At 46.1% G+C, this 116580-nt stretch overlaps 2 protein-coding genes across 3 annotated transcripts in view; one reads left to right on the top strand and one right to left on the bottom strand.

The window, feature by feature from the left end:
- The first annotated feature begins 562 nt into the window (after positions 1–562).
- Positions 563–76273, top strand: LOC135912714 (probable RNA-binding protein 46). Of its 2 annotated transcripts, none has more exons than XM_065445233.2 (9): positions 563–901; positions 19009–19957; positions 54319–54493; positions 57161–57386; positions 58854–58953; positions 66140–66265; positions 68114–68243; positions 72630–72843; positions 74544–76273. In XM_065445233.2, the coding sequence occupies exons 1-8, from the start codon at positions 861–863 to the stop codon at positions 72815–72817; spliced, it is 1935 nt and encodes a 644-aa protein (XP_065301305.1). In that variant the 5' UTR covers positions 563–860; the 3' UTR covers positions 72818–72843; positions 74544–76273. The 2 variants fall into 2 exon arrangements, with proteins under 2 accessions (XP_065301305.1, XP_065301306.1); XM_065445234.2 differs by having other exon boundaries at positions 564–901; positions 72630–72743.
- Positions 76274–103636: 27363 nt separating this feature from the next.
- LOC135912702 (inaD-like protein) overlaps positions 103637–116580 on the bottom strand; it is a 19511-nt gene continuing 6567 nt past the window's right edge. Inside the window, exons 4-9 of the mRNA XM_065445217.2 lie at positions 114148–114274; positions 112820–112898; positions 111508–111538; positions 109691–109810; positions 106783–106949; positions 103637–104711 (exon numbers count right to left, since the gene is read on the bottom strand). Coding sequence (XP_065301289.1) covers positions 104453–104711; positions 106783–106949; positions 109691–109810; positions 111508–111538; positions 112820–112898; positions 114148–114274 — 783 coding nt within the window. The 3' untranslated portion in view covers positions 103637–104452. The remainder of the gene's footprint in view (positions 104712–106782; positions 106950–109690; positions 109811–111507; positions 111539–112819; positions 112899–114147; positions 114275–116580) is intronic.

The following is a 116580-nucleotide window of genomic DNA, read 5'->3' as shown; positions in this document are numbered from 1 at the left end:
GATACACATGCTTTCAGCGATGGGGGCGATGTAATGAATTGTTCCCGGGACTTGGTATGTTATTCAATCAAGGGGCACACCACCGTAAAATGCTATAGTAATTTAAACACAGCGTTCTTTTTCCTTTCTTTCTTCGCTGTACAACGTGTCATCGCTGCGCGTAATTCAAAAAACAAAACATGCGGACATGAATATGTGGATAGATATTAGGAATATCTCCTTTGAAATGGCATAATAGATTTATTTCTATATACCTGGACATATACTGTTACAGCGACATGCTGCCAAAAGAAAATATACTCTGGTTTTCGCGCTATTCGATCCCCACACTGTAAGCATGTGTTCTCGAACATTCTGATTTACCCTCGAACAGACTGCGCCTTGAAGATCCTAAAGCTATTCTCTTTTGATTTTATTATTTCCTGTATGTCCCTAGGGCTCCACGCTTTGTATGTCGCGTACATGTGCTGCCCCTAGCGGTAATTCGAGAAACCGCTCCCATAGAACAGCAATTTACAAATTTATATAAACAGCTACGTTTCTGCAAGAGATGTTTCCATTTTCTAGTTCGAAGCAGTAAAATGTTGCTTTGGTCCTTTTCTTTACTATCTGTGAGCGCGATGCGAAAAAAACAAGCGCTAGTCGTTGCAGACGTGCTGTAACGCTCATTGTGCATTTGGTGGACCTGCAACGACCTGTAGCAAGTGTTATGTGTTTCTTACCGGCAGCGTAACTTGCGCATAAGCTTATCTGAGTGCGATTTATAAGCTCTTCATTTGAATTAGATCATCAGGCAGCACGTAATTGCAGTTGCCTCACCGTGTTACCGTTATCCGTTCGTGCGCTTCGTTTTTGGCGCCATGCTGCCGGGCAGTTTCACGCCGGACCGTTCGCAGCGGGGGTGAGTAGTGACGTTTTTTTTTATCTATTATACTTCTTGCAATCAGCGGCAGTTACGAGTTGGAGTTCTCACCATTGAACTATGGGTATTTAATAGCGTGCTGAAGCGTCGTACGCCGCGACACTGTTTGCTCGAGGCGCGGCGGTAAAATTGAGATGCAGGACGGACTCCCAAGGCTTGTACGCAAACTACGCAGTCGTCCGATTCTGGAACCACAGCCGGCTGCTGCTGCGGCGTGACTGCCTGACGCAATCATGTCATTTGAAATGAAAGCACACTGGAAGGAATTCCACGTGCAGGTTTTGTTTGTGAGTGCGACTGTTGATTTGCGACGCTCCGCGGTTAAGCTCGTTTTTTTTTTTTTTTTAGTTATGGTGGAGTGATAAACTAGACAGCTTGACGGAGTTTTTCCTCTCCATTATCGGTCGTATGTATAGCGTAGCGTATGTGCGTGTATGTAAACTTAAGATTCAGCTGTGTACAGTTACAGTAACGGTTAATGCTGCCGATTACCTCCGTGACGCTTGTATGAGTGACTGTCGCAGCGCTAAATTCGCTACCGTCTGTTCTCAAGCGAAATGATGATTGACTTGCTTCGAGGTTAGTCAGAAATCGATACCATCTTTTGAATTAATTGTTACATGTGTTTGCACTGACGACTCTTCTTTCCATACTTTCTTGGGCCAATGTTACTTTTGTGGGAAATATGAGAGTGAGAACACAGAACTTTATTTTGAGCAACAAATAGTCATGATGTGCGGAATCGAATTCGACATGTTAAACAAGTAGATTTACCGTTTAGTCTCATAAAATACTTTTATGCGGGGACTGTGCCTAGCCGCTAAGGTTCTTCGATGTCAATTCTGACTTTCGATTAACGTTGGCGCATTAAGAGTCGTGATGATATGTAGTGTTAGCGCCGGATGCCGTCACGGCGCTTCTTATTTATTCTTTCGCTGTCTGGTTTCTGGACTGGATTTTGTGCAAACGTCATCTGTTCGGGACTTCAGACTTATGTGACCGCTTCGTTTCTGGGTTCAAGCGTTCAGGTCAACCCTTCCTGGTCACTCATATAGTAAATTACGTACGTGCGCATGTTTAACTGAAGTTATTATATCACTGGCCCATTACGTGCAATTAAGTGGACTGGACGCGTGCCCTCTCTCTGGGTGTCGTTCTCCTTCAAGACTTCACAGTTGCTCGGGTTTTCAGGCCTTACGTGGCCACTGCTCCTTGTGGAGTCTGGTCGGAGGTCAATCACCGATTGTCGATCACCTGGATCAAGTGTGTGTGTGTGTGTGTGTGTGTGTGTGTGTGTGTGTGTGTGTGTGTGTGTGTGTGTGTGTGTGTGTGTGTGTGTGTGTGTGTGTGTGTGTGTGTGTGAGCTGAAGACATTGTATACTCTTTGGCATGAGTATCAGGACGATCAACCTTGGTCGATTAACATCCCTGATTAAGAGGAAGCTTTAGCTCGAGTGCTCCTATCTAAATACATGTAAAAGGAGAATTCGATTTTCTCGGCAAGCACTGCACCAAATTTGACGAGGTTTGTTGCATTTAAAAGAAAAACTTAAAATCTAGTGACTGTTGGTTTCGAATTTTCGAGTTAGGTCGTCAATTTTTTATTAAAAATTGGCGAAAATCGAAAATTTTCAAAAAACGAAACTATGAAGTTTACAACTCTGTAACTCAACCACTAAAAATGATAATGCAATTCTGTGAATTGCATCTAGTAGTACATCCAAAGCGGACAAAATTGATATGTTACACATGAATATAAAAAAAATTTAACCATAGGGAAATACAACTTTTGCAAAACAGTTGTAGCCAACGTAACAAATTCACGTAAGATGTAAAATGACAAATCGAATTTGTCCGCTTTGAATGATCTAATGGATGCCGTTTACAGAACCACGATATCAATTCTTTATGCAGATCTATGAATTTGTAAACTTCGTGCTTCTATTTTTTTCAAATGGTCAAATATTTGAAAATCGTTTTAAGAAAATTCAAGTCCTAAATCTAAATTCCGCTTCCAACAGTCACTAGAATTTAACTTTTTTCTTTCAAATGCAACAAATTTCATCAAAATCGGTCCAGGGGTTATCTCAGAAAAACGTTTTTGCGTTTTTACATGTATTTGAATAGGCCGCGTCGGAGTTGGGCCCGAGCTAAAGCTTCCTCTTAACGGCTCTCTCATTTTTTTTCACTGGCTGCGTTTGTCGGTAGGCAACGTTTAGATTGTTGAGTCTTCTTTTTTTTTTTGGAGGGGGGCTTATATCACTGCTTTGCATCGATGACCTCGTGCTATTGTTGAACACATTTGAAGTTTAAACTGTTTGTTGCACGAGCGATCACTTAAGTGCAATAATGCGTGCACTGACCACATCACGGGATAATAATGATCACGCTTTCGCTGCATGCTTTCTTTCTTTTCTTTTTTTCGCCAGCGTATTATAGTACGACAGAGCGTCGAAGGATCGCATGAAGCACGCGCACTAAGTTTTCGCAATGTCTGGTTGCTTGACTGGACATCTGCATACTGACACAACTAAGACACGTACCATAACTATGCTGCCGTCGTTGTGACCTATGGTTGTGATGCGGGGAAAGATACTTTGTTGCCAGCTTTGCCGACGGCCTGATCGCCATGAAGGCTTTAGTCAAATAGAGGGTGCAGTTAGTCACGAGTTTCAGTTGTCATCGATCGTGCTGCGCACGAAAGTCGCGTATCACACTTGAACTTCGTAAGTGGGTTGAGCAGAGCGACATATGGGCGAATATTTTAGCGCCCCTCACCAGGTCTTGCCTAATTTAAACATATAAACGTAGCGTACACATCACGCGCTGACGATCGTGTCTGCAGGGGGCGCCGCCGAAAACAGAAGCCTAGAGTTACTGTATATGCTACTAAAGGTATGCTACCTTTGGTAGCATAACAGTAACTCTACACATACCTTTGGTAGCATATACAGTAACTCTACAGATACCTTTGGTAGCATATACAGTTACTCTACACATACCTTTGGTAGCATATACAGCAACTCTACACATACCTTTGGTAGCATATACAGCAACTCTACTTAACCTTTGGTAGTATATACGGTAACTCTACACATACCTTTGGTAGCATATACAGTAACTTTACACATACCTTTGGTAGCATATACAGTAAGGGCACATTCACACCGGCGACTTGAGGAGGTCGCGCGACCAAGTTGGTCGCTTTGCGACCAGTCGCAAATGGCCGCAAACGGTCGCCTTTCTCGAAAAGCGACCATTTTGGGCGAGTCGCTCTCTGCGCGATTTTTCAGTCGCGCGACCGTGGTCGCAAAACTGATAAACCAATCAGCGGCGCACCGGAAGTGATCTTTCGTGTGTCTACATCCGGCCTCCTCCGGCGTCGCATTCAAATTCCGCGTAGATTCCGAGAGTTCTCGCTGAGAACGATAATCTCCGGGATTGCGACTTGCGGGTCGCGCTCAGCCGGGCTTGCCGGTGTGAACATCAGTCGCCTTCGGTCGCTTTTTGATTGCGAGTCGCAAATGGTCGCGCGACCTCCTCAAGTCGCCGGTGTGAATGTGCCCTAAAAAGCCAAACGCCGCACGCCTACGCCCTCGAGGAGGTTACGCTCCCAGTTGTCGCGAGTCGGTCACACGCACCAGGGCAACACCACGTGGTGTTGACCAAGGCCTCTAGGCAAAACGCACTCCCTGCAACGTCACTCACCTTGATATGTGACTTCGGTAAACCATCCAATGCGGAACAGTAGATAGCGCCGCTTTGTGCAAGTGCGTCGCGCAGAAAAAAAAAAATGACGGAGAAAAATTATGCGTGGCTCTGCTGTCGCAAACACCAGAGACCAGTGGGGATGGGGGGAGACCAGTTAATGTAGCGCCAAGCCGCACACAAGACACACGAGCGCCGGCATGTGCTGACTACGGTGTCCGCGATTCGCGTGGCCGACGCTGTAGTAGACGCCGCGGTTGTCTCCACTCTCTACGGAGCTGCGGGCGAGGGCATCGAGGCACCCTAGCCGTGTTGCCCTAGCAGCCGCCGGAGAAGAACGCTCGGCGAAGCTGCGGACGCTTCGAGGTTCTAACCCAGCGAGGTTCTAACAGCTGCACTGAAAAAATGGCTGTGGCTTAGGTAAGGTTAAGCCCGGGATGCGAAGCATACTAGCCTTTATTTTAGTTGTTGAACCACTGTTTAGCCTGGTGAACTGCTGTTGCTTGGCTATATTTGGTTCGGCTAGACGAAGAAACAACTCATGCGTTACTCTGCTTCGCCTTGGACGCCCCGCATTGGACGCGGTGAACGTCGAGCAACGCAGCGTTCGGCGCGGAAACGAAATGTGCGCCTGAGCAAGCGACGCACGCCTGAGCGTTTCTAAGGCAACACCGCATTCACTAGAGGCGCTTTTGTACCGCTTTGAAGCATCGTACTCGTGGCTCAGTGGTAGCGTCTCCGTCTCACACTCCGGAGACCCTGGTTCGATTCCCACCCAGCCCGTCTTGCAAGAGTTGAGCCAAAGCCACTTCTCCTCTGTCGTGACGTCACGGTGTCACGTGGTATTCAAGGCGACACCGCCGCGCCTGAGGAGCTGGGTTGAGCCCTCGTAATATGCTTCGCATAAAAGAAAAAAAAAAGAACATGGGAGGTGGCGCGCCGTATCATGCTGTCACTGCTGAAGCTGTCACTTCGGCGACATGTTTGTGTGAGCCCGTGCGTGCCAGCCACTCGGGCGTGATCATGCCGTGCGATGCCGAGCCGCCGTTTCTTACTTGAATATAGGTTGACCACTATATTTAGGGGACGACATGAACATTTGAAAGAAGCATGTCGGCACGCGTATACTTTTACCATTTTCAGGTTGCCGCATGTTTAAAAAAATGGTATAGGTTATCGCTAAGCGCGAGATGTTTCTGGAATGTTACTGCAGGTTCTGTCTGTGGCCTGTTCGCTGATGCTTGTGCAATCGATTGCATACGCGCCGCCGAATAGTGGTTTGCATTCTAGAACTTGCGCGAGCACCAGCGATCACGCTGGAATGTTCGTTGAGCCATGTGGAAACAGCCGATGCGCGCGTCTGATGCGCGGATCAGATTTCGACGATCGACGCAGGTGCTCGTTAACTATTGTTCTGCATGCCGTCACTTCTTTTTTTTTTTGCACAGTTTCGCCCAATAAATATTGTTTTTGCGAACCTCGCCGGGTTTCATAACTGTAGGCGCTGCGGCCTGGCTGTTCTCTTGCCGAATAAGCCAACCAGTCACAGCGGAGTACGCGCGCGTCTGCTCGGTTTGCCGGCGAACAAAGTTGGCCGTGGTCTGGGAAAAAGGTCAAGTCGAACGCCTTTATAACAAAGTGTCCGGGCGCCCCCCCCCCCCCCCCCCCCAAAAAAAAAAAAAGTTCTACTTCTTTGTAGTGGTCGTAACACGCACGGCTAAAAATAGAACCGGGACTCTGTTATCCCTTTGTTATACACGTTATTTCGTTGTAGAGGCCCTCGACTTAGTAGCGAATTCAGCCGATCTCGTAGACAGTGCGGGTCGCGCACGGGTTGTAAGGATAGGACTCGCGCGACCGCGGAAAGGAAGACAGAGCAGAAGGGTGGAAGCTAGATACTGCCCGATAAGATAAAAAAATTCACGCAGGAACTCCTCCGGGAGTTGTCTATAAGTATGCGCAAGCATTCTGCCACTTGCTCATCTCCACGCAGTCCGGTGTCATAACCAGTGTTACGAAACTTGATCCGACCAGTGTAAGCGACAGCGCTGCGGCGACGCGGAACTGCTGCGGACGGCGGCGCAAGTTGAATCGATGATGCAAGCAAACTACTGCAGGTGGCGGACACCAGGTGCGCTGATGACGGTCCGACCATTGTAAACCGTTATTGCTCCTCAGCGCCTTATCCATCTGCGGTGGTCCATTATCAACTGTACTCCGGCATCAATCGTCACTTACAGCGCATACATAGACGGAGGAGAAAAAAGGACAACGTAGACAAGCGCTTTTTTGTCCTCCGTCTATGTATGCGCTACAAGTGACGATTGATACCATGGAATACCAACTAGCCCGTACTCAAACCTTGCTTCCGTACTCCGGCACCGGCGGCGTATGGCGGGGCCGCGCTGGCCCTATTTCGAAAAGCGATTTGCGATGGGGACATAGTGTGCCAAGTGCTGATAGCTTCGTGTGCGCTGCGATCTCGTCAGTTATAGTTCGCGTTGGAGCGAGGGGCTGCACGAAGATGAATTTACTCGCTTTTGCACGCACTATCTTGAAAGCGATCGTCTTACGTGACGGACGGACGGACGGACTTGTTTCCTCGTTGGGTAGGCATAGAAATTGAGGCTGACGCGTTAAAAAATATATAAAGAAAGCGACTTGTGGGGTAAACGAAACGCTTGTGCTGTCACTTCGGCGACATGTTTGTGTGAGCCTGTGCGTGCCAGCCACTCCTTCCTTGCTCCAAAAAGAGGACCGCATGGCGACGCGGTTCGAAAATGCTGAGGTATTACGTGCCAATACCACGTCCTGATTATGATTATGATACCACGTGCTGATTATGTTACCTCGACGAAGGCAAATCCCATTATTGAAAGTGCTGGCTCGAGAGACACCCCATCTTCGACAAAAGTTGATATTTTCGCGTGAATTGCAAATGAAGAGTCGGCCACCTGCAGAGCGAGAGAGGCACCCGCCGTGGTTGCTCGTGGCTACGGTGCTGGGCTGCTGAGCACGAGGTGGCGGGATCGAATCCCGGCCACGGCGGCCGCATTTCGATGGGGGCGAAATGTGAAAACACCCCTGTACTTAGATTTAGGTGCGCGTAAAAAAAAAACCAGGTCGTCGAAATTATTGGAGTCATCCACTACGGTTGAGGATTGGGCGAGTTGGTATTGCATTCTATAGAACTGGTACAGCGCAACATACAAAGGAAGAAACAAGCCGGCTCGGCTTGTTTCTTCCTTTGTATGTTGCGCTGTACCAGTTCTAGAATGCTCCGCTACGGCGTGCCTCGTAATCAGAAAGTGGTCTTGAATCGTAAAACCGCATAATTTAATTAATTTTTTTTCAGAGCGAGAGGTGTGCAGCTAGCGAAGCGTCTAACTCTTGCCTTTGCTTCGAGTTGTTGACAAATTGGACGTCGCCCTGCCACCTGCTAGCCGCCTGGTTATCTCGTATGCCCCGGAGAGGCGGTGGGTGGTCCCGTGTTCGGATCGGGAGGAATTTTTCTTCAGCTACGATGCTTTTCTGTCGAGGAACCCGCATGGGTTTCCTTTGCAGCAAATTAGCTACGTTTGGATGGATGTCTAATTTTCCTTTTATTAGCTAGCGAAGCGATAAGCGAACGGGAAGGGCGAGTATGCACCTGTGAAAGTTGGCCTTGCTTCGGTAGGGAGATTCGCAGTGACAAACGCTGGCGTCGGCGGAGAGACTTGGCGTGGGCTTAAGTCTAAGGAAAGGTGCGCAAATGCGGTAATCTCGTCAGCTGTGGGAAGACGAGTTATTTCTTTTCTTTTTTTTTTCACTCTTTTTCGCGCGAGGCCGAGACTACGTGCCGGCTTCGTCCTTCGGCCGAAGTTCGGGGCGGGAAGCTCGGCACGGGAAGTTCGGGAAGCCGTCACCCTTGAGATGCCGATCAGTCCCGCGGTGCCTCGTGTTTCCCGTCCTTTGCGGCGTTCCGTGTGCGGCGGTGCAATTTTCAACCCCGTGACGATATAACTGCGGTGTTAGGCGGGGAGCTTTTCTTCTGGTGTTGTGCGGGTGAGTCGGTCGGCCGCAGATGCATCGATAGCTCTTCTGAGGGCCGCCGGCGGAAGGGGGGGGGGGGACGGTCCTTTGTCGCGCACAGTTGAGCAAGTGCGCGGTTATTCTAGCCCCCCTAGAGGTTTCGGCGACACCGTGGGTCGTTTGCCTAGAGGGAGCGAGGTCGGCGCGTTGGGGCAACACCCCCGAGACAAGAAGGCCTGTGTGCTCGGCGAGTGACGTCACGGAGAAGAGGCCGGCGGCGCGCTTGGGGAAACGGGTTGAATGAAAGAATCGGGGCTTGGTTCACCTAGCAGCAGTAAGCTTCCATTAACCCGCCGTGGTTGCTCAGTGGCTATGGTGTTGGGCTGCTGAGCACGAGGTCGCGGGATCGAATCCCGGCCACGGCGGCCGCATTTCGATGGGGGCGAAATGCGAAAACACCCCTGTACTTAGATTTAGGTGCACGTTAAAGAACCCCAGGTGGTCGAAATTTCCGGAGTCCTCCACTACGGCGTGCCTCATAATCGGCAAGTGGTTTTGGCACGTAAAAACCCAAATATTATTATTAGTAGTATGCTTCCATTGACCAAGTTCTCCACCGGGTGTTGACTGGGGTCATCTGGCGAGGGTAGAAGGAAACGAGAGGTGTAGACGATAGACCAGAGGGTTTTTCAAAGAGGCGAGACGGCGGTGAATGTGTGTGTGTATTGGGGGGGAGGGGGGAGGGAGGGAATTAATCGTGAGAGCCTGGATTGAACTGATGAATAACTGTGTTCATTTATTAACTGTGTCCAAGTTACACAGCTGCACTGTTGCACTCAGTATACGCTACAAAGCGCGACCGCCTTAATTTGCTTCGCGCTTTCACATTGTATATCATACTGAGCGCGATAGTACGTGACGTGCCAATTTTCGGGGTTGCACCGTCGGGTAAGGATTGTTGCTTGGGGCTCGCTGTCTTGATTGCTTCTTTCGAATAGGAATATTCTAAGAAATATGGCTTCGAATGTCGAATTGAATGCCGAATATTTCATTTAAAAGTCAGGAAGGTACAGTAGTAGTAGTAGTAGTAGTAGTAGTAGTAGTAGTAGTAGTAGCAGCAGCAGCAGCAGCAGCAGCAGCAGCAGCAGCAGCAGTAGTAGTAGTAGTAGTAGTAGTAGTAGTAGCAGTAGTAGTAGTAAAGCAATAATTGGCTGTTTTATTATGCTGGTTGTGGAAACGAACAAATGAGCAAATCCCCGTAGACCGCCATTAGCTCACGCGCCCAGGATAACGCGACATGACGGACGTGGCGCGAAAAAAATCGAAGCTAAATCTTTGCAGATATTCCACGCACTGTGGGGCATAGGTGTTCAGTGAAGCATATTGCAGGTAGCCGGCTATCCATCCAGCACCATTTTCGATTCTCGGAAGAGTTGCGTATGCACATGAGCCATCGTGTTTATGTATAAAGCAAACAGTTGTGTTTGACACGAGCTTGCATGTGAGGGCAGAACCAAGACGACGGTTGTGTGACGGCGACGGCATTGCGACAGCTTTCTTTTTTCTTTCTGTCTTTAAGCCCGAGAATAAATTCGTTACGACCTCTGGTCCTATTCCGAAGGCGGTACAACGTCGAGCAACGCCTTCGTAGCGGTAATTATTCAATACGAGGAAGGGACTCCCAGGGAAACGTGGCCGATCCCGAAAGCCGTGCAGTGTAATACGGGTGTCGCACAGCGCACTTTCGATCGCGATCGGGCCCGTGATCGGGATCGAAAATTTTCGGTCACGATTGGCTCCTATGTTCAAGCCACGGGAGGGAGCCAGTCGCGGTCGAGAATTTCGATCCGGATGGGGCTCGATCGCGAGCGAAAGTGCACCGTGTGACACTGGCATGACGCAGCGTCTGAAAGCGCTAGCGGCCACGAGGCAAGGATGGGAGAAACTGACACGGTCCCGCTGGTGACGCAAGGGAAGGACGGAGTGGCAAGTCGGATGCGAGGAATGGGAGCTAGAAATGAAATTTTAAACAGGACTTGAGAGCGGGCTCGTTGGATTTCCATGGCCGCTAAACTTTAGGCGCTAAGGAGACGACAGGACAGACACGAACTATAGCACGCGCGGGTTTATGGCTCGTGCTATGTGTGACGCGTCGCACGCGACAGTTGTCTCTAGAGAACCGGTTGGCGTTGGCGCAAGCAAGAATAAGCATGTGACTGTATGGGTATTCGAAACGCTGACTCCCAAGCACTATCGGTTAACGCTTATTTCGTTGAGAACCTTACGAAGCTCAGCGAGACGTTCTCGTACACCCAAGGGGCCTAAGAGGAACTGGTTCATATGCCTTCATATTTGCGAAACCTTCTACGACTGGAACCGTTTGCCCTCCGTACATTGCACTGATTTATGTCAGAACAGAAAGATTGAAACATAGCCTCTTCCTTCGTGCAATCTAATGTTGGCAGTATGTTGCTCGGTGACGCTAGGTCCTTGTAGCTGCTATTGACAGTTTGGCGACATTGTCTTTGCGTTTTGAACGAGTATTTCGCAATCTTTGTCTTTATCACCCTCCTGCGATAACCCTTTATCCTTTCGGTAGGGTTGCAGTATGTATACAGAAAAAAGAAAGAAATATGTCCTTACACAGTTGCAAGCCCATAAGTGAATGTAGCAAGCCTTATACAGGCAGGTGTGTGTGTGAACGTGTTATACTTGCGAGTCTATGTTTTGTTACACATTGCAATATCGAAAAAAAAAGTGCCTATTGGAGCATCGGGCTGATGCGCTCGGCGTCAGAGATGCGATGCCCACTATTGGACCCCTTAATTGTTTTAATGAAATACCCGAATTATTTTTTGAACGAAGCGCACCGATACAGGAAGCCACACCCACTTGGCGCAAAGTTCCCCAGATAATCCAACGAATACTTTGTATTAAAACAGGGTGTCTACCAACCGGGAAAACCGGGAATTCTCAGGGATTTTGAGTAGTCTGGAAAAACTCAGGGAAAACTCAGGGAATTGGCGCTTCTATCAGGGAAAATTAGCTGTAATTTTTTTAGAGGGTCAGAAGTCGCGGTAATGCTGGCTCGAGAAACAGACAGGACTCGTAACGAATCGTCGTCGTCTGGAGGAGTTGCCGGTGTACAGTCAACGACCGACTTTCCGGATTCCCGATAACTCGGACGGCTTCGCGGCACCACCACGTACCCCAAAGAGTCAATGTATCATAACGTCTGAAATTTCAGACGCAAGAACTCTTCGCCGTCCGATTTTCTAAACGTTTTGCGTGATCGCAGGTCCGAGACAGCATTAATGAAAGCCACCACCGCTGCTATTTTGATTACCTCGCCGCCTTGAACCGGTGCTCTCGCACGCAGATCCGCTGGCAGCCGTAGCCACCACTGCGGCAAGGCTAGGCCTAGCTGCTTCGACGTTCGCTGTTAAGCTTCTTGTCGTTCGGTGCCGTGTTTCTTCATTTCTCCGCTGACAGCAGTAATTTTGTCTTCGAAGCTCGGAAAGCACAGCGCATTGCATAATACTCTTTCCCGAAAGTCTGCTTCGCCCCATTACAGTCATGTAACGGGGTGAAGCGTAACAAGCGTAGGAAGGGGCAATTGTCGCGGGACACTGTACGTATTCCTTAATTTCACAGTAGGAGCACCGATATGCCTAATAAGTGCACTGACAGGCATTCAGAGCTTTTTCAGACGTACATGTGTCGATTTTAGCCCTTAAGGGCAGTAAAAGACATGAATTTATTTTTTCGGACTGCCTGATTTTTCGGAAGCTTACGCGGCCCCTAGGGGGTCCGAAAAATTGGACGTTGACTGTAAATTGACCAAGAGTATTCTTCAAATGGTCCGTGGGGCGAACGCGCGGCGAAAGGAGGACGAGAACAGAAAGGATCGACGCACTGAGGAATGAACGGGGAATTAAGTATGCGACCGCTTCTTTGAAGGAGCCTGCGGTCAAAAAACAAATTGTTGGCTGATGCTGAGATGCAGGTGTCCCTCATCCAAACCAAAATAAACTCTTTAAAGCAGTGAAACACAACACTGAGGCGTCTTGCGCGAGCTGAGAGTATGTCAGGACAGTTGCATGACACTGAGCATGCTATCAGTTGATAGAAATATAGCTCATATTCGAAGATATTTGCTTCTGTATGCATCTCCTTTTTATTTGTACTAGAGAATGTCCAACTCGATTTGAAAATTTTTTCGAAGACATCTTATTTGCTGTGCATTTTAATAACTCCTCCCGTATATTCTTTTTTTGGATAACATAAACACTACTCCTTAGTATTCAAATTGGATTAAGTCGGTTTTCTTTAAAACAATTTTCATATGCTCACTAGAGAGTGACAGCATACGGCGATATGGTTTCAGCGCGACTTGACATAAAACATAGTTCTGCATCACTCAGGGAATTTTGCAAAAGCACTCAGGGAAAACCTGGAAAACTCAAGGAATTTGGAAATGTCAACTTGGTAGACACCCTGCGTCGGCACAAGCAAGAATAAGCATGTGACTGTATGGGTATTCGAAACGCTGACTCCCAAGCACGATCGGTTAATGCTCATTTCGTTGAGAACGTTAGGAAGCTCAGAGAGACGTTCTCGCACACCCAAGGGGCATAAGAGGAACTGGTTCATATGCCTTCATATTTGCGAAACCTTCTACGACTGGAACCGTTTGCCCTCCGTACATTGCACTGATTTATGTCAGAACCGAAAGATTGAAACATAGCCTCTTCCTTCGTGCAATCCAATGTTGGGAATATGTTGCCCGGTGACGCTAGGTCCTTGTAGCTGCTATTGACAGTTTGGTGACATTGTCTTTACGTTTTGAATGAGTATTTCGCAATGTTTCTCTTTATCACCCTCCTGCGATAACCCCTTACCCTTTCTATAGAGTTGCAGTATGTATAAAGAAAAAAGAAAGAAATATGTCCTTACACAGTCGCAAGTCCATAAGTGAATGTAGCAAGCCTTATACAGGCAGGTGTGTGTGTGAACGTGTTATACTCGCAAGTCTATGTTTTGTTACACATTGCATTAACGAAAAAGAAAAAAAGAAAAAGAAAAAGTGCCTTTTGGAGCATAGGGCTGATGTGCTCGGCGTCAGAGGTGCCATCCCACAATCGGACTCTTGAATTGTTTTAATGAAATACACGAATTATTTTTTGAACGAAGCGCGCCAATACAGGAAGCTACCTACTTGGCGCAATGTTTCCCGGATAAGCCAACGAATACTTTGTATTAAAAGCGACGGCAGGGCACAGAGCTACACTCTCCGCTAACGTTTTTAGGCCGGATGTCCTGTCTGTCCTGCTCCGTCCTGTTGAAATTCATTAACCCGCAACCAGTCGCTTTCCCTTTTCCCCGAATCTCTTGCTCCATACGTCATTTTTCGTTCACCGACTAGCCGAGCAACTAAATCCGCTGCCCCTAAAATGAATGCTGGCAAAGTTAACCGGGGAAAGTTTGTTATAGTTTGCTGATATGACACTTCGATTTGTTAGTATACATAGTATAGTGTCCGCTTCCCCAAGCAATCTTGCTAATGTGGCAATTGCGCCATCGGCTGCGGGAAATGTTTTATGGGTCCGTTCTGTTTCAGCTAAAATAAATCACCACGCACGCACGCCCACGCAATAACGGAAACGAATAACCGCGGCTAGATCAATGAGTTCGAGTACCACAGTGCATGGTCACGATTCAACGCTTACTTGCACCAACTGCACCATATTTCACCAGCCGCGGTGACTAAACTGGCCAAGGCGATGGGCTGCTGAGTACTAGTTCGATGTCGGGGGTTCGACTCACGGCCGGCACGCGGCCGCATTCCGATGTGGCCTGAATGCACCGTGCGCTGCCGTCATAACGAATTAATAAAGGTTGTGTGTCACGTGACTATGGAAACGCTATGGAACGAGATATGGAAAGTAGGTGTAACGTTAAGGGAAAAAAAAGAGCAGATTGGGTGAGGGAACAAACGCGAGTTAATGACATCTTAGTTGAAATCAAGAAAAAGAAATGGGCATGGGCAGGACATGTAATGAGGAGGGAAGATAACCGATGGTCATTAAGGGTTACGGACTGGATTTCAAGGGAAGGGAAGCGTAGCAGGGGGCGGCAAAAAGTTAGGTGGGCGGATGAGATTAAGAAGTTTGCAGGGCCGACATGGCCACAATTAGTACATGACCGGGGTTGTTGGAGAAGTATGGGAGAGGCCTTTGCCCTGCAGTGGGCATGACCAGGCTGATGATGATGATGTCACGTGACTGGTCAGCTGCCTTGCGCGGAGTTTGCTTCGCGGAGAAACTCCTGTTGCTGACGTTGCAGGCGTCGTTGACAGTCGCCGGAAACAATGCAACTAAAACCCAGAGAGGGGACGCGCGAAAAAAAAAAATTCCCTGTATTCCCACATAGAGGTTGGTCTCGCAACGTGTTCTGCGAACTTTTTTACCCCGGCAGTAGCGTAAGTGCGTGCAAGGCCAGAGTCGCTTCCGCTTTGGTGACCTTATAGAGCGAGAAGCGGTACCCGGGCGTCCATACGAAACGTCGAGGCGTAAGACAGGGGCGGATTTATGTGCCAATCCAGAGGGCGGCGGCAGTGTGAAGCATTCTTCTCTGAATATAGTCACTTCTCTTTCTTTTTTTCTTTTATCTCTGCAAACGAGCCGGCGGGCGTGGAATCGTGCTGCCTCGATGGGACGGTCCCGATGATAGTGCAGCATCGTGCAGCATATACATCTCGCCGTTTTCGTAGGCCGCTGACGGTGACGGCGAATTCTAAAATTATGTGCCACTGCGCCGACTGATCATGTACCACTGGGATTTAGTTTGCTTTCGGCGTTATACCCTAACACTAGAAACACTGCACTGTAAGATAATTTACACCTTTAAAGTGAAAAAGGGCGTAAACGGAAAGGGTGTGAGTTAGACACATTTGCACACTTTTTCACTTTTTAGGGTGTAAATTATTTTACAGTGTGTCTCCCTAATGAATGCAAATACCTAAAGCCTTTACATAATGTCTACGTAAACGCTCTTTTTGCGGCTCTTAACAATTACCGCAACGTTTGTGCGATTTTTTTTCAAAGAAGAGCTTATTGAGCAGTAGATGTGCAGCCTGGTCCACTGTTAAATGACCATATTGTAAAGTATAAAGCACGTGTGATTTTTCCCCCTCTGTTTTGACTTAATATCCCAGCTTTGCAGCAGACCACTAGGTTGGTGGGGTTGGTGTCTTTGTTCACATGACGCAACATGATGAGGCATGTGTACGCAGCAGCAAAAATCTGAAGACCACTCAGCACATCCTAATAGAATGCGAAGGGATTCACCCAGTGAGGCCCGTAGGTAACGTACACCTTCCAGGAGAGCTTTGATTTAAAGTGGACGGAAGCATCAGCCGGTCAGCAGTCGAGATAAGAGAACTTTCGTGTATTAGTCGGGGGAAAAAAAACAGGGAAGATATTGATACGACCGTATCCATTACATGCATAAGTAGCGGTGGAAGAGAAGAAAGTTTATGGAGAGGTGTACAAAAATGATATAATGAAAAACATGTATTTACCCTATTCACGGCGATTCCATGGGCGCTGCCATGTTTGATCACGTGGTGCCGCGTCCATTGCTTGCTTCAGCTGCCCCCGTTGCCTCTGTGTTTACAATGGATCTACTTGACGCCGGTGCGGCTCTGCAATCCGATGTTTCGGCGGATATCGCAGACGGTAACTGGGTGGACGACACTCGAAGCTTTGGCTACAGCTTCAAAGGACACGTAAGCGCTTTCAGAGCTCATTGCGCTTTGTCCAAACGGTGAGAGCAGCGTATACGATGCTTGTAATAAAAGCGGGGCTAAACATGTATTCCAAGCTATCCTAATTTTCTGTTTATGAATTGAATCAGTATCAATGTGTTTATCTCTTCGTTGTTTATTCATCGAATACATTGAAGCAGCGGCTTGTCAAGTTTCTGACTCAGTGAAGTTCCCCGGGCGGTCATTGTCTGGTTGTTTATTTTCTGCCTGATCACTCGTGGGCGGGCTCAGTTGCGATAGATTTGTTCTTGCTGGGCACAAGGATACTAACGTAGATGTCATGTACGTTGTAATAGCTTGTAACAAATACGTATTATTGCTAGTCATTCGCTTACTGTGTGGACCGTTACGAAACGTTCAACCAGTTCACCTTCGAACATTATTGTGCTGTCGGTATAGCCGCCGTCACTCATGATTCGACGCATTGATTCAAGTGTGCGCCCGTTCATTTATTCTTGATACGTTAGCTATAGAGAGGGCGTAAGTTTGCGTGTGAGTCGGGGTGTATGTGTGTGTGTACATAACGTGCGAGAAACTCGCTATATGTCAATTAAGAAGCGGTGGTACTCCCTTTGCCACCGTATAGCGAGTGGTACTCATTCGTGCAGAAGATCCGGGGTTGAAGTCTTTTCCTAGGAGGTTATAGCGCGACGATTACATCGCTGGCGCATAAGTCAACAAAATATTTTTTTTTATCCACAAGGGAAGCCGTGCAACTTGAAGAGCCGGCAACACAGGCAGTGCTTATGTAGCAGCGGTCCATGAACTTGGACAAACACATTTATGCCATTCCTTAATATGCCAGTCACAATTTTTGCAGCCAGCTACTGCACACGTCTGCATTCCACCACTCCATATTTTTCAGCATGAACGGAACACTGTGTGTTAGCGAAAATCCAGTTACATTTCCGACAGCTGATCGCACAGAAGCTGGGCAGAAGAGGTAATGGTTTCGTACTCGTGCGCTTTCGCTGAGGCAACGTGCGGCGCGCCGCCGAAAGCGCCATCTCGTTTCTCTAGAGCAAACTGCTTCGCGAAGAGGGTCAGTAGCATACCTTGTTAACTCAAGCAGGCTAAGTGACTGTCATGCGCCGTTTCAAAGGGGATGCCAATAAATCATCAATGTAATTATCATCATCATCATTACCACCCACGTGCAGTGCATTGACGTAGCTCCAGCCGGCGCTTGCGGCAAGGGGGCGGGCAGAGAGAAAGACGCAAAAAATTTAAGCTCGTCGGGCTGCTGTGCTGAGGTTAGAGGGTTCGAAACCAACCGTTCGGTGTAGCCTCCGATTCCATCGCCGCCCTTTTAATGCGCTAGCCTTTCTTTGGGTACTTAACACATTTTCCGGGGTCTGTGTATGTATGTATGTATGTATGTATGTATGTATGTATGTATGTATGTATGTATGTATGTATGTATGTATGTATGTATGTATGTATGTATGTATGTAACCTGGGTCACTGGATGCCGCATCGGGCTGTGATGTGCTGAGGGAACAGGATTCGAAACCAACCGTCGGACCAACTTGCACGGGTGGCTGAGTATGTGAAAAGTGTGCACACCCGTGCCGCGGCCAGTTCGATCCGTAGCGCGTTGCATCGACGGCTTACGTGTTTTCGCGGAGATAAGACCGGAACGTTTAGTGAGAGACAGCGCGGACACTATAGCGAGCCAGATACGGCTCGACATCAAACGACGACGTGTCAGCGTAATATCTCCGATCTCCGCGCACTCCTCCCTTCCGTGTGCCCCGCGCGTGCTCTCTCTTTCCTCCTCCTCCCGTGCCACGTCCTCCTTCCAGGCTCCTTTGTCTAAACTGTTTTATCTCCGCGACCGCGGCCGCTTATCGGTGGCCGCAGGTTAGTAAAGAATCCCACCCACCTCTAGGCGTGCATGGCGCTCGTTCCTCCGTACTCTTTCTCCTTTCACCGACCCTCCTCCTCGTTTTGTCTCCCTCGCCATCCGTGTGCGTGGGTGGGTGTAGCGTTGCGTAGCGGCCGCGGCGGAGGGGACAAAGTCTCACTGCTCCCCTTCCTCCACTACTCCCCGCACCCGCTTACACACACACACGCCCCAAGCGTTTGTGTACGCGAGCAAGAACATGGCTCGTGTATCGGATGGCGAAGGGGGGAGGGGGGGACGTGGGAAAGGGAACGGAGACGTAACTGTGCGCACATCGCGAGGGAGGGTAAGCCAGCGCCGAGACCGCTGGCCGGCAGGCGGACCTTTGACGCAGAGCGGTTGTAGACGTCCACGGTGCAATATCGCACACACGCGAGTCGTGGGGGACGGGCGCGTAGCTCACCTTTATTTTTTTTCTCCTCGCGTCGCATGCAGTGTTGAGTGAAGCGCGCGACCACAGCTGCGAGTGGAACGGACTTTGCCGGTTTAGCGATCTAAAGAAATGCTTCAGACGGGCGAGCCGAGCTCGCCGTTCGTGAAATCCGCGGCGCGTTTACCTCCGAGTCGTCACATCCGCTGACAGAAAGGAAAAAAAAGAGAGAAGTCACGTACTGTACCCTGCAACGTTTGCAGGGGGTCCGGCGAGCGCGGCTACAGCAACCGGCCCGGTCACAGAAGACGGCGAGGCCCTTCCCATCATCAGCTCGCCGGGACGCCGTTGCACTACTACTACGCCGACGGCTGCTACTATCCTCATCCCGGGGCGATGCCGGAGTCCGGAATCCACGATCCGACGCAGGGCGACGGCCGAGCCAGCTCCGCTGCGGCCGGCCACGCGAGAGCGGGCGGATCGCAGGGCTCCTCTTCCAGGTCCTCGTCTTCGACCTCCTGCGCCGCCGACGCCGCGTCCACCAGGAAGTCCGTCTCGGTCCTCCCGCCCAGGGAGAGGCGCCTCCTGACGCTCATGGACCGGACGGGGTACCCCATGGTCCAGGACAACGGACAGCGGCGCTACGGGCCGCCGCCCTTCTGGCAGGGCGAGCCGCCCCCGAAGGGCTGCGAGGTGTTCGTCGGCAAGCTGCCCCGGGACCTGTACGAGGACGAGCTGGTCCCGTTCCTGGAGCGGGCCGGCCGGCTGTACGAGGTGCGGCTCATGATGGACTTCGCCGGCTCGAACCGGGGCTACGCATTCGCCACGTACTCGACGCGGCGCGAGGCCCGGGTCGCCGTGCGCGACCTCGACGAGCGGGAGATCCGGCGTGGCCGCCGGGTGGGCGTGTGCGAGTCGCTGGACAACTGCCGCCTCTTCGTGGGCGGCCTGCCGCGCGACAAGAGCCGCGAGGACGTCCTGGAGGAGATGCGACGCGTCACCGAGGGCGTGGTGGACGTGATCCTGTACCCCAACGTGGCGGACAAGACGCGCAACCGCGGCTTCGCCTTCGTCGAGTACGCGGACCACAAGGCGGCCGCGGTGGCCCGCCGCCGCATGATCCCGGGCAAGATGACCCTGTGGGGGGGCTACGAGGTGGCCGTCGACTGGGCCGAGCCCGAGCCCATCGTCGACGACGAGACCATGAAGAAGGTGAGTCGCTGGGCGCGTCCTGGCCTTGTTCCCGCGCGTCAGTTGCGGTCAATTAATTAGCGAGAACTCTCCGGAGGGCTAATGAAAACGAAAGCGAAACTTGGCGTTCACTGTACCATAATTTACACCCTAAAAAGTGAAAAATGGTGTAAATGTGTCTATAACTCACACCCTTAGGGTGTCCTTTATATAGAGAACACCCTAAGGGTGGGAGTTATAGACACGTTTACACCCCTTTTCACTTTTTAGGGTGTAAATTATTTTACAGTGTTTCGGGAGGTGCATGCGCGGAGGTCTCGTGTCACAAGAACCCGCGAGTATGCTCGCCCCCGAAATAATCGACTTTGACTACACATGCTCAAAACGCGTTCCTTGCTCTTAGGTTGCGAACAACGCCAGTTGCCTGGCAACGCCAATTTTTCTTTTGCGATGCGCCGCTCCGATAGACGGGTCGCTGTTCTAAAATGTGCAGCTCGAAGAGTATCGGCCATGCTTGAAGAGTCTCATTTTGCCGGGCGTCGTGAGCATTGCCAAAAATGTCCGGGGACGAAAGAAAAAAAAGAAAACCGGAAATCAAACTTGGCGGCAAAAACAACCCCGAGCGTTCGTTCACTTGTTTACGCATAACCCACGTCTCTTCCATTATAACGGCGCCGGTATGGGGCGCTGAGTGAGTAAAACTGCGGTGTAGTTGCGGATGCGTTTGGCCAAACATTGGAACTGCGGGTGACGTGTTCGCGTGCCGTTGAAACGCTAATCTAAACGGTTTGACCCGTGGATGTCGCTGCATCACTTCGTGCCACGAGTAGTGTCGCAAAACTGTCGATATTATCTATAGTTTCCTTTTTTTTTGGAAGTATGGATAAAAAAGCCTGAGCGCAACAAAAGTGCGACGCAAACAGGAAGGAGAAACAAGGGCGTCGTTTTTTTTTTGCGGTATGCATCGGCAATGCAAGGCCAACCAGACCACCAATTAGTTCTTTATCGAAAAAAAGACAGCCGATATATCGATAGCGTTATCATATAGAATTGCGATATTTCGCTATAAAACTACCTATGGTAGTACTATCGATATGACTGCGATTGTTCGCTTATTGACAGAGCGATCGATAGTTTTAACGTTCTTGGCTAGTGATATCAGCAGAGATCTTGCGATAAACGAAAAAAAAAAACGAATTAACTCGAGCACACCCAGTTAAGAGCAGGGAAACGGTCGCCAAGTTAATGTTATTAATTTTGCAATATCTACGTGAGGTATGTTGCGTGATTTTGCATTAGCGATAGCGCTCGCAGTAGTATTAGCTATATCAGTAGTGCGCTCTCAATAGTACTATTGATAGCGCGCTATGGATGGCAATATCGATAGTAATATAAAAGCTTCTCACCACTTGCCCGAAGTATTGTACATTGAACCGCATCATTCATAGAACGAATAATGTAATCGCAACGTCTTTTTTCTGTTTTTTTTTAACGAGTAAGTTTCTACACTAAGTAGTCGGCACGTAAAATCTTGTTTAGGTGCATAGCTTCATTTGGAAAAGATAAAGAATAGTAAGAAAGCACGGCTGGTCTTTGCGGTATGTAATAGTAAATCGAGGCAATGCGAGACAATATAGCTTTTGAGTTTAGAGGAAGCAGACTTGAATGGCCAGAGAAGAACATACTTCATTTATTTGAACTTCAAGCGTAAGGGAAGCACGACTGAACTTGGAATGTGGTGTATTTTCCCTTCAGTAAGGGTGAAAAAGGGTACATGTTAGCACAAAGTTGCCATTAAGTATATATACAAAACGAACTCTCTTGATTTCAATTTTAATTGTGCGACCATCACGACGGAGAGTGACTTATACCCAAGATTGGCGCAATTTATTTAGCGGCATGGGTAAAAAGAAGGTTACCAAAACCGCAGAAGATCGGAAATACCGAATGCGAGGCGCGTGAAACCGTTTCTACAAACGTGCTGAATCGCGTGTCTGCCGTGCTTTTCGCTTATTTGTGTGCAAAAGTAACGCACACATTAAGCCTGCAGTGACCCCACAGTGGTGGTAGAACAAGAGACGTGTCAGGGCTGGAGCCAACGTTTCGACAAGGGGACCTCGTCTTCGTCGGAACGCAGGCATTGCCTCGACAAAAGAGAAGTCTCAATGTCAATAACATTGGCTCCAGTCGGAGACTGCCCCGTTCGACCACATGGTAATTGATCACTTCAACTCTGCCTCTTGCTTTGAAACATTTTGTCTTGTTGTGAAGTCAGCCTGCAAGTGATCTGTGCAAGCGGAAGGCTGTGTCAATACTAGCATTTGTTGCCTCCAAAGGCAAACATTTGGCAGAGATTCGCCTCGCTGGGAACAGTAACCGAATTAGCGGCTATGAAAACGCCAACCCAAAATTTACTTTAGAAGCGTAAAATTTTGCATATCCCAGGCACTGTGGGAATCGCTGTTATGCGAATAAATTTTTCAGGTATACCTGGCTACATATAATTGTTTGGGGTTTCGCAAACCGTTACCAGATGAAACATTGCACCATCATCACCATCATCATCATCAGCCTGTTTTATGTCCACTGCAGGACGAAGGCCTCTCCCCGCGATCTCCAATTACCCCTGTCCTGCGCCAACCGATTCCAACTAGCGCCCGCGAATTTCCTAACTTCATCGCTCCACCTAGTCTTTTGTCGTCCTCAATTGCGTCTTCCTTCTCTTGGTGCCCATTCTGTAACCCTAATGGTCCAACGGTTATCTAACCGGCGCATTACATGACCTGCCCAGCTCCATTTTTTTCTCCTAATGTCAATTAGAATATCGCCTAAACCGATTTGCTCTCCGATCCAAACCGCTCTCTTTCTGTCTCTTAACGTTATGCCTAGCATTCTTCGTTCCACCACTCTTTGCGCGGTCCTTAACTTGTTCTCAAGCTTCTTTACCAGTCCCCAAGTCTGCACTATATGTCAGCACCGGTAAAATGCACTGATTGTACACCTTCCTTTTCATTGATAATGGTAAGCTTCCAGTCAAGAGCTGGCAATGCCTGTCGTATGCGATCCAACCCATTTTTATTCTTCTGTGAATTTTTCAAGAAAAGCAGGAAGATACCTATGAAGAAAGGGGTTATTATACAGGGAGATACCATCTCTCCAATGCTATTCACTGCGTGCTTAGAAGTATTCAAGCTATTAAACTGGGAAGGCTTAGGGGTAAAGATCGACGGCGAATATCTCGGCAGCCTCCAGTTCGCCGATGACATTGTTCTATTCAGCAACAATGCAGGCGAGTTACAACAAATGATTGAGGACCTTAACAGAGAGAGTGTAAGAGTGGGGTTGAAGATTGATATGCAGAAGACAAAGATAATGATGAATAGCCGGGCAAAGGAACAAGAGTTCAGGATCGCCAGTCGGCCTCTAGAGTCTGTGAAGAAGTACGTTTACCTAGGTCAATTAATCACAGGGATGAAACAACTTGTTTGCGTAAACTGAGAAGTGTGTGTGTATGGGTGGGGAGCGTACGCGCGGGAGGCTACAGCAGCACCCCGACGACCACGTCGAAAGACGCATCGTACGGCAAGCAAAGGCACATCTACGCCGACGGGTTCGAGGCGAGCGTTTACATGACGATCGTTGGTTTCTTACGTGGGTAGTGGACGAGCGTAAGCGAGGGAAGCGTGGATTGTGACGTCATCAGCAACTACGCGTTTGTTGTACGATCGTACGTATACCTATGTCTACGTCGTGTGGGGTGCTTTAAAAGCGACGACGTCATTTGTGCTCCGGCGAATATACACGTTAAAACACGGTTAGATTGGGCGAACATGAAGTTGGTGTACTACGTCGCACAGTTTATAGGAAAGAGAGGAGCGTCCGTGTGATCGTGACCTAGTTAGTCGGGCGCTAACTAGGCTACCATCCCAGCGCGTATACTCCTCTCGTTCCAAAGGTTATACTGAATAAATTTTAATTAAATGTGGCACGAGCAACTGCGTGTCTGTTTGGCTTTTAATATTTGGGGCCGAATTAGCAAAGCTGGTTCTTCGTAAGTGATCTTTGCCACGGGCCGGCCTCATTCGCCGATAGTGTGTCCAGCGTCAGGATTCACTGGAATTTTTTTTTTCTTTCATAGGAGTAACTATAGCATGAAAGCTTCTTGTGAATGTACAGTCCCTGTTTCAATTAAGTTCAATTACCTTTCTATTCCGTTATATGAACGTAAGAAGCGTCCTCTAAAAGCTACTATAAGTTTAGTTTCCTTTTGCGATGTTTCCTCACGCCTCGTGCACTCGAAATCTTTTAGGTCAGTAACACAAGCTCCCCAAACACGTCTGTACACTGCTAGAAAGGTGTCGCATTCACGGAGCTCAAATGTCCGCCGAGTTGCGGGACCGAATTTACGGATCATTTCTTTTTTTTTTTGTTATTCAAGAGCTATTCTCCCTCTCCCATTTCTTCGCTAGCGCCACTCGCGTGTCATCTGCAGTATTGCTTCTTTACCGCTGCATGTTGTCATGCCTGGCGTGTTCCGCCTGGACGAAAGGTGCTTCACCGGCAAGCATGCAATTTTAGAATGCCGTCTTCGTTTCATCTTTTTTTTTTTTGACGACAAAGAGCTCGCGACGAAACCAGCCTAACCTCAAGATAATTGACGACGCGCACGTGTCACTTCTCTTGTCTGTTCGACGACCTAGAGCTGACAAACGAAACGTGTTCTGGCACCCCAAAGTGCACTGCGTCGTTGGTCACGCTGTCTCTCCATAAACGGAAAAGAAAGAAGCTTCCCTTCCCGGGGTGAAGCGGTGGCGACTGCGAACACCCGAGATTCTTGAAATCGCTACAAGCTTGGAGCGCCGACGACTCCCGTGGGAACTGCATCGACCCCCGTTTCACGCGCCTCTTCATTGTATCGTCGGCGGTTTCGAAGGTCGGACAGCAGAGGCGAGAGTGCGGCGCAGTGGTACGACTCCATGGGTGGCATTTCGCAAACAAGGACATAGAATTCCCTGGTAGAGCGAAAGAGGACAACCGACTGTCGCAAAGAGAAGCTTGATTGTCGCGTAAGCGTATAGCCCTTTAGTGTAGAGTGCTCGGACATGTAGAGGCCCTCCGACATGTAATGTGTTCCAATGACCATGCAGCCTTCTTCTTGTGGACGTCAAACGTGTAAATTTTGTACGCAAAACTTTTATTTTCTCATAGTTATAGGACGTCGCTCTGGACCTCTCTTTCGCTCAGCATCTGGCGTGGCAGTAGCCATGGTATGCTTACTCGGACCCCCCAACTTCACAACGATGTGCAGTAGGCGTCAAAAGCTTGCGGACCGCGGGATCTGAAAGAGCGTTGATTTTTCAAGAAATTTATGACCGCAACTAGTTGGAACTGCTGAACCCGGTTGTTCGCATACATTACTATAGTAACGTGCCCCAACTTCGAATATCTGTCTGTGTGTATCAGGGGAAGCGGAAACGTGCACATTTTTCCGGACATTCCGCGCGGTCCGTAAATTTTTGACGCCGACTGCGCTGCTAAGAGAGAAGTCATAAGGAAAAGGCAGGGAGACGGACTGCACTACTAAGAATCACTTTAGCTTATGAACTTCCTTGCGGGGGCTCGCGAGAATGGCAAACAACGTTTGTCAGGTCGTTGATTCATGCGTTGAGCTACTGTTGCACAATCCGAGAGCCCTGCGTGCAGTTTTAAACCACTGCCACAGGAACAACGGGTAATTTGAGCACTGAATGACGTCGGCGGGCATTTCCAGCTAGGCGGGTACGCGCTTGTTTATACTAGGCTTTGGTTACAGATTAGGTTACAGAGGCCGTGCCTCGTTCACCCCCTTCTTTACGACCACGCCCAGAGCGAGAACGGTGTGGACTCTTATATACGCTGGCAGTATTGCTGACACTTCCGGTTAGCTCTCCGAATGAATTCATTCATTCATTCATTCATTCATTCATTTTCTTGCACCCACGGACCTTGAGGAGGAGGCGGTGTGCAAACAAATGGACAAAAGATCCGCAGATTTATGCAAATCGTAGCAGCTCTTACGCCAAAGACAACGAAGCTATGTAATTTGAGTCCTCGCACACTTTGGAAGTGCTAGGAAGTCTGGTTTGCCACTGCCCGATGTCAGCCCAAAACTTTACTACGCCCGATGTCTGCCCGAAACTTTACTACAAGCACGCCACTAGATGAGCTAGGTGCAGTCCATTCGCAAATACTCGAGTATTTTCGAACACTTCACTATATCCGGGCTTGACACTCGTGCTCTCCGCTGTATCCGACGCGTGTCCTTGCATGCAGCGCCGGCTCCGCTCTGTACAACGCGCGTGCGCCCATGGCCTCCGAGATCGCGATCTCGGAGGCCATGCCGTGCCTCCGCTATACCGATCACGTTGCCGCCTTCGCCACCATACGAAAACCGTCGTTGTTTCAGTTACGAAAACCGCCCCTGCAGCTTGGCCATAAAAGGAAAATACTCGCGAGGTCCTTCGAGTGACCCGTGTTAGCGCGGCGTCTATGGGAACGCGACCAAGTGGCGCACCGCATCGCATGCATATAGCGCATCGCGTTCGTGTAAACGGCGGTAATCCGCAAGGAAGGCGAATCGCATTGATGCGACATCTATGTAGTTCGAGTTGGTGTAAGTTGTCTCGTGCGATGTGCGTCAGCGCTGGCGTGTCGCATTGAAAGGGAAAGAGGAAGACGGCTGCCATCGTGTTCTCTCCCCTCCTCTCACCGGCGGAACCAGTATCGGCGGAAACGGAGGCTCTATAGCTTGTTTAGGGCACAGTGGAATGCGACAGCCTTAAATGCTGTCGCGTAGTAGTAGTTAAGTTGATATGCAAAAATAAAAGAAAGCGTCACGCTTGTTGTCGCATTAATCTAAACCCGCCTCATTAATGAGATGGCATTTATTCCAATCAACCTCACGCACGCCTCTCATTAAACTGCGTCCGAAGCGGAGCGGTTTTATTTTCGCGTCGACAGCAAAGGCGTACGCGCATCCTGTGTACATGCTGCGTCAAAAGCTGAACGAAAAAAGTTTGTTACTGGTTAGTCATTGAGGTTTGGCGAGTTCTCCTTGGTTCTTGTTGATTGTATACGTAATATTTCGTTTTGCTCTGTCGTTTCCCTTTCTACCTTATACTGTATGTTAAGCAACGCGCCGTGGTTGCTCAGTGGCTATGGTGTTGGGCTGCTCAGCACTAGGTCGCGGGATCGAATCCCGGCCACGGTGGCCGCATTTCGATGGGTGCGAAAACACCCGTGTACTTAGATTTAGGTGCACCGCTGGGTGGTCGAAATTTCCGGACTCCGCCACTACTACGGAGTCCCTCATAATCAAGAAGAGGTTTTGGCACGTAAAACCCCATAGTTTTACTTTTTTTTGTATGTAAAGTAGGAGCGTGCGAGCTCTCCGTATCGCTCGAACGAAGGAGTGATATGCGCGGCGCATGCGGCAAAGACACGGAAAGGGTTCGCGCGGAGCTCTCCGATGTTTTGTTGGCGTAGGAAAGTGCGCGCTTATCTCTCCCACCTTACAGGTTTGTGACCGTGTGTATAGCCATGCCGGCTTTGTTTGCTAGGTGCCGATAAAGAGGGGCCGCGCTTCAACGACAGACTGCTGACTTCCTTGCAACTATAAGGTAGACTTCACCGAACAAGGGATACATAGCCTTTGGAACAAGAAAAAGAGAGAAAGGCGTAGGACTTTCTTGTTTTCTGTATCCACAATCTGTACATGTTACCTTTACTTTTGTGCTTGAATGCATAAAACAACGTTTTGTTGAGAAAGCGTAACTGGAACGCCGATGCATTTCTCCGCAAAGTTCGGCAATTAATGTCTCGAAACTGGTGTCATCCTGAGAAAACGTTCTGAGTGGACCAGCCTTGTAACTCCACGGCTAGAATTTGTAAATTGCAATATTGGCCACAATGCAATTAGTTAAGAAGTTAATTAGTCGATTGCGCATTCTATTTTATTTTTGCAAGTAGTGTCCGCCGCTTCGAGTAGACCACCTAATGAACTAGAATTGTGCCATCTGCCACAAGCAACCCTTTAAGAATTTTTGAGTGTTCGCTGAAATGCTCTGTATTATGCTACGGGCAATTCGAAGATGCATGTACACTTGGGTTTGATGGGACGCACCCAGTATGTATGTATGTATGTATGTATGTATGTATGTATGTATGTATGTATGTATGTATGTATGTATGTATGTATGTATGTATGTATGTATGTATGTATGTATGTATGTATGTATGTATGTATGTATGTATGTATGTATGTATGTATGTATGTATGTATGTATGTATGTATGTATATGCGTACACACATACATACATAATACATACATACGTAGAGGGTATAATATTGTTACGGTTAATGTTAAACCGGCTTTATTCAAGGGACGAGATGGATGGTAAAGTCAAGATGGCGTCCTGAGGCTGCACCAGCTCTCTTCTTCTTCCTCTTCTCCTCGCCCGGCTCATGCCGTAGCAATCCCCGGTTGCCAGACGAAGCCCGCTGGGCAAGTCCAAATCACTCGGAAGGCGTAGGGTGAAACCGCTTAAGACGGGCAACATGTACTAACTGGGTCCGGCTAGACCGACGACCAGTCGACGTCAAGCGTGCCACTACGTACGTCAAGTCACTCAAGCGATCAACAATGACGAATGGGCCCGTGTACTGGGGTAAAAACTTTTCGCATAAGCCACGTTTACGTTGCGGAGTCCACAACCACACAAAGTCTCCTTTGGCGTACGAGACAGATGGTGTCGGCTGTCATAGCGCTCTTTCGATCGGTCTTGGGATGCCACAGTACGAAGACGAGCGATACGCCGGGCTTCTTCGGCAAGACAAAGCGTCTTGGCAACAGAGTACTCGCTGTGAAAGTCAAACGGTAGTATAGTGTCAATGCAGCTTAGCGGTGAACGGGCGTAAAGGAGATAAAAAGGACTGTAATCGGTCGTCTCATGCTTTGCAGTATTATACGCATAGGTGATGAAGGGGAGTACGTCATCCCAGTCCTTGTGATCGGAAGATACGTACATGGCCAGCATGTTAGTTAGAGTTCTGTTCGTACGTTCGACAAGCCCATTTGTCTGAGGGTGATAAGGCGTTGAATGACGGAACTGCGAACTGCAGAGACGAAGCAGTTCTTCTACGGCGTCCGCAACGAACTGACGACCGCGATCGCTAATGATCACACGGGGGGGACCATGTCGAAGAATAATGAATCGAAGCAAAAACGTTGCAACGGACGCAGCTGTTGAAGATGGCACGGCCGCCGTTTCCGCGTAACGGGTCAGATGGTCGACACATACGATCACCCATCGGTTGTCATTAGATGATCGGGGAAATGGGCCCAGAAGATCGATACCCACTTGTTCAAATGGCAGGCGAGGCGGCGGCAGAGGTTGGAGAAGACCTGGCGGAGCGGTTGTAGGGCGCTTGTAGCGTTGACATTGTTCGCAACTGGCGACGTAGTGCTTGACCGTGTCCCGCATTCTGGGCCAGTAAAAACGCTCCTGTGTCCGGTTCAAAGTTCTTATGAATCCTAGATGGCCAGAGGTCACATCGTTGTGCATGGCTCTCAGTATGTCCGTTCGCAGACTCTGCGGCACCACCAGAAGGAAGCGTGCGCCTTTAACCGAATAATTGGTCTTGTAAAGCAGGCCGTCACGGACACAAAATCGACCGGTGGCTCCAGGACGCGATGCGGCTACAAATATAGGTTCCAAACCAATATCATTTTCCTGCTCTACTTTGAAAGTCATCGAGTCTGGGAATGTAGAAGAAATGGGAGCAAAACAGTCATCAAAATTGTCTTCGTCACACTTCGTCGTCGTCAGAGGAAGGCGGGAGAGACAGTCCGCATCTGCGTGGCGACGCCCGGACTTGTAGGAAATAACGAAGTCGTACTCCTGCAGTCGAAGAGCCCAACGTGCCAGTCGTCCACTCGGGTCACGGAGATTCACCAACCAGCACAACGCGTGGTGGTCAGTAATGATAGTGAACGGGCGTCCGTAGATATAAGGTCGAAATTTGTGGACAGCGAAAACAGCTGCCAAGCATTCTTGCTCGGTCACAGTGTAATTGCGTTCCGCCTTAGTCAAAGAGCGACTAGCATAAGCCACAACGTGTTCAGCTCCTTGATGACGTTGCACAAGTACGGCACCGATGCCGATGCCACTGGCATCAGCGTGCACTTCCGTAGGTGCGGATGCATCGAAGTGACGCAATATGGGCCCTGATGTTAGTAGAAATTTTAGCTGACGGAACGCGTCGTCGCAAGCCGATGTCCAGTTGAAAGGGACGGCTTTTTGGAGAAGACATGTTAGGGGGTACACCACGTCGGCGAATCTTGGGACGAAGCGCCGAAAATACGAGCACAGGCCCAAGAAACTCCTCAACTCCCGCACTGACTTCGGTGCTTCGAAGGAGCTGACTGCCTCAATCTTCCGTGGATCTGGCCTCACACCGTTTTTGTCGACCAGATGCCCAAGCACTAACGTCTCGGTTTCTCCAAAACGACATTTCTTGGCATTTAGGATCAAGCCGGCTTGTTTGACACAATCCAGAACAAGATTGAGACGGCTGTTATGTTCACTCAATGTGCTGCCAAAAATCACCACATCATCGAGGTAGCACAAACAAATTTCCCATTTAAGTCCTCGGAGGATAGTATCCATGAATCGTTCGAATGTTGCTGGCGCGTTACAAAGGCCGAACGGCATAACGTTAAATTCATAAAGACCGTCTGGTGTCACGAAGGCCGTTTTCTCCTTATCGTCTGGGTGCATGGGTACCTGCCAATACCCTGATCGCAAATCCAGTGATGAAAAGTAGGCAGCGGAATGTAGACAGTCGATGACATCATCAATTCTAGGAAGCGGATACACATCCTTTTTGGTGACCGCATTCAGTTTCCGGTAATCAACGCAAAACCGCCACGATCCATCCTTCTTCTTTACTAAGATTACTGGTGCTGCCCACGGACTAGAAGACTCTTGGACAACCCTTTTCCGCAGCATGTCTTTCACCTGTTCAGCAATAACTGTCCTCTCTGCTGAAGAAACGCGGTAAGGCTTTTGCCGAATGGGGTGCGCAGATCCGGTGTCAATTCTGTGGCGAGCACGGGAACGAGGGAGTGAAGCCTGCTTGTCGCCTTGTGCGAAATCGAATACAGAAAGATGTGCCCACAAAACTTGTGCGAGAGCGCGGCGCTCATGTGAGGGCAGTGCCTTGTTGATCATTCGTAGGATCTGCTCTTCAGAAATGCTTCTTTGGGGATCGCTAGCATGAGACTGCTCCTCCTCGCTTAGCACTGTAATGGAGCTGTAAGTAATCTCGTCAAATTCAGCAAGCTTCATATCACGCGGGAGAACGGCAGGGACGCAAGAACAATTGAAAGCCCACAAATTGGAGGCGCCATTCACTACTCTCACGACAGAGCGTGGTACAAGTACATCTTTCTTTGCGCAGCTCGACGTAAGTGGCTGGACTTGCGCGTCAAACGATGAAAGGTCGGCAGCAGCGAAATTGACAGGGATACGTGACAGCGACCAAGGCGGTAGCAGCAAATCGTTCGAAACAACACAATAGTTTTTCACTGGTAAGGATGTGTCGGCAAGGGTGGCGAGAAGCGCGCTATTCAAAGTAATTTCGCCTGTGCCACAGTTAACGGATGCACCACAATCCTGAAGAAAGTCAATCCCGAGAATCACATCGTGAGTGCATCGCGGCAGTACGAGAAATTCTGTTTGAAGATCTTCTCCTCCGAATAAAACACTTGCAACACAAATACCAAGGGGAACTAGGCACTCTCCGCTGACACCACGAAACGTCACACCATCATTCCACGGGAACATAACTTTCCTACCCAGCCTCTCTTTGAAAGTCACACTCATGACGGAAACGGTAGCACCAGTGTCCACTAATGCCGTTGCAGGTATACTATCAATTAACACACGCACTTTGTTCTTCACCATCATAATAGGCAGAGGAGTATTTCGCAGATACACAGACTGTCCGGCGACCTTACCTCCATCGGCCGCGCCGGCTAGTTTCCCGACGGTGGTGGAGACGTAGCACGTCGCCGTGGTGACGGTGAACGGCGTTGGCGACTGGTTGGGGGCGTCAGGCTGCGGTCAGAAGCTGGCGAGCCACTCCTTCTACTATACTGACGGAAGGTATTCCGAGGTGGCGCGCCTGTGGTGTTTGCAGGGTCTATCGGCCAACGGTCGTCGTAACTATCACGTTCAAAATTATGCCAAGTTGGTGGTGGGCCATATGTTGTTGGCTGTCGGCGCCGGCGACAAAAACGAGCAATGTGTCCTGAGGCGCCACAGCTGTAACATACAGGAGATGCGCGACCGACGTTGTATGCCTCGGAGTCAACCCTGGGACGCTGCGAATAATAAACGCGGTCTTCCGAATTGCGATTCGTGGTGGTAGCTCGACGAGTTCGTTGATCGTGCGTCATGTCGTCGGGAAAGGTACGTCGGTGCTGTCGCAGCTGATCAACTCGACAGTCTGCAACGCCTGGCGTGGCAGACAATGGTGACACAGCAGATGCATGTTCTTGAGGTTGGTTGGAAGTGCAACCAAGCTGTTCGACATCCGCCCCTTTGGTGTGTCGTTCAAGTTCTTCACGGACAATTTGCCTTATAGTTGCCGCAAGGTCAAATTGAAAGCTGTAGTTGTTTACGTCAACGCTTGCCACCGTGGTGACATTGGCTAGCCTGCCAAACTTTGGCGTGATACGGCGCAGCTTCAAGGCCTCAAATGTGCGGCAATGCTTGATGAGGTCGGCGACCGAGGCGAGACTCTCCTTGCCGATTAAATAATTGTACACATCCTCGGCTATGCCTTTGAGAAGGTGTCCAACCTTGTCCTCTTCGGACATTCGAGGATTGACAGTCTTGCAAAGCTTCAGGATCGCCTCTATGTACGTAGTACAGGTCTCACCTGGGACTTGAGCGCGCTGAAGCAATGTCTGCTCCGCCCGCTTCCGTTTCGTGGTGGAATCGCCAAAGCACTCTGTGAGGTGAGTAACGAAGCTGTCCCACGTTGTGAACGTATCTTCATGGTTCTCGAACCACACTAGCGCCGTGTCTGTGAGGAACAGAACCACATTGTCGAGCTGAGTCGTGGAGTTCCAGCCGTTGTACTTGCTCACACGCTTGTAGTGGGTGAGCCATTCCTCCACGTCCTCGCCGAATCTTCCAGAGAAAGGGCGGGGCTCCATCTGATGCATCCAGGAGCCGGTTGTTCGCACTGGAGCAGCCAGAGAAGGCTGTTCGTCGCTGCTGTGGGACATCGGGATCTCAAGTGGTGTTGGAGGCGAGGCGTGGCACTTGCGTGGCACGAGGCGTGGAGCGAGGCGTCGGCTCCGGCGTGGCACTTGCTGCAGCAGCTCCGTCGTCTTGGTCGAAGTACCCCGGCACCTCCACCACAAAACTGTTACGGTTAATGTTAAACCGGCTTTATTCAAGGGACGAGATGGATGGTAAAGTCAAGATGGCGTCCTGAGGCTGCACCAGCTCTCTTCTTCTTCCTCTTCTCCTCGCCCGGCTCATGCCGTAGCAATATATATATATATATATATATATATATATATATATATGTGTGTGTGTGTGTGTGTGTGTGTGTGTGTGTGTGTGTGTGTGTAATACACATACCTATTCACTATGACGACGCCCCTTCGAGTTCGTCGGCTTCGCGGATAGGCATGATACGTGCTCGCAAGTGATCACTCGCTACCCTGCCGACTAACATCCCAAAGTAGCGGGCATTACATATATCTACTTCGGGATTTTAGTAGAGTGTTGAGCCGAGTGGTCGCTTGGCGAGCACCTATCATGCCTATCCGCGAAGCCGACGAACTCGAAGGGGCGTCGTAATCGCGAATAAGTGAGGTTGCAATCCGATACTGCGTACACTTGCGGCGCTCCACTCTTTCGACCGACATTGTTCCATTACGTAATATTAGATATAGCCGAGGCAGCTCCGACGCGTTCGTATCGAGAGCGGGAGAGGGTGCAACGGCCCGACGTGATTTTAATAATAATAATAATATATGGGGTTTTACGTGCCAAAACCACTTTCTGATTATGAGGCACGCCGTAGTGGGGGACTCCGGAAATTTTGACCACCTGGGGTTCTTTAACGTGCACCTAAATCTAAGCACACGGGTGTTTTCGCATTTCGCCCCCATCGAAATGCGGCCGCCGTGGCCGGGATTCGATCCCGCGACCTCGTGCTCAGCAGCCTAACACCATAGCCACTGAGCAACCACGGCGGGTGACGTGATTTTAACGTGTGTGTGTGTGTGTGTGTGTGTGTGTGTGTGTGTGTGTGTGTGTGTGTGTGTGTGTGTGTGTGTGTGTGTGTGTGTGTGTGTGTGCATGAATGCGCGCCGACAAGAAAAAAAGAAGCACCATCGGGACAATGAGGGTCTACGTAAGAAAATAGTCAAACGCTTTCAAAAGCCTGTTTCGCATTATTGACGTTTGTTTCCTTACGTCTCCTTACAAAGTTGCGATATCGCGCACAATGTGACGTTCTCGCGTTTACGTGATACACACCTCGAGTTTTATGTTGTATAGATGCATCCAAATGGCCTATAATGCTCTAAAGAAATGCGCGACCGATGGTGGGATGGAACCTCTGTTTTCCCGGTCAGCAGCCCAATCTTAACCATTGGGCCACGATGACGGGCATGCTATTATTATATCGTACCAAAGTGTAGCGTTTTGAAACATCTGGCGGCGTGCGTATAGCGCGTTAGTTTCTTGCATTGTTCTCTCGTCGACGCTAGGGCGTTCGAGACGCCGTGTTAGGTTGCACTGCCTTCGCGAGATCGGCCTTCGAAAACGGTTTACATAGAAGCAAAGAAAACTGTCTGAAGCGCCGAAGGAAGCTACTCGCCTTAGTAGAAGGGCTTTTACTGGAATGTGAAGAGTCGTCATACCTCCATGCTCATGGGCGGCGACCTTGACAAGCGAGTGCCACCGCGAAAGGGGGACGATATCGGATTACGTGTGTGTGTCGCATTGTAGTCGAAGCAACGAAAAGTCTCAGAATTACCGACTACACCTGTTTAAGCGTGACTTCAGGAATATCGCCCGTCGCTACATCGCTCGAACTACTGTTTACGTCACCGCCGACAGTCGTCACGAGAATGAGTTCTACCGTAACATTGCTCATTTCTTTACTTATTTATTTGTTTTGTCGCGTAACAGTGAGTCACAGCGAGCAAGTAAGAGTGACCCGACGATGACCCGATGATGCTCACTGGTGTACTCAATTCCCTCGTGTCACCGTCGGTGTGCTTTGTTACACGACGACGAACCAAGCGGCCCTATTCCGAGGTGGTTTTGCGGTCACGTTGAAAGCGCTTGCACCGTGTGGCGCCAGAGGCGATAGGTGCGGTGCGAGTAAGCAGCAGCAGCAGCAGCTGGGCGGCGCTTCTCGAGTTCGCCGCCGCCGCCGCGAACTCGACGCCGCCCGCACGCGCGAGCGCACAGCACACGCTGCGGCGTCGGCGGGCATCGCCTTGCAAGCGGAAGCGGCTGGCGCCGGGCACGTGGCCGCCATGCGTTCGGATGACTTTTACGCCCTGCGCCGCGGGCAAGCGTGGGTATACATGGTCCGTCGCACGTCTTGTCTCCGATTACCCGAGAGGATGCAGAGTTCCTTACAAGTGTACGCGGGATGCTGTACGCACTGGAGACTCAAATGTGGCCGTACTGTTAATTAAAGGGAGGCGTAAATACAAACAAAATGATTTATTTCCGCTGTGCGCACACACTAACAGCAAACCGCACGCGAGAAAGATGGTGGACGGATCGTCGTTTTAGAGTGCAGCGTTTAAGCCCAGACCGCACGCTTGCGCCCGCGCATGCGCGGACAGTGCGGCGCGGCACGTACGCGTCGAGACCCGGCGCAACTCGGTGACAGCTCCTCTCCTCGCTCGCTTGAGTTGATACGCAGCTACGGCGCTGTACATTCAACACTCAGCAAAACAAGTTTATATAATGCAAGAAAATGCTTAATCTGTCCTTTTTGTGCCGATGTAACAGCTATAAATATATAACAGTTACGTTTGTAGACGTCGGGGCATTTTGAAACACTTGTCAGTAACAAAGTACGAAGTGGCGTATTCCAAGGCGTCTACGAGTGAGCCCAGTGAGCGCGGCGCGCTGTCGCGCGTCCTTGTGGATGCAAAGCACCATACCTCGCGAGGCACGGCAGGCGCGTATAGACGCGAGCTTGCGAGCGTACGTGTGGTCTGGGCTTCGGGCGCAGCGTTGGCGTAACTGAGCGAACGAGCGCAGCGGAGGATGAAAGACGCGAGGAGGAAGGCGGAGAGGAGGGTGCAGTAAAACGCCTTAAACGTCGTAAAGTAGTGACACTCTCCTCCTCCGCCTTCACTCCTCGTTTCTCCTCTCTTTCACGCTCCCTCCAAGGTTGCTCCCTCCTCGACCGTAGCGCCGCCTACACTGCTCGAGCGTAGCAATGGCGCCAACATGCGCTCCTCGCCACTCCGTAGACGCTTTTCGAGCAAAAATGGCGCTGAAGCAAGGCGCGAAGGCCCACGTGATACTATTAGGCCAATAGCGACGTGCCGTCGGCCTTCGCCAGAGCATGCGAGGAGGAGGCGGCATTCTTTAAAGCGTGGCGTTACTTTACGAAGTAGGGGCTTTAGGGATGCAGGCGGAATCGACGAAGCGGAAAGCGGAGGGAGGGTATGGCGAAAGCCTGAGCAGGAAAGCGCAGTGTGACGATGGTCGCTACGAAATGGCGCCAGAGTAGCGCGTTTCGTCGGGGAGGTCTGTCATCGGTGGCTGCTGTGAATCGCCCCCACGCGTAGCCCACGCGCTGCCTCTCGCTATCTCCAGATGTGCGGGGCAGCCGCGCCTCACCTCGCTCCATTTGCAACATGCCGCGCGAGGCAGATTGGCCGCGCCAGCCCATATATCGCGAAATGAAAACGCGTATAGGGCTGCGATAAAATTTCGTGTCAAGGAGTGTTGTAATCGTCGGCTAATTTTTTTTAGCTTAAGGACTCGAGGCCGTCACCTAGGCTGGGGTGCTTATGGCCCCACCCCGCCCAAATCGCCGGACATTAGAGAGTTTTAGTATAGCGTAAAGCAGCAAACGCAAAGAGTTAGCGTTAGCGTTGCGTGCACCACACTGCGCATGCGCTATACGTAAACGCTGCTGGAGCTCTTACGTACGTACGCTATTTTCAGGATTTAGCGTTGAACGCTAACGCACGCAAGGGGAGCCTTACGTACGGCAAGATGGCGGCGCCAGTCGAAGTGAGAGCAGCCCGCTTCGGATCTATCGAGTCGTCTGCCTGCACTGCTAGGCTCTATCTTACCCCACTAATGCTCGTGTTCGCCTTAGATTTGTGTGATGATGCTTCGGCAGCGGCGCACAGGTGACAAATGGGCGTTGTTTGCGATATACGTTCTCGATTAGCCGGGCAGTAGGCTTAACTAGAGGGTTTGCTCATGGAGTTAGTAGAACAACTCTATGGGTTTTCTGATGTTTGCTGTAGCCGCCTCGAGATGGCGCCCAAGTGTATTTCGCTCGTTTGCTTGGTGGAAAGCCGCATGTGGAGCCGATGCACGTCATGTTTTACGCGGCGAAACAGTAGTGTGGTCGGTGCTGTGGTCACAATGCGTGTGCGTTTTACCAACGACGACGATATAAACCTCGTGAAGGAGGTTTTCGCCTTGAACCCATTCGGATGGACGTCAAGGTGGGCTTCCGTTGGAAAAAATTGGAAAGAAGTGGGAAATCCGCTTTCTGGAAGCGAAATCGCCGGCGAAACGTATCCTCCGGTATAGCTTCGACGCTGAGTGGATCTTGAGGACACGTAGAACCTGCGCGGTCGCTCTCATTCCCGAAGCATGAGGGCGTCTATGTCATCCCAACTTAAAAAGGACACCTAATATGGGTCCCACAGAACACTCGATCGCGGCATGCCAAGATTAATCGGTGTGTTTCGCGACTCTCGACAAAACAACGCTCAAACCAAACACCTACATGCGTGATTAACGCAGCGACTGTGGCTTTCGATAAGCTTGACTTAGGGACACACTTGCGGATTCGGCATTGGATAAGCTCGACATTTCGTGTGGATTTGGCTTTCCAGTACTTTGTGTCTTTACATCTAGATGGCGCTATATTTGTTTGCGTTAACGTTAACGCTTTTCTCCGTTCCGCTATTCTAAAACACTACCTTGTGCCGCGCAGTGCAGTCTTTCATTGCGTTAGCGTTGCGTCGCACGCTAACGCTAACGCAAGGGTTTCACGCTATACTAAAACTCTCTATTTTCAATAAAGTTTTCACCACCACTATCTGCAACAGCTTGCTCATCTGCGTGAATGACTGCCTCTTAACACTATATCTCCAGCAGGGGAAGGCATTATCTCGGTGCAGCCGAACCGAGAAGGACCGACACTGCCAGTACGAGGCTACGGTGAACTACCGTGCCACCACTCTGCACACAAAAAAATGGGACGAAAAAGCGCAGTAAATTGCCTTTGTAACACGGCTACCATTACACATGGATGTACAAAGGTACTGTGAATGGTTACGGCGTGGAATCGTGTCAAAAAAAAAAAGAAAGCAACTTGGCGACTCGAGCTCAGACGTCTGCTCGAGTCATACGTCACTTACATCCAGGACGTGCTGGCCCTTTGCCGCGAGTTTAACGACCTCTCGTTTTGAGTCTGACAAAGTTGCGCCACGCGTTAAAAGGCATTGCAGAGAGGACTCGTTCAATCTGCTTGTTTGCGCCAACGTCTCAACTGTGGGTACAACCATTCAATAATATCGGCGGCATGAAGAGACCCAAGAGCCGCCGAATTAACGCAACAGTTCGTCCGACTTTCAAACGCGGCTGCGAATCCGTCATGTTTTCTTTGTGTGACATGTGCGCACCACACGGTCCATTGAGGTCGTCGCCACATGCATGACAAGATTTTTTACTGCCTGCGGAAAGCGTTGAGGGACTTTACCTCTCATGGAACACAGGCGCCGCGGTGCGCCAGGTATCGACTTTTCCGCTGGATGAATCGCTGGAGAGCTCCTACAGTCGAGGGAGGGGATCCAAAGTGGTTCTAGTGTGGGAAAGGAGGTGAAGGAGACGGAAAGAAAAATGTGGGAAGAAAGAATGCTCGGAAAGCCATCGCTATCAATGTATAGGTCACAAAAACAGGAGATTAAGAGAGAGCTCTTATTTGATAACTCGCGGGGCAGCTCCCTATTATTCGAGGCTAGGACGGGGGTTTTGAGAACGAAAACATACAGGGCTAAATTTGAAGACATGGACCTTCGGTGCGCAGCTTGCGGAGCCGAAATGGAGACCACTGAACATATAGTGCTGAGATGCACAGCCCTTCGCCCGACCCTGGCAGAGGGAACAGTGGCAGATATGGAAGGGGCATTAGGCTTTCCCGGGGAACGAGGGCAAATAGACGAGAAAAGAGTGGCAGTAACGAAGGGGAGGCTAGAGGATTGGTGGAGGAAGTCAAGGGATAGATAATAACATAAATCGGGGACAAAATGTTTCCTCTACTGTTTTAGATAGTTATCTTGGGGGGGGGGGGAGTAAAAACTAGGTTGAGAAAAAGAGGATATAAAGATAGGAAAAAAAAAGAATAATAATAAAATAGGAGGGGGGAGCAAAAGGCTAGGTGGCGCTAGCCGCCGCCCGTTACAAAGGGTATAGCCGCCATCCATCCATCCATCCATCTAAAAACGTTGGGATCCATCGGTGCATGCTTTATTTATGCGTGGTTCTGTTTTTTTTTGTTTGTTCGTTCCGGCGGTGGACGTTTTCGTCAGCTCGGCAATCTCGCGCGTTAAACGCGCCTCGAGTTTTCTGGCTGAGAAATTGAGTATGCATTGACAAGTGAATGGGATGTTCCGCCATCCGATTCAGCTGTTATGTCATTTTGGGGTGCCGAATGGAATGGCTGCTGCTAGCAATCTTTCGCAAATCCTTTCCTCAGTTTTCAAATCGTCTACTCTTGAGGCATGCATAAAAAGCTATTTGTCTCCCTGCCGAATCGCAAATTGGCAAACAACAAAAGTGTACATTTGAAACGATCTGAAGAGTTGGCATTGCACTTAAAAAATTGTGTTTAAAAACGGTATATAATGCTGGAGATACGTAGAAACAACGTATGTCCATTTCGCTCATGTGCCAGCTGACGAGATAGGCGCCTACAGCTGTAGTAGGTTGCCGTGGACACAAGGAAGTAACGGTGGGGAGCCGAGATTGCGTCAGGGCTCGTAAGAGGAAGCTCAGAAGAAAAATAAATAAATAAAATAAAAACAAAATCAAGGAGCTCAGTTTAAGCAGTTCGGAATGAATCCGCTTGCGACAATCCAGTTGTCTGCTTTGTGTGATCGCCCGACTAGCGCTTGCCAGGCATGTGCCGGTTTAGGGAGAACTCGAAAGCCGGCAAATGACGTGCCCGGTGTGGGGTTCGAACCGGCAGCCAGCAACGTAGGGGGAAAGACCGGTTGAGCGGGTTGAAAACAGCTCAGGTGACAAACTATGTAGAACACACCGAATCCAGTTTCGAACATCGTTCGTTCACTGCAAATCTAACCAATAGCGCTCGTCCAACTGTCGACTAATCTAGTCGATGAAGCGGCCATACTGTCGCTGTTTCCCCCCGACCGATCGCCGGGCCCCGTGCGCTATAGCCTATCTCCGAACATCGCGCTGTAATCGACTTCGCGAAAATGCACCGAATGTATACGGAGGGGGGAGGGGGGGGGGAGGGAGGAGTCTCAAAGCGTATAGCGATAACTCGCCGAAATTGCCCTCGCGCGTTCCATGTAGGCTTTGAGATAAGCCGCGATTCGCGCGCTTTACCACGTGTGACACGCATCGGCCCTCAAGAGTCGAACCGCCGGCTTATACAACTCCCCGATTGTCGCGTTGCGTCCGCTCTCGATCCCCGGTGTTTACCCTGCCCGCCGCGCAACGTCGCTGCGCCTTTTCTCAACCCGCGCTATCGAGGGACTCGTCACGCTGGGCTTATCGCGACGCTCGCCGGCTGTGCGTTAGCGTGTATTCGCGCCGGTCGACGCCTGTCCGAGCGCTTTCCTCTGTAAATTCCGCAGGAGTCGAAAAAAAAGAGGGAGAAAAAAAAGGAAAGAACGGGAAACGGAAGTTGCCTACATCAAAGAGATCTACCGCTCCGCTATCGCGCAGCGCATTGAGTAATCCGGGGTAGTCCGGCAGGGCAGCCATAGAAACGTGACCGGCTGGTAATGGCTCGTTAAGAGGGACACATTTAAATAGGATCACTTTCATTGATTTAGCGGTAGTAGGTTGGTTCTTAAGAGAGAAAAATTAGTCATAGTTTCATTTTTGAATTTCGCGCTGAAACTACAGTACCCATACGCGAGTGTGGCGTTACGGATTGCGAAGTAATGTTTTTGTTCGCATTTCAGCCATTGTGGTTCAGTAAAAGTTTTTGAAACTTCCCGAGTTCAGTGTATGGCCTACATCAAAGAGAACTACCGCTCGGCTATCGTGCAGCGCATTGAGTAATCCGGGGTAGTCCGGCAGGGCAGCCATAGAAATGTGACCGGCAGGTAATGGCTCGTTAAGAGGGACACATTTAAATAGGATCACTTTCATTGATTTAGCGGTAGTAGGTTGGTTCTTAAGAGAGAAAAATTAGTCATAGTTTCATTTTTGAATTTCGCGCTGAAACTACAGTACCCATACGCGAGTGTGGCGTTATGGATTGCGAAGTAATGTTTTTGTTCGCATTTCAGCCATTGTGGTTCAGTAAAAGTTCTTGAAACTTCCCGAGTTCAGTGTATGGCCTACATCAAAGAGAACTACCGCTCCGCTATCGTGCAGCGCATTGAGTAATCCGGGGTAGTCCGGCAGGGCAGCCATAGAAATGTGACCGGCAGGTAATGGCTCGGTAAGATGGACACATTTAAATAGGATCACTTTCATTGATTTAGTGGTAGTAGGTTGGTTCTTAAGAGAGAAAAATTAGTCATAGTTTCATTTTTGAATTTCGCGCTGAAACTACAGTACCCATACGCGAGTGTGGCGTTACGGATTGCGAAGTAATGTTTTTGTTCGCATTTCAGCCATTGTGGTTCAGTAAAAGTTCTTGAAACTTCCCGAGTTCAGTGTATGGCCTACATCAAAGAGAACTACCGCTCCGCTATCGTGCAGCGCATTGAGTAATATAATTATCCGGGTTTGTCCGGCAGGGCAGCCATAGAAACTGGTCCGAGTGCGGTAACGTGACCGGCTGGTAAGGGCTCATTAAAAGGGACACGTTAAAGAGGATCACTTTGTTGATTGAGCGATAGTAGGCTGGTTCTTAAAAGAGAAAATTATAGTCATAGTTTCATTTTTGAATTTCGCTCTGAAACTACAGTACCCATACGCGAGTGTGGCGTTACGGATTGCGAAGTAATGTTTTTGTTTGCATTTCAGCCGTTGTGGTTCAGTAAAGGTTCTTGAAACTTCCCGAGTTCAGTGTATGGCTTTTAGAATTCTTTTTACTGATAAAATTTAACTGGGCTCGAGCAAACATCTCCGAAATTTGTGACGTCACGTCAAGCCGATGTGGGAATTTCAAGGCGGTGTCGTCATCAGGGTTCCATTTTTGTTTGGGCAATGAAAGTCTTGTCGTATGTGTAAAAAAAGATTTCTGGGTGGTCTTTGCACGGGTGCTTTTGGGATATATACAGGGTTGGGTTGGCAATGGCGAGATACCCAATGGATTGGTCTGACGAACGCGTTGCCTGGTGGCAAGGAATATAAAAAAATCATGATGAAGACACAAACGCATAATTTTACTACAAGAGGCAGGAGAAGGAAGGTCAAACTGATATTTTACAGATTTTATACTGGTGTTGTTCGAGCAATTGGAGATAATGAATCTGAGCCATGACAAGTAATTTATATGCTAATAGTTTTGTGGTGGCAGGTCCCAAGGCGAGGTTGCAACAAAGATAAGCCAGGGGTTGATTAGCAGAATTAGTTATGTTAACATGTTGGGACCGTGTTAGATCGCAGGAAATTCGAATGCCTAAGTGCTTAATGGTATTAGAAGTGGGTATAGGACACTTGTATAGGGTGTAAATGGAGGCTATGTAATCATTGTGTCGGTGAAAACACAATGCTAAGGTCTTGCTAATATTGATGGCCATTTGCCAGTTGGCATGCCAGTCGTGTATTTTGATAAAGTCCCTCTGCAATACGGGAAAGTGAGACGTGTTAGCTATGGGGTGGTATGGAACACAGTTGTCTGCAATAAAGTCTTATGTTAAAATCAATGTTGAGTGCCGGTTGTTAATGTAAATTGAAAAGAGGAGGGGCCTAGTACAGTACCATGGGGGATGCCAGAGTGTACACAAGAGGGTAGACCTGCTAGAGTTAGCAACGAACTGCCGGCAATCAGATAATTGTGAATCCAGTTGAACACGGATGAATCTAAGTTAAGGCATGATAGCTTGAGTAATAAGTGACGATGAGGAACTTTATCAAAGGAATATTTAAGATCAAGAAACAGCGCATCAACGGGAATATTTTGATCAAGGTGTGGGTGAATTTCATGAAGCAAGAGTGAGTTGGGTTTCACAAGAGTGGCCTAGACGAAATCCGTACCAATTGGGCTGAAAAATGTTGGGAGAAGACTTAATTGGGTATGCTGTAGATGTTTTTCATTCTAGGATTTTTATATGCATCTCCATAACGCTTTTATTTCCCTCAAAATTTCTCGATCTACCTTGTATCGCTATCTATTCCTGTAACAGATCAGGTCGTATCAATTTCTTACCTGCTTTTAGAGCGCAGCTTGTTAGGTGCCTGCACCTCTGTTGAGCGTCGGCGTAACCGAGCATACGAGCACAGCCAAGGATGAATGAGTGGTAATATGGAAGAGAGTGCGAAGAAAAAAGCGGAGGAGGAGTGTGCAGTGGAACCAAGAGGTGGAAAGCGGAGGAGGGTGGTGTGGCGAAAGCTTGAGAAGAAAAGCGTAGTGCTGCGAAAGACGAGCTCTGCAGCGACGATCTCTATGACATGGCGCCAAAGTAGCGCGCAGTCGTCTGTTCACTGATGGCATGAGCGGAATGTGTCCACTGATACCATATATGGAAACAAAGTGTGAGTGGAGCAGAAGCTTGATGTGGGCGAGTTGGTTTTGCATACATGATGAAAAGAGCAAAACCAACTCGCCCACATCAAGCTTCTGCTGCTTCAGATTTCTTCTACATTGGGCTCTTTCCTGTCTTCACAAGTTCAACCGTGTCCCATCGCCACGTGCATCAACCTCATCGCAATCAACTCCTGTCAGTCTCGGATAGCGCCTTGTCCGTCGTACATGTTGTTCTTTTAGTCCGTGTCTTTGTAGCGCTCTTTTCATCATATGAGTGGAGGTCTGTCTGCGGCGGCTGCTGTGAATCACACCCACGAGTCACCCACGTGCTGCCTTTCGCGATCTCTCGATTAGCGAGGTAGTCGTGCCACACTTCGCTTTGTTTGCACTGTGCCGCAGAAGACAGATTGTTCAGCGCCAGCCACTATATCATGAAATGAAAACATGTATAGAGTTGTGCTCAAATTTCACATTAAGTTGTACCATAATTGAACTTTTTTTCCGCCAGAAGTCTAAAATTCTTTTGCTTATCTCGACTGCTGACCGGTTGATGCTTCTGTCCACTTTAAATCCGAGTACTTGTGGAATGTGTACATTACCTCCGGGTCTCACTGGGTGAATCCCTTCGCATTCCATTAGGATGTGCTGAGTGGTCTCCAGTTTTTTGCTGCAGCATACACACATCTCATTTTGTTGCGAATATTTGCTCTGGTATGTTATTGTCTTTAGGTAGCCAGCTCAAGCCTCAAATAGCCAGGTGCTGCCCTTTATGTCATCGTACATATTATCCCATCTATTTTCTTACTTTCCATTCTTCTAGATCACCGTGCTTTTTTTATTTTCATTCTTTGCATCCGATTCATTCTCTATTTCTCTTCCTTTCTTTTCGACTCTTGGTTGTCTATTTACACTTTGTTACCCTGTACTTGATTGCCAACTCTAAATTCGGGCACTTCACGCCATCTGGCAGAGGCGCGCGGCAGTTAGTAGTTGGCGGCAGCACAGCAGAAAGCAAAAGTGACACAGGCACTCGCATCACAAGGCCAATTATACTCGTTCTTATGTTCTTAGATGCTGACTATTGCGATGCATTCTCAGCAAGGACGGGTATCATTTAGTACCATCTGGATGTTCATACGACTTGTACAAGTCACCTAGCTGACCATTTTTTTTCTGCTAGGGGTTACAAGATAACGAGATCCCAGATATGCCAACCTGTGTGAAACCTGCTAAGAAGACCTCGCCTTCAGAAAAAAGCAGAGGTGTGAAGTGAGATTTCGCAGACAAGAGCCATCATTACCACAATACCGTGATACCTAACATCTTTAGTGCCACACAGGATGCTTCGATGTCCTCCTTGCCCGCAGCTTGTACGTTGGAGGTTCTCTTTGCATGCCATTCTGGAGCAGTAATCAGGACATTATGGCATCCTAGTGTCACAGCAGAGAGGTTCACCATGATATATACTATTTGCACCTTGCTAGCTCAAGTTTGTCAAGGTGCTTTTTAAGTGGCTATAATGAGAAAAATTACCTACCCTAATGGTACGTCATCGTCTTGTGCAAGAGACGCCTGAATTGAGCTCTCGTAACTTGTGTCAATCATAGTTTCATGAAAAAAGCTTTTTTTCCTGTTTTCTTTGTGCTCAGGCGTGTGACATGCCACTTAATGATTCCTTTTTGCATAGTTTCAGTTAAAACCATTGTTGGAGCACTCATAATGTTTGTATCTTCCCACTTCCGTCTTTCAAGCTATGTGTTGATTTACGAGTAGGAAGCTGCTCGATACCGGTATTGTCTGTCATAGTATGTGCCAGCTCTAACACTGTAGCGGCATCATATGTAGAGAGATGTTTGTACAGCTTTCCGTTTCCTCTAATTGTGTTGGAAAATGGAAGTGACATAATTGATATCAATTCGCAGATAAATTATTGAATGCCTGTGCCAAGTTTTTTTTTCTTCATCGGTTTCAGCGAAGTTTTATTGCAGCACCCTTTTGTGCGGGGTCATTGCGAACAGGAAATTGATTTTTGTTTGGACCAATATATGTTCTCCTACATGTGATTGGGCAGCAGTCACAAATATGAGCTGGAGGCAAACACCATGTAATCACTGTGCACACATTCGCTATCGTGAGGCAACTGGCATGATAAAACACCTTTGTTTCAATGTTCATGATAATGGCGTGGTTACACATCTGCGATGCTTTGTGGAATTGAGTTACACAAGAAGCGTAGGATGCATTTGCATTTAATTCTGCCTGTTTGCATCCTACAGCCTTTAGAGTGTATCAGTTAGCCTTGGAACCAGAGGTCTATGATCAGTGAGTGGAATCGCATAGCAGTCTAATGCTGTGTATTGCTACAGCATGTTTATCGCGGACATGCAGATGCATGCCCATTGCTTTGTCATCATCATCATCATCATCATCATCATCAGCCTGGTTACGCCCACTGCAGGGCAAAGGCCTCTCCAATATTTCTCCAACAACCCCGGTCATGTACTAATTGTGGCCATGCCGTCCCTGCAAACTTCTTAATCTCATCCGCCCACCTAACTTTCTGCCGTCCCCTGCTACGTTTCCCTTCCCTTGGAATCCAGTCCGTAACCCTTAATGACCGTCGGTTATCTTCCCTCCTCATTACATGTCCTGCCCATGCCCATTTCTTTTTCTTGATTTCAACTAAGATGTCATTAACTCGTGTTTGTTCCCACACCCAATCTGCTCTTTTCTTATCCCTTAACGTTACACCTATCATTGTTCTTTCCATAGCTTGTTGCGTCGTCCTCAATTTGAGTAGAACCCTTTTCATAAGCCTCCAGGTTTCTGCCCCGTAGGTGAGTACTGGTAAGACACAGTTATTATACACTTTTCTCTTGAGGGATAATGGCAACCTGCTGTTCATGATCTGAGAATGCCTGCCAAATGCACCCCAGCCCATTCTTATTCTTCTGATTATTTCTGTCTCATGATCCGGATCCGCAGTCACTACCTGCCCTAAGTAGATGTATTCCCTTACGACTTCCAGTGCCTCGCTGCCTATTGTAAACTGCTGTTCTCTTCCGAGACTGTTAAACATTACTTTAGTTTTCTGCAGATTAATTTTTAGACCCAGTCTTCTGCTTTGCTTCTCCAGGTCAGTGAGCATGCATTGCAGTTGGTCCCCTGAGTTACTAAGCAAGGCAATATCATCAGCGAATCGCAAGTTACTAAGGTATTCTCCATTAACTTTTATCCCCATTTCTTCCCAATCCAGGTCTCTGAATACCTCCTGTAAACACGCTGTGAATAGCATTGGAGAGATCGTATCTCCCTGCCTGACGCCTTTCTTTATTGGGATTTTGTTGCTTTCTTTATGGAGGACTATGGTGGCTGTGGAGCCGCTAGAGATATTTTTCAGTATTTTTACATATGGCTCGTCTACACCCCGATTCCGTAATGCCTCCATGACTGCTGAGGTTTCGACAGAATCAAATGCTTTCTCGTAATCAATGAAAGCTATATATAAGGGTTGGTTATATTCCGCACATTTCTGTATCACCTGATTGATAGTGTGAATATGATCTATTGTTGAGTAGCCTTTACGGAATCCTGCCTGGTCCTTTGCTTGACAGAAGTCTAAGGTGTTCCTGATTCTATTTGCGATTACCTTAGTAAATAGTTTGTAGGCAACGGACAGTAAGCTGATTGGTCTATAGTTTTTCAAGTCTTTGGCGTCCCCTTTCTTATGGATTAGGATTATGTTAGCATTTTTGCAAGATTCCGGTACGCTCGACGTTATGAGGCATTGCGTATACAGGGTGGCCAGTTTCTCTAGAACAATCTGCCCACCATCCTTCAACAAATCTGCTGTTACCTGATCCTCCCCAGCTGCCTTCCCCCTTTGCATATCTCCCAAGGCTTTCTTTACTTCTTCCGGCGTTACCTGTGGGATTTCGAATTCCTCTAGACTATTTTCTCTTCTATTATCGTCGTGGGTAGCACTGGTACTGTACAAATCTCTATAGAACTCCTCAGCCACTTGTACTATCTCATCCATATTAGCAATGATATTGCCGGCTTTGTCTCTTAATGCATACATCTGATTCTTGCCAATTCCTAGTTTCTTCTTCACTGTTTTTAAGCTTCCTCCGTTCCTGAGAGCATGTTCAATTCTATCCATATTATACTTCCTTATGTCAGCTGTCTTACGCTTGTTGATTAACTTCGAAAGTTCTGCCAGTTCTATTCTAGCTGTAGGGTTAGAGGCTTTCATACATTGGCGTTTCTTGATCAGATCTTTCGCCTCCTGCGATAGTTTACTGGTATCCTGCCTAACGGAGTTACCACTGACTTCCATTGCACACTCCTTAATGATGTCCACAAGATTGTCGTTCATTGCTTCAACACTAAGGTCCTCTTCCTGAGTTAAAGCCGAATACCTGTTCTGTAGCTTGATCTGGAATTGCTCTATTTTCCCTCTTACCGTTAACTCATTGATCGGCTTCTTATGTACTAGTTTCTTCCGTTCCCTTCTCAGGTCTAGGCTAATTCGAGTTCTTACCATCCTGTGGTCACTGCAGCGCACCTTGCCGAGCACGTCCACATCTTTTATGATGCCAGGGTTAGCGCAGAGTATGAAGTCTATTTCATTTCTAGTCTCGCCGTTCGGGCCCCTCCACGTGCACTTTTGGCTATCCCGTTTGCGGAAGAAGGTATTCATTATCCTCATATTATTCTGTTCCGCAAACTCTACCAATAACTCCCCCCTGATATTCCTAGTGCCTATGCCATATTCCCCCACTGCCTTGTCTCCAGCCTGCTTTTTGCCTACCTTGGCATTAAAGTCACCCATTAGTATAGTGTATTTAGTTTTCACTCTACCCATCGCCGATTCCACGTCTTCATAGAAGCTTTCGACTTCCTGGTCATCATGACTGGATGTAGGGGCGTAGACCTGTGCAATCTTCATTTTGTACCTCTTATTAAGTTTCACAACCAGACCTGCCACCCTCTCGTTAATGCTATAGAATTCCTGTATGTTACCAGCTATATTCTTATTAATCAGGAATCCGACGCCTAGTTCCCTTCTCTCTTCTAAGCCCCGGTAGCACACGACGTGCCCGCTTTTTAGCACTGTATATGCTTCTTTTGGCCTCATAACTTCACTGAGCCCTATTATATCCCATTTACTGCCCTCTAATTCCTCCAATAGCACTGCTAGACTCGCCTCACTAGATAACGTTCTAGCGTTAAACGTTGCCAGGTTCATATTCCAATGGCGGCCTGTCCGGAGCCAGTGATTCTTAGCACCCTCTGCAGCGTCGCAGGTCTGACCGCCGCCGTGGTCAGTTATTTCGCAGCTGCTGGTGACTGAGGGCCGGGGTTTGTTTGTGTTGTTCATATAGGAGGTTGTGGCCAAGTACTGCACCAGGGTGGCCAATCCTGCTCTGGTGAGGGAGTGCATTACCGGTTCTGGTCACCGGGATCAGGCCACACTCCAGGCCTGTTTATGCAATTTTATCAACACGCGGATTTTTTTTTTTTAATCCGGTGGAAAATTGCCGGCACTGGGATTCGAACCACGGACCTCTTGCACGCGAGGCGGGTGTTCTACCTCTACGCCACCGCTGCAACTTGCTTTGTGCAAGCTGCCAAACGACCAACGCGTGAGCGAGACTGCAATCACGGATGTGTGATGTGGACTGATAAGAAAGTATTGGACAATGTCAATAAATCGGCAAGACCAAGAAATTGTTGAGGCAACTTTCGGGTTTTGTTGCAAGGACATGCATTTTATTCTAGCTGTTACGTATCACCCCCCCTAATCTGGATCCGTCAGAGTGCCAGACTGAAGAATCAATAGTTGTTATTCGTTCGGGGACGAATGCTTCTGTTGTGCGAGAGCACGAGCCTTGTGCATTGGCGCCTTTGTATTGGCGTGGAAGTCCAGTTAACTCTGACCACCTAGCACCTACCACGAATTCGGGCACACCGCAAACAAACACAATATAAACAAACTGAAGTTTGTGGGAAAGCAAGTGCTTGTTTCTTATAGGTTGTAACCATTGTAAGGATAGGGAGGTCAATCCCACCGTTCGTAACCAGTTGCCAAGATTGAAGTCTGGCATGAATTAGATGATAGCTGGCCCATGCCGTCGTCCAACTTATCCATGCTGAGGACGTTGTTGAAGGGAAGGACTGCTTCTCATCGAGAACGAGGATTATGGGTTTATTTACAGTATCTACATAAGGACGTTGCAGTTCATCAGTCTAGCATGACTGCGAGAGAAAGGTACCCTGAACAGCCGCACAACAGCGGTTTATAAACACTCGGTCCTCCCTCGATCCCAAGGTGAGGGAAACGTTCGACCAGGCACCGTAGACGAGCCGCCACTTTGCACGAGGGCTTACACACACACACTTCCGCACAGGTTCACGGTCCCCAACAGAGATCAGACGGTCTTCGCAGAACTCTGGGCTGACGTCAGGAACGTTGCGTGGAAAGGGGCCTCAAACTACGTTCCCTCGGGGACTCCCTCGCTCTCACAGCAGACCGGGTCGGCGATGGCGTGTTCCGTCGCAAAGCCTGGTTCGTCGAACTCATCTCGGCAATCCCGCGATGCAGAGTGGCGGACGCGACGTATTGTCCTTGCTACACAGTAGACTTAGTGACGCCGTTTGGCTTTCCAGGAAAAGTCGACGCCGCTGTCACACCTGGCTGGCAAAACTTGCACCTCAGCGGGCCGTTCTTAACACCGTATCCTGCTGTAAGCTACCATGCTGTAATCCTAACAGTCAAGCCCGCTTGCACGACTCTGGTAGTCACTTGGCACCTGTTCGTTATATCCTGACATTCGTAATATAGGAATGAAATGCGATGTTTATCGAAAGAAAAAGAAAAATGAAAGTAACAACGAAGTGCAGCCGCTACAGAACACAAGGTCAACGTACATAGTTGTTCGAATGATTGTATTGTCTCAACTATGCATATATTTTCCATGTTTATTATTCACTTAATTCGTGCCTTTATTGTATCCTATTTCACAGGCAATTACGATGATACCCATCTGGTCTCTTTGGCCGTCCTGCAACGTAGGAGACACTGCTTGTATTCTTAAGGCACGTTTATAGTACCATTTTCGGTGTGCAGGCAGGCATTGTCTGCGTACGATCAGAGACAAAGAGCACCGTCGGCTGCTCTTTGTCAGGCTATATGCATGCCTTTATGAGCATCCACATTTTGTCAGCGTTGCGGAATGAACTTTTTCATGAAATTCCCGTGAACCGCCAATAGCGGCCACCCTGCTGGCAGTTATGCGAAAGGCATTGTGGGAGTGTGAACAGGCGAGTTTCCGGCGACTGCTGCGGCCCGTGCTCTGGCTACCCATACTGCCTTGCAGCTGCTGCTGATGGTGCTCGCACATTTCTGAAAAGGTCGATTACGCTGCGCTACGCTGGAGTAGGAACCTTTAGTATAACGATACGGCTTCCAAGGCTGGCTACTGAATAGATTGGTGAGGCCGGCACACCGCTTTCACATCTGTGTGTGTGCAATGATGACATGGTGCTTGGACACTCGGGTGCACTTCTCCTACCCAGCTCTCCTCCCTCCCGAACTCCAGGGTGCATGGTGCCTCGATGTGTGCCTTCTCCCTCTTACTGTGTGCGGTGTTGCATGAGCAGCAAGACACCCTATCGTGACGATGATGATTTATTGGCATATCCCCTTTGAAATGGGGCTGGGACAAATAGTCACGTAGCCTGCTTGGAGTTATCAGATATGCTATAAATACTTTTCATTCAGAATTTTTGTATACATTTCTTTAATTTTGTCTCTTTTACTCAAAGCTTCTCGATATATGTACCACTACCTATGCCTGTAATGGATCCAGTAGTATCAATCTCTTCCCTGCTTATTTTCCACCAATAAATTAATCGTCTTTTGCTTATCTCGATTGCTGACAGTTCGATCCTTCCATCCACTTTGAATCCAAGCGTTTCTGGAATGCATACGCTGCCCTACGGGTCTTACTCGGTGAATACCTTCGCATTCCATTAGGATGTGCTGAATGGTCTCCGGAATTTTGTTGCAGCAGGCATGTGCCTCATCTTGTTGTGAATGTTTGCTCCGGTATGTTTTTGTTTTTGGGCAAGCAGCTCGTGCCTCAAATATAGCAAGGCACTTCCCTTTATGTTTTCGTACAGATTTTTCCTTCTAGTTTCTTTCTTCCCATTCTTGTAATCACCAGGGTCTTTTTTCGTTTCCCTTTGCATCCAATTTTTTGTTTCTGCAGTGTTTCTCTCAGTTTCTTTTTGATAACTCCTGGTTGTCTATTTATGCATTCACTTACCTTGCACTTGGTTGCCAACTTCCTTGACCTCTTCCTTCATTCTGTTTCCACGCTTTTCAGGTACAAATACTTGCGCACATTGGTCGCCCATTTATGTTGGTCCGCATTGCTGAGGGTTTCTTCAAAACTAATTTTGCTCTGCACTTCTGTGACTTCAAAATAGCCCCAGCTTATGCCACCCTGCACTGCCTCATTTGTGGTTTTACCATGCGCTAATATCCTAGTCTGTAGGGTGTCCACGGAATAAAATTTAGTGGTTCTTCTGAACGATCTAAAACGTAGTGCCCCTTGTTCATCCACAGAATGTTTTGTATTGGACTTGCATGTTCAGACCTTATCCAGATATCTATTGGATCTATGTTCATCTCGTGCCGAACTTCGATGTTCGGACCTTATCAGGATATGTGTTGGATATTGTTGGGCCATTGGGTTATTGTTTAGTGCACAATGCTGCTTGTAACTAGCTTTAATCAACAAAATCCATGCCTAGTTATCGGCTATCTGGTGACATGCCCATCCAATCTAGCTGCTGAAAGCTGTCTAGCATTCCATTCTGCCAATGCTGCTGTCTCCCACATTCTGCTGCATTTTGTTGATGGAGCACATCACTCGTAGTACAAAGGTAAATGCGATACATGCTGCCCCATCTAACTAGGGCCATGATAATACGCTCTGCATGCATAGTCACAGGACGGTATTTTTTAAAATCTAATTTAAATTTCAAATCTTCTTGCCTTTCGTAATTGGTCCAGTGGTCAGCAATGGCCGACCCCTCCTTTCCTAGTGGATCTTGGGATTGGGTTGCTGATATTGGAGCTGCTTTGCATAGTCATTCACTTGGGAAAGTGGAGTCTTGTCTTTTTGAACAGTCTAGAAATGGGAAGGCTACTTGTTTTTTTCATGGTTAAACTTGAGAGAAACCTGAACTTTTCGTTAAGAGGAAGCTTTAGTTCGGGCCAAACTTCGACGCGGCCTATTCAAATACATGTAAAACGCAAAAATTATTTTCTGGGATAACCCCGGACCGATTCTAATGAAATTTGTTGCATTTGAGAGAGAAAGTTAAATTCTAGTGACTGTTGGAAGCGAAATTTCGATTTAGGGCTTGAATATTGTTAAAAAGATTTGAAATATTCGACCGTTTGAAAAAAATGGAAGCACGAAGTTTACAAGTTCATAGCTCTTTATCAAAGACAGGTATCGCGGTTGTGTAAACAGCACTCATTCGATCATTCAAAACGGACAAATTCTGTATGTCAGTTTCCATCTTATGTGAATTTGTTACTTTGCTTACAAGGGTTCTGCAAACGCTGTATTTGTGTATTACTATTTTTTTTTTATATTCATGTGTAACATATCAATTTTGTCCACTTTAGATGCACTATTAGATGCAATTCACAGATTTGTATTATCATTTCTCTTTGTTGAGTTACGGAGTTGTAAACTTGATAGTTTCTTTTTTTGAAAATATTCTATTTTTGTCCGCTTTTAATAAAATATTGACGACCCAACTCGAAATTCGAAACGAACAGTCACTAGATTATAAGTCTTTCTTTTAAATGCAACAAACCTCGTCAAATTTGGTGTAGTGGTTGCCGAGAAAAACGAATTCTCCTTTTACATGTATATAGATGGGAGCACCCGAGCTAAAGCTTCCTCTTAATGTATAGTTCGTGGCAGTGTCTTTTTCCCATTGTATTTTGCTGCTATAGTTTCTGTGCTGTTTGGTGTTTCTCTTCATCAATGCTGTGCAAACAGTTGTACTTATAATGGCCGATTATCCCAGCACAGCTTCCATTAACTAGAAGTGAACAAGAGTGATTATTCTTTTCTCTTATTTTCCCCCTCTTGTCCTCCAGGTCATGGTGTTGTATGTTCGCAACCTCATGCTGGGCACCTCCGAGGACGCGATCCGTGAAGCCTTTTCCCTAGAGGGCCAGCTCAATGTTGCCAAGGTCAAAAAGATCCGCGACTTCGCGTTCGTTCATTACTCAAGCAGAGAAGATGCAACGTTGGCACTGGAAGCAATGAAAGGTAATGTGTTTGGTCACAATTATACTTCTCTCATCATTATATTGTTCAAGTGTAGCGACAGTGATGAGGCGGATTGCTCTTTATTGGGTGAACTTGTGCCCAGATAGCAAAGTAGCACTTATTGACAACGATAGCAGCGAGTACACTTTGTTGTTGTCTGCTCTAATATCCCACGTCAAGTTTTTTTGTCTATTTGTAAATGGCACTATGGCATTCCATAGCAATTGCTGTTACTCGTGTAGGTTTGAGATTGCACAGCACCCTTTTGTGTTGTACATGAAATCTGTTTATAGACATGTCCCTTGTGCTACGAAATTGACAACGTTCAAGAAATTTCAAATACAGAAAGCAGCGCGTCTTGTGCCGAGCAATAACATAACTATGATAGTTTCATGAAAAGTGCTCAGGGAGATCAGTTAAAATAAATGCATGCCAATAAAAGGTGCTGTAATTTCCAGACCGTCTGTTTTTCCTCAACATTCTTGTTGGTGCGTCTTATACAATGGTGCGACTTATATATGCACAAAACCATGCATGCTGGCTCAACCAATGTGAGCATATTTCTTTTCCTCGAGCAAGGCATGCCACAGAAGTAATGTCATCGACGTACCTGAAACTTATAGTAAAAGTAATTTAGAGGCCGATGATAGTAACCCAGCTATGCTGTCGGCCAAAGTAGCTGAGCTTTCTGGCTCTGCTGGGGAAGGAGGCCTGTGATGACTTTGAGTCAAGTCCCACAAATGTTGGTTTTCTGCATTTGAGAAGAGTGTTGATTGATGCTTTTTCTCTGAAATTCGTGGCTCATAAAAATTTAGTTTGTGGAAATTTAGTGCCCCAAAATGTGTAAGTACGGCACTTTGCGATGACAGTGTAGAAGGGTGCATGATCGCATTTCATCAGGCCGACGGAGTTGAAATAAGTCTTATAGTACACTCATAGTACACGCGTCTTATAGTGCACTGTTGTGACTTATATACAGTTTTTTTTTTCTCTTAAATGCACGAAAAGTGGGGCGTGTGACTTGTGCAACGGTGCGATCTGCAGTCCAGCAAATACAGTACTAAAAACATTTTTTACAGTGAACGCTTTTATATTGTTTGAGGATTGTGGAAGCCTGTTCGTGGCTATAGAGCAATATGGAACTGATACAGCATCTGCCATTGCAAGAGTGTCTGTGCAAGCAAGAAGGCTGCATCTTATGGGGTTAGGTTGTTAAAGGCAGGTAACATGGAATTGCCCTTTCTGTGCTTAAACTGTAAGCTTCACCAAACACAAGGGCATGAGAAGTGTGTAAGGTTCCTGTCTTAAAAGCTATGGCTCTCAAGAGAAGCACTAAACCATTTCAGACTGCTAAAAGCTTGTTCTAAAGTATTTTTTCAATTATTCGAAGCAAGAGCTTTGACCTCTATAAGAGAAAACAAAATCTGAGCTTCCGTAATTTTGATTTCACGCCAAAACCTTCTCACTGGTATGCTACTATGTTGTCATGGATTTCGATCAGTGTATGTATTTTCTCGTATTGAGGTTCCTTTGGCACACCAAAGTACTCAAAACTTGTCCCGTTCAACCTTTGGCTCTTTTCGAATATAATGCACTAGTTTGTCTTTCCTGATAAATAGCTAACTAGACCTGAGCAGATGTCATCAAAATCCATGACATTACCGTGGGCTGGTTTGGGAATTTGGTGTCCCCCTCGCGGCAAGACTAGGTTTAGTACTAGCACAGCTCAACCTGTGTTTCTCCAGGTGATGTTTTAACCCTTTCACCCCAAAATAATTCTTAAGATTCATACCAAATTTACTAAACTTTTCTTATATAGTCATAATATTTTCAATGTCATTCTGATTCTAAAAATGTATTAATTGATTGGTTTGTGTTTACAAACAACACAAGAATTAAAAAAGTGAACAAAAGCTGCTCTTGAGGGCAGGTTTCCCTCAATGTCAATCGCAACTTGTATTTGGCAGCAAGAGCAGCATAACACCGGGCTGAACGAGTGCGACTCGTCCTTGGAAATGTTGGTACAACCTCCCATGATGAGCTCGAGATTGAGGGTAAAGGTTAAGTGATAACTTGCCAACACTACTGAACTTGCACGAAATGTGCGCAATGTACACAATAAGCACACACTCTTAACACTGTCAGAACTTCATTCTGCAACATTAATTATCGTCTTTGGCCCTTGCTTTATTGGTACACGTAAAAATTGGATGACTTTTTCTGTTTTCACTAAAGCAACATTGCATGTTTATATATATATATATATATATATATATATATATATATATATATATATATATATATATATATATATATATATATAAATGTAAGAGGTGGCGTAATCTGCTGAGTTTAGGAGGCATGCCACAGTGAAACGGGTAAGGAAAGGGAGCAGCAGCATGGGAATGCTCGCTTCCGGATGATGGGAGCATGGCGTCACGCTCATTTACCGTTTCTTTTCCCCTACAGTTTTTTAGTTGGTAAGCAACTCATTACTGCAATTTGTACTTGCCATAAAACTACTGATCTTGCTTCATGTAAAATTCTGATACTTTGTTTATCATGCTGTCTCTGCTTTCCCTTGAATTTTTTCCTTTGTAGGTGAAAGCAAATAAAGGTTGCAGAAAATGTTGTGCTATAATAATGTGGCGCATCGTTGTGCCTCAGGTGCCGAGATCGAAGGCGCTCAGATTGAAGTCGCGTGGTCGAAACCGGTGAGCCACTGGAGGCGTTATGATCGCATAGCTGGTTCTACAAAGAAGGGCAAAGTACCCCCTCGTGGTGGCAGCCTTTGCGGAGCCCCCGTGATGATGCCCTCACCTGTGGCGGCTGTCGGCTATGGGTTCTACCCACTGGCCCCACACCATGTTCCACTGCCTATTGGATCTGGCAGGTCAGTTTCTGCAGGCTTTCTGCAATCTGTGGTTTTTTGTTCAGTGCTTGAACTTATCTTGTTTTCCCTCTTGTTACATTGTATTTATTTTTGTGTGTCAGCGGGCAGTCTTGGTGATTTTTTTCTAGTACCTTCAGTTGTTTATTTCCTTGTTCTTTTTTTTCCCCACTTTCCTCTGCCCATGTTTTGCAGTAATTATCAGATGTCTATTAATATTAATTATTTTTCTCTCGTACTGTTCTAGTGGGTTCACATATTAACACCAATTAGTATTCCTTGTGTATTGTAATCCTGTATATAAAAATTCGTATGTGCATTTTTCAGATGTGTTGCGCATGTGTATTATGCATTTTCAAGGATACCACATGCCAAACACTGTGCGGAAAGTCTCCCATGACATCCCCACGACTTAAAAGCCCACATAGCACCCTATGACTCTGTAAAGCTCAGGATATTGTCTATCTCACAGAGTTTAATGCCTCAAAATGCTGGTTTAAGTGGTGTGGGTAGTTGCGTTTTTGATATGCTAGAGTGCAATTTTCAATGGTGCATAGCTCCACAAACCAATTACTAAAGAATTGGTGTTGTAATTAAGCTATAACTTCATAACATTTCAGTTTTTTTGTGTACATTTGTACTCTTCATGGTCATAAGTAAAGATGAACAATTTGCCAATTTTCCTGGTGTGGAACTGAACTGGGCATTGCAGTGAAACTTGTCTTAATTAGTCAGTGATCCAATGAAACCTGGAGCAGATCCAAATTGGCAAAAAAAGCAAGTTTGACCCAAAATTTTTAAAAATCGTTATTCTTTGAGGTATGGCTCTGAAAACTGTACGTGTATGCAATGTTATGTGCTTATTTCGAATATAACGTCCATGTTTGTTTCTTCCCCTTGGTTCTAATTTTATGCTAGCTTCGGTTAATTAATTTTCTGCAAAGATTTGCAAGATATCAGTTCCTCAGATTTTGCCGAGTCAGGGTATCAATGGCTTCAAAGAATTTCGTAGAAAACTCTTGCTCTCGCAGAGAAATAAGGTTGCGTCTTACGGCACATCTTGAATTTTACAGAAGCCATTGATATGCTGGTAGGTAAAATCTGAAGGATTGATGCTCTGCAAATCATTGCAGAAAATCAAAGAAAGCTTGCATAAAATGGGAGCCAAAAGAAATAAACAAAAATGGGCATAATATTCGAAATAGGAACATAACATTACATACATGTGTAGAAGCTCTCAGCACCATACCTCGATGAAAAAAAGATTTAAAAAAAATGTTTGTCTAGACCTACGTCTCGATGTACAGCTTGCCATTTTTGGGCAGGGGCATGTGAATTGTGTAGATACGTGATAGATCGCTACTGGCCATTTAGTCTTTTACTTGGCAATCTTTAATATGCGTTTTTGGTAGCCATTGTACTGTGCAAGGGAGTACTTTCACCGACCAAGGTCTTCCTGTATGTCTCCAGACCTGGTGGCGAGGACGTCATTCACAGCCATAATGGAAGGGCTGCCCTCCCTTATCCAGGCAATGCCAGGTTGACATCACGCTGTCAACGGGTGATTCAGGTCAGTCCGTGGAAGGTGTTGCTCTGCAGTGCTGCTCGACACCACATTTCTTCCTATCCCTACGACTGCCACAAAATTTCGCTTTGGCTAAAATAATTGCAGCATACACTATATTGAAGTAACTTTATTTGTATATTAATTTATTTCGGAATACTGTCAATCCTAAGGGCGGGATAATTACTGGAGTGGGTGTATAATACAGATAACATATAGGCACAAACATTAATTGTACTCGATATATATATACATATAAAAACGCTCTAAAATTAACTGCACAAAAAGTTTGTTGCTTTGGCGTGGGAGCATAGGCAGTATACATTGCTCGATTTCCTCTACAAACTTTTCTACTGTTGGCTGCTTCACATGAAATTGGTCAAGCGCATTCCATGCCTAATTACTTGAGGACAAAAAGAAGCATGAAACATATTGTTGTTACAGAAATATTCTTTGTACATTGAGTCGTGCTTTTGGTGCACTTTCCCTGTATCCTTTATGTTAATGAAAGCTGGGTGACCAATCAGCAATTGATAAAAAAATTTTGGCCGATGCATCTTTGCTCTGTTGCGCAGTGTAGTTGGCTCTGCACGCTGCAGAAGTTCGGTAGGTGAATCGGTTTGCTTGTAGTGGTTAAAGTTGAAGCTTACTGCCTTGCGCTGTGTGCTCTCAAGTGCAGAAATACTTGCATTTGTGAACGGAAACCACAATATGTTCGCATGTTCTAGGATTGGTCTGATAAACAAATGCTTGGTTTCTCGAGTTGCATTGCGGAGGGTTCATTTAAGCAAAATTAACTTATTTATTGCTTTTTTTGACACGTGTTGTACTTGGGCTGTGCAACACGTGTCTAAGTGCAATACGTGTCAAACTTGGCAAAGCTACGGTGCTGGTAATTGTAAATCTATTATTAACAGTTTTGAAACGGCACCCAAGTGCCTTCAGGTGGCATGTGTGGGTTTATTGACCAGTCACCTTCACCCAAGAAGATCACGTTCTTGTGACGCCTGCGGCAGAAAGGACGTTCCACGTCCGCCGCCAAGGTCTGTGAGTGGTGGCGCTGGCTAACACTCCCAGGGTTCGACTAGGAAACATAAATACCCAAGATAGTGGATGGGGAAAAGGCGCCGCGGTAGCTCAATTGGTCGAGCATCGCAGGCGAAATGCGAAGGGTGTAGGATCGTTCCCCATTTGCGGCAAGTTGTTTTTTCATCCACTTTCATTTCCATTAATTTATCGTTTCCTTATTTCATTTATTAAGCACAAGTAATTTCCCATATGTTGTCCTTGGTGTCAGTGTTTGCTGGCTTCTTATGATATGGCTAATAAAAATCGGGCCCCTCGGTTAAACCCCTTTCTTCTCGTTCATCCAAGTAGGTGACACATACAGCTGGCGGTTAGTATATGTGACGCAAATCGCAGCACATTGCCTTTGGGGTTCGGTGCTTCGGGGGCGATGACTAATCTCAAGCGAGGATGCCAAGGAGCATTGCTGGTATTCATTTCCTGGGAGCAAGAATAGCATTAATATTATGGCCTATTCCCGCTAGTTTGTTGTAATTAACCCTTTCGCTGTCGGACCTTTCTGACCGTGACGCACCCCCAGTGTCGGCTTGGTTTCAGGGAACGAGCATAACAGGGAATGAACATAGCAATTTATTTTTGATTATGATTGGTATACAAATAACATAGTCAATGTAATATACGCATTTCAGTGTTCTGCAGCTGTTGTTAGTAAACATCATCATCATCATCAGCCTGACTATAAAATCCCTTCAACACCCGAATCTGACGATGCGGAACCCTCTTCCTCGCATGCGACTCTGAGTCCGAATCCGAGCTCGGCTCGTATTCTGAATCGGAATTGAGCCACCGCTCCAATGAGCAGACGAAGGTCCCGCGCGCTGAGCCATCCGAAAGCAACCGCGCGCAGGGAGGATGCGCTTTCAGTCGCCCGCACAACGGAGATAAATGGGACGTTGCGTGATCAAGATGACAGAGAGAGATGGAAAAAGGCTAAACAAAGTTCGAAGGGCTTTACGTTTACTGCTGCAAGTCGAAAGCGAGGGTGCGGCGAGAGAGCGAAAGCAGCAACGAGTCGCTCTTTTCGGAGAGGCAACGGCACCTGCGCCTGAACTTGACGCGCCGTAGCAGGCACACCAACAGAAGAAAAATAAAAACCTTCAAACCAGTGGAGACGGCAGAACAACCCTTGAACCTACAACCACACGCGCGCGACGCATGATACAGCGAACACGGAGCCACCGCGCCACTCAGCAAAGAGAAAGTGGGGAGTGGCCCTAGCGCCGTACTCTTCAATACATGGAGTAACACAGGTCGGGGCGAATATACGAACTTGTAGAAAGAGTCAACAGAGTGCGTGGCCAATCCAGGAGCGCCAGCTTTGCGCTCTGGCGCGAAATTTTGAACGCACGATAGAGAACGTACCGGTACGTCAGTGACAGTTTTGGGGGGGAAGCGCGATGACGTACCGGTACGTCCGTGACAGCGAAAGGGTTAATTGACCCATGTTCCAGATGTAAAACCTTGTGCAAAGGCTGCTCTATATACTTTATATGAAACTAGTCTTTTTATGGGGTCTGAAGTTTCATTGCTGTTGGCCTTCTGGTCTATAGGTAGAATGAGATTGTATGGTAGTAAGGTGAACCAATCTTGGTGTGAACATGGGAGATGCATGGGAGAGTACATGCAAATCTATTGGGTGATTCAGAAATGACAGAAAAAGCAAACATTCTGAGAAAATGTATGTACAGTGGCCAGTGATGTTTTCACAGAAATGCATGACACAGCATTCTTTAAAAAAAATTTTTTTTTTTGACAAAAGTTTTGTTTTCACAATAGTTGCATTTGCAACTAACAGGCGGTGCTCTAGTTGTGTAGGTGCCCCAGTGCTACCTATTGATGCAATTATTCTAGGAATAAAATATTTCGGATGAGAATGAAAATTCCACGCCTGTGCATTTCTGTGGAAACCGTGATAATTCGTATACCGTCTGAATATTTGAGTTTTCACTTGACTATTACTATGACATTTGGCTATTAGATTGCCCAATATATTGTCTGCTACATTGCTGGCTGCTGCGTGACATGCTGCAACGAGGTATTTGCTAGCTTAACCCCATTGGCTACCAACGTCAGTGAATTGCTGGGCATAGCAATGGGGGCCATATTGGCAAAGTTGTCGAATTACCGGGCTTGAGGCTGAAGATATGTTTAGTCCAAAAATTTATTTATAGATTGCATAACAGGTAATATGCGCTATACTTGATCAGAAATGTTCATAGATGGAAGTACTCGTCCATGATAGCAGGAGTTAGATTTTTTTATATTTTTAATAATTACTATATAGTGGAAATAGCGAATCACTCAAAAGTGCCCATATTAATTGGTACTAAGGGCCCTGAGGCATGCATAAGATTTGATTAGCCAAATTTGCTAGGGCCTAATTAACCTTTTTTGTGCATAAGCAATGAGGACACAACTCGTCAACCGCGCTGTAGTATTTTTCCTGCAGCTCTAAGACTATTTGACTTCCTCTGTTGCCCTGTGCTTGTTTTAAGTGACAGCAGATAGTGCAAGAAGCCTGTTGACGAGCGTAATTGTGAACCCAGATTTTCGTTTTGCCATTCACGTTCAGCGTTCACAAGTCTTCCGGAGGATGCCATTTGAAATGGCATCCTCCGGAAGACGTGTGAACGGTTCGAATCATGCAGTGAACGTTTCAGAGTCGCATATAAGAAGACACTTAAGGCAAATAATAAGTTTGTAATAATAATGAGCAATGCGGTCTGGCGTGTCCACAGCCACCGATGACAGGCTTGTTTAAATTACCATTGTCATCGCAAAGGTAAACGAAGTCGGATCAGTCAACCAAGCTATTGTTATCTTTTCTTTTGTTAGTTGGCTCACACTGCAGCCATCATGGCTCCATTTTCAAGTTCTAGGTTCTAGAAATCCTGACGGAAAGTAATATTTAATTATAAGTTTCAACGATATGGATTTAAGAGGAAGCTTTGGCTTTGACCCAACACTGATGCTGCCTTTTCAAGCACATGCAAAACGCAGAAATGCTTTCCTGAGATAACCATTGAGCTAATTTTAATGAAATTCATTGCATTAGAGAGAGAAAATTATCTTCTAGTGACTGTTATAAGCACAATTTTTATTTAGCCTGCCTGAATTTCTTTTGCAAGTATTGCCAAGAACTGGTAAGCTTGAAAAAGAAGAGGAGCACGAAGTTTACAATTCATAGCTCTGCACCAAAAAGAGACATCGCGGTGAAGTGCATCCGTTAGAACATCCAAAGCGGACAAATATGATACATTAATTTATATTATTGGAATATGTTAGTGTTTAAAAGAATTTTGCAACAGTCCTACTCACAATTAGTGGTGTTCTTAACCCTTTGAGGGTCGATTTTTTTTACATATGCGACCACCCAGGGTCAATTTTTTTTATTGCCTATTCCAATTCTTCTTGGGTATTTATCTCGAAAAAAATTTACCGTAATTTTCCTAGGGTGACCGTAAAGTGAAAAAAAAAATATTTTGCATTGGTATATATGTACTCTTCATTCATGAATAACAACAGTAAAAAAGGAAACTTTATCTTATAAGAATTAAAAATTTCATGCAGTGTTTCAGTTGAAGGCTTTGAAAATGCGCACATGAGAATATTTCCTAAGACTGAAATGTTCCTGCTCTTACACTAATATGTACATCCATAGCGTAACCTAACTGCATAGGTGTGCACACTCAAATACGCGCCCCAATGTGCGAGCGGTAGTATATAGATGCGCCGGAGCGAACTAGCGCTAAAACAAACCATGCAACGAAAACCAAGAGAGGGAAGCACGCGAAATTCCCTGTATTCCCACATAGTGGCAGCACATGACAGAAAAGAAAAAGTTGGGAAGAAATTGGCGCGCTTTTTAAACATACAGACGGTGCCGTAAATATATGGCATCAACCATTTCGGATTTCATTCGCGGCGCCGTATATTCACGTCATTGACCCTCAAAGGGCTAAGAGCCATGTATAATGTCATGTTTGTCCACTTTCGATGCACAAATATTGCAATTTACAGAGTTATTACATACTTTTAATTGCCGAGTTTTACAGTTGTGAACTTTATAATTTAGTTTTCTGAAAATTTGTGTTTTTACACTGATTGTTAAAAAAGAATTGGCCTAAGTATAAAATCTATTTCCAACAGATGGTAGATCTTAACATTTTCGTTCAAATGCAACAAAAACCGCATCAATTTCCGTGCAGTGGTTACTGAGAAGAATGATTTCTCCTTTCCCACGTAGTTAGATAGGAACCCTTGCGCTAAAACTTCCTCCTAACGCTATGAGTGTCTTTGGCTGAAGCCAGACATTGCCTAACCGGACAAAGCCTAACCGTCATACTATAAGGCAACAAGGGAAACGCAAGTTGATGGGACAGGGCGCGTAAATTAGACAAATGTCAAGATGCATTAACACCAACCATGCTTAGGGAGTATAAAAACAATTGTAAGCAGGTAACTCGCCCCAGAAATGTAGGTACGCTCTGTATTCGATGCGCATGCACACCAGAGTTTTGCAAAACAAGAACCTTAGAGCGAATAAAAGCTGAGGAAAGAATTATTTGTAAACCTACAGTCACGGCTTCACTGAGAGCAGAAAAATGTGAGTGCCCTGTCTGTTTATCACATGTTGAAAAAAATATGTGCTTTGTCCTAGCAACTTGTTTCCGTCTTGTTTCTTCATCGAGTGCTTTTTAATTGGCGCATTATTTAAAAAAGAAGATGCTCAAAATGAACCAGCTAGCCCCATTTTCAAACTAGCTCCGTTTGAAGATGTGCCTGATGATCTAGAGCTCAGCAGCTTTTTCGCAGCTCAGCATTGCAGCTAAAGTGAAGATCTCGCTTTTTTCCATCATATGTATGTAAGTAAGTATGTATGAATGCACATCCTTGAATTTTGGCTTTTGGAGTCCTTGAATTGTCCTTGAATTTGGAGTCGGAATGTTCTGTACGAACCCTGTGTAAATACTAAAATCATAAATGTACAGTAAAACCCACCTTCCCCCCTAGAAGCACAAACATCTGGGCTGGCATTAGTACAAAGATAAGTAGTGAACGCCAAAATTGGGCAATGCCTGGCCTACATTGGTACCGTTCCCTGTGGTACTTGGGTTACCTTCATTACAGTGTAATAAATGTTTTTCTGATAATCTTTTTTGTGTATTTTTCGCTTAGCTTAGCTTTGTACGACCTAAGAGGTTGTTTATTGGCGGGGATGCAGTACATTATGCACTAGAGGAAGCAGAAACTGAACTTGGCAAGTTTTGAGTGCTTTACTGCAGCACAAGCCAGCCCATGAAAATACTTCATATGCTGACGTATCAGTGTGCACGGAGGCAATTAGTCAAAAACTTAATTAATGAATTTAATGAATTAATGAAGTTAGTTTAATTTATTGCGGAAATAATGTCCACCTCTTTGAGTAATCGGGCTTTAAAGACTAGAATCGTGATGTCTGCCACAGGTGATTTTCAAAAATTTTTGGCAGTCTCAGAAACGCCCAGTATGGGACTACTACTGCTACTTGTCAACGAGACAATCTTTGAAGAGGTGCTAGACTTGCCGCGCAACTCTACCTTGATGCTGTGGCATGTCCTTGGCTCATGGAAAAGCACCACCTGTGTGTTACACGCTATGAAAGCTCTGCGAGCATATATTTAAGGTCCACAGGCATGCATGAAACTTCAGGAATAGCATTGTGTATGTGAATGTGTGTGCTGTTGGTTTGTGTGCTGTACATGTGTCTATCATAATTACCTTGTATACCATGGTCATCCAGTAGCATGCCAGGTGACTTGCCAGGCTACCATCTCCAGCAGTATCATTAATGCTTGTATCTCTTTCTTTCCTTACTTAATGATCATTCTGCATCTTCCTTTAAACCTCTGTTTTTTCAATTTGTGCTGTGAAAGAAGGATGGCAAATCTGACGCTCTAAATGCTTGTAGAAGTTGATTGCTGACTTGTTGCACTTCGCCTATGTTTCCTATGGCTACTAAGACTGTTGGCTATTACATTTTGGTGCTTTGCAAACCGCAAAGATGAAAACAGGGATTTAAGGTTGTTTGTACTCTGCTAAAGTTTTGCCTGTTCCCATCTCCTAGATTCTGGTGGACATGTGTGAAAGGCAAGGATGGGGCGATCCTCAGTTTCAGCTGGTCACAGTGATGAGCTCCGAGTGCAACGCTCCGGACAGCAATGAAACGCAGACACCGCTTCACTTCTTCAAGGTTTGTGTGCAATCGGGGAGCGGGCTTAATATGCCTGTCACATATAAAAGGTCTAATATAGTTTGTATCTAACGACATTTGATACGTCAAATGACATTAGGTGCTGTATCTATTGCGTGGCAGAAGGCAGCGTAATTTGCTGACAATCTCAATCTCGATGTGCCGAAAACTATAAGGCACAGAAAAAATTTTGAGTATGTGTAAAATGATCTTTGATGTTTGCATGTTTTAAATAAAAGCTATTTTATAGCTTGATGGTATTCAACCAAAAATAATGTAACATGTTTTGTCAATATTTCATAGGTACTTGCGCATACTAAGTCGAGACAACACTGGAGCTAGGTAGGAATCCAGTGAGATGGAAATGCAATGTGGCTGACATGATGGGGCATGACCAAGGTGATGAAGAAGTTGAACATTAAAAAAAGCTTAAAAATGAGAACATAATTGCTCATTCTTTACTTTTACTTTATTTGTTCAGCAAGAGTATTCATTTGCAAAAGTCATTTTTCTGTACTAACATCAGATGTCTCTGTGCGTAATAACGGACTATGTGATGTGATGACTGTTGACACAAAGAAGCGAGTCGCGCTGTGCTGGAGAGCCCGACGCTCGATGACACAACAGTGGCACCGCAACTTTTTGAAATCGAAAATGCTGAAGCCTAGTAGTTAAGCCAAGCTGCTATGCTTTCATGTTTTCCTTGTTTTGTTCCTAAATTTATATATCCAGTTTTGGCTATATCGAACTACAATTAAACCTCAACTTAGCGAAGTAGGTAAAATCGGCAATTTGCAGCGTTATAGCGAAATTTGGTTGCATTGAAATTCGACTTCTTGTGCAAATAAGTGCAGTCATCGATCAATTTTTCTTGCAAGAAAGGGGCTGCATAGTTTTTCGAAATATCTGGCAATCAACAATAAAGCAAATTTCAATTGAGAAAACAATTTATTTTGATTAATTTGGGAGTCTGCGACAAATGGTACGGTTTCAAGCCACGTCAACAATATTTTTACATAGGACGTACAAATTGAGCGAAGCCAGCCACTCTTTCGCATGCACTCCGCCCCTGCCGTTGATGGCGTTGCCCGGACTGGGACGACGGTATCATGAAAAGTGCCGGCAGCGGGGAGTGAATGCTTCGTCTGCCTCTCGCTCCAACGATTCACTGAAACTCAAGATTGCTCAAGCTCCAATACTAAACGTGCGGGGAGACAGCTTACATGATGCCACGCTGTTTAGCATGCCCACTCTTCGCACATGTGGCAGATTACCTCTAAAGCAGGGTACGCGGCTGTGTATGTGCTCAGCCGTGCTTACAGCCATGCGGAGCCACAGCCAGGACACGCACCAAAAATCGCGAAGCCCTCGCACACTTGCACTCGCACCTATAACAGAGTATGCGGGCCACGATAAGATTTTATCGCACTTGGACTTTAAATGGAACATGATGTGGCTCCACTTCGGCGGTCGCTCTTGTCGTGCAGCATGCGATTTGAAAGGTGAATTTGCAAGCAGCCGCTTGTAATTTACTCATTTAACCATCTGAGTCCGCTGAACTTTCCATTTATTGTCTCGGCATTTGGCGGAAGCGGCATTTCGTTATACTGAATTCACATACAAACACACTTTGTTATATTGAGGTTCCAAATACATGGTGTTCTATGGACAAGAGGTTATGAAAAGTGAAATACTTTGTTACATTGAGAATTTTGTTATATTGAAGTTGATTATCTCGAGGTTTAACTGTACTTTAAGATCACTGCATTGTCTGATATAATGTGGTTCGACTTTATTTGAACCCGCCACGTCGGAAAAACAAAAATTAAGCAAGGACAATCATTGCAGGTGACTCTGCCAAACGTCTCGCCACCAATGTACAACACCATCACGCCAAACAAATTCTGTCGCACTGTCGAAGAAGCCCGGGAGTATGCTGCCGAATATGCCCTCCACCATTTGCTGCTGAGACTCGAAAGTGAGTGTTACTGCTTTTTCTTCATCTGTGTAGTATGCGAATGCAGTGCTGAAGCTTAATTATGGCGCCTCTAAACTTCTATGGAACACGAGTTATGGCATGTGATGTTCACGATTACTTGAGGGAAATGTGGTGCCGCAGCCATTCAGATATTTTGGGGGTAATGAGTAGTAGTAGAATAGTATTTCCTTGATTATACTCCTATTAACTTGATTACTCTGTTAATACTGTTAAGGGTGTGAATATTTACAGGTGGTACCTTTTTTTTTTTTGCACAGGATAACCTGTACTAAAAATTCTAAGTCAAGGCATGAATTACATGAAAATTTCTTCTGTGGCCTGCAAACAGCTGCAGAAAGCAGCTGTTCAGGGAGGGTCGCCGTGTGTTCCAGAGGTGCGGGCAGCATGTGGCAACTCTCCCTGGATGGCATTTTCAGCAGCTGCTGGCAGGCTGTGGGCGACACACAAGTTTATTCTGGTGCTGTCACGACAGTAGCTTGAATCTCTATGAACGAAAGCAACTTTGCATTTTCTTCTTAAATACCAGGCAATTAAGCGTGCGAAGTGTTAGAATTGAATGACGTAGACTAAACAATTTTGGTAGACACACTTGAGACTGCGTACGTGAGGGAATGCGAAAGCAATATGATCGCTTTGGAGAAACGTTTTCACTTGGGTATTCATCCGCAAGTCATCGCACACGTTGTAAGCTTCCGTTCCTTCTGATAAGTGATGGCTGTGGTACACCTCATTTTGTACACGGATGGTTTGGTATCAAGAGTGTTTTTGTTGTTTCCCGTCACGTATATGGCTCCTACCCACTATGAGGGATTGGCCAAGAAATGGATATGCAGAGCATATACTGTGGAACCCCGTTCATACGTTTTTCACCGGACTGGGGAAAAAAATGTAACAGCCGGGAAAACGCAACAGTGAGGAAAGCTCCGAAAATGAACGAAAAAAGTGCAGCTTCAACTATAGACAATTTATTTCCACAGAGTGCGCTTAGGACTTGAAATTCAAGTCTAGAATGGTGGCTTGCCGTTTCTTTCGCTCGCTAGAAATCGCCATACGTTTCTCAATAGCCTGGAAGGCCGCATTGCTGTCAGCGTCGCTGTGAGGTGCGACGTACCTGTGGAGGAGCTCCAGAGCCGCGACAGCTTCTCCAAAGCTAGGATTTGGCAACTCCCCGGCATCATGCGGCTCGTGCTCCTCGTCGTCACCGCGCCACGGCAATGGCAACGGATGAAGGAATATCCGCGGGAAATTTTGCCCTCTTTGGCGTTATCATGCTAACATGCTAACGATTGTTTAGTATTGCTGCGGAGCGCGCGCGTCCGAACAGCCCGGTTGCGTGCACCGCAGCATAGGAGAAACGTAAACAAGAGAGGAGAGCTGGCCCGATAGGCGGAGCAACGCCACGAGCAACGCCATGAGCAACGCCAACTTCCGGTTTCACTTTAGCTTCACAAAGAGTGACGTCAAGGCCTCTCCTGAGAGTCTTACCTCCGTGAGTCGACCTGTCCAACAACCATGCGGTGACCGTAATCACAGTGATGATAGTGAGAGCATTTTTCACGAATGTCCACTTAGTGGCGGCCTCTCGAACTGCCGTGCGGCTTCTTGCAGCCAGTTCTATAGCCAAGCCCGGCCAAGCCCAGCCAAAACTCGTCAAAAGCCAAAATGGCGGTTGGAGCGCGTTGCCTACTTTAGCCCAGGCGGGTTCCGGGTGCTAAGTTGCGACGTACCATGTGGGAACGTTTTCACAGCTACTACGTAACAGCGGGGTTCCTTAAGCATTGGATCCTACGGAAGCTATGCCGGGACCGTATGAAAACGACGTAGCAGCCAGGAAAACAGAGCAGTGAGGAACGTAACAGCGGTGTTCTACTGTACATTTCTTTTTGCGGAGCGGTGCTATTTCTTATTGAAGTATTGTTAGTGCGTTATAGAAGACGATGATGACAGTGAACCGGACGCCATCAAAAGGGTTGCGCAGCCGTACCTTTTCCTATTGAAGGATCCTTAGAGTTGGTGTGCATGGTAGAAGATGATGATGGTGAACCACACACCATCAAAAGTGTTGCACGAGCTTTCGCATATAGGGAAGACACAATGCCGGGTTGGGAAAGACACTGAGAAATTTGACGCCAGTCTGAGCTTCAGGAGTATTAGTAAGCTTGGACCAAGCCAAAGCGTTCGACCGCTTAGAGCACCAGTACTTATTTGAGGTTTTACGATGCTATAACTTCCCTGACGAGTTTGTTGACATCCTGCGGATGTTGTATTCGCGAGCAACAGCTGAGCTACTGCTTAACAGCATTTTAACACCTAGATTTGATGTGACAAGGGTAGTGCGGCAGGGTTGTCCTTTGTCACCCATATTGTTTGTGCTTGCGATTGACCCGTTGTTGAGGCGGTTTAGCGAGAGCCCGCTCATAAGAGGTCTTCCTATGCCGGGATCCGGGTGCATAAAAGTATCGGCGTATGCGGATGACATCACTTTGTTTTTACGGGATGGGGACAGTCTTGTAGAGGTATTTCGTATTTATAATCAATATGCTTCACTGTCAGGGGGCAAAATAAATATGAGGAAATGTGAAGCATTAAATTTAGGTCGCGGCGAAATAACGCTACCTGGGGACATTAAACAGACCGAGCATATGCAAATACTAGGTATCAAATTTTGTACAAGTGGTGTTTCACCTCACACGTGGCGAGAAATTGTCAGCTCCATTAAAGAACAGTCAGAAGCAGTGACTGCGTCGCCACTGCCGCTGGCAGAAAGGGCTTTCTTCATTAAGAACGTATTGTGCAGTAAACTGTGGTTTGCTGCAAGGGTAGCTCTCCCGCCGTCACCAACAGTTCGAGTAGTAAACTCACTTATTTTCTCATGGTTCTGGCTAAACAAGTCGCAATACGTAGCGCAGCAATTTTTGCGTCTGCCAAAATCCAGTGGAGGATGGAGCTTGCCGTGCATAGTTACATTCGGTAGGCTGTTGTGCACTAAGTGTACATGTGATCTACTTGATGATGATGAGTACCCTGGTAGGCCACTGCTCCTTTATTGGCTGGGCCATTACCGTCGAACGCTTATGCCGCAGAGTACAGGCAACTTGCTTCCGACGGCGGTAACGCCAGCACCGCAGTATATGCGGCGGCTGCGCGCTTGCAAAGCCAGCTTGTACAACTAAGAATCACAAAGTGGCGTGCGACACCAGTTTCCAGGCTTTGTGAAATGTTGTGTGAGACGGCTGTACCTCCACGGACAGCTACTACACAAACATGGACAGCTGTGCTTTCACCTGATTTGCCCTCTCAGGTGAAGGACTTTCATTGGCAATATCAGTGGGGCATTCTACCTACAAAAGACAGGCTTAAACGCTGGCATATGGTAGCGAATGATAAATGCATATATTGCGCACAAACAGAGACCAACGCGCATGTAGTAAAGGACTGCGTTGTGGCACGCACCTTCTGGAAGCTAGTTGCAAGAATGTTCGGAATATCCATCGTGCGGCCACCACAGCGCCGAGATCGGTTTGCGAGTCTCGTCTACTACAGCGCTAGCTACATTTTTTGGTGCTTCCGTAACATCGCAGAACGATCCCAGCAGACAAATAGAGCAATGTACCCCAGAATGCGGAAACTACGGGTGTTAATATGGGGTCATCTTGAAGAACAGTTGTTCAAACTCGGTGAAGTCGAGTTTCTTCGCCGCTGGTCTACACGGTACATAACCGTCTCCCGAGGCAAAGTCTCTCTACAGCCAGAATAATGCTCAATTCGGTTGCCCGAGTTCAGGCGGTGTCAGTATGTGCCCCGAGTACCTTTCATAACTTCGAGGCCGACAATAATGCTTTTACGTGGATGTGGTAATGAGTTTTGTTGTTGTTGTTGTTGTGTGTGGCAAAGCCAGTGTCAAGAAGACGCCAATTATTATTTCATTTGTTAATCTTTTTTGTTTACATCAAGTATGATGTATTACATGTGATGTACCTCATACTGTACTTTTCGTTCCTACCACTGTTGTAAGTGTACCTACGGGTGAATAAATTTCCTTTTCAATCTCTTGATGCGTTTTTACCCTTTGCGCCATTGCCCATTTTTGGTAATATATTTTGATCACGCTGCCACTCGATTTTCGCAAAATGGGGTACATAATGCTTTTGCATTAAAATGCAATCTTTCTGTCAAACTTGAGCAAGAACATTTTAAGCGAAATATGCACGTCGTGTATTTCCTGTGGCTTAACCTTTCAACTCTGGTGCTTGTAAGCCTGAAGAAGCCTTTTTTCATATCTTCGCCATCAGGTCCAGTAAAGAAACTCTATCCCTGCCATTAGCGGCACGCATCGCTGAATGATCTCACTTGCTCTTCCCACAGTGGGCACTCCTGCCCATTACCCGCACCTGACGAGCCCAGTGTTCGTGGCTACGCCGGCAGCTCCAGCCCTGGGTCAAGGCTACCCGCCGTACACTGCCATACAACCCAGAGCAGGTAGTGCCGATATGAACGGACCCCCTTGGCAGCAGCAGAACCCTGACAAACCGCCTTCACCTCCGCCGCTGTAGCTTGGCTGTGCGCTTTGCTGCCTTGTGTAAGCACTGTCTTGTCTGCTCTGTCTAGTCCGGCTTGGCCGTTGGCTCCTGCTTTTCTGCTTCTTGTGCAGTGTTAAAGAAAAGATACTACGGGTACCGTGTATACTCATGAAGGGCCGCACTTTTTTTTCTATAATCTTGGCTGGGTGCGGCCTTTATGCGAATCAGGCAGATGATGGCCTGCTAAAGGTTCGTACTGTTTCCGCAACTGCAGCAGAGGGTAAGAGAGGTGCAAATGACAACGCTGCAGTGAACGACCACAGGTGCCAGCCCATCGTCCCTTGTCAGCGCTGACCCAAACAGGACTCCCCTGTCTAGAGGCGAAATGCCACCAATCTGACTGGAAACACTTTCAACACAGCTGAGACGACGCGCCACACAAAAGAAATATTGGTGCTGTGGCACTAGCCTGAGCAGCGTCGACGCAAAAGCGCCTAGCATCATCTAGCAGCAACAAAACTAACTTTGCTTTCCGGTGGGATGTTCTTAAATTTTAAATTTCCCCAATCTTGCCCTCCAAAGTAGGCATGTGGCCCTTACGCAAGTATATACAGTATTTCAGTGTTGAAAACACACTTGAGCAGGGTGTAGGTTTCGGCAAGCTGGTAATCCATAATATCATGATACAGTGTGGCATACAACAGCGCGAAAATAAATAATAAACTGGGACACACTGGACATACTAATTGTGTTAGATATACCAGTCTTGCTTCATATTGTTTTTTATTCCGGTACATTCAAATGTACCATTTGTTATTGATTTTTTTGGTTGTATGTCTGCTGTAGTACAGTTGAACCCACTGCAGTAACGAAATTGGTGGGGACCTTGAAAAAATTCCGCTTTTTGGTGCGAAAGTGAGAATTTCGTTCAGAAATGGGACAGCACAGGTAGGAGCTGTGCTGAAAAATGTAAGTTTACTGTCAAAATTTCATTAGCCTCCTTGTCTTCAAAATTCTAGTCTATAAGCTGTGTCTGACCAGAGGTTCTCTCCTTGGTTGGTTGCTTTTCGAGATGCTTTTGGTTTTGTTTTATGTAAGTGTCTGGTTTAGGTACTGATATGATGTGCACTGAGTGAATGATCTGGAATACAGCCCCAGTACAGTACAGTACAGTACAGTACAGTACAGTACAGTACAGTACAGTACAGTACAGTACAGTACAGGGCTACATCAGAGCCCTAGACACTGTTCAATGTCTATTGTGAGCATTGTGTGCAATGTTCCTCACACCTTGGTTTGAACACTGGCGTCGTGATACGTTTGTGGATTGTTTAAGGGCGCGCGATTGTATTTATTTGGACAATACTATATTTGTCGCTACTGTTTTTTTGCTGTATTGCTTCCATATGTTTTCTGCATGCCGCGACGGCGCAGTGTGACGGGGTCTACCTGTCGCGTCACATGTTGCTTGAATATTGCATGCATGTGGCTGTTGCTTCAGTCTACTCGCATGAATAGCTATACGCTCGTGTTCTTGCCTGTACTCACAGTAGCCGACATTCACGCGCGTTCATATTGATGTCTACACACACCCTTCATCACTCGCTTGCTCACACTTTTGAAATGAGTATGAGTGAGTGTACTCCGTGTGTATGCCGACCTATGGGCTCGAATTCAATTACGGTGCACCTCTTATCCCTCCCACTTTTTTTGTAAATTTCGGATTGTGCAGATTGCTTTCTTGTACTGTCACTTGCAGGCTTTTTCCTGAACACAACTGCGCGGCCAGTCTACATTCCTGCCTATTACAGCACGACATATTGATGTGCATTGCACCTCTGGGACTGGCTTCATCAGGATCTCAAGTTTCTTGCGGTGCCCTGCATTCCATTACGGGGCCCCGGAGGGGCGTAGCCACCTAGCCGTGCTTTTGGTTGAGCCATCGAAACTCGTATACAGGGTGTCTCACGGGAGATTTTTCACGGATTATTAAACATAACGCAGCACAGTATAGCAGAAAAACGTTTTCTCGGCAATCTCTTGGCAGTTCACATTGGAACCTGTGTGATAATCGGATATAAGTTTACTGAAAGTCAAACTAACTCCTTAATGAACAACTATAGGGGTACACTGTTGCTCAACATTTTCAAAATTGGGAAGTTTGCCAGTACATAAAAGTAGTTCATTTCAGACAATCCTGCGACCAGTGTCGGGTTAGAGAAATGTGTGCTCAAGAAAGCGGCAGAATTTCATTGCTGTAACCAGTGGGAAGTTTACTTTAGCTGTGTCCATTGCAGTGTGAACGGTGTGGAAAAAATTAAGAAATGTCTAAATGTAGTAGCAATGCACTCTGAACACATATTTCTAAAAACTGGTGCTTGGTGGAGGATTTGTCAAATGGGTGTGCTTTGCATACTGGTTCATTTAATTTAACAACCACAAAGTACAACCTGGAGTTGCTAAGTAAAGCGAATAGTGAAATTGAAGTAGCCATTAGTGATTATCACACAAGCCCTTGGACACCTGCCACTGTGAATGATGTGTCGTCTTCTCTGTTCTGCTCAGTGTTTAGTAATCGGTTGTCTTCCCTTGAAATCTTGGTGTGCTGTATACCTTATTGATGTGCCATTGCATTATTTTTATCTTTTATCTTCGTTGAATCTTTTATGTGTGGAAGTGTACCAGTGGCCAGTCGGTCAGCAACTGGATGGCATCAAATGACTATTGATTAGGTATTTTATGTGTTTATGCATTCCATTCGTGTATCGTAGTAGTACAGCCAAGTAGCTGTGGCCACGTTTCTGCCAAAGAAAACCCTTATTTATTTTATACCCGATTATTTATATTTTTTATGCGCACGGGAGGTCTTGCCAATTCCTTTTAGCTCATTCGCCTTGGACAGTTGCAGCCTGGCTTTCCCAGGATTGTGATAGGTATATGTATTGGAAAATATTGGAAAATTTTAGTGCCTACATTGAAAGATGAACTGCACCGACTTTAATGATGATTTACTGTAATGTTGGCTGCGATCAGCCGAGGTTTTCAGGTTAGTGCCTATTGCTTGCCGGAATATATTATGGTATTGTGCATGTGTGAATGCGAGATCAGTATTTACTTCAAAACTTAGTGAGGCACGGAAAATTTACAATCTGTAAAATAAAAGGTTGTTTTGTGCCTTTTTAAATACGAAAGTTTGTGTTCAAAATTTTTTCAGAGAGGAGCTAATAATTTCTTACAGAACATTTCGTAAGGTTGCGGAAACAGTCTGAGCAAAATAATGTTAAGTTTTGAAATGCAAATGTATTTTTGGGATAGTGATGCTTGGTATTTTGAGCTGTGCATGGTGTTCGCCTACATGTACAAAAAAGGAAGGGCGCTTTTAGACAACCGCCTCATGCAAACAAGGAAATTGGATGTGGAAATGAGTTCTCATATATGTGGGGAATTGTTATTTGACTATAACTGCTGGAGTTAAATATTTGTTGAAGTTTGGGGGGGGAGGGTATTTGACTATAAGTGCTGGAGTTAAATATTTTTTGAAGTATGGGGGGGGGGGGGAACATCAGTGTCGTGCTAAAAATTTGCAATGGTGCAGCCTTCATCTTTTGATTCACTCCATATTTTGATGCCCAGTTCTATGAAAAGCTTATCCCTCTTTTTCTTGTAAAGGGGGGGGGGGGGAAAGTGCTCAAAGCACAATCGCCAGTCGATGCGAATGCAAATGATGCCATTTTCTTCCCTCCTGAATGTTTTACAGCACATAACAACTGGGCATACTTTTCCTGTCGTTTATTTCAACTGTAATTTTAACTATTTTATACGACTTGCGAGACCCCTCTGTGCTGTGTTACAAGCTCATACAAGCACAAGCTAGTGAATAGTATTGTGAAGCGCACGTACATTTGCTTCTGGTGCAGGACACGGGCATCCTGCACTTTTGTTATTTATTCTCTTTGTTTGCAAAGCTGCAGTTCACTGGCTTGAGTTAAGGAAGAAACTACAGCTCGTGCCAAGTTTGTGCGTTTTTCTATTTGTAGTGTGGTCACATGGCACTGTCACTACACTGCAGTGCTGCTGCATATTTACTTTTGTGTCTAGTGTTGTTCTATTAATATGCTGTTTCAAGTTTATTACACTTTGCCAAGCTCATTTTATTACATCCATCTTTATTCTTAGCATTTCACTGTTCCAGCTTTTCCAAAGAAATGTGCTAACTTCGGGTTTGCTTGGGTGAGTCCATCTAGTCACGCGGTACTAAAGGCTGTCTTATCATAGCTTAAATGCGAGTGCTACATTACATTCTGCTGCTTATTTGAATTGTTTTCGTTTTGTTTATGTGTGCCTGGGTCTTCCCAACTTTTCTTTTTCTATTCATCTCAAATCTGTTCTGGAATACGGGACTTACTGCAATCAAGGTTTGATCTAGTTACTTAACGCATTAATTTACATTTTATCTTTGGACTCTTGGAAGTCTCCAAGAAATGTGCTTTTTTTATGTTGTTTGTGGCTGTGAACATTGCGAGTGCCACATCTTGTCACGTCGTCGGCCATTATTGAAGCTCTATGCGGGCACCTAAATTTTCCCGATAGAAAGTTGGCCTTTGCTTCTAAAAGTCTGCTATTTATCAGCTTTGGCGAAGTGATCGGATGTGCAAGTTGGTGGAAGCATCTCTGTTTTATTGTTTGCAACTCGTTCCAGTAATCCTTTTAAAATGTTGCCTCATTGCACTGTAAAGTTATCGGGTGCAGGCTTAGCGGGACATTGTCTTTCTTGTTTTACATGGCTTTTGTTTCCTGCAAAGTTGACATTTGCAAGCAAGAAAGTTTGTAGATGCCATTAAAGCATTGTTCATCGTTACTGAAACGTTATGAGATCTCTCGGCATTTTAACTGTTTTGATTTCAAACTGCAGTATTTCTTAGGCTGATCATCTCGCACGGTTCAGAACCATCAGTTTTAAACACTTGCTTGGCCAAATGATTTGGAAATAAGCATTCTGTCATTTGAGTTATTGAAATCTGTCGCAATCTGTATCTGCCCTGCCTTAAATCTGTCACTTTTTAGGGCATGACATGTGCCTTTGATTTCAATGCTCATGTGATAAAAATTCTGAGCCAATGGAAACATAGTAATTTGGTTGGATTGTTTGGTGCATTCTGCCACGTGCCCAGATTTAAGTGCAATTTCGGTGGGACACTTGTGCTCCGTACAGTGAAGTTTATAGAATGTAGTTTTTTTAAGATTTTTATCATAACATGTATGAGATGTGTTAGAAAAGCCGAAATTTTGTTCCTCTGTGGGATGTGAATGTTCAAGCTCATTGGTTTCGACTATTTATGCTGTAAAAGAGCAAGAGCATCACCATCACAATATAAGATGTTGCGTGCGTGCATTGGTGATGCTTGGCGTGGCACGAGAGAAATTTGCCACCAAGTTTTTGTCGCCCTAGTCGTCTGCCGATGTGTTATTTATGGTTCTTGCATTCTTCTTGAAATGTTAAATAAAGTTGTGCGTAAGTTGACATTGTGCAACTGGTTTTCTGAAGGATGTTTACGCCAACCAGGTCTTGCATGGCTCTGAATGGTGAAACGCTTGGTTGACGAGACTGCTGCTCTGCCAAGTTCACTGTCAGTGTTTTCTTTATAAGGTAGGTTCAATGCATCATTACTTACTCGACCTCTTAAGCGGTGCTATGGACGAGACAGTACTGGTTGAGCCCGGAGGAGTTTGGCATAAGCTGAGCTTGTTGAAGCTGGGCATATTTCCAAGGAATATTTCCGATGAATATAATCCTTTGGACAAGCTCAGCTCATTAACGGCAAATATTCCCATATTCAAAGAGATTTGGATGAATGGAGCGCATCCTCGTTAGTTTGTTCCTCTAGTTTTTTATCTCCAACACACTAGATGGCTGCAAAGTGTCAATGCTTCAAGGCGGCATTTATTGCCATCTTTGTGTTCTACTACATAGATGGCAGCACTTCGTCAGCACTCGGAAGACTATGGTATCGAACGCTCGCTCTCGGTGCCAGGAGGTATTGAAAAGGTGGTGCTAGGCTTATGGGAAAGTTTTATACGCTCTTCTGTGCTTCATGCAAATCCACACATTTCATGACCTGTCTTAATTGGTGAAAAACTTTCTTTGATACCGAACTTTGTCTCCCAAAATAGTTGGATTTTGAAGCGTAAAATAAAAAGCATTTCCTCATTTCGGACTACCGCTTGTGGCGATGACGGGCACATATTTTGTTTAGTATTGAAAAATGAGGTTTGCATGCTTAAAGTACGAATTGGTTGAAAACTTTTACGGAGCATTTTGGAAAAAGAAAAATTAAAAAAAGTGTGCCATAAAATAAAGATCGCGTTTGGTCAGAATAATGGAACACCGAAGAGGTTGCGGCAATCTTGCAGGGTGTCCCGACATATGCACCAAAAAGTGAAGCCTTGTGTATGTGGATAAAGTTAGAAAACTGAAGAAGTCTGTACTATTCCCAAATTGAAATGCTCATTACCTCTATTTTTGCGATGGCAACTATGTGGACGCTCTAGGCACATTTAATTGTTTTGCGGTTTCCGCGCGTCTTGCCCTGTATGTGCGAGTGAAAGTAGGCGAGGGAAGCCTACGATCTTGGCTCAACCGGGCGCGAGCGAAGGAAGAAAGCGGAGAGCAAACTCGCGATCTTCCATCTCACGAAAGGCCGTCGGGGGATGGGAGGGAAAGGGGCGGTGGCATTGTGCTCCGGCAGCAACTGCGCATATCGCGACCGTTTAAGTACCATTCCAGAAAACTCTTTCAACACTCGTTTCGAATCAAGGAAAGACTTAAGTCAACGAGAAAATTGCATCTAAAATAACCGAATACCCTTATCGCAATTCAAATCTCCCGCCACCCATCCGGGCACTGGTGACGTTGCATACGCCGTCGCCGCCCTTTGCTGCCGTCGCCGAGTAAAAAACGGTGCCCGATAGACGGCGGTGCGGTTTTTTGCACAAAATGCGAACGCGCGGCCATGGAGAAACCGAGCCAAGACACAGCGGTGGATTCGCAGCTGCTTTGGTCAAGTGGCGTGGACCGTTCGGGCATCCCGCGACAACTTGCACTTTGTGCGAGTTTCGGGAGTCGGCAGCGCAGCACTAGGCGATAACGGAACTACCGAAACTCGCACGCTCGGGCGGCGCACAGTCGAGCGAAAACGAAACCTTTCGAGCGCCTGCGTCGTTGTCGAGGGTAATGTCAATGAGTTCTTTTTTTCTAAAAATGAAATAGAACTGTAGAAGTGGCATTTCGTCTTATGATGCAATAAAATGTTTCTGTAACGATTGGTTGAGTACAAGTGACATAATTTAAATGAGTATGGCTTCGTCATCGGGCAAGCACTTGGATGTTCCGGTGGAGCCTCTAATCTTGTCCTGCATTTAACTGGATTATTACTGATTTATGGATTACGAAGTCTCTGTTCGCCATAGTGTTGACGCCTTAGAGGTTCTCAAGTGCTAATCTATCACTTTAGCTTGACTTAATATTTACCTTTAGGGTCCCTTTAGGTGTGGCAAGCGTTACACTGAACAACGTATACTCCAAAATGCGATCCTTCTGCAAAATGTCGGCAAGAACAGTGGCGCAGCGGTAAGCACATCTTTTTTTCGAAAGCGCTAAGCGAAATAAGCAGCACCCCGTACATGCATACTGATATACCCTGCGGGGAATGCTGGCGTGGAAAATGGAAGCGTAATTGCTGGGGAGTTTCTGTTTATTAACGTACTTTGTGAAAGCGGAATTAACGTGCCTTCCAGTCGTCGGGGAGCTGATGGTTGTCCAGACATGCTGCAATACTTTTGAATGCAGGTTTTGCCTTCCAGTCCTCGGGTGGCTGCTGATGTCCAGACATGCTGCAATACTTTTGAATGCATCGGTACGGAATGAAGTTAACGGTGCTGTTTAGGAGTTTGCAATAATCAAATCAGCACCGAGCGGCAATTTGGATCGAAGTGAGGCTGCATGGAACGTTCGCTTTGGGAGAAGCACGCGCGCCAACGGGGTAATACTAAGGAGGTAAAAAAATGCTGGAGTGGCAGCCCCCGTAGTTCCTTACCAACACAGGTGAAGCCAGAGTTTGACTATACTTGCACCGCGACAGCTGAAATACGCTCACAGCTCATTTCATTCTGCACTTACTGTAAATGCTAGCCTAATTGCAAAATAAAAGCTCGTGGTTTCTAGCTGAAATATTAACCTCGGCTGCGTATTGATGTAGTGATTTACCATACAATTTGACAAGAGGCTTAGGCTTCCTCCTCAAATCAGGGACGGAAAGACTTCGAACATGTGTACGGCAAAATTCACCGTGCTAAATAGCACGGAGTAGGAAGAAAGTGCTTTGCATAACCGCCGCTATTTACTAACGATCACACGTGCCTATGGTAAGATGGCGGCGGCCCGGCTTCACTTTTTGAAACGTCATTAGAATGACGTCATCGCCATTCCAGGGTAAACAAGGTAATTTGTTCATGTCAACCACGACAATAACAATACGTCAGGGGAGCGCGTCGCATCTAAGGCACCAAACGGGTAGATGGAGAATGCGCATTTCAGCGGTGCATATTGCTACGGAACAGTATGTACGATGACAAAGAGGCGAGCAGGATGAAGACGACGACGAATATAGGCTAGCGCGGGCTGTTGCCTCTTGGCCAAGTGCGGCGTATTTCATTGTAAATATACTTGTATATAACTTTTCGTCTGCGTCTTCCTGCGTAACAATATAAACAGAAACGCATCGTATCGACAGTTATGGCAAAGCATTCGCTGCGGGATTACAAACGGCCTACCAACCGGCGGCGGCCTCTGCCGCATTGCGGGACAGCAAAACAAAAATGGTGCCTTACAAAGGGGGCCGCACGTTGTTTCTTTTAACTCGTGAGTACATTACGCGCGTTGAAACATTGTGTAAAAGTGAATGTTTACTGATATTTATACTGCCTTTGAAACTGCTACGAGTCTTGCGTTGCTGTCGCTGCCAATGTTTTGCTATTTGGGCGAAGCTTCAGCTCTCTTTTTAGCTTTCCAAAAGCGAAGCATTTCTTGGTGAACGTTTGCCACTTTGACAGTATCCATCTAGCACATCTAGCCGCCTAGGCCTTTGCGCACGTGGTCGTTTCGTTAACTTGGTATGTACCAAAACTGGCATAGCATGACAAGAGTGTGTGACGAACATAAATGACGGGCCATGACGTGACTGTCATGACGTGTGTCATGTAGGTCATGAAACAGCCGCCTACGTCTTGGTGCTTTCATGGTCGTTTCGTGAACTTGGCATGTACCACAATTGGCATAGTATGGTAAGAGTGTATGACGAGCATAAATGTTAGGTCATGACATCCGTGTCATGTACGTCATAAAACAGCCGCCTACGTCTTGGTATGTACTAAAACTGGCATAGCATGACACTTTTTTTGACGAACATAAATGACAGGCCATGGCATGACTGTCATGACGTGTCTCATATAGGTCATGAAACAGCCGCTCACGTCTTGGTGCTCTCATGGTAGTTTTGTTACCTTGGTATGTACCAAAAATTACTCGGTATGTACCATACCAAAATACTTAGTATGTACCGCGCAATGACGACGATGGCATAAAAACGGCGGCATAATCATGATTGAACGACGACAGCATAATTAGGATAGAATGAAGAAGGAAGATTGACGTCAATAGACCAATGAAGACGGTACGATGACTCTGGCATGACGTTGCTGAAATGATAACGATAGTAAAACGACAGCGTGACGACGACGGAATAACGACAAGGGATGACAATAGAGAGTTTTAGCGTGTCTGGTATTCGGGCAAGCGCGGGCGGTTTTCCGGTTTAGCGGGGGCGTCAACGTGAGCGGCCAGATTGGTGGCGCCAGCTGGTGGCGCGAAGCTCAACCACACAAACACAGAGCTAAATACTATATTCTGCTTAGCTGCTGGCGTAAATTTTCGACAGTGGCGTAATCGTGTTCACAATTACGCCGCTGCCAAAAATTTGCACGAGTGGCGAAGCAGGATATGGTGAGTTACTGCAGTTTTAGCTATGCCTTTGTCCGGTTGAGCTCTACAACACCAGGCGGCTTCGCCGCTCCGGCCGCTCACGTTTACGCCCCGACCATCCGGTAATCCGCCCAAACCGCTCCCGTTTACCGGATTAGCGTACAAGCTAAAAGTCGCTAATGAATGTGTGACGACGGTGTAAGGATGATGGCACAACGAAAGCCGGATAACGAAGTTCGAATGACGACGACGGAACGAGCGCGACGGTATCGCGACGAATGCATGACGAGGGCTGTATGACGGCGACACAATGACCACGGTATGATGACAACGGTATGAGGATGATGGGATGACTAGTATATGTGATGACAATGGCGTGGCGACGACTGTATCACGAAGCCTGTATGACGACGATGGTGGTATACGATGACGGCATGAGGAGTCTGTCAGCAAAGCAGGAATAACGACGATGCAGCGATCACGACGGCGGCAGCATAGCCACAGGAACATACCTAGTAGCAACACGCTGTTAGACAACTTGGTCCTCTGGGTTGGCGTGAGAGGACAGACAGACAGACAGACTCATGCTCGCTCGCTTGCTCGCTCGCTCGCTCGCTCACTCACTCACTCACTAATAAATAACTAGGATGGGATAAGTATGCAAACAATGCTAGTCGCTTTGAAATTCCTAAATTGGTTTTGCTGTAGTACGCATTTCATGATCGTGAAGGCGCGAGAAATGCGGTGAGACTGAATTTTTCATGGACAGAAATGAATGCCGTCTAAAGGGGATATGATGGAATTATATATAAAAAAAAAACTCGCACGAGAACTGAAGTTACGACCTGTTATGTGCAGCGTGGGGACCTCGCTATGTCAGCCGTAAATCGCGACACGGTGTTATTACAACTTCGATTTGCCGTCGGTGTGTTGGAACATGGTCTTATTGCGTTCATTGAACCAGTTCACCGAAGAAAACTGCAACAGTGCGCCTCGCCAACGGCCAATTACGCTTTGAGGTCCTATGCTCTCGCTTCTCTGAGAGCGTAGGGGACTAGAAAAGTGAACAGGAAGAGTTGGAATACGTTTATTGGACAGTAGCGCAACGGAGAGACACGGACCAGGAGCACTTGTGTCGTCTCTTGTCGCTCGTGTCCGTTCGTTGAGCTGCTAGACATTGAGCGATAGGGTGTGCTTCTTACTTTGGTCTCCCTTCTTATCACGTAGAATGCTTGGTGCACTCAACTTCTGACGGCACAGCCGCGATACTGTTGGGCTAGTTGGTTCGACATAAAGCTATTTTCCAGCGCAAAAATACGCGACAACCGAGTAAACATGATGCGAGCACCGACTATTTTGCAGAATATAAGAATAATCACAAGTTGATAGCGCTCTGTGTTGTCTATGTGGTTGTTCGTGCCATTGCGCATCAATATAGCATGGTCGAGGTGTGGATCAGCGTGCCATTGAAGTACGGTATCACGTGACCGGCACTTCGAGTTCCCGTGATGGTGTCCGGCCTCCTGTTTGACGTCCGAAGCCACGCTGCTCTTGCTGGCATGCTTTGAACTGTTGACAAAGGGCGACGTGCTGTATTTGTTACACGGCCTCCGGAGGAATTCAAGCTCCGTGCCGCGCCGTCTGCAGTGTGCAGGCGTTTGGTGAGTCGACACCTCTGACCCGAGCTACGCACAGGACAGTCCAACTCCTGCCGCTCGCGAAATAGACAAGCGTGTTTTCTTTTCTTTTACAAAACTCCACCGAATGTGCTCATATTTTGCCAGCTTGCAGTGGGACTCATGCAGTTTAACATGCAACGCGTACATCAACCTATATAGTGAAAACAAATCGTCCTTAGGACATCCGAATCATGTCCCAATGTTCTTGCACCGTTTCAGAAACAAATAGGACATTCGCCGGACGTCCAGTTTCGGGTATCTTGCCAGGGACGTCCCAAGAATATTGCACATGGACCTTTTCTTTGGCATACACGTGGTTATTAGTCTTCGAAGAGGCTGTTGTCTTTAAGTTTCTTTGTGATAGATTTATGTTTTCTCGCATGTTCGAATTACGATTAGACGCTATCATGTCTGCAGCTCCTGTGTACGTCATACTTTGCGAATTTTTTCTGACGCAGTTTACTTTGAAAAGTTTAGTCAGTTCGATGAGCACTTGCGTGTGTCGTAAGTCTTGAAAGAATGTCGAGTATGCTGCACTTCCGCTCGCGCACGTGCGCAGCGTGTGCACACAGCGTATCCGTTCTTGATGTCGTCGGTGCTCGGACCGTGGCACCTGTCACACAGCGTGTGCTACGAACGCAACATGCATTATAGCCAACGCTGTGCAAAATGCCCTGGCACATGTCCGTAAAATGTAACGCGTCATAACATACATTATAGCCAACGCTGTGCAAAAACGCCCTGGCACATATCCGTAAAATGTAACGCGGCATGTCCCCATGACGTCCCTCGCGGGCATGCAAGGGATGTCCGCAGGACACGGTAAATGCGGCCGAACGATGATGAGAGAGACGTCCGTAGGACGTCTTCAACGGACATCCTAATATATCCACGTCCTGCAGTGAACATCCCTAGGATATTCACTAGGATATCCTAGGATAGCTACAGGATATCCTAGGATATCCACGTCCTGGAAGTGAATGATTAAAGGATATCCACATCTACGACTGATATCCTAGGATATCCACGTCCTAGAAGTGAATGCTCATAGGATGTCCGCATCTTCGACGGATATCCTAGGATATCCACGTCCTGGAAGTGAATGCTCATATGATATCCACATCTTCGACGGATATCCTAGGATATTCACGTCCTGGAAGTGAATGTCCATAGGATATCCGCATCTTCGACGGATATCCTATGATATCCACGTCCTGGAAGTGAATGCTCATAGGATATCCACATCTCCGACGGATATCCTAGGATATCCACGTCCTGGAAGTGAATGCTCATAGGATATCCACATCTTCGACGGATATCCTAGGATATTCACGTCCTGGAAGTGAATGTCCATAGGATATCCGTATCTTCGACGGATATCCTAGGATATCCACGTCCTGGAAGTGAATGCTCATAGGATATCCACATCTTCGACGGATATCCTAGGATATCCACGTCCTGGAAGTGAATGCTCATAGGATATCCACATCTTCGACGGATATCCCAGGATATCCACGTCCTGGCAGTGAATGACCGTAGGATATCCACATCTTCTACGGATATGCACGTCCTGGCAGTGACTGTCCATAGGATATCCACGTGACGTCATTGATGTTACTGTGAAGCTTCAAAATTTGGTATCATGGGCCCCATTTAAGGATAGTAAGTCGAAAGGCATTGAAAAAGAATATTTCTTTATTCACTTCGTTACAAGAGCAGTAAGCGATAAACGCTTCCGCCGAACACGTCGCCATCTTGCGACCAGGGAGAACGAAAACGACTTTGCGCGCAAACAAACCGAGGAAGCGTTATTGCTCGAAACGGGACCGCAACTGACAAAATTTGTAACAACTTGTTTTCGTTTTTGCGATGAACACAGTGTGCAAAATACAGCTACACAAGTCTGTCGCCTTGTTCTAGCATGTATGGCACTTGCCATAGACGGCGCTTAGGAAGATTGTAGTTGTTTTCAACGCCGTAAGTTGCGAGTTACTGTTTTTGTTCGTGAGGCACTGTTTTTACGGGCATTCATTTATGCGCATGCGCTTTGAACCACTGCAAAGAGGAACAGCTTCAATATTTACGATTTACTTTCTGGAGAAGAAAATAATTTTCTTTCTGTACACTGGTACGCAAATCATAAAGATAGAAAAAGTATTTTCTACTCGGTAATGTCGTCGGTATGTTTCCAAAAATGAGTTTAAGCGATTCCTCCGTTTTATCCATCTTATGGTCCTTCGCGGGGACGCACCGTAGCATAATAACCAATAAAACTGCAATTCAAGAAAAAAAGAAAGAATGAGTGGAGACACGATGCAATACGAACCATTGTCACCTCGATAAATGAACTAGTAAATGCTCTACAGCACACAAGCTTTTACAAGCACACAAAGTTCACTGCAAAGAACGGCACAAGCAAACTACGCGAGCACTGAACAACACGGACACAAGTGAGCAATACGATGACACTGCAACACGACTGACGTGGCGCGGAAAAAGAAAGACTAAGGAGGATAGTAAAGAGACGGCTATGTTTTCATTATAAGGATAATAGAAGTGTCGGTCTAATTACGCACGGACACAAACAAGCGAAAACTAATCAGTTTCTAGAAAACAAAAGCAAGAACATAAAAAAGAAAAGACTGACTGGAGTGCTACGCAATATTCAATCCACATGTATCTAATGCGACAAAGGATTAAACTGTGGCCTCCGAGATTGAAGTCACTGTCTTTGGTCATCTCGGACGCTGCGATTGAGCGGCGTCACAAAACGATAATGGCGACGGCTATCTCGTGATCCCACTGTTGTGCGATGTTTGATCCACTCACCAGCTGCCTAGCGACTGCCCTATCTTGGGTTTCCATTCAGAAGTCAATAAATGAAGCGAATGAATGGTCAAACTTCATTTTGCACAGCAAGTAGGTATATAACATTGGTGTAGGAAATATATGCTTGAGGAACTGGCGTATAACCCACAAAGAAAATGACCGTGTGATGATCGCTTTCTGGGTGCGGGCATCTTCATAGTTCCGATTAAAGCCCTTGTCTCCGTTAAAAAGACGTGATTTAAACGCCTACGTTTGTGAGGCATTCGTATACAAACGGTGTAAATTTTATATCTAATGCAACTTCATAAGCGAATTTCTATAAGTCTTTTACTCAGTAGTTCTACAATCGTGTTGAAGCAGGTGTCGAGAAACGTGTAACGCTTTGACTAATTACTTCGGTTTGTACCAACTTGTGCTCTATCGGGTAGTGAGGTCACATCGCCGATGAAAGGACCCGGCAAAAGTCTTATTTTGTCTTTGGCAGTCTCGTTCGGACGCTTTGTGTTGTCGTCGGAGAGTAATTGACAAGTTGCTTTGTACGGAAGAGGATAGTGCTTTCATCAGTGCAGCTTATGTGCTCCGGAGCTCACTGCTGTTATACTGACTATTTTAAACCTCTCTGCGAATCCACGTCTACACCTTGTTCTCTGTCAGTTCATATTTCTCGATCAATTCCTCTTTCATCGAAATCGGTAGCACGAACAACGGCGAGCAAAACTGTCTGCACAGCTCAATACAAGCTCAATCCACTTAAAAAGAAAGAAAGAAAGAAAGAAAGAAAGAAAGAAAGAAAGAAAGAAAGAAAGAAAGAATAAACTTCATGTATTCCGCATAAACGATACACCATCGGGTCAGCGCTATTAAAATTTAATCACACCTACCCACCGTGGCGTCACGGTAGCTATGGCGTCCTGCTGTAGAGCACGAAGTCGAGGGTTCGAGTTTCAGCCTCCGTGGCTGCATTCCTCCGGGGGCGAAACGGAAAAAAGAAAGAAAGAAGAAGATAGAAAGGAAAAGAAAACTCTCCTGTACTTGAATTTACGCTCACATTAAGCAACCTGAGATGGTCAAAATGGATCCAGAGCCCTACACCACTGCGTTCCTGGTAACCCCATGGGACGTTAGTCTCCTCGAATTCTTAACCGCCCGCAGCCTACCCTGCGGACAATACCAGTGCGTGTTTTTTATGCCTGTGCTCTCTCTCATCGACGCCATCGGGCTTTGTTTGTCACGTTACTACGTCGATGGAGGACGCTGCAATAATTTTCAGTGTCCACCATGAAATGCACTCGGTGGAAGGAGGGTCCCGATCGTACGTACAGACTGCACCTGGAAAAATTCGGTTAGCACATAAGGGGGTGAAGTAGGCTTTTCCACATAATGATTATGCTTGTGGGGAAGCACGCTTTTAAGGCTGTATTTTTCTTTTTTTTTAGCTGCATCGTTTGTGAAAGGGAACGGCATGGTTCCGTCGCAGCCTTAAGAGCGTTAACCTCGTTCTTTCTATAGAGGGCGAACACCTGGGAAAAGAAGATGGCCACAACATGATCTTCGTAGGGCAAAGACTCGACAAGAGACGTACGCTGCAGCAGCGCTCATGTTTTCTTTCATCTCGTTCCTTTCTGTTATCTTTCATTTTCGAGTTTTTGCGCGAAAATGATCTCGTTAAGCAAACACCAACCCGGCCAAGAAGTAGTTATTCTGGAGAGGGTCACAGCTTTGCTAGAAGGTGCTGCCGGGCCCGATAACGAAACTAAATCGGTTACGTTCCGTGGTAGCAGTGTATATCGAATCTTCAAACTGAACGCCTGTCGTTGTGCTCTGTGTAGGTAGATCTCCGAGATAATGTAAGGAATTAAACGGTAGCTAAAAGCAGCATAATGCACTAAAATTGTGCTCCTCGTCGAACTATTGTCAGGACGTTCAATAACGCCAAAAAAGAAGCTTTTACATCTTATGACCGTCTACAGTTACTCAAAACCGGATTTGAGCAACTTTTCCTTTGAACACCTCGCTTTTAAGCGCTCAAATTTACTTAACTGCGAGCTGTGTTTCGGTGGGAATTCCTCCAGCAAAACACTTGAGCACTCGTTCTTAGACCGTCCAACTTTCCGCAGTTGATGTGTGCTGCTGAGTAAATTTCAGCAATATTGCAAGAGCTGCGCCTAAGAGGAAGCTTTAGATCGGGCCAAGCTGCAATGCCGCCTATTCAGACATATGTAAAATACAGAAATGCTTTCCTTGGATAACCTCTGGGCCGATTTTAATGACGTCTGTTGCATTTTAGGTAGAAAGTTAAATTCTAGCGGCTGTTCGAAGCAAAGTTTTCATTTAGGACCTGAAGTTTTTTACAAAGATCGCAAACGATCTTGTTCCAAAAGTTGTTTCAAAAGGAAAACCGATGTTTATAAGTTTGTACCTCCGCAGCAAAAACAGATGTCGCCGTTCTGTAAACTGCGTGCCCTAGAGCGCCTAGAGCGGACAAATTTGATGTGTAAATTTATGGTTTACGTGGGTATATTACATGGTTTACAAGGATGTTGCAAACGTTATACTTGCATAAGAAGAGTGTATTGCAGAGCAGTGTAGAAACCATCAATTTTGCCCGTTTTGGATGTACTATTGGACTCGATTTACAGAATTTCGACATTGCTTTCTTTTTTAGTGCTGAGAGACAGAGTTGTGAACCAGGTAGTTTCGTTTTCTCAAAATGTGCGATTTATGGCAAATTTATTGAAAAAGAAAATCTATGTACTATATGAAAAAATCCGCTTCCACCGGCCACTGGATTTTAACTTTTTCTTTTTTAAGTACAACAAACGTCCTCTAATTCGCTGCAGTGCTTGCCGAGAAAAATGGTTTCTCCTTTTCCATGTATTTAGGTAGGAGGCCCCCGAGCTAAATCTTCTTTTTAATGATATATTGTTTCCGAAACATCGCGTGGGACCTCGATATGAGGCTCACAAAGCTGTACCGGAGTTTTTGTCAATCACGAGACTAGACTTGTCTACAGCGCTGGTGCTCTGCGTGTCACTCTGATGTATTCGTTATTCTTCTGGCTGTTTTCTTTTTATTTCTATCTTGTATTCATTGCCCTGCAAATGGGTGGGCGTGGTGTCTCTTTTAGGAGACAATTGGTAGCCCGTTTTTCTTTCTCTTTGTTATGCTGTATAATAATAATAATAATAATAATAATAATAATAATAATAATAATAATAATAATAATAATAATAATAATAATAATAATAATAATAATAATTTCTGTGCAGTCTGTGGGATACTGAAGTACTAAAGCGCCAAACAGAGGAAGCACACAGCGTGTGCTTCGAACGCAACATACATTATAGCGAACGCTGTGCAAAATGCCCTGGCACATATCCGTAAAATGTAACGCGGCATGTCCCCACGACGTCCCTCGCGGACATGCAAGGGATGTCCGCAGGACACGGTAAATGCGGCCGAACGATAGTGAGAGGGACGTCCGTAGGACGTCTTCGACGGACATCCTAGGATATCCACGTCCTGCCAGTGAACATCTGTAGGACATTCACTAGGATATACTAGGATATCCTATAGGATATCCTAGGATATCCACGTCCGGGAAGTGAATGCTTATAGGATATCCACATCTTCGACGGAAATCCTAGGATATCCACGTCCTAGAAGTGAATGCTCATAGGATATCCACATCAACGACGGATATCCTAGGATATCCACGTCCTGGAAGTGAATGCTCATAGGATATCCACATCTTCGACGGATATCCTAGGATATCCACGTCCCGGAAGTGAATGCTCATAGGATATCCACATCTCCGACGGATATCCTAGGATATCCACGTCCTAGCAGTGAATGACCCTAAAATATACACATCTACGATGGATATCCTAGGATATCCTAGGATATCCACGTCCTGGCAGTGAATGTCCATAGGATATCCGCATGACGTCATTGGCGTTACTGTGAAGCTCCGAAATTTGGTGTCATGAGCCTCATTTAAGGATAGTAAGTCGAAAGGCATTGAAAAAGAATATTTCTTTATTCACTTCGTTACAAGAGCAGTAAGCGATAAACGCTTCCGCCGAACACGTCGCCATCTTGCGACCAGGGAGAACGAAAACGACTTTGCGCGCAAACAAACCGAGGAAGCGTTATTGCTCGAAACGGGACCGCAACTGACAAAATTTGTAACAACTTGTTTTCGTTTTTGCGATGAACACAGTGTGCAAAATACAGCTACACAAGTCTGTCGCCTTGTTCTAGCATGTATAGCACTTGCCATAGACGGCGCTTAGGAAGATTGTAGTTGTTTTCAACGCCGTAAGTTGCGAGTTACTGTTTTTGTTCGTGAGGCACTGTTTTTACGGGCATTCATTTATGTGCATGCGCTTTGAACCACTGCAAAGAGGAACAGCTTCGATATTTACGATGTACTTTCTGGAGAAGGAAATAATTTTCTCTCTGTACACTGGTACACAAATCATAAAGATAGAAAAAGTATTTTCTACTTGGTACTGTCGGTATGTTTCCAAAAATGAGTTTAAGCGATTCCTCCGTTTTATCCATCTTATGGTCCTTTGCGGGGACGCACCGTAACATATTAACCAATAGAACTGCAATTCAAGAAAAAAAGAAAGAATGAGTGGAGACACGATCCAATACGAACCATTGTCACCTCGATAAATGAAGTAGTAAATGCTCTACAGCACACAAGCTTTTACAAGCACACAAAAGTTCACTGCAAAGAACGGCACAAGCAAACTACGCGAGCACTGAACAACACGGACACAAGTGAGCAATACGATGACACTGCAACACGACTGACGTGGCGTGGAAAAAAAAAGACTAAGGAGGATAGTAAAGAGACGGCTATTTTTTCATTATAAGGATAATAGAAGTGTCGGTCTAATTACGCACGGACACAAACAAGCGAAAACTAATCAGTTTCTAGAAAACAAAAGCAAGAACATAAAAAAGAAAAGACTGACTGGAGTGCTACGCAATATTCAATCCACATGTATCTAATGCGACAAAGGATTAAACTGTGGCCTCCGAGATTGAAGTCACTGTCTTTGGTCATCTCGGACGCTGCGATTGAGCGGCGTCACAAAACGATAATGGCGACGGCTATCTCGTGATCCCACTGTTGTGCGATGTTTGATCCACTCACCAGCTGCCTAGCGACTGCCCTATCTTGGGTTTCCATTCAGAAGTCAATAAATGAAGCGAATGAATGGTCAAACTTCATTTTGCACAGCAAGTAGGTATATAACATTGGTGTAGGAAATATATGCTTGAGGAACTGGCGTATAACCCACAAAGAAAATGACCGTGTGATGATCGCTTTCTGGGTGCGGGCATCTTCATAGTTCCGATTAAAGCCCTTGTCTCCGTTAAAAAGACGTGATTTAAACGCCTACGTTTGTGAGGCATTCGTATACAAACGGTGTAAATTTTATATCTAATGCAACTTCATAAGCGAATTTCTATAAGTCTTTTACTCAGTAGTTCTACAATCGTGTTGAAACAAGTGTCGAGAAACGTGTAACGTTTTGACTAATTACTTCTGTTTGTACCAACTTGTGCTCTATCGGGTAGTGAGGTCACTTCGCCGATGAAAGGACCCCGCAAAAGTCTTATTTTGTCTTTGGCAGTGTCGTTCAGACGCTTTGTGTTGTCGTCGGAGAGTAATTGACAAGTTGCTTTGTACGGAAGAGGACAGTGCTTTCATCAGTGCAGCTTATGTGCTCCGGACCTCACTGCTGTTATACTGACTATTTTAAACCTCTCTGCGAATCCACGTCTCCACTTTGTTCTCGGTCAGTTCATATTTCTCGATCAATTCCTCTTTCATCGAAATCGTTAGCACGATTAACGGCGAGCACTTAAATCCACTTAAAAAGACAAAGAAAGAAAGAAAGAAAGAAAGAAGGAAAGAAGGAAAGAAAGAATAAACTTCATGTATTCCGCATAAACATTACACCATCGGGTCAGCGCTATTAAAATTTAATCACACCTGCCCACCGTGGTGTCACGGTGGCTATGGTGTCCTGCTGTAGAGCACGAGGTCGAGGGTTCGAGTCCCAGCCTCGGTGGCTGCATTCCTCTGGGGGCGAAATGAAAAAAAGAAAGAAAGAAGAAGAAAACTATCCTGTACTTGAATTTGGGCTTACGTTAAGCAACCTTAGAGGGTCAAAATGGATCCGGAGCCCTACACCACGGCGTCTCTGGTAACCTCATGGGACGTCAGTCTCCTGGAATTCATAACCGCCCGCAGCCTGCTATGCGGTTAATACCAGTGCGTGTTTTTTATGCGTGCGCTCTCTTTCATCGACACCGTCGGGCCGTGTTTGTCACTTTACTACGTCTATGGAGGACGCTGCAATAATTTTCAGTGTCCATCATGAAATGCACTCGGTGGAAGGAGGGTCCCGATCGTACGAACATACTGCACCTGGGAAAATTCAATTAGCACATAAGGGGGTGAAGTAGGCTTTTCCACATAGTGATCATACTTGCGAGGAAGCACGCTTTTAGGGCTGTAATAATTTCTTCAGCTGCATCGTTTGCGAAAGGGAACATCATGGTTCCGTCGCAGCCTTAAGAGCGTTAACCTCTCTCTTGTTATAGAGGGCGGACACCTGGGAAAAGAAGTTGGCCACAACATGATCTTCGTAGGGCAAAGATTCGACAAGAGACGTACGCTACAGCAGCGCTCATGTTTCCTTTCATCTCGTTCCTCTCTGTTATCTTTCATTTTCGAGTTTTTGCGCGAAGATGATCGCGTTAAGCAAACACCAACCCGCCCAAGAAGAAGTTATTCCGGAGAGGGTCACAGCTTTGCTAGAAGGTGCTGCCGGGCCCGATAACGAAACTGAATCGGTTACGTTCCGTGGTAGCAGTGTATATCGAATCTTCAAACTGAACGCCTGTCGTTGTGCTCTGTATAGGTAGATCTCCGAGATAATTTAAGGAATTAAACGGTAGCTAAAAGCAGCATAATGCATTAAAATTGTGCTCCTCGTCGAACTATTGTCAGGACGTTCACTAACGACAAAAAAAAAACCTTTTACATCTTATGACCGTCTACAGTTACTCAAAGCCGGATTTTAGCAACTTTCCTGTTGAACACCTCGCTCTTAAGCGCTCAAATTTACTTAACTGCGAACTGTATTTCGGTGGGGATTCCTCCAGCGAAACACTTGAGCACTCGTTCTTAGACCGTCCAACTTGCCACAGTTGTCGATGTGTGCTGCTCAGTGAATTTTTAGCAACTTGTTAAAGCACGAGCTGCGCCGAAGAGGAAGCTTTAGATCGGGCCAAGCTGCAATGCCGCCTATTCAGACATATGTAAAATACAGAAATGCTTTCCTTGGATAACCTCTGGGCCGATTTTAATGACGTCTGTTGCATTTTAGGTAGAAAGTTAAATTCTAGCGGCTGTTCGAAGCAAAGTTTTCATTTAGGACCTGAAGTTTTTTACAAAGATCGCAAACGATCTTGTTCCAAAAGTTGTTTCAAAAGGAAAACCGATGTTTATAAGTTTGTACCTCCGCAGCAAAAACAGATGTCGCCGTTCTGTAAACTGCGTGCCCTAGAGCGCCTAGAGCGGACAAATTTGATGTGTAAATTTATGGTTTACGTGGGTATATTACATGGTTTACAAGGATGTTGCAAACGTTATACTTGCATAAGAAGAGTGTATTGCAGAGCAGTGTAGAAACCATCAATTTTGCCCGTTTTGGATGTACTATTGGACTCGATTTACAGAATTTCGACATTGCTTTCTTTTTTAGTGCTGAGAGACAGAGTTGTGAACCAGGTAGTTTCGTTTTCTCAAAATGTGCGATTTATGGCAAATTTATTGAAAAAGAAAATCTATGTACTATATGAAAAAATCCGCTTCCACCGGCCACTGGATTTTAACTTTTTCTTTTTTAAGTACAACAAACGTCCTCTAATTCGCTGCAGTGCTTGCCGAGAAAAATGGTTTCTCCTTTTCCATGTATTTAGGTAGGAGGCCCCCGAGCTAAATCTTCTTTTTAATGATATATTGTTTCCGAAACATCGCGTGGGACCTCGATATGAGGCTCACAAAGCTGTACCGGAGTTTTTGTCAATCACGAGACTAGACTTGTCTACAGCGCTGGTGCTCTGCGTGTCACTCTGATGTATTCGTTATTCTTCTGGCTGTTTTCTTTTTATTTCTATCTTGTATTCATTGCCCTGCAAATGGGTGGGCGTGGTGTCTCTTTTAGGAGACAATTGGTAGCCCGTTTTTCTTTCTCTTTGTTATGCTGTATAATAATAATAATAATAATAATAATAATAATAATAATAATAATAATAATAATAATAATAATAATAATAATTTCTGTGCAGTCTGTGGGATACTGAAGTACTAAAGCGCCAAACAGAGGAAGCACACAGCGTGTGCTTCGAACGCAACATACATTATAGCGAACGCTGTGCAAAATGCCCTGGCACATATCCGTAAAATGTAACGCGGCATGTCCCCACGACGTCCCTCGCGGACATGCAAGGGATGTCCGCAGGACACGGTAAATGCGGCCGAACGATAGTGAGAGGGACGTCCGTAGGACGTCTTCGACGGACATCCTAGGATATCCACGTCCTGCCAGTGAACATCTGTAGGACATTCACTAGGATATACTAGGATATCCTATAGGATATCCTAGGATATCCACGTCCGGGAAGTGAATGCTTATAGGATATCCACATCTTCGACGGAAATCCTAGGATATCCACGTCCTAGAAGTGAATGCTCATAGGATATCCACATCAACGACGGATATCCTAGGATATCCACGTCCTGGAAGTGAATGCTCATAGGATATCCACATCTTCGACGGATATCCTAGGATATCCACGTCCCGGAAGTGAATGCTCATAGGATATCCACATCTCCGACGGATATCCTAGGATATCCACGTCCTAGCAGTGAATGACCCTAAAATATACACATCTACGATGGATATCCTAGGATATCCTAGGATATCCACGTCCTGGCAGTGAATGTCCATAGGATATCCGCATGACGTCATTGGCGTTACTGTGAAGCTCCGAAATTTGGTGTCATGAGCCTCATTTAAGGATAGTAAGTCGAAAGGCATTGAAAAAGAATATTTCTTTATTCACTTCGTCACAAGAGCAGTAAGCGATAAACGCTTCCGCCGGACACGTCGCCATCTTGCGACCAGGGAGAACGAAAACGACTTTGCGCGCAAACAAACCGAGGAAGCGTTATTGCTCGAAACGGGACCGCAACTGACAAAATTTGTAACAACTTGTTTTCGTTTTTGCGATGAACGCAGTGTGCAAAATACAGCTACACAAGTCTGTCGCCTTGTTCTAGCATGTATAGCACTTGCCATAGACGGCGCTTAGGAAGATTGTAGTTGTTTTCAACGCCGTAAGTTGCGAGTTACTGTTTTTGTTCGTGAGGCACTGTTTTTACGGGCATTCATTTATGTGCATGCGCTTTGAACCACTGCAAAGAGGAACAGCTTCGATATTTACGATTTACTTTCTGGAGAAGGAAATAATTTTCTCTCTGTACACTGGTACACAAATCATAAAGATAGAAAAAATTATTTTCTACTTGGTACTGTCGGTATGTTTCCAAAAATGAGTTTAAGCGATTCCTCCGTTTTATCCATCTTATGGTCCTTTGCGGGGACGCACCGTAACATATTAACCAATAGAACTGCAATTCAAGAAAAAAAGAAAGAATGAGTGGAGACACGATGCAATACGAACCATTGTCACCTCGATAAATGAAGTAGTAAATGCTCTACAGCACACAAGCTTTTACAAGCACACAAAAGTTCACTGCAAAGAACGGCACAAGCAAACTACGCGAGCACTGAACAACACGGACACAAGTGAGCAATACGATGACACTGCAACACGACTGACGTGGCGTGGAAAAAAAAAGACTAAGGAGGATAGTAAAGAGACGGCTATTTTTTCATTATAAGGATAATAGAAGTGTCGGTCTAATTACGCACGGACACAAACAAGCGAAAACTAATCAGTTTCTAGAAAACAAAAGCAAGAACATAAAAAAGAAAAGACTGACTGGAGTGCTACGCAATATTCAATCCACATGTATCTAATGCGACAAAGGATTAAACTGTGGCCTCCGAGATTGAAGTCACTGTCCTTGGTCATCTCGGAGGCTGCGATTGAGCGGCGTCACAAAACGATAATGGCGACGGCTATCTCGTGATCCCACTGTTGTGCGATGTTTGATCCACTCACCAGCTGCCTAGCGACTGCCCTATCTTGGGTTTCCGTTCAGAAGTCAATAAATGAAGCGAATGAATGGTCAAACTTCATTTTGCACAGCAAGTAGGTATATAACATTGGTGTAGTAAATATATGCTTGAGGAACTGGCGTATAACGCACAAAGAAAATGACCGTGTGATGATCGCTTTCTGGGTGCGGGCATCTTCATAGTTCCGATTAAAGCCCTTGTCTCCGTTGAAAAGACGTGATTTAAACGCCTACGTTTGTGAGGCATTCGTATACAAACGGTGTAAATTTTATATCTAATGCAACTTCATAAGCGAATTTCTATAAGTCTTTTACTCAGTAGTTCTACAATCGTGTTGAAACAAGTGTCGAGAAACGTGTAACGTTTTGACTAATTACTTCGGTTTGTACCAACTTGTGCTCTATCGGGTAGTGAGGTCACTTCGCCGATGAAAGGACCCCGCAAAAGTCTTATTTTGTCTTTGGCAGTCTCGTTCAGACGCTTTGTGTTGTCGTCGGAGAGTAATTGACAAGTTGCTTTGTACGGAAGAGGACAGTGCTTTCATCAGTGCAGCTTATGTGCTCCGGACCTCACTGCTGTTATACTGACTATTTTAAACCTCTCTGCGAATCCACGTCTCCACTTTGTTCTCGGTCAGTTCATATTTCTCGATCAATTCCTCTTTCATCGAAATCGTTAGCACGATTAACGGCGAGCACTTAAATCCACTTAAAAAGACAAAGAAAGAAAGAAAGAAATTAAGAAAGAAGGAAAGAAAGAAAGAAAGAATAAACTTCATGTATTCCGCATAAACGTTACACCATCGGGTCAGCGCTATTAAAATTTAATCACACCTGCCCACCGTGGTGTCACGGTGGCTATGGTGTCCTGCTGTAGAGCACGAGGTCGAGGGTTCGAGTCCCAGCCTCGGTGGCAGCATTCCTCTGGGGGCGAAATGAAAAAAAGAAAGAAAGAAGAAGAAAACTATCCTGTACTTGAATTTGGGCTTACGTTAAGCAACCTTAGATGGTCAAAATGGATCCGGAGCCCTACACCACGGCGTCTCTGGTAACCTCATGGGACGTCAGTCTCCTGGAATTCATAACCGCCCGCAGCCTGCTATGCGGTTAATACCAGTGCGTGTTTTTTATGCGTGCGCTCTCTTTCATCGACACCGTCGGGCCGTGTTTGTCACTTTACTACGTCTATGGAGGACGCTGCAATAATTTTCAGTGTCCACCATGAAATGCACTCGGTGGAAGGAGGGTCCCGATCGTACGAACATACTGCACCTGGGAAAATTCAATTAGCACATAAGGGGGTGAAGTAGGCTTTTCCACATAGTGATCATACTTGCGAGGAAGCACGCTTTTAAGGCTGCAATATTTTTTTTAGCTGCATCGTTTGCGAAAGGGAACAACATAGTTCCGTCGCAGCCTTAAGAGCGTTAACCTCGTTCTTTTTATAGAGGGCGAACACCTGGGAAAAGAAGATGGCCACAACATGATCTTCGTAGGGCAAAGACTCGACAAGAGACGTACGCTGCAGCAGCGCTCATGTTTCCTTTCATCTCGTTCCTCTCTGTTATCTTTCATTTTCGAGTTTTTGCGCGAAGATGATCGCGTTAAGCAAACACCAACCCGCCCAAGAAGAAGTTATTCCGGAGAGCGTCACAGCTTTGCTAGAAGGTGCTGCCGGGCCCGATAACGAAACTGAATTGGTTACGTTCCGTGGTAGCAGTGTATATCGAATCTTCAAACTGAACGCCTGTCGTTGTGCTCTGTGTAGGTAGATCTCCGAGATAATTTAAGGAATTAAACGGTAGCTAAAAGCAGCATAATGCACTAAAATTGTGCTCCTCGTCGAACTATTGTCAGGACGTTCAATAACGACAAAAAAAACTTTTAGATTTTATGACCGTCTACAGTTACTCAAAGCCGGATTTTAGCAACTTTTCTTTTGAACACCTCGCTTTTAAGCGCTCAAATTTACCTAACTGCGAACTGCGTTTCGGTGGGAATTCCTCCAGCGAAACACTTGAGCACTCGTTCCTAGACCGTCCAACAGTTGTCGATGTGTGCAGCATAGTGAATTCTAGCAGCTTGGTAAAGCACGAGCTGCTCCTAAGAGGAAGCTTTAGTTCGGGCCCAGCTGCGATGCCGCCTATTCAGACATATGTAAAATACAGAAATGCTTCCTTGGCCGATTTGAATGACGTCTGTTGCATTTTAGTTAGAAAGTTAAATTCTAGTGGCTGTTCGAAGCAAAGTTTTCAATTAGTACCTGAATTTTTTTACAAAGATCGTAAATGTTCTTAAACGATCTTTTTCCGAAAGTTGTTTCAAAAGGAAAACCGAAGTTTATAAATTTGTACTTCCGCAGCAAAAACAAAGAGAGAGAGAGAGAATGAAGAGGAAAGGCAGGGAGGTTAACCAGATATGAGTCTCCGGTTTGCTACCCTACACTGGGGATGGGGGATAGAGGTTAGGAAGATGACAGAGATGAAAACGCTAAAAAAGGAAAAAAAAAACAGGCACACATGGAGGCACACACACATAAGGCGTTCCAGTTAAAGTTAAAGTTAAAGTTAAAGTTAAAGTTAAAGTTAAAGCAAAAACATATGTCGCCGTGTAGACTGCGTCCGCTAGAGCGCCTAGAGCGGACAAATTTGATGGGTAAACTTATGGTTTACGTGAATTTATTACATGGTTTACAAAGTTGTTGCAAACGTTATACGCGCATAAGAAGAGTATATTGCAGAGCAGTGTAGAAACCATCAATTTTGTCCGTTTTGGATGTGCTATTAGACTCGATGTACGGAATTTTGACATTGCTTTTTTTTACTGCTGAGTTACAGAGCTGTAAACCAGGTAGCTTCATTTTCTCAAAATGTGCGATTTATGACAAATTTATTGAAAAAGAAAATCGATGTACTAAATAAAAAAAAATCCGCTTCCACCAGCCACTGGATTTAAAATTTTTCTTTTTAAATACAACAAACGTCCTTAAATTCGCTGCGGTGGTTGCCGAGAAAAATGGTTTCTCCTTTCCCATGTATTTAGGTAGGAGGCCCCCGAGCTAAATCTTCTTCTTAATGATATATTGTTTCCGAAGCATCGCCTGGGACCTCGATATGAGGCTCACAAAGCTGTACCGGAGTTTTTGTCAATCACGAGACTAGACTTGTCTACAGCGCTGGTGCTCTGCGTGTCACTCTGATGTATTCGTTATTCCTCTGGATTTTTTCTTTTTCTTTCTATCTTGTATTCATTGCCCTGCAAATGGGTGGGCGTGGTTGTCTCTTTTAGGAGACAATTGGTAGCCCGTTTTTCTTTCTCTTTGTTATGCTGTATAATAATAATAATAATAATAATAATAATAATAATAATAATAATAATAATAATAATAATAATAATAATAATAATAATTTCTGTGCAGACTGTGGGATACTGAAGTACTAAAACGCCAAACAGACGACACAAGAGGAGACATGGACGAGCGCTTCCGTGCCTCTTCTTGTGTCGTCTGTTTGGCGCTTTGGTACTTCAGTACCATGCACCAACTAGCCCAACAAAAAGTTCTGCCAGACTGTGGGAGTTCAGTCTCGCCGGTAACGACTGTAAGTACAAATGACTTGTAAAATGATCATCGCGTTATGGCACTACTTTTTGCATTGCATGAATGACTGAGAAAATGCAAAAAAAAGGAAAGAAAGGAAAGGCAATTCTGTCTGGCTCTAAGACGCTTATCTGATAACCGCAGCTCTTCAATATCCCACCGCGCTGATGTTCATGGTTTCCTTTCTTTCTTTCTTTCTTTCTTTCTTTCTTTCTTTCTTTCTTTCTTTCTTTCTTTCTTTCTTTCTTTCTTTCTTTCTTTCTTTCTTTCTTTCTTTCTTTCTTTCTTTCTTTCTTTCTTGTATGAAAATGGCTGCGAACGTCAGGGGATGAAATTTCACGCCATACAGCGGCGGGCAGTTTTCTTTCCCAGAATTCTGCACACAGAAGCAATTTTTTTTCCCAGAACGAGTAAAATGCTCTTACTTTTTTAGATCGCGTCCGCATTTTATCGGACGAACGTGACAAAAATAGGTCGATGTAGTAGACTTTTCAATTTTTTTACGCATTGCCGTCTAAATCCAGACTCGGAAGTGCGTGTCGGCGTACATTGTGAAAGACTGGACGACTTGCTGTCTAGGCTATTTACGCCTCAAGAGCATGAAGTTATTTTTTTTTCCCGAGAAGCTCTAAAGTCATCTTGATAAATGGGAGCTCCACGTTAAGGCTGAATGCTCGACGTGATTTTCGACGTTTTCCGTTCGTCTTGTTTTTTCTATTTGACGCTCTGCGAGCAGAAGGATTATTTTGGTATTGGCAGGTGGCATTGCAACACCGTATGACATGCCTTTGTAAACACTGCTGTTGAATGAACTACGTTTGCGGGGCGGACATCCGGGAAATGCAAAAGGAAAAAAAAAGGAAAAGAAAAAGAGCCACGTAAATTATCTTTTGAAAAGTTTGCTTTCTACGCTTTTCACTCTTTCAGTCGTTTTGAAAGCAATGCAAGACGACACACTCGCTACGCGATTGTCTGTCACAAAGTTGAAGGGATATGAGACGGGTCAGAAGCACGAGGTCGATATTTCGATTATTGAAAGCGCCGTTGTGACTCGCATGTCACCACTCGCGACGACAACAGAAAATTGACAGAGTGCGCAAGCGGCAGTGCGAACCGCTACATGACGTAGCCATGTGCAAGAAAAAAAGAAAGAAAAATAAATTAAGACCTATTTGAGACATTTTCGAAAGTTGAACCTCTAGATTTAAAAACAAAGCAAAACAAACCAAAAACTAAAAGATTGTGCTGTAGAAGCAGACATCGGCGTTTGTAGAAAGCGTTCGAGTTGTGGCCCGCTGATTGAATGTTACGGCCTTTATCTCATAAATGCGACAATTTTGCTGTCACTTCCTCCGAGTAATTTGCACCGAAAGGTCAGCTGAGATTGACGCACAATAGCAGTGACACTTTGCTGGGGAAAGGGCTTGGTCATAACTTCTGCTGTATAAGACCCTGATGTGCTTAACATTCGAGCCTGAGTGTTTCATTTTAATTATACTGTCAAATGTGCTGTCAAAAATATCGACTGTATATCTTGCGCTGTACGATTTGCCTTCAAAAAGCAACGCCAAACACTTTTCTTTAGGCACAGCTAAGCAGAAACGTGAAATGTGTAACCGGATACTTCTTGCTTTCAACTACTCCATATGGATTCCCCCGGTAAAGCTAGCGATCTTTAGCAATAGCGGTGCGTACATACGTTCCTGTGCGAGTAACCAGTCAGAGGCAAATAGCGTTTGGTACATCCACCACAAACACGTCAATGGAGCACATCACTTCGAACGCGTCGGCAAAACAGTGTTCTACACAGCGGCAGACAAAACATTCGACATATTTGCTCAAAGCAGGAAGTGCATCATGCTGATTGCACTTCGAAGCATTAAAAAAATTTCCTTTGCCTTTGAAGTTGCAAAAGAGATCACGAGGCCTCAAATCCAAGTTCCGAGAACATGTCACAACGTTAAAATTTAAATATCGTAACCATTGAACACTGCGGGTTTGGTTTGACAGCAACCTTACGAGATGTTGCGATCTCAACAAGTCAGCGCATCGAATAGTCTTCTCCCGTGCACCTGGGAACATCTTAAAAAATAAGTGCCCTCGAGAATTTGTCGGCCCGCGTTATATTTGGAATTGAGGAGTTACGTACTATTCTTCCTGAGATAACTCCCAGCAAGAATTCTTATTCAGATGGTGTTTGATTTGTAATCTGTCAGAAAAAGTCATGCGAGAACTGTAGTTTAAACTCGTTGGTGACGTCCAGCGCCATCTTGCATATTAGCGTGATTTGCGTATATTTCAGTCTGATGATACATTTATATTTAGTACACTGATAAAAATTTTCGGTTTCCGTGAGCACTGAATATTTTCTTTATCACACCGTACATTCTTTAAAGAATGCGACTCGCAGGCGTTTCAGGATAGCACGATCGAGATCGAAGGGATTTAAACAGCATTTACTGTTTCCACTGTTGATATGAGCGTCTCGAGCACTTAAATCGAAAAACGCACGGCCGTATCAACCTCTGGAGAGACGCATACGCTTTTGGTGCTTAATCGACGGCCTTTCCTTTGTTGTGAGGAGAGGCACGATGCTACAACAAAGCAACAACGCGTCAGTCTCGGCACTACACTGAGTGCTTCAACCGAGTCACTTAACACACCACCGGTTGCAACGGTCGCGCGTACTGACACACCGCGAACAATCGTGTGATCTACTGCAAAAACCTGCAGTTGCCGAAATGGGTAGCAAACGCCGGCTGGGACGTACGTTATAGCGTTGCATTCTCAACCCAAACTGAACGTTGCACAAGAGAGGCAGCGATGCCTCGGTCCCTCATGTGCTCCCTAGTGCATCTTAGGCCCATCTGGCGCTGCACCTGCCGTATATTTAACGAGGGACACTTCTTTTACCACGGTACGTCCTTGTACACGAGGTTCACCGAAAAAAAAATGTAACCGCAGGTCACCACTTTCGAAGTCTCAATATAGCGAATCGAATCCGCGGCCTCAAGCTCTTGTGATCCCGGGGTTACTTCAGATATCGTCCGACAGAGGTCGCCACAAGCGCTCGGTGCGCCAATCAGCTTCGAGGAGCGAGGCTCGCTTCGATGAAACGCCGAACCGTCCAACGCCCCAAGTCCTGAGGCGACGGCACTACCCGACGGCATCTTTCGTGTCCTTCTGGCTCGAATCAAAAGAAGCGCACAACGGTGGACGCCGTCTCTCAGCAGCTGGTGACCATGATGCTGGGCACACCGGAAGCACTGGGCGACGTGGCGTCGTCCAGTGACGTAGTCCGGGCGACTCCGCCCGAGGGTCGCACGTCTTCGGCGACGATGCTGAGCCGGGAACGGCGCAGCGAGGAGCTCGGGCTCACTTCCCTCGACCGGGAGGCCGGTCCGCTCGGGGAGCTGGTGGCCACCAGCATGGAGGTGACGCAGTTGCCCAGGCTCACCACGTAGCTCTCGCTGCTCAGGGGAAGGCTGTGGGCAGGGGAAGGCACACGTGTATGCGTTGTTGTCACGTGATACGATATGCATATCTATAAACTGAGGCGACGCTGTGACGCATGGATGATGATATGAAGTGCTGTGCCACACGTGTCAAACATGATTCGTTCTTTTTATGTTACGTCATAGGCAAGCAGCCTATGTCTATATCTAGTTCGCTGTCACTGAAATAAAACAGTGCGCTACGTGCTCTTGGATCGTCACTCTGCCACCCGCTACAACAGATCACAAAATGAAAAAAAGGACTATTTCCTTGATGTAATGCAGTGATTTGGGCTTGTTGGTAAGACATCGTGAGGTTTATATCGCGTGAAAAAAACAAGGACGAAAGGAAGACGTAGAACCTGCGTGTGTCACGTCTTCCTTTCGTCCTTGTCTTTTTCACGCGCTATTTCCTTGAGTATTGTACTGTAGATAGCGAAGCAAACAGGGAGGGATGAGAACTGAAACCAAACTTCGCCTTTCTTGTTCCCCGTGTGAAGCACTGAAGTGCCGTCGTGAGCTTAGGGGAACGGATCACGGCCTCGCCGAAAACAATTTATTTTCAATTCAGGCGCACAAACTGAAATTAACGAGCGCACTGTAAATTTCGCGATGCCAAGTTTTGAAAGCGGTCGCCTGTTTCACGTTACGTTCATAAGAGGAGAATATTAAAATTTGTCTTTATCCCAGAATCTCTCGTCCGTACACTTTTGCTCAGAGGAGTGCAGTCGAAATGCAGTACTAGCCGACCCAAACCGCCAGCCGTGTCCCCAAAGTTACCGCGAACTGAAACTCTGAAACTAGCAATAACATTTCAACTCACTAAGTTGCAAGAAGCCGCTGCGATTCTCCACGGCAAGAATCGTGACAGGGAGTGTTATGTAATAGCAATAAAACGAAAGGAAAAGACGAAATAAAAGAGAAAGAGGGAGGGTTAGCAGAAAAATAAATTGGTTTGCTACCCTACACCAGAAAGGGAGGAGAGGAGGAGGTAGAAGGTCAAGAAGGAAATACAGAAACAGAGCACATACACGCGATCACTCTCGCCTGGAAACAAATAAAAAAATAAAAAAAGGCAAATAAAACAGATGAGGTTGAGGTGCAATTTAAAGTTCACTGTATGAGAATTATATACAGAAGATTTTAAAAGGAAGTTGTTTTTGAAGGTGTGGTGTATCCTCTTGCGGGCTTCGGTCTAAATGTCTTTTTTCCCCCTGTAGCCTGATTTTCAATGATGACTAGCCTGTTTCCTATTTTTTGCTGAATTCGCTATAGGACTGGAATGATAACTGGGAACATGAGCGATTGCATTTAATGTCGTGACTTGTTGTTTCAGGCTGTTTGACACTGTATACCCCCCCCCCCCCCCCCTTTATAGGCGCCAAGCATTTGACATCAACAGCAATGTAACCAAGAACAGCATCAATGGCTACGAGGAGCGCAGTGAGTGATTTTCTTGGGTGAAATTGGAAATGCTGGAAGCTATTGGCGTCGCCGGCATCTCTGCAAGCAAAAAATTGTTCAGTGATCAAAGAATGAAAGCAGGAGGTGGCATGCAGATCGTTCCGGCGATGACGCACATTTCATAAACGTGCTCTTACTGCCAATATATACAAAAACAAAGTGGCCCATTCTGCAACTAAACAGAAGTCAACTAGTCGAGTCAACCGAGTGATACAAAATAAACTCGCCACGACATACCGAGTCTTACACAGAGAGAGGAAAGGAAAGAAAAAAAAAATATTGCCACAAAGCCGACAAAAGGCGAAACTTCAACTGTTAATCTTATATTCTGAAACAACAACAACAACAACAACAACAACAACAACAGGTTTTTCTTGCAGCTTCGGCTGCTGTCAGACGGATGACAATTTTCTTTTAATTTCACGATTTTTTCTCCATCTTGCGCGCTTGAGAGCCAATATCATCTTCAGTAAAGGAGATTAATAAAGTTCTTGGAACTTTAATAACCCGCACGGCACTAGCTGAGCAGCGATAAGCTCTACGAAGGCAGCGTATATCATCAGATTGGGGAATCCATAGAGGCGTGTTGAAGTGTCACCTGGGCCTCTGTATCTGGAGCTTCTCCTTGTTGTTTCCAGTGTACGAGGACCACGTTGAGGTGCGCGTTCGGAGGCTTTGTTGAGCTTTCTTGCGGGCCCACTCCTGGATGGCCGTGTACAGGGCGGGCACCCGACCCAGAAGCAGCACGATGGCACCGTCCAGGTTCTGCACCGATGAGGGGAGGGGGGGGGGGTCGTGGTTTCGAAGTTAAAAGGGTACTAAAGAAAAATCTAGGTCGAGCTAGATCGATAGATTAGTCGTCCATAAGTCTATACCAGCGTTTTTCTTTGTGCCAAGATATCACTTTGTTGCGTGGAAAAAATTGCCGCCGAAAGGTCCGCTGTCGTTGCCCCTCAATTTGAACCGCCCGTGCGTAAAACGGACGAGTCGACGTAATCTCAGCGGGACCTTCCTCGTTGCCGTTCTCTGTGAATCGGGGGGTGCTGACGTCACACGAAAGGCACAGTTGTTGGCAACAGGTGGCGCCACTTCGATTTTCCGTTTTCACCCTTTTCTCGTTCACGAAAGCTCCGGTGTTGCTACAAATGACGAATTTGTAGCGAGACCAAAGCTTTCGTGGAAGATTCGGCTTCTGTAATAGCGAATGACAAATCTGCTATTACAGAAGCCGAATCTTTCAGTCTACGTCGACTTAGTAGTTTCCTTTAGAGTCCCCTTAAAAGCGATCGAAAACTCCGTGGCTACAGGACTCGCTGACCGTGAACAAATTAGTTTCGGTTTGCTCGCAGTGCGTCACCGTTTATATAAATGTTTTCTGCTATAGTGACAGCTGTTATGGGCTTCTCCCTGGTTATTGAACTGCCACATGGCACCGAGTGTGCCGATAAGAACCACAGGCTGATTAGAAACAATCTCGCTTCGTCCAGGGATTCGATCCCGGTTAAGCTGCTGCGTACCAGCGGAACGCTACCGCTGAGCTGCGTCAGCCGTATCAAGGTCGCCAAGTTCCCAATTTCCGACAGTTTGTGGAGATCCGCGATGGAGCACACGGAAACGACGGTCGGTGAACAATCATGGCGGTTTAATTGCCCGATAAAATCATAGCAGGCAGGCTGCCCTTTGCGCCAATAAACACCATCAATCATCATCAATACCGAGCGGGCGAGGAATAAGATTTTACGTACCCCCCTTAATAGCAGACGGAAGTCATTTTGCCGTGGCATCCTTGTTAGGTTGCCGGCGTGAAGATTTTTAATGATGATTGATGATGATTTGCGAGCTTTGTACTGAGCTTCAAGATGGTCTAATATGCAAATGTAGCTTGCAGATATTTATGTGCACGTGGCTGCCTTGCTGATGAAGGCAGAACAAACCATCGAAGCGAAATTTTGAAGGCAGTGGAGTATTTAGCGTTGTTGTATCAGACAGATCAGACCCACCTGATTCTCTTGGGTACAGTGGTATAGATCATTCTGGTAAACTGATCCAGAATAGTTCCCCGGCTGTAAGTCACCAACACGGGCGTGATGAACCAGCTTACAATGAAGCAAATGCAAGGTGTATCTTTGTACTCTCCTTTTCATTGTATTCTCCATTTCATTGAAGAGCCTTTGTTTATATCTGTAGTGAAGCGGTCGAACCATTGAATTGTTTTGAGTGCGACCACATGAAGTAACACAATGTTACTGACGCACGCAAGTTTGTAAGACGTTTTCTTTAATGGAAATAAAGTAAAATAGATAAATTGGAGCTTTTTTCCGCCCTGTTGAGTATATATTGGAGCAAATTGAAACATGGAAATTTCTTTTGCGCTAATGATACGCTCTTGAAGTGCAAATGCTTAACCATGCCACATTTTATTGCGGTAGTTATTATATGGACGCCGCAATCGCATTTCTGCCGACGCCCTCGCCGTTGGCGTGATGTTCCGTGCAAAGTCCAAGTCTGACAACATCGTGACCGCGCGCCGTATGCTGTGTGTGAGAGTGAAAGCGTGGGAGGGTGAGCCGAGGATGGTGACTCGATCTCGTGCACCGTCTTCCATTGCGAGCAAGGCACAGCTGGGGAGGGGGGGCTCTCTACTTTTGCAGCGGGTGCATATGGTGCCGCTGAACACGGCGGCGCGGGCCCTATCTTGAAAGCGACCTGCGATGGGGACAGAGCCTAGGAGCGCCGAAGGCTGATAGCTTCGTCTGCGCTGTGTTGTCGTTGCTTAGTTTGCGTTGAAGCAATAGGCAGCACGAACTTCACTTCGCTCGCTGCTGCTGCTGCGTTTCCTTGCGACAGCCTTTCGACAGCGAGTGTCCGCGGGTGTCTGGTGATCTGCTGTCATAGAGTCTCTGGTGAGTGTAACGTTAGTCTTTTTACCAAGTACAACATAACAACAAGTCATCATCTCTATAAACAAACCCTCCTACGCACCTACTACTTTCAGGTAAAATACAGAAGGAACCTAATTACAAATATAGCAAACTTAAGAGAGAATACACCCACATATGAGACGCGCAGCCATGGAAAATGGCTCATACCCTTTTCGAGGGCAAATTACGGCCATCAAATGGTCGCAAATACCTTGCCATGGCTACTAAATTCTTACCTAGAAACCGGCATTGACATCCATGCCTTGACACCATCGGAGCTCATCTGTCTGGTGAAAACTAACATTTAAATCGCCATGGTTCCGTAAAACCATATGTATTCATTGAAAGAAATGTAATTTATTTGATCTAACCCACTGTTCTTTATTTTTTTCATTTCTGAAAGTGTTCTTTGCCACCGGTCTGCCAATATGTAAAGGGGGCCAGGAACCACTCAAGCTGCCAATAAGCAGCTTTTACCTTGGCCCCCTCCATTTGCTTGTAAATGGGCACAAATAAAATGAAATGAAATGAAATGATCCACTCTCACGAGAATTGCGTTAAGTAAGGCATGCATCGGCCGCTCACGTGTATCATCTGTGCGACGTCCTTCTGGTTGCTCTCGCGCACGTTTTGACCGTTGATCTCGAGTATCTGGTCTCCCTGCATGACGCGGCGACCGTGCCGGGCGGCGATGCTGCCAGGTTGCTGGAAAGGAAAAGAAAGAACACTTTAGGCTGCATTCGACACATACAAACATAAACACTGTGGTTCACTCTTAAATAGAGCACCTAATTACCATTCAAGCCTACACGCAAACAACATGCTTGTAAAATAAATTATGGGGTTTTACGTGCCAAAACCACTTTCTGATTATGAGGCACGCCGTAGTGGGGGATTCCGGAAATTTCGACCACCTGGGGTTCTTTAACGTGCACCTAAATCTAAGTACACGGGTGTTTTCGCATTTCGCCCCCATCGAAATGCGGCCGCCGTGGCCGGGATGCGATCCCGCGACCTTGTGCTCAGCAGCCTAACACCATAGCCTCTGAGCAACCACGGCGGGTTAACATGCTTGTGAAACAGCGCTCTAACACTAATTTACCGTAAACTCCAACATTTTTGCACCATTGCGGATTCTGAACGCATGCTTAATTTACGACCCTGAAGCCCTACAATCGTGATTATTTCTTCCTCAATACTCAAACTTACTCAAATGCAAGAGAACTAAAAAGGACACGCTGACCTGTAAGACCCCCGTCGCACTTCTTTCAGACTATCGCCTAGCGCCGTTTTATAAATGTTGTAGTTAATCACGTCATGACTAAAGACTTCCTTAAAAATCCCGTCGGTAATCTTTTATCGACGTGATGGCACGTGCCAAACAAAAGGCCTTCATTTGTAGCTCATACATTTTTAGCCCGGAATTTTATCCCACGAACATTACGAGATTATAATAACCTGCCATCATACGCGTTCGCTGAAACGTTGAAACTGCGTGCCTCGATCGATTTCATTATCTTGCTCGCAGCGCCTCGGAACAAGCCATATTGTATGGTCGCTGCTTCCCCTTCCCCTCGTTCCACAACTACCTGTAGGACCTTTGCCATTCGTAGTGTTTGGCGAATCTGTAGCTGCTTTGATTTTGACTCCGTATTGATCATCTTCCGTAATCTATCGCCCGTGTACCATATTGTTTGAGCATGTATCTTTTTTGTACTTATTCTGTCTGTGCTTTGTCTGTGTTGTTTCAGATATTTGTACTTTAACTGAAATTTACCTTGTCACTACCCTCCTCCCTGTCCCCGTCTAACAGACGCGCAAGAGCGCATTTATGCGTACTTTAATGTAATGCTTATAATTTCTGCAGCGACACAGAAAGAGACTGACAAAAAGGAAGACCTAAGTAATGATCTGTTTCGCAACGGTCGTTAGATTTTTTTCTTTCAATAAAAAGAACTTTATTCCAAATCTGTTTATCGATTACCAAAGTGCACATTCCTTTGTTTTCCAGTGATGAGGGAAATGGAGGTTACTTTGAGGTAAAGATTCCTTCACATTTGGAGCTAAGAGACGGTGCAATGAATGCGAAAGCCTTATTCTAGTCTGTGGTAAAAAAAATGTATTTATGTTGCAATTTTCCAATAACAAGTCATCGCTGCAGAGCGTTGTCCCTGAGAAAGGCTTCGAGAAAACGACCTTTTGACGACGTCGAATTGCGGTAAAGGTTTATCGCATCCTTCCAGATCTGCCAGTCTGAATGGACTTGATCATGGGAACGTTTACCGACTATAACAGGCTCTTGGTGCTATGTGAAGGTCTCCGTTCCCTCTGAGACGAATTCCAACGATGTTTAAGATAAGGTCTAGCAAATCGAATTCCACTGAAACTCGAGTTGTACTTACAATGTACGTTATGAAGACTCCCCGTCCATTTCTGGAAAAAAAGTAAGAGACAACGTTAGGATCGTGCAAGAACAGTCGTAGTCAAAATGAGAAATGGTTGTCAAACGTGACTGAGCGAAACTTGTCTCCGTTGGTTTGTTTGATTCGAGTTTATTGTCTGCATCACTGCTGTAGTGGTCAGCAGTCCATGCCCTTATTCAAAGAAAGTGCCAAATAACAGGGACTTCGTTGGTTTTAACAAACAAGGAGATGAAATGTAAGCAGCTTGCAGTGATCATCTGGTAGTTTTGAAAATCTCTAAAAAAATCGAAAAAAAAATCGTGCTGAAACATTCATGATATGTGGCATCTGTACCGTGTGTCCCAGCTAACGTTAGCCAAGCTGTTGAAAAAAAAGTGAGAAATACCACGGTGCAAGATACTATTATCAGATTTAAGGTGTTTGGTCGACAGGGGCGTGATGACCGAACGCCGTGGCTCTTACCATCGTGTCTTCCACAGTACCTTTTTTTCATATTTTTTTTCTTTGAACAGCTTGGATAGCGTTATTTGGGACACCTCATATAAGGTAAGAAAGAAAAAGAAAGACAGAAACAGATAATAAATGCTAAAGGTGCCAGGCACAGTCCTGGTATATATGGTTCCTGGGCTTCTGCGGCAGGCTGCAGATGTTTTGTGGATGTATTGTCAGCCGAAGACTCTAGTGGTAATCTAACCACCATATCTAAGGATGTCGCTAATGAACGCATACGTTTTTAGTTGCACCTATGACTGCTTATTTGTAAAGCTGGAATAAATGACTGTTGCTCCTACTGTAACAAACGCGTAAGTTGTTGCTTAACCTGTGCCTAAATTATTCTTGAGGCTTGAGGCGTCATTTACTTCTTCCGGCATTCATATTATCGCTGTCTGAAAATCCGCATTTGTTGCATTACTCTTTAAATTTGCTGCATTGAATTATCGTTTTTATTACATTTGCATGCTTTGTTTGCTTTTTCTTGCATTGACTGCTATTGCTTTTTGATATGACACTTCTCAATTTGAATGGTTCTGTCTGCGCTCTTGTTGTCTGGGTTCCGCTATACTCCTGGCTGTATTCCTCATGTTTACTTAAGACTTTGTAACAGTTTAGTTTACAAAAACAAACGGGACCACACCTTCGTGTGATTCGGGGTGTTCGGGAGACTCATCGCTGATTGGCTCTTCAAGTTTCCTTCGTGTTGTTGTGCTGTTCGTTGTAAAGCAACGAAACGACCAGCAGCACTTCAAATTCAGGCAAAGTCAGGTTGACAAGCTGAATGGAGCATACTCACGTTCTCTGTATGAAGCTGATGCCCAAGCGGTCCTTGACGCTTGCTTTTCGCATCTCAACCGTGATGAATTTGGAAGGCTCTGTCAGAAGAAACAGAAAAGCAGAGAGAGAGAGAGAGAGAGAGAGAGAGAGAGAGAGAGAGAGAGAGAGAGAGAGAGAGATTAGCTACACAGAAATGGAAATGCAGTTTCAGGCGTAGCCGAGGTGCACAGCGATTAAAGTCTGTTATCTACAAAGAGGAGGTAAGTGGTGTTGGCTACCGGTACATCTAGCATTGAGAAGCAATTTCTCCGCCCGAGCGTCTCCTCTTACCTTGTGTGAAGCTAACCGTGCCAAAGAGATAAATGTAACGTGAGCGTGTCACGTACCGCTAACGTTGTCAAGGGGAATGAAATAGTTGACTAGATGTAGCGGAGGGGTAGGATGTCTGCACTCCGTCATTTGCACCCTCGCTGTTCAGTTCAGGTACACTAAGTCAAAAGTGACATTAAGCAAGTACCGATAACCGTCGCCACTTCCTGAACAAACCGGTGTCCTTTAAGAAAAAAGGTCAGTAGGAGGCGCAACACTTTCCTCCCGCAAATTCAGTGTCCATGCCAGAATGCTTAGGTCCTCTATGGTCCCTCATGGAGTCGCTGTGCACTATAGCCTACCAAGGAGGTCTCTTCGTCAAATGTGATAGCAAACGCCCAGAAACTCGGCTAAAATTAAGAACAGCTAACATATCTTAAAACACTATCGCTGTTCGAGGTTTCCGTCGTATCAGCCTCGTGTGATCGAAGGCGTCAGTAGATTAGAAGCCTCCCCTCTGGATCGTGTTCTCTAACAGTCAGTGTGAACTCCGTTTTGACTAAGCCATATAGCACAGTCAACGCCACGCTCGTTATGCTACTATCATGATGATGTGAAACAGTACTTGTTAAACTGGCTAGAGTTGGTTATCTATAGCTCTGGTCATAACTCGGCAAAATAGACGGAACTTACTCAGACACACCATCAATATATGTAGATATATTCTTAGGGCTCACTCTAACTCATACTCGCCCAAAATGCTGCTCAGCCGAGCTCACTCGAACTCAGACGCACAAGAATTATGCTCAGCCGGGCCACCACTCGGACTCTGCCTCACCAAAATTGTACTCAGCCGTTCTCGGTCAGACTCAGACTCGCGGGTCGGCCTGAATCTTGAGTAACTCTTTAGTGAGTTTGAGTGAGTCGACTGTGAGTAAGTTTGAGTGAGTCGACTCTGTGAGTGAGTTTGAGTGAGTCTACTGGTATTGAGGAATGCTATTGACCTCTCAATGGGGTGGGGGGGGGCATCTTACTCACTCTCGGTGGTAGTGAAGAGAGTCTGCGGGTTCTCCCTGAGTACCATGAGCCTCACCGGTGACGGTGCCTCTCTCAGAGCCCGCACAGCGTCCGTCGAGCACACGTCTCGTAGAGACAGCTCGTTCACCTGCAGCATCAATGCGCCACTGTCATCACGATCATCATGATCCTAATCTCTTTGTGTCCACTGCACAGGACGAAGGCCTCTCCCAGCGTTCTCCAATTGCCCTTGCCTTGCACTAGCTGATTCCAAGTTTCGCCTGCAGATTTCCTAACTTCAATTGCCACCACTTTATGCCTCTGCAGTCCTCGACTGTGCTTCCATTCTTTTAGCACCCTTTCTGCAGCTCTAATAGACAGTCGTTGGTCTGTTATACACATCAGAAGGCCGGCACAGCTCCATGTCTTCATCTTAGAGTCAGCTGGAATATCGGTTACCTCCGTTTGCCTTCTAATCCACACCGCTGTCTTCCCGTGTATTAGCGTTGCGCCTACGATCATCGCTGGAACGTAACTACGACTGCTTCACGGCGTTCCATAAATAAGATGAGCGAAACGCTCTGAGAGGGTGACTTTTCAAACTTTTCTCGTCTCGGCAGCTAAATGACCCCTACCGCCCGCAGTCACCTCCGCAAGTCAGACTTTTGTTTTTGGACTCCCCGATGTTCTCACTGTGCGATGTTCCTGACGACTAGAAGCGTTTGTTATGTGACTGCAGTCGTTGTGCATCTGACAGACAATTCCGAAAGCTGAGCTTCACGTGTACCGTGAGTCGAGCTTACAAATGTTACTGAGCATGTGTTGGTGGGCTAGTTGGTTAAGCATGATTACAAAAACGGCGCCGAATCGTGTTTCCCGTCTTCGTGTGTTGTTTTATTCGGCGCCGTTTTTGTAATCTTACAAATGTTGTGAATTCTGGGCACGTTGAGAAACATTGCTTGCGCATTGCACGCAACGAAAGCATGTCTGACATTTTTTTTAATCTAGAGGCCTTCATGAGGCTTCACGAACAGCTTGTGTGTGTGTGTGTGTGTGTGTGTGTGTGTGTGTGTGTGTGTGTGTGTGTGTGTGTGTGTGTGTGTGTGTGTGTGTGTGTGTGTGTGTGTGTGTGTGTGTGTGTGTGTGTGTGTGTGTGTGTGTGTGTGTGTGTGTGTGTGTGTGTGTGTGTGTGTGTGTGTGTGTGTGTGTGTGTGTGTGTGTGTGTGTGTGTGTGTGTGTGTGTGTGTGTGTGTGTGTGTGTGTGTGTGTGTGTGAGGGGTGGGGTTTTTAAGTGCCATTTTTGTGTTTGTATCACTGCGTATAAATCATAGCTTTCACCCAAAGCCTGGAGCAGCATGCCAGGTAGCGTTCTCCAGCCTTTCATTAGACTTCATATCTCTTTCTCTACGCTATTCAAATGCTATGCATGCGTGAGGGAGGTAACTTCAAGTGTGCATCATCTCTTGTAGTAAAAATACGAGGGACTAAGGACATTCCAGGACAAGTACTAACCTAATGCGGTTAAACCCTTCAATGACTAGATCCGGCAGCAGGCTAACCTTAATGAGACACTTATCTTACTATGAAGCCTCGCATGTGAAGTTTTTATAGTGAGGCCTTCTTGCTATGTCTTCCCTTGCCCTTACCCACTTCTCCAAGCACTCTTTGAGCCGCAATTTAAATATATTGCGACGCACCTCCACCAAATGTTACGAAGAGGAAGCCCGATGCGCAAATGTATTTACAACTATTGACATGGGAAAAGGCTTATGGTAATCGCGCAGGCTGGTGCGAAGGTCACAGCTCCTGGAGACAGTCTACCACTTCCTCTTCGTCTTGCTCTTGCGCGCACGGTCCTGTCCAAATGCATCGTAACGATATTATTTCTCTCTTTCTCTCTCTCTCTCTTGAGGAAATTGCGCCTCCTCTCATTGGATGAATGAAATTTCCGCCTCGTCGTTTATTACTGTCTGTTCCGAGCTAAGCTTTTACTGATACCGCCATAAACCTCGGATTTCCCGCTGTTCTCGTGAATATGTACTTTTGTCGCGGAAATAAGCATTAACGACTGTTCTTACTTGAGTGTCCGCTCAGAGAAGGATAAGTACCAAATTTCTCAGATCTGTGAAGAGGAAGCAGATGTGTGATACGAGGGCTGCAAGAGGCGGTAGAAGGCAGCTTTATTTTTGAAATTTGCCTTCTGCTGAGCGTAAAGAAGTTGTGTGAATCATTTGGTACCCATACGACGTTTCTCGGCTCTGTTATCACGCTGTTGGCTTTAGTGTGGGTTTTACGCCCCAGTTTTACGCCACTCATTCGCAGCTTCTGTGGCTTAACTGCAATCGTTTCGCAACACAAACACCACAAGCGGCCTCGTCAGTCCTCGAATTTACCAAGTTCCATAAGATTGAATGAATTGCGAAAAACAGTGTCACGTTATTTTTTTTTTGAAGG

This window comes from Dermacentor albipictus, chromosome 9, assembly GCF_038994185.2.
Source record: "Dermacentor albipictus isolate Rhodes 1998 colony chromosome 9, USDA_Dalb.pri_finalv2, whole genome shotgun sequence".
Taxonomy (NCBI): Eukaryota; Metazoa; Arthropoda; class Arachnida; order Ixodida; family Ixodidae; genus Dermacentor; species Dermacentor albipictus.
Note: the sequence above shows the minus strand (reverse complement) of the source record. Positions and strands in the feature narration are given on the sequence as shown.

What these genes read in the sequence shown, in the direction of transcription:
- LOC135912714 (XM_065445233.2), top strand. Translation starts at nt 861, where the DNA reads ATGCTGCCGGGCAGTTTCACGCCGGACCGTTCGCAGCGGGG. An exon ending in CACCGCTTCACTTCTTCAAG is followed by an intron (nt 66,266 to 68,113) that starts GTTTGTGTGCAA and finishes CAATCATTGCAG; the next exon opens with GTGACTCTGCCAAACGTCTC. An exon ending in TTTGCTGCTGAGACTCGAAA is followed by an intron (nt 68,244 to 72,629) that starts GTGAGTGTTACT and finishes CTCTTCCCACAG; the next exon opens with TGGGCACTCCTGCCCATTAC.